Below are 104,735 nucleotides of genomic sequence, written 5' to 3'. Positions count from 1 at the left end.
AAGTGTGCCTCTCTCCCCACGCGGCAGCAGGGTGGGCCTCTGGGGCGCCTAGCCTGTGCAGTGGCACATTGTCAAGGGCTCAGAGGAGCCTGCACTTGGTTTAATGCTCTAATTTTCGAACAAGGAGCCCTGTGTCCTTGTTTTGCGTTGGGCCTGTAAATTATGTAGCCAGTCCTGCTCAGCAGCTTGTGTCCTGCTGTGCTCGGGCCTCACCTTGCAGAAGCAAAATAGACACAGGTGAAAATCCTTGAGCTGCTTTGCCCCAAACTAATCGGAGAGCCGTAACAAAAGTGGAATTTAACAAAAATGCTTCATGATGTGCCGAACATCGGAGATCAATGGGCCTCTATACTGAGTGGCCAGATTATGATGATCTCTGAACGCATAATAATCTGGCCACTCAGTGTGTGTGTGTATATATATATATTAGAGGCCCGGTGCATGAATTCGTGCATGGTTGGGGTCCGGCCAGCCTGGCCAGGGGGAGGAGACAGGGGCAGTTGGCCGGCCTGCCTGCTGGTTGAACTCCTGGTCGAGAGGACAATTTGCATATTGGCCTTTTATTATATAGGATATACACTGAGTGGCCAGATTATTATGCATTCAGAGATCATCATAATCTGGCCACTCAGTGTATATGGAACTGACGTTGGGGTAGCCTTAGGAGTTATTGTAAGGATGTCCTCAATGCATGTGTCACCTACCCATGACACAATCCTGGCAAGGTTGTCAAAGGTAGGACATGGACAGGAACCAAGGGATTGAGGCCTCTTTAAATCCCCTCCTGAACTATGAGTACCTATTTGGATCCTGGAACCTGTTCTCATTGCCTGGGTTTTATAATCTAGGCCCCGGGCTTCAAGGTTAGTTACAGGATGAATAATCCCTTTGTTTGTGGGAATTGCTTATGTTACAGTTTCTGGAAATTGCCAGAATCCCGCAACAAAAAACCAGGAGAGACCCAACTACAGCCTGCATTCTGGAAGCAACCTCCTAATCAACAAGATCTTGGCAATGGCGAAAATGTGGATGTCATGGACCAGTGTCCTCTGGACCCACCTCATCTGCTCTTGGCCAAAGGGGAGGCCCGAGGCAATCAATGCAGCCCCTGCTGTCCTGGAGCAGACACACACTTTCCTGTTGAACATAAGCAGTTCCCCAGAATATCCACACCAAATAAGGCCATCCTCTGAGCAGCAGGGGACAAGACAAAAACAAGCCCACTCCATGCCCTAACTGGTTTGGCTCAGTGGATAGAGCGCTGGCCTTCGGACTGAAAGGTCCCAGGTTCAGTTCCAGTCAGGAGCACAAGCCGGCTTGCAGGCTCGATCCCCAGTAGGGGGCGCGCAGGAGGCAGCCGATCAATGATTCTTTCTCATCACTGATGTTTCTGTCTCTCTCTCTCCCTCTCCCTTTCTCTCTGAATTCAATAAAAATATATTTAAAAAAAGACCACTCCAGAATCATGTCTGAACATGGAGAACATGTGAACCTGAACCTCGTCCAAGCCACAAACGTCACCAAACATCCCCCAATCCTGGCTAATGAGTGACGGCTGCTTCTTTACCCATCACAGCCTCTGCCTAGTCTTCTTGCTTCCAGATGGCATTGATTAAGGCACCCAATCATGGAATCGCCCTGCCCCCAGTCCTGAGCAATGCCCGGCGGCCTTAAGTGCTCCCCCAAACACCTAAAACGGGCCCAATCCTACATGTGGGCCTTCCTGACACCCTCTTGCTGTGATGCCCCCACGGTGCCCCAAGGTGTGCGTTCTCCCTCGCTGCAAGGAGAAGAAAGCCTGCTTGATCCACTCCAGGTGTGTTCCTGGGGGTGTGGCTGGAGGGAAGTGCCAATAGTGACTAAAATGAAGTCAACGCCGAAGGTGAAGAACCATAGGTGTAGCGCCAAAACTCACATTCACCGGGACCCACCTGCTTAGTCAGCCCAGCTTGACCACCTGCAACAGAGTTGTTATTGTGTTTTCATTGATTTCAGAGAGGAAGGGAGAGGGGGAGAGAGAGAGAGAGAAACATCCATGAGAGAGAGAATCATTGATCGGCTGCCTCCTGCACGCCCCACACTGGGGATCGAGCCTGCAACCGGGGCATGTGCCCTTGACCGGGAATCGAACTGTGACCTCCTGGTTCACAAGTCGACACTCAACCACTGAGCCACACCAGCTGGGCTGCAACCGAGTTTTATAAACTCTGAGGAGGAGCCACACTGTCTGTCCTGCAGTTAGCACCAGTAACTACCAACCAGGAAGAAGGAAGTCAAAACGGGGAAGAGCCCTCCATTAAAAAGGAGAAGGTGGTGGAGGCAGAAACCGGGGAGACACAGTGCTAACGGGACACCGTCCCAGGCTGTCAGATGCCAGAGGCCAGTCATTGTGCTGCTGTCCCCCACCTTCCTTGTGAAGAGAGGTTAGGGGGCTGGCAGCCACTAGCAGCTGCACCTGCCATCAAAGCCAGAACTTTCGGTTTTACTGTTTTCTTTTCTTTTTTTTTTTTTCCTCTTTCACCGGGTCCACTTGGGACCCTTGGAGACATTCCGCCTCCCGGCCCACTGCGTGCAGCTGTGATGAAATCACTTCCTTTCTTTAAAAACCTGGCCTTCGTTATTAGGGTGCGAATGGTTGACAGAAATCTGGATGACTCCCCCGCCACTTTGCAGATGAATGTGGGCTGCACCCAGCTAGTTAAACACGATTACATTTCTGATTAAAAAGGGTGTAACTGAGAGGGGCCTGGAATACTGGGCCCAGTGTGCACACTGGATCAGCTGGAAGCTTTAAAGCCTAGCCCTGCTTGTGCCCCAGCCCATGAAGTCCAGCCTGGGCATCGGCCTTGTTTTAAAAAAAAACAAAACAGCCCTAGCTGGTTTGGCTCAATGCAGAGAGCGCGGGTCTGCGGACTGAAGGGTTGGATTCTGGTCAAGGGCACATGCCAGGGTTTCGAGCTCAATCCCCAGTAGGGGGCGTGCAGGAGGCAGCCACTCAATGATTCTCTCTCTCTCCCTCTCCCTTCCTCTCTGAAATCAATAAAAATACATTTTATCCCTAACCGGTTTGGCTCAGTGGATAGAGCGTCGGCCTGCGGACTGAAAGGTCCCAGGTTCGATTCGGGTCAAGGGCACGTACCTTGGTTGGGGGCACATCCCCAGTAGGAGCTGTGCAGGAGGCAGCTGATTGATGTTTCTCTCTCATCAATGTTTCTAACTCTCTATCCTTCTCCCTTCCTCTCTGTAAAAAAATCAATAAAAAATATTTTTAAAAAACAGCCCTGGCCAGTGTGTACAGTGGTTAGAGCATCGGCCCATGAACCAAAGGGTCTCTCATTTGATTCCTGGTCAAGGGCACCTGGATTGCAGGTTCATTCCCTGGCCCCAGTCGGGGCATGTGCAGGAAGCAACCAATCAATGTGTCTCTCTCACATCAATGTTTCTCTCTTTCTGTCCCACCCCTCCTTCCACTCTCTAACAATCAATGGGAAAAAATATCCTCCAGCAAGGATTAACAAAATAACAAAAACAAGCAAAACAACAGGAAATGCCCATGTAAAGCCACAGGTGCCACTGTCAAATCAGGAAGCGGTGTGGCCCTAGCCGGTTTGGCTCAGTGGATAGAGCATAGGCCTGGGGACTAAATGGTCCTGGGTTCGATTCCAGTCAAGGGCACATGCCTGGGTTTTGGGCTCGATCCCCACTGTGGGTGTGTGTGTAGGAGACAGCCAATCAATGATTCTCTCTCATCATTGATGTTTCTCTCTCTCTCCAAGGCACCAAGCTCCTTCGGGACTCCTGATTTTTCACCCTTGCACTCCCATTGCTTGGCACCATGCCTGGCACAATGTAGGCCCTCAACATCTGTGTCTTTCGAAATGAACTGAGGAATGGAACATCATGCTCGACACTCCAAAGACCCCAAGAGAGACCAAGTTCTCTGAGATGAGATCAGGTGTTGGGGGAGGGAGATGAGGGTGACCCCCATTCCATGTGACTTCCCACTCTGTTCCCCATCATATTTCTGATCCCCAGGGTGCCAGGCAGTCCACAGCCCACTCAGCAGGTCTTTAAGAGTTCACTGGTAGAATTTTCTGGAGGATTATTTAAGAAAAGTAAATTAGCCCTAGCCGGTTTGGCTCAGTGGATAGAGCATCAGCCTGCAGACCAAAGAGTCCCAGGTTTGATTCTGGTCAAGGGCACATACCTTGGTTGCAGGCTCCTCCCCAGCCCGGGCCCTAGTCGGGGCTCATGCAGGAGGCAACCAGTCCAGTCAATGTGTTTGTCTCACCTCAATGTTTCTCTCTGTCTTTCCCTCTCTCTTCCACTCTCCCTAAAAATCAATGGAAAAAAAATATCCTCAGGTGAGGATTAACAACAACAACAAAAAAAAAACAAACAAAAAAAGAAAGAAAGAAAGAGAAAAGTTGATAATTCTCGGGGGGGAAGGGGGTGTGGGGGGTGCAGGAAGAGATTGGACAAAAATCTTACACTTACTGATGAGGATAGTGGGGGGGGGCGGGTAAGGGCATGGGGTGGGGTGGGAACCGGGTGGAGGGGAGCTATGGGAGAAAAAAAGAGGAACTGTAATAAACTGAACAATAAAGATTTATTAAATTAAAAAAAAAAGAAGAAAAAGAAAAGTACGTTATAAAAAAGGCTTTCCTCAAGACATTTCAAGCCAGCGCTCCACTTGAGCCTCTTTACAAAGCCCTCATTTCTCCACATGAAACACTGTCCAGCCCACCCCACTTCCTTTTCTCCCCTCATTTCTGGCAAAGAATGGCACATTACAGGGGAGGGAGACTTCATTGTTGCAATGCATTACCTAAGTGCCCCAAGTAATGACACAATCAAAAGTGCTACCAAAGCAAATAATAGAGTGTGTTTGGGTCCCCAAAGTAATGCCCTGGCTTCTTGTCTGAGTGCACCATTTAGTTTGAAGATGTAAGTAAATTCTCAGCTGTTCGTGCTAGTTAAATATCTATTTTCCCATAAGATTGATTCCTTTCTCCCGTAGTCTCTAGAGTAGCAGTTCACGGAATGATTAGGTTCAGGGCCTTTTGTTGGCCAGCCTGGATCCTTATCTTTTTTCTTTTTTTTCAATTAGCAATAATCGCGCCTCGGATAAACCTCATTGGCTACGATACTGCCACTGCGCAAAGCTTGGATCCTTATCTTGATTATTCCATTTGTTTGCAGGTAACCTTTGGCAAATGATCTAATCTTTCTTTTCTTTTCTTTTTTTTTTTTTTTTACTTTCTAAATCTCTTTTAATTCAATTTTCTTTAATAACCAAGCATTGAAAACTTTACAAAATGTCCATTAAATTTGTTAACGTTCTTTTCCTTTTTCCCCTCTATGGGTCTAAGCATGGGTGGGAGTTTTGTAGACACATCTACTTTTACTCCAAGGGGCACAGTTATCCTGAGGTTTCGATAAATTAACAGCCAAAACTGGTTTGGCTCAGTGGATAGAGCGTCGGCCTGCGGACTCAAGGGTCCCAGGTTCGATTCCGGTCAAGGGCATGTACCTTGGTTGCGGGCACATCCTCAGTGGGGGGTGTGCAAGAGGCAGCTGATCGATGTTTCTCTCTCATCGATGTTTCTAACTCACTATCCCTCTCTCTTCCTCTCTGTAAAAAATCAATAAAATATATATTTTTTTAAAAAGCCCCGTGGAAGAATTCGTTATTACTGATGAGTTAAGACTGATGTTTAACTGGTACTTTCCCCAGCCCCAGTCCAAATGGTGGGTTTAGGGGGCAACTCCAATTTTTTTTTAATTTTTTAAATATTTTATTGATTTTTTACAGAGAGGAAGGGAGAGAGATAGTCAGAAACATCGATGAGAGAGAAACATCGATCAGCTGCCTCCTGCACACTCCCCACTGGGTATGTACCCGCAACCAAGGTACATGCCCTTGACCAGAATCGAACCCGGGACCCTTGAGTCCACAAGCCGATGCTCTATCCACTGAGCCAAACCAGCTAGGGCGCAACTCCCATTTTAGTAACCATTTCCCTACAGTAGAGCTAAAAGATTCCCAAAGCCCACAGAAGGTCCACCGTTTTTAAGATGTCTTTGATACAACTCAACAGTCAGAGGTAGTCCCAGAAGCTGAGTGCAGTGGGATTGGATGTGAGCCACCCATTTTGCACTGCATGGCAGCACCATGCTTGTCACCGGCCGGACCCTTAGGGCTCTGTCCTCGCCCGAAACACCTCCTTTCTCCAGTGGGAAGGCCCATAATGGAGCATTCAAGCCCCAGCTCAAATGCCACCCAGCCCAGGCAGAGCTGACCCCTCATTTGCTTGTTCTGTTCCCACAGCGCAGCAGTCAGCTGTACAGTGAAGAACTTAGCCCCTTGCATTAGTGGCAGCATGCTAGTGCCCTCGAACTTGACCTGTATTTCTCTCTAGCCCCGTGGTCCACAAACTGCGGCTCGCGAGCCACATGCGGCTCTTTGGCCCCCTGAGTGTGGCTCTTCCACAAAATACCACGGCCTGGGCGAGTCTATTTTGAAGAAGTGGCGTTAGAAGAAGTTGAAGTTTAAAAAATGTGGCTCTCAAAAGAAATTTCAATCGTTGTACTGTTGATATTTGGCTCTGTGGACTAATGAGTTTGCCGACCACTGCTCTAGCCAATACGCCTTCCTTAATGCGACTAAAACCCAGAGAGTTTGAGGGAGCAACCCAAGGTCAGGTGCTTGATAGTAACATGAAGGCTTAGGGACCAGGACCATGACGCCCCAGTTCCTAGGCCAGGGCTCTTTTCTCTGTCCTTATGTCCCATTTCCATTTTGGAACGTCCACTATGGGCCACAGTACGTAAAGTACTGTGAGTTCTTTATATATGTCATTTCTAATCCTCCCAACCCAGCAAAGTTTTTTTTCCTGTTTAAAGACATAGAGACCAAGGCCAAGCAACCTGCTCAAGGCCACACGCCAGTCTGTGGCAGAGCAAGGCTTAGAACATGGGCCAGCCCTGGCCGGTTTGGCTCAGCGGATAGAGCATCAGCCTGCAGACTGAAGGGTCCCAGGTTCGATTCCGGTCAAGGGCACATGCCCAGGTTGCCGGCTCGATCCCCAAACGGGGGCTTGCAGGAGGCAGCCCATCAATGATTCTCTCTCATCATTGATGTTTCTATCTCTCTCTCCCTCCCTCTCTGAAATCAATAAAAATATTAAAAAAAAAAGAATATGGGCCAGTCTGACTCCAAAGTCAGGAGAATTTCTAATCTATCATGTTGCCGCTCAGGACTGGAAATGAGAGCGGGGGGGGGGGGGGAGGGGGCGGGGGGGGGGAAGCACTGAATGGTTCATTTAAAACACACTCATCCTACATGCAGACAATTGTTGTTTTAAGGAAAGAGTAGAAGAAAAAGAGAGATTACATTTTGGCATGCAAAGGCAAAACAATATTTTGTTTTCCTGTTCCTGGATCCCACTGCAGCTTCTTCAAAGCAAGTGAATTTATGCATGTTGACACAGCTCTTATTTTAAACTCTTCTTTGGCTCAGTTTTCAGCTTCTTCCTCTTGGCATCACCAGTCCCATGACTCCCCTCTTCCAGTCTCCGAGAATCTGCCGAAAATCGTTATGCAGCAGTTACTGTTAAGATCCACACCACACATGATAATTCCGTCCTTCCCACTAAACCATAGTTTCTTCTGGTTTTAGAGTAGATTACCTGGCATGTCAGCATGTTAATCATAAGGGTCTTAGACTTTAAGGAAATGTGAATATTGATATTTTAAACACATGTTCATTGGGGAGCACCCTTCTAGTTGCTAGATAGATGCTGCCCGATTTATGATTCATTTAATAAAGACAATTAGATTTTCAAAAAAATAATAAAAATATGTTCATTGCATCAGGAAGTTTGTCCTTTAATAATCTTAAATCACATTTTTTCTAAATTATTTACAAACTAGAGGCCCAGTGCATGATTGAATCATGCACGTGCAGGGTCCCCTACACGCTTTCGCTTTTCGCGGTGGAGCTGGGTGCCTGTCCGCTGGTGCACCAGGCCTTTCAGAAGCCTCTGGCTCGGCGGAGGCTTCTGAAAGGCCTGGTGCCGGAGCAGACAGGCACCCAGCTCCCCCACTTTTGATGGTCCGCGGCCACTGAGGGGGGCTACCCTGCGCCTCTCAACGGCCGCTGAAGGGGGCTGCCGCGGACACCTGGCTATCCTGCCATTGAGAGGCGCAGCTGGGTGTCCGGGGCAGGTCCCCTCAGCGGCCGCGGATCTGGCCATTGAGAGGCACAGGGGACGGGAGTCCCGCCCCCTGCGCCTCTCAACAGCAGGGTAGCCCCCCTCAGTGGCAGCGGATCCGTGCCTCTCAATGGCCGGATAGGCCACCCCGAGTCCCGCCCCACAGCCTCCCGCCGCCCAATCGTGGGAGTAGCGGAGTGATGGTAATTTACATGTTACTCTATTATTAGATAGGATATGCAGTTTTCTCATTTTTGTCTGAAATAGATAGTAGATGTATTTTAATCTGAGTACACCTATTGACATAAAAGTTCCATAAGTGAAAATGAATGTATGTTATTTTTTTAAATATATTTTTTATTGATTTCAGAGAGGAAGGGCGAGGGAGAGAGAGAAACATCAATGATGAGAGAGAATCATTGATCGGCTGCCTCCTGCACCCCCCACACTGGGGATCGAGCCCACAACCTCCTGGTTCATAGGTCAATGCTCAACCACTGAGCCACACCAGCCAGGCAAATGTATGTTATTTTAAACTTGCTTCCTTAAAAAACACCAGGTTATTGAACTTTGGCTGTTTGCAATTAATGAAAAATAATTTAGAAACTTCCCATTAACATGCTTGTGCAAAAAAGAAACATGTACTGCAATGCAAGATGCCTGCCAAATGGGAAAAAATAAAGCTAAAGAATGTTCTGTTGTTGTCCAATTAGTAAGATCTCAAATTGGTCCAAAACGACATCATGTGCCCCCTACTATGATGTACTGAGAAGGACCCAACATCCCTTCTGTGGTCTTCTTGCCAAAAACGCACAATCTGAACCTAATCTTGAAGAAACAACAGACAAACTCAGACTAAAGGACCTTCCACAAAATGAATGGCCTATATTCTTCAAAAAAATGTCAAGGTCAAGAAATACAAAGAGCCGAGACCGGTTTGGCTCAGTGGATAGAGCGTCGGCCTGCAGACTGAAAGGTCCCAGGTTCGATTCCGGTCGGGGACATGTACATTGGTTGCGGGCACATCCCCAGTAGGGGGTGTGCAAGAGGCAGCTGGTCGATGTTTCTCTCTCATCGATGTTTCTAACTCTCTATCCCTCTCTCTTCCTCACTGTAATAAATCAATAAAATAAAATAAAAAAGAAATACAAAGAAAAGCCAAGGAACCATTTCAAATGAAAAGAAACTAAGGAGAGCCCCAGCCAGTTTTGCTCAGTGGATAGAGCCTTGGCCCACAGGACTGAAGGGTCCCGGGTTCGATTCCAGTCAAGGCCATGTAACTCGGTTGCAGGCTTGAGGCAACCGATCAATGTTTCTCTCTCTCTGGCTCTCCCCTCCACTCTCTCTAAAAATCAATGGAAAAATAAAAATTATTTTTTTAAAAAAGAAACTAAGGAGATTTTACAAGTAAATGATAATGTGTGATTCTGGAATAGATCCTGGACCAGGAAAGAAAAATTGCTATAGGAGACATTATGGGGGCGACCGACAACAGTAGAACAAGGACTGTGGATTAAACAATAACTTTGTAGCAACATTAAAGTTCCTGACTTTGGTCAGTGTGCTGTGATTATATAAGAGAATGCCCTTGTTCTTAAGAATTACACCCCGAAGGTTTTGGGGTGAAGGGGCATAATGTCTCCAACTAATCCATGCTTTGGGGAAAATTATATATGCATGTGTAAATTAAAAAAGAGAGAGTGACTAACAAGGCAACGGGACAAAATGTCAAAAATAGTTGAATCTGGCCCTGACTGGTTTGGCTCAGTGGATAGAGCGTCAGCCTGCGGACTGAAGGGTCCCAGGTTCGATTTCAGTCAAGGGCATGTACCTTGGCTGTGGACACATCCCCAGTAGGGAGTGTGCAGGAGGCAGCTGATCAATGTTTCTCTCTCATCGATATTTCTAATTCTCTATCCCTCTCCCTTCCTCTCTGTGAAAAATCAATAAAATATATTTTAAAAAATAGTTGAATCTGGGTAAAGGGTGTACAAGTGTTCCTTGTACACGATTTGAAACTTTTATGTGTGTGTGTGTTTAAAATTAAAAGTTATCAAGAGCAGTGTGGCTCAGTGGTTGAGCGTCGACCTATGAACCAGGAGGTCACAGTTTGATTCCCAGTCGGGGCACATGCCTGGGTTGCGGGCTCAATCCCCAGTGTGGGGCAGGAGGCAGCCAATCAATGATTCTCTCTCATCATTGATGTTTCTATTTTTCTCTCCCTCTCCCTCTCCCTCTCCCTTCTTCTCTGAAATAAAGAAAAAAAAATATATTTTTTAAGGAGCAGTGAATGTATAGAAAACATAAGAATGTTAAAAAGAAGGAAGAAAAGCCATGCTCTTGAGGTATCTATGACACAGTGGCGTCTAAGACATGTTTAAATGTCTTGGTAACAGGCAAGCTTGACTTTAGGGAAACACTCAGCCTTTGAAAGTGCGGAGTTGAGGAAAACAGGAAGGTTGCCTTTTGGATCCTTTCAGTTCTTTGTTCACAGGCTTAATAAAAAACCCAGAGGTTAATGCATTACCCAGCCCCATGGCTCACTACCAGGCCTCCAGGTGCCAGCTCACCTTCACTGACAACTTTTGTGTGTGTGTGTGTGTGTGTGTGTGTGTGTGTGTGTTTGTGCTTTTTGTTTTGTTTTGTTTTGTTTTTCATATATATTTTATTGATTTTTACAGAGAGGAAAGGAGAGGGATAGAGAGTTAGAAACATCGATGAGAGAGAAACACCAATCAGCTGCCTCCTGCACACCCCCTACCGGGGATGTATCCCCTACTGGGGATGTGCCCACAACCAAGGTACATGCCCTTGACCAGAATCGAACCTGGGACCCTTCAGTCCGCAGGCTGATGCTCTATCCACTGAGCCAAACCAGTTAGGGCTAAAATATATTTTCATTGTTTTCAGAGAGGAAGGGAGAGGGAGAGAGAGATAGAAACATCAATGATGAGGAAGAATCATTGATTGGCTGCTTCCTGCATGCCCCCTACTGGGGATGTGCCCGCAACCAAGGTACATGCCCTTGACCGGAATTGAACCTGGGACCTTTCAGTCTTCAGGCCGATGCTCTATCCACTGAGCCAAACCAGCTAGGGCTCACTGACAACTTTGACACCTGAATGCAATGCCCATCTCATCCTCGGTGGAGTTTTGTTTCTTTGTGGGAGATTTGGCCAACGCCCTATCTCAGTTCCTTCAACTATTCAGCTCCAATAATTCTGGATGCTGGCGGCAGGGTGGGGGCAGGAGGCAGTTCATATAAAAGTCATGGCCACTCAGAATATGTGTACAGTGCCCATTCTTTGATCATATCAAAGTACACCCTTCACCCTTTAAATAGTCCTTCAGTCTGAGGACCACTCTATTTCCTCCTCACTTTATCACTCACCTCATTTCTGTTCTCTCCCCGTAGTTGGTTATCACGTCCTCAACCCCTCAAGCCCTCATCCCTTGTCCCTGCAAACTCCCAACCCTGGATCAATTCAGACTTTTGCTTCCTCACCAAATCTTTCTTAAATACATTTGGTCATTTCCCGGAACCCCTATTCTATTACCTAAATTTGGGCCTTTATTCGTACTGTCCTCCACAGTAATAACTGGCTCCCTGCAGTTCATGCCCCACAGGCTTCAATAGTCATCTTTCCAGAATACAATTCTAATGATATAACAACTCCCCTGCTACAACTCCAGTGCCAATTGCCTACAGAATGAAGTTCAAATGCTATGTATGGCTTAAACACTTTTCACAATCTGACCTGAGCCTTCTTTTTCTCACGCAGCTCCTATTATTCCTCCAAAGACACAGGTTCTAACCCTGCTAAGTTTCTGCAAGGCTCAGACACATCATGGTTTTTCACTACCCAATGATGGTAAGAAAATTACCCAAAATTTGGAATTAAGATTTTTTTATCAAATAATAAAAGGATTACTCCATGCTCTTTCCTTGTTGTACTGAAATATTCTCAAATAAGTACTCCTATGTAACCTAATGCAGAGCAGTGCTGTCCATTAGAGCCATATACGCAATTTAAATTTTTCTAGTAGCCACATTAAAAAATGAAATAAAAGCCCTGACCGGTTTGGCTCAGTGGATAGAGCGTCGGCCTGCGGACTGATGGGTCCCAGGTTCGATTCCGGTCAAGGGCATGTACCTTGGTTGCGGGCACATACCCAGTAGGGGGTGTGCAGGAGGCAGCTGATCAATGTTTCTCTCTCATGGATGTTTATAACTCTTATCCCTCTCCCTTCCTCTCTGTAAAAAAATCAATAAAAAATATTTTTAAAAAATGAAATAAAAACAAACTGGAGAAATTGAGGTTAATAATGTATATTATTTTACCCAATACATTCAAAGTATTATCCTTTCAATATGTAAAAAAAATTATTGAGATATTTTAGATTCTCTTTTTTATCCTAAGTCTTTGAAATCCAGTATGTACCGTATTTTGCCCTTATAGCACATCTTTGGATGCTATATTTTAATGAAAAATATTTAATCTGTATTTAGATTTCATAAATTTTACAATGGAAAAAAGTAAGATTACATACCCAAGTTGTCTTAATATACCTAAAAATTTCCCATAACTGAACTAAGTACCAAAAATCATTTTCCTTTAATGTTTACATCCACATTGACAAAACTAACTTTAAAAGAATTGATTTGGCCTAGCTGGTTTGGCTTGGTGGATAGAGGATCAGCCTTTGGACTGAAGGGTCCCAGGTTTGATTCCAGTCAAGGGCACATGCTCGGGTTGTGGGCCCGATCCCCAATGGGGGGCGGGCAGGAGGCAGCCAATCAATGATTCTCTCTCATCATTGATGTTTCTCTCTCTCTCTTTCTCTCTCTCTCCCTCTCTCCTTCCTCTCTGAAATCAATAAAAATACAAAAAAGAACTAGATTTAAAAAATAAAAAAAATAAAATAAATTGATTTGACTTTGAAGCAAAACATGTCAGTTTCAAAACCACGTCTGTACAAGTTAAATTCACTAATTTATGTCAACTCAGTATTCTTAATGTTAAATTCAAAGAAGCACTGTGTTATTTGAAAAGCATTTCTAGATTCATCAATATAAACAAAGCATTCTTCAAAGTTTACTTACAATTTTTACAGCCAATATACCTAATGCCGTCTATTATAGTTTTCTGCATATTGTTTCATGTTAGAAAAATGTATAAAATCAATATTATTAATTTTTAAAATATATTTTATTGATTTTTTTATAGAGAGGAAGGGAGAAGGAGAGGGATAGTCAGAAACATCGATCAGCTGCTTCCTGCACACTCCCTACTGGGGATGAGCCCGCAACCAAGGTGCATGCCCTTGACCAGAATCAAACCTGGGACCCTTCAGTCCGCAGGGCGACATTCTATCCACTGAGCCAAACCGGTTAGGGCTCAATATTATTGATTTAAATCATGCAACATTTCAATTTCAACATAAACTCTTACACCTGTCTAGCTAAATCATAAATACGCTTTTCCTTTCCGTATAGCTCACATCTATCTTTTTCATATGCAGTGTGCTATCCATAAGAAAACATGTAAATCACATTACCAGCTTTTTAAATTAATGGATATTTGGCAAGCACTCCTTTTGTTATTGTTAACAGCACAGTAAAACTTCGTAAAACTTTTTGTTTGGCAACAAACAAAAGATCATTACATTCATTGTCTACTTCTTTCAACAGTTCCATAAATTGGTGATGAGTCATAAAATTTGTACGTATATGCTGAACAGTTTTAACAATCGTTTCCATGATACCTTTCAGAAAAGTGAGCACAAATATTTTCAGTGTGTATCATAAGTGGCACGAAGTCACCAGAAAAACATCAGTCTCTTGTTTTAAAATTTCAACAGATCCAAAATCTTGACCTAACAGCTGGAGCATCATCTGTCATGATATATATATTTTTTATATCCAACTAAGGTTCTTCTTTGACAGATGTAAAATATTTTAAAATATCTATGCTGCCCTAACCGGTTTGGCTCAGAGGCTAGAGCATCGGCCTGCGGACTCAAGGGTCCCAGGTTCGATTCTAGCCAAGGGCATGTACCTCGGTTGCAGGCACATCCCTGGCATATGACAGGAAGAGTGGGCATGCTACTATAAATATGTGAGGAATGAATGAAAGAATGGGAATCCCATGTATTCTTTTTTTTTTTTCATGCATGTACAGACTTAGGCCCCTACTATGTGGCATTCATCCTAGAACATCTATAAGTTTGGGATATAAGAGGACCATGATTTAATTGGATATTATGAAAGCAGAATTTAAAAGACATGAAACCAAGAAGACAACCTAGACCTGACTAGTTTTATACAGTGGGACATTCATCCCAACTATGAAACAATTGCATTACTGTGAAATTGAGAAGCAGTGTCCTTAGTAGACTTCTTTCTCAGTGGGCACGGGATCCTAACTTCATCCGAAAAGCTTAAAATAAAAAGACTGCTCTTGGCTTTTTTCTTTTTCCAAATCCCATGATTTGAAGATCAGAATCACAAGTTGGCAAACCTACAGAGTTTGCAGCATTCGGTTTCAAGCAAAGATGCTGTTAAACTACAAATAGAATCGAGTGTTTTCATCACAGCTGGATTTCCAGCTTCCCTCCCATCTGTGGAGCCCACCCGCTGGGTAATCAGCCAATAGGTGCTCACCTTCTCTCTGTACTCTTGTGGCATTAAGGCAGGTACTTCAACAGAGAAAATGTAACTCGGGAGCAGGGTTCCTCTACTGTTGTTGCTAGGGTGGGCTGAAGCTCATGTAGCAAGAGTCACTAAAGAAAGAAGATGAGACACTCCACAGATTATTCATTACTAGTAGCCCATTTGCAGGAAGAATCCTGCAAGCGGCCACTGTGGCCGTGTGCGCTGCCGCTGCCGCCCACCCCGCTCCACCCCGCCCCACCCCGCCCAGGCTTTCCCTCTGGCAGCCACCTTGCTTTCCGCTTTTCCTCCCTCTTCCTTCTAAGTTGTCTTCAGTCTTCACTCCTCCCTTCCTCAGCGTATGCAAATTAACTGCCATCTTTGTTGGGTAATTTGCATACTCGCCCTGATTGGCTGGTGGGCGTGGTTTTGGCTGGTGGGCGTGGCTCGGGCGTAGCAAAGGTACGGTCGATTTGCATATTACTATTTTATTAGGTAGGATAATGGATCGACCTGATAGATAAAGCCTTAAGCAAATGATCCACCTTTTCATCACTGATAATGGGACAAACTGACATCAAGTGCCTTGTGATGTGATATCATGGTGTCTGGTTTATCCATTGCTGCATGAAAAACAACTGTAGAATTCAGTGGTTTAAAATAACAATTGAGAGGACCTTAACATTGAATACAAACAAACACATTCACTGAAGCGTTTTTTCAAATAACATAATCACATTGGGGAGGCGGCATTAATCCAAGTAATTTGATACCCAGAATTTGGACTGCATGCCCTTAGGCTAAAGCACTCTAATACTAAATATTGAACTATAGTAAGAACGCTTGTTTTGCATAGGCATGAGTTTGCAAGCCTGAAACTATTTTCTATGCATTCTAGGATTAAGCAAATAAGTAAATAAATTGTGAATATGGAATCCAGGTTTTTCATTGTTGGAGAAGGGAGATACAATTATGGAAAGGGGGCAGAATAGATTGAACACTTCTGGGTCCTGGCCGGGTAGTTCAGCTAGAGAATCATTCAGATATGCCAAGGTTGCAAATTCAATCCCCGGTCAGGGCACATACAAGAATAAACCAATGAATGCATAAGTTGAACAACAAATTGATGTTTCTCTCTCTCTCTCTCAAATAATAAAAAATCAAAAATTAAATTAAAAAAATAAAAATTTGTTTAAAAAAGATAAAATGTTGTCTGCAACTTATTTTCAAATGGTTCAGGAAATATAAGAATAAACTTAAATACGTACGTGTGTGTGTGTTTGGAGAGAGAGAAGCAAATGTGGTAAAACTGTCAATGTTGGTGAATGATATAGAGCTTTTAATGTGCTATTCTTTGAACTTTTCTGTGGTTTAAAAAATTTTCAAAATAAAGAATTGGAGATAAAAATAGAAGAAGAGCATTTAAAAATATGTTTTTTTTTTTATTGATTTCAGAGAGGAAAGGAGAGGGAGAGAGAAATAGAAATATCAGTGATGTGAGAGAATCATTGATTGGCTGCCTTCTGCATGCCCTTTACTGGGGGATCAAGCTCACAACCCAGGCATGTGCCCTTGATCAGAATTGAACCCAGGACCCTTCTATACACAGGCCGATGCTCTATCCACTGAGCCAAACCAGCTAGGGCAAGAAGAGCATTTCTTGAAAGCATTTTCCTCCTAAATACTGTAGTTATTTTTTTTTCTTCTTTTTCAATTTTTTTTTATTAAGGTATTATATGTGTACATATCTTACCATTGCCCTAAATACTGTAGTTATTTGTTTATTTATTTTTAAATATATTTTTATTGATTTCAGAGAGGAAGGGAGAGAGAGATAGAGAGAACCATCAATGATGAGAGAGAATCATTGATAGGCTGCCTTCTGCATGCCCCTTACTGGGGATCAAACCCGCAACACAGGCATGTGCCCTTGACTGGAATCGAACCCAGGACTCTTCAGTCCACAGGCCGACACTCTATCCACTGAGCCAAATCAGCTATAGCCATACTGTAGTTATTTATATGATCCCCACATATATCATAGAATCCTCAGAGTTCATCCAGCCTAGTGTTTATTAAACTATTAGGGGCCCAGTGCACAAATTTGTGCAGCTTAAAAGGAACTGTGGGGCCGTCCCGCTCCTGCCACCGCTCTCATGCGCTGACGGTGCTGGCCCCAGCCCCACTTGCACCTGATGAAGGCGTGGAGTGATTGGGGCCTGCGCCAACAGCAGGTGCGAGCTGCAGCTGCTGTCCTGATCACACCTCAGGAGCAGGGGGAGGTGGAGAAGCCCTCAGGGGTGATCAGGGCCAGCAGCCACCACTCCCACCCACTGATAGCGTCAAGCAATTGGAATGGGCGCCGGGCACCGGCAGCGGGTGTGAGTGGCAGCTCCAGCAACTGGCAGCGGGTGCAAGAGGTGGCTGCTGGCCCTGATCTCCCCTCAGGAGCAGGGGGAGATGGAGAAGCCATGAGGGGCGATTGGGGCCAGCAGCCGCCACTCGCACCCACTGATAGTGCCGAGAGATTGGGATGGGTGCTGGGTGCCGGCAGTGGGTGCGAGTGGTGGCTTCAACACTGGCAGCAAGTGCGAGCAGGGCCGGCGCTGGCAGCAGGTGCAAGCACCGGGCGGGACTGCGGCATGCAGGAGCAAAGAATTTTCAGTAACCACCAGAGGCTTGCCCCATGACAGCGACCAGCGACCTGCCTTGGTCTGGCGCCCCCGCTCACCTGCTCCACCATCCTGCTGCAGGTGACACCCGCCATGTTCTGCACATGCCCCCTGGTGGTCAGCGCACGTCATAGTGACTGGTTGTTTTGGTTGTTCCGCCATTTGGTCTATTTGCATATTAGCCTTTTATTATATAGGATTATTATATAGGATGGATTGTAACTCATTCCTTGGTCTTAACTAGCAGGTCACTGGCCAGCATTTCTTTGAGTGGAATGGAATGGCATAGAACAGTGATGGCGAACCTATGACACGTGTGTCAGTACTGACACGCGTAGCCATTTCTGATGACACGCGGCCGCATGCCGAGGATGAAACATTTGTTGCTCCTGAGGATGAAACATTTGCGACTAGAGTCTTGGAGTTAGTTTTTTCCTCAAAGTGACACACTACCCGAGTTATGCTCATTTTTTTGGCGAAGCTTGACACACCAAGCTCAAAAGGTTGCCCATCACTGGCATAGAACAAAATAATGTCAGTGGGTTCCATCACTTAAGAGAAGTCCATTTGGGTAAACTTGTTTGAATCACATATATGTGTATGCATGCCTTTTGCATGCCCATTAATTGGTTAATTACAATTTAAAAATCTATTCATTATCATGGGTCATGCTCAAAATGGTTGAAAAGATTCAACTACCCAGGACTTCCAGATAACACCAGTTCAATTCAAGGCTGGGCATTCTGTACTTCAAAAGGGCCTTTTCAGATACTTTTTTAAATGTATATTGTTATTACTTCCTTCTTCTTCTTCTTCTTCTTCTTCTTCTTCTTCTTCTTCTTCTTCTTATTATTATTATTCAAATGACCCAAATTTCAGAGATGTAATAGTACATGAATGGAGAGGCACAAGAAGGAAAGAATTACACTCCTTTCTACATATAAGAATTACTCTTATATGTACTAGAGTGTACTCAAGAAGTACACTCTAGTACATATAAGAATCTAATACATGACAAAGGCAGCATCATAAATTAACCATCGAGACATGAATTCAAGTTGTTTTGCCATATTTAGTCAATTATTTGGTTTAACAAATCTTTTAGAGCCTGATTCCACACCCTACAAAATGTATTTTTTCAAAAAGTCAAACTAAAAATAACCAGAATACAATTCAGGTGAATTTGTATCCCAAACCAATAGTCAACATTATTCTTTTAATTGAGATATAATTGACATATAACATTGCATTAGTTTCAGGTGTACAAAAATTATATATATATATATATATATATATATATATATATATATATATATATATATATGTAATTATATGGATGCTTCCTATTGTTGGCACTTATTCAAAAATTAATCCTATATTTTTTCTTGTTCTCAGTATGGTGCAGGATAATTTACTGAGATACTAATTTAGGTTTTATTCTTATATCTCTCTTCCCCAAGGCCCTTTGCACCAAGCAGGACTTAGGGACCAGGAACACTGTACAGAAAGCAGCAATGTTTTAAAAGCAGTCCTTTTTTTATTTTATTAAGGTATTATATGTGTACATATCTTACCATTGCCCCCCCCCACCACACTCCCATACATGCCCTCACCCCCCAGTGTTTTGCATCCATTGGTTATGCTTATATGCATGCTTACAAGTCCTTCGGTTGATCTCTTATCTCCCCCACCTCTCCCTAACCTTCCCGCTGTAATTTGACAGTCTGTTTGATGCTTTACTTAAAAGCAGTCCTTTAGTACTGTGGAAGAGAATTTCTTTAAAATATAGCCCCTTTGAGTAGCTTGGCCATCTTTGTTGTTCAGAATGTAAACTGGGTCAGGAGGACTCCTACTATCAGCTCTGAGTTCCCCAGCGTCTTTTCTGCTCAATTAAAGAATATAGTCAAGCTGGGCTGGCATGGCTCAGTGTTTGAGCATTGACCTATGAACCAGGAGGTCACAGGTTTGACTCCCGGCCAGGGCACATGCTCGATCCCCAGTGGGGGGTGTGCAGGAGGCAGCCGATCAATGATTCTCTCTCATCATTGATGTTTCTGTCTTTCCCTCTCCCTTCCTCTCTGAAGTCAATTTTTAAAAAAAAGATTATAGTAAAGTACCCTATATTCACAAAAAGCAACCTCCCTTTTCTAATTCTTTGTTTTTAAGCCCAAGTTCCTTGAGGAAAGTGTGCTGAGTTGAGAGATGACAATTTTATAGACTCCATCAATGGTTTTCTTTGAAATCATTTTACATATTTCAGATAAAAGATTCCTCACCATTAAAATAAAGAGATTAGACTAAGCCAGGGATTCTCAACCTGGGTTTAGGAGATCAGTGAACTTGAAAACCATTTCCTCTCCATTTTCACTGATCTCTAACAGAAGTGTTTCCTTCAATTGCAAAACATAAGTATCAAACTGTGGTTATGGTAGCAGGACCTGTGCCTTGTCATTAATAGAAATCACAAATACTTTCATGTCACATGACAATTGTTGATCTCTTGAAATATAATTCATACTCATTGCCACTTAAAAAGCATGGTAGTTATTAGACTGTTGCTAGATCTAGTTATTTAATAGATCAAATAGAGAAGTACATGTATCACACATTTATATTTGATACCCTGGTAACCGTGTTTTCATGTAATTGATTTCCTTTGCATTCTTATTTATGATGTTTTATGCATTCAAAAACAATATTTTGAAAAGCCAAACTTAAAAAAAAAATGTGTTGAGCTCTTGGACTGAACACTATCAAGTTGTCAGTGCTCACACTGGTGTGTACACAGGATTTCTTTCCATCCCTCTGGCAAAAGAGCTCACAGCTTAGATAATTATCTCTGTGACAAGGTTACACTGACATTTTGATCATTTCTTATCTGCCCTCAAGTACCACCACCTGGTCCACAAGCTGAAACAACCTTTAAACTCAACCTTTCAAACAGACCCTTCTTTAGAAATCATTCTTTAATACTTCCACAGCAAACTGTAAGAAAAAGCACCAGAAACGGAACCAGGAAACCCATTTCACTCCAGCTCTGCTGTCTAATCCTGGGAAAGTCCTTTAACTTCTCTGAACCTCATCTGCAAACACAGCTAGATGATCTTTAAAATCTCAAAGTTCCCTTCTCGGTTGTAAAATTCTATGCTTCTGAAATTTTCTGTTCTTCTGCTGGGTGTGTCCTTTGGGATTCAGTTATTAAGTACTTTAATTCACTCATTCAGTTATCAGATACTGAGGTGGGAATAACTAAGCAACTAAGCTAGAAGGTTCTGGGAAAATTTTCCAATGGGTCATATTGGAATGGTTTTGGAGGTTGAGTCGAATTTCACTAAGTAAGGAGAGGACAAAGACATTCCAGGCAGAGAGCACTGCCAAGGCCCAGTATGCTCAGGGCCCACAGCACACTGAGGGGCTTGATAGGGGTTCAGAGGGGATGGGATCTGCACTGAGTTTAAGCTCTTTGGATTATATGAAATAGGAGGAAGTTTATAAACAAAGTGACGTGGTCAAGTTTGTGTTTTGAAAAAAACAGTCCTGAGAGCAATGTGAAGCATAAGGAAAACAAATGAGAGAGCTCAGTGAAAAAGGAACATAATGCAACATTTGAGATAAGAGATAATGGAGACATGAGCCAAGTTACTGGCAATGGGAATAGAGAAATGAATGGAAAGAATGGTAGGAGATGGCCTTTATGAGAAATTGGGCATGGTGATGAAGGAAGAATCATTGGGGACCCTAGTTTAGGACAACTGAGTGAAGGGTTATATTGAAGGGTGTGCAGTTATTAATAAGAACAGGCAATACAAGAAAAAGGAAAGGCTCTCTGGGGAAGAAAGCTGAGTTTTGAAATGTTGAGTTTGAGGGGCTTGCTTGACCTCCAGAGAGAAAGTCTGGCCAGCCTTTAGAAATATGTGCCTGGAATTCTGGAGAAGGGTATGCCTGGAGATATAGAATTATAAACATCACACGAGGTAACTGAAGCCATTTCATTGGCTTCCCCATTACCACCAATGTCACCACCATCTATCCGGTCCTTCTGCACTGCTTCACCTTACCAAGCCCCTCAAATCCTGACTCCTGACCTTGCTATTAAGGCTTGCAACAACTGCTTCTTCCTCACTCCCACCTTTCCAACTCACCTTTGTGTTACTCCATAACACATCTATGCATTAGTTAGGGTACAGGCAAAATTGTTGCAAAGGAACCCCAAAGTACAATAGTTTATATATGATCGGAGTTTCTTTCTTTCTTATGTAACTAGAGGCCTGGTGCACCAGTGGGGTCCTTCGGCCTGGCCTGCAGGATCAGGCCGAAACTGGCTCTCTGACATCCCCCAAAGGATCCCAGATTGCGAGAGGGTGCAGGCCAGGCTGAGGGACCCCACTGGTGCATGATTGGGGTCAGGGAGGGACCGCAGATGGCTCCAGGGTGTGTCCGGCCTGTCAGTCCCGATCAGTTGGACCCCCACAGCAAGCTAACCTACCGGTCAGGGCATTTGCCCGCTGGTGGTCAGTGCACAGTCATAGTGACTGGTCGACCAGTTGACTGTCTGCCCCCTGGTGGTCAGTGCACGTCATAGCGAGCAGTTGAGCAGCCTTAGCATATCACTAGCATATTACTCTGGTTGGTTGAATGATGACCAGACGACCAGACACTTAGCACATTAGGCTTTTATTATATAGGATAGTCCATGGCCTGCAGGGCAGCTCTGTTCCATGAGGACATATAGTAACCTTGGCTGATGGGCAGCTCTGCCATCCTCAGCATCCCTGTTAGGGCCCAAGGAATTGTCCCAATTATTGCCATTTCCAAGCTGGTGGGGAAAAAATCAAGGCAAGCAGCTTCATCTTTAAGGAGATAAATACACATCAATTCTATTAACATCCTTTTGGTCCAAACTTGATCATAAGACCACACCTACCTTCAAGGGAGATTTACCCAGTATCTGGAGGCTCTTTGAGTCTGTTTTGTTGTTTATTTTTCCTAGTGGTTCTTGCTTATGGTTTTCTGTCTCTCATTAAGACTTAGTTACTTTTGATTGTGTGCTGGACATTATATATGAAAAATATTTGTAGAAATAATTCAATGCCTAGGTTGATGTAATCTTCCTCTAGAGATGTTCTTTTGTTTTTTCCCCCAGGATTACTTTAGTCCAAGTTCAAGATTTGAAACTTTCTAAAGGATCCATTTCTAGGTCACCCTTACTCCCAATAGGTATGTGCATATGAAACTTGGAATGGTTTACCGGGTCTCCACCCTTGTCATGCCTTGATTTGACTCTTGTCTCCCTAATCTCATGAGGTTGCTAAAAAGACAGCTCACCCTGTCAATGATCTCTTCCAGATTAGCTAATGACTCCAAGGCAAAATGGTCCAGAGTGCCAGGCTCATCCCCTCTGGATTTCCATTCTGGATCTCATCCCAGTAATTTATCAGTTTTTTTCTGTTAGCTTTTGATACTTTTAAAAAGATGTTTAATATATTATGTTCAGCATTTGTTTTGATCAGTCATGGATGGCAGGTACTTCATGTGCCTGTTAGTCACTAATGAAAGTAACTGAACTAGCTAGTGTGCCATTACTAAATTGGAAGTGTTACTTCTTTATAGTTCCTAGAACAATGTTTCTCAAGATTAGGTTCATGGACCGTGTGCACCAACATCACATGTCATGCATGTTAAACACTGAGATTCCAGGGCTTCCGTCTGATACTTCATTCAGAAACCATGGCACTAAACCCCAGAAATATGTACTTTTGATAGGTTCTCAGCCTATAATTATGAAGACTTAAATTTGAGAAATTTTGCCCCAAAGCCTAGATCAGAACTCTTAGCAATAGGTATTAAGGGAATTTGATATGAATCTTGTCCAAAGGGCAGATGGAAACAACATATGCCTCAGTCAGAATTTGGTCAATGTTTAAATCTCCTGTCTCCTCTCCATTTGAAAACAAAAATCCTCCTTAAGAGAAAATTATCCTAACAAACCAAACCCCTATCTAAAGCCAAAGTCTAGCCCTGTCACATTCACCTGTCTTAGGAGTAGCATTTTTTTTTTTTTTTTTAGGAGTAGCATTTGTTTTGATCAGTCATGGATGGCAGGTACTTCATGTGCCTGTTAGTCACTAATGAAAGATTTGATAAAGAAGTTAGGTTACCCAAAGGTATCTTGATCTGAAATCCACTGGTAAATCCAACTATGAACTATTAAAAAAAAGAATATGTGAAGCTGTATCTTTTATAAAATGTTGGTAATTGTAGATAGTAAGGTTTCCTCCCAATATTATTATTTGGCAAAATAAAGATGCTAACACTATGTTAGTCTTCAACATTATTTTGAAATTTTACTGGTCTAAGAAATCTGTAGATTTCAGAATCATTGACTCAACAGCTACTCAAGCCACTCCAGATTCCAGTATTCAAAAAATTCCGCCTGCCTGCTAAAGTCTCTGAAAATAGCTGGCTAATCTGCATTCCACACTGTCAGGAACATGATTAATTATCTATTTGGATTAGCCAACTGAATCTATGTTCCCATGTTTCTGTGACACGGTTACTTAAATTTCTTAGCTTTGGTCATGCTTTTGAGTTACAATGCTTTCTCGAATGTTTGTCTTTGCTTTCTTGCAGGGGAAAAAAAAAACATGGCCAAGCAGTCTGTGAGCAACACCTTTAGATTTCTCATTCTGTACTAATCATGCAGGGTCTTAGATTTCTTCAACTTCTAAGGACAAGCTTCGTGTGAGTTCTGGTGTTTTCCAAGGCTGAATAACCTTAATGTGGAAACATGCTCATGTTACACAGCATAGACTTCAATAGAAGGGTTCAGAAAATTGGACCTTTTTAATCAGATGATCTTACTCTCTACTCAGAAAATGAAATTCCATGGGGAAATTGCTTGTCAGAGCAGGCTTTGTTCCTTTATAATATTCGTTTTCTTTGATTTCTCTCTAACCAAGAGGGTACTTCAAAAACCATGTGAATAGGGAGGATGGTATTACAAATGAGCTGTTATGATGAGATTTTTAAAAATCTGTCTTGGAAAGTGCTGTCAGTTGGAAAGTGGTTTCCATGTAGACGGTGCCAAATTCCTTAAACTTAAGCCAACTCTGAGTATGCCTTATCGATGAAATAATGTTTGTCACTTCAGTAACCAAATAGGCTAGGATACATTTCATGGGTGATGGTAAACTACGTAACCTATGACGACTGAAAAATAATTATCGCATGCCTCTATGGTTTCATTTAACCAGATTAATTCGCTTTAGTAATGGAATCATTTAGGCCTAATGAAATCTATCTAGATTATGATTCTAAGGAACAGGTAATTTGTGAGTAATAAATGTCTCTAAAATCTGTAGTTTTGGAACAACATCACAATTTTACATTTTTAAAGAGCCATTCTAAGGCAGAAACCTGGACTTGCTTTAAATACTCCATTCTCTTATTTCCCTGGGCTCTTTATAAATTCATCCATTCCATCACCAGCCTGGTTGTCTGACTGTCAAGGTGGGTGGGATATATGCGATGTTTGACTATGGTAAGAAAAATTACCCAACATTTGAAAACAAGGCAAAAGGGTGATTGTTTGTCCTGTCAATGTTGGACTAAACTTTATTAAAGGCCTTTATCTAACAGGCCCACCCAAGGATTCTTCGGCTCTCTAGGGGAATGCCCGGCTGCCTGCTTAAGGCTCAGCCATGTTAACCTGTCCTGTGCAAGGGAAGGGATAACCCCAGAGGTTATGTTTGTATTTTTACTTTGGCTCTGTTTTGCTTCTAATTTAACAAACTTACTTCAGCATGTTTTTCCTTTTTGAACATATAAAATTTGTCTTCTTAATTCTCTTTGTACCAGATTTACTATCCTGCTGGTTCCCTCATTAATGCATAAAACCCGTGACATATACTCAGTCTATATTTTCATTAGGCTTGTGTTTTGAAAGTTATACTGTGTCTGCATAAAGAAGAGACATGCATCTCACAAGACACCAAAGAAAATGAATCTCATTACTTTAGTTCATCTAATTTCACCTCTCTGGGGAACACATTTTATAAGAATTAAACCAATGCATTTTGCTTCCACCCTTTAAATCCTATTTCCTGGTAGCCTTCTGACAGATTCATCAAGCTTATTGTCCCAGGAAAGAAAGGACAGGCAGGTGCTTCCCTGAGCAGAGCGGCTATTCATCAGTCAAAGCTGATTTTCTTGACCTCTTTTTAGTAAGACAATGTACATAAAACCCAGGCTTTTTTGGGAAAAGGGATTTCTAAGTAACAAAGCTTCCTTTTTAATACGTAGGCCCTGTGTGCAGAATAAAAAAGGAGGCCCCCCCAGGCTGTAAAGAAGAGAGGGGAAAGTGTCCCCCCCACTTTTGGACTCAGCTGTGGGGAAAAGAGGGGGGAAATGGAGTCTGAGGTGGGGGGGGGGGGGTTCAAGACACAATTGTCCTGATCTCCTTCTTCCAGGTCAAAGTACTAGGGCGGGAAGTATGTTAGCTATGCTGTTGGGCAAGCTGGGGAGAGTAGGGGGCAGATGTGGACACTGCTTTTCTTTGGGAGGATTAACATCTGCCCTTTGCTACTATGAGGTCTCGAACCATACCCCTCCCTCAACTCCCAGGTGTCTTCTTGGAGAGCACCAGAGGGAGGGACCCAACTCTTACCTGTTGGGCACTTAACTGAGTCATACAAGTAGAAACTTTAAAACTACAAGGACATTTCAAACTATGGGATTAAACTGAGATTAATAAATTGGACTCTATCTTGTCCCCTCCCCGCACTTCTACCTAGAAGATGGGCGCTTGTAAGGCAAATCAGAGCAAACTTAGCGAAATAAGAAAACGACATTTTTAGCACAGCTGAGTATAACGTGAGTCGATGAAAAAGGTTTCCACCTGTGTATGTATTGCATGCTCCTCTTTTTGCCAAACACACTCAGCAAATGCATTATTGCCTTTTGGTTTCACAAACAGCATTACTGTACTTCCTTGTGATTTCTGGTCTCTACCTGACACATCTGTATGCTTCCTACAAAACTTCTATCTAACAAGATCAAGATGGCTACAGACTCCAGTAGCAAGTACCAGAAGTACAACCACTTGGACTATAGATTTGTTGATGAATCCTTAGAGTTTTTCAAATATTTGCTTACTATATATATATATATTTTTTAATATATTTTATTGATTTTTTACAGAGAGGAAGAGAGAGGGATAGAGAGTTAGAAACATCGATCAGCTGCCTCTTGCACACCCCCTACTGGGGATGTGCCCACAACCAAGGTACATGCCCTTGACCGGAATCGAACCCGGGACCTTTGAGTCCACAGGCCGACGCTCTATCCACTGAGCCAAACCGGTTTCGGCGCTTACTATGTTTTGAGGCTGTGTTATTAGGTGCCATTCACCAAATATAATCTGTTCTACATACTTTCTGGGCCCCTTTGGGTTGGATTAGGACCATGGAACTAATTGTGGAGCCTTTTGCTGCCAATGTGCAACTTTCCAGAGCACCTTTTCCCTCTGATGTGACAACTGGCACAGTTTAAAATGGTGGCTTCTGAGTCACTATGAGAAGCGGAGCTTCCAGATGACCTGTGATGGACATGTAGCATGAAGAGGAAAACATTGTGTTCCTTGGGCTTGTTTGTTACCACAACAGAGCTTAGCCTCTCCTATCTGAGACAGGTGTTTTAATGAAAGGAAGTGATTCATCCAAGATATTTCTTCTAAAGATGACACTGCATCGTGTTTTCTTTTAGTGGCTCATCTCTTTATATGTGGATGGTTTATCATAGTAAAAAAAGTAGACAATTAGGTGTTAGCCTAAAGATAAAAAAAGTCAAGGTGAGAGGCAACAAGTGTTTATTTGAGATCCCAAAAAATAAATATTCTGGAAGCACTGATTCAGACAGAAACCCAAATAGTGTTCCAATTAGAAAGTGAAGGTGAGGGATATTTATGAGAAAGGAAGGGGAATAATTATATGAATAGAAGGAAGGAATTTCTATGGGTGTTAAGGAAGAATTTCTGTAAGTGCAGATAAGCTAATGGGGAGGAAAAATTATTTCCCTTACTCTTACCTTCTAAGTTCTTTTGGCTAACTAATAATCCATATCTCTATATATAAAAGGCTAATATGCTAAGTATCCCTCTGACCGTCCGACCAGTCGCTATAATGTGCACTGACCACCAGGGAGCAGATGCTCAATGCAGGAGCTGCCGTGACACGCACTAGCCATTTACAAAGAAATGGCACCGCAGACCTGGTGCCGACAAAGCAACACTCAGCTTCCCCCAAGTGGGTCACAGGCCCCACCACCACCCTGGAGCAATAGCCCACCAAATCACAGCCAATACTGCTGAGACACCATGGTGCAAAATGAGGCCCACAGCTCAACCCAGCCTGGAAACAGTCGCTGTGGGCGCCAGGTAATGACGTCATGTAGCAATGCCCAGCTTCCTCTCCCTAGCGACTAGCCTCCTTGGAGTTTCTTCAGCCCAGGAACATGATTTGCTTTATAGCCAGGTGCAAACATTTTACAGTTTAACCAAACGTTTGTGAAGCATTTTCCCATACCTCATCTCATTTGATCCTCACAGAAGTCCTGGAGTAGGTAAATAGGAGACTTGGTAGAATCCTATTTTCTTTTCATTAGCTGGAAAACGGAGATTTAGAAAGCTTAGAAATTTGACCCGACTGAAAAGAAGAAATGGAGGACCTTGAAAATGACTTCAGGTTTTCTCACTGCACAGAATATAGTCAAACACTGCTGCAGTTAAATATTTTACTCTTTGTTATCCCTGCGTGATCTACAATAATAATCTGCTTTGTGTTGATATTTACTGCTGTGTTGCTGACAATTACCTGAAAGAGAAGTTGGGGTGCTTCCCTGGGCTGGAAAAATTTAGCTACATCAGAAAGCAGGTCTAATTAAGCAAGTTTATTCTATATCTATAAAAGTCTAAGTTGACTAGTGCATGTGCGATCATATAACGCTTTCACTGGTGCCAATCACACACATGTGTTTCGATCTGTCATCGTCGATCGTGAATTTGGTTGACACTTCTATTATAGAGAAAGGGTGAATAGCGATATTAAAATATTTCTTCTAATTAATTTCCTTTCAGTGTGCACGCATCCATGCACTGGGCCACTAATCTTCGCCTGACAATATTTTTTCCATTGATTTTTAGAGAGAGTGGAAGGGCAGGAGGGAGAGGGAGAGGGAGAGAGAGGGATCCATGTGAGAGAGACACATCGATTGGTTGCCTCCTGTACTCACCCCAACTGTAGTAGGGATTGAACCTTCAACCCAGGTACAACCCTTGACCCTTTGGTGCTCAGGCCTATGCTCCAACCACTGGACACCACCAGCCAGGGCATATTCTGTTTTGTGTTTTAAAAGAAATATTTTCCCATGTTATCATGTGTTCTGTAAAAGCATTTTAAAATTTTATTTGTTTGTTTTTGTAAAAGCAATTTTTAATATTTTGGACATAATACTGAGTAAAGTTAGCTAGTTTAATCTATCCATTCCACTATTTTGGTTGTTGGACAGTTAGGTAGTTTGCTCTTATTCAATGGGGTAAAATACTTTAGGAACATCTCTTTGTAGAAAGCCTAGTATATATTTAGAATGATTACTTTAGGATAAATTCCCAGAAAAGAAATTACTGCCTCAAAGGCCATGGAATTTTTGAGGTTAGTTGATAAAATATTGTTAAATTGCTTTCCAAACTAGTTATATCAATTTACATTGCAATGTGTCATGTCTTATCATGACAAATTATAGGCTATATTAGAACAGCCTTATGGACTGCAGAATAATCTTCTTTAGAGATCTTTAAAAAGAACACAAATTTCCTTCTCTATGTTCTAGGACAGACTTTCAAAGACATAAAACAGGTTTGCCAACTCTCAATAAAAAAAGAAAAGACATTTAAATTACATGCCCCAGCTCAGTGGTCAGCAAACTCATTAGTCAACAGAGCCAAATATCAACAGGACAACGATTGAAATTTCTTTTGAGAGCCAAATTTTTTAAACTTAAACTTCTAACGCCACTTCTTCAAAACAGACTCGCCCAGGCCGTGGTATTTTGTGGAAGAGCCACTCTCAAGGGGCCAAAGAGCCGCATGTGGCTCGGGAGCCACAGCTGGTTTGGCTCAGTGGATAGGGCTTCGGCCTGCGGACTGAAGGGTCCTGGGTTCGATTCTGGTCAAGGGCACATGCCCGGGTTATGGGCTTGATCCCCAGTAGGGTGTATGCAGGAGGCAGCCAATCAATGATTCTCTCTCATCATTGATGTTTCTATCTCTCTCCCTCTCCCTTCCTCGCTGAAATCAATAAAAATATATTTTAAAAAATTACAAGTAACAGAAAGGTTAACCTGAACATGGTGGTCTTTACCTTCTATCTTAGATTTGGATGGTGACTTTCTTTCCAAGTCAAATGTTCTGACATTATCTCTACACACAAGGTAAGTGTCTATTCTATAGACAGGGAAATACTGAGGCACCAAACGTTTTTTAAGTGACTTTCTTATAACCATATAATTTATATCAAACTCACATATATGATCCACACCTTGGGGAGAACTCTTTGCAATGTTAGTAAAGTTCAGATTCACCACTGGGGCAGGGACAAATTTTCCTCTACCTTTCTAGGTTCTTCCGGCTGGTCTAAAAATCAAATAGACATAAAAGAGATTAGCAAGAGAAAATTACCAAATTTAATTACATATGTATATATAGTGAACCACATATACATGAGAGGTTCATAGACAGTAAGGAAAAATGAGGTATATATGACATTCTCAGCCAAAGAGGAGGAAGGTTGGTATCAGGATGATATCAGATGTTCAATAATTAGAAGTTTACTCTATCGCTAGGTCCTAAAATTATTTCTGGTGATAATGTTTATTATGGGTAAAGCCCCACTTTAAAATCTTTAAGGCAGGGGTAACAGTTAGTCTTGAGCCCACAGGGTTTTGATTCCCTTCAACTCAAATTAATTCACATGTCACAAGTGTACATCTTGGGGAGGCATGTTCTAAACTCTTTCACCTTGAGACAGACCAAATAAAAATTTAAAAATATATATATTTCTGTTAATTTCAGAGAGGAAGTGAGAGGGAGAGATAAAAACATCAATGATGAGAATCATTATTGGCTGCCTTTTGCATGCCCCCTACTGGGGGATGGAGCCTGAAACCTGGGCATGTGTCCTGACTAAGAATTGAACCATGAACTCCTGGTTCATAGGTCGACACTTAATCACTGAGCCATGGATGGGCTAAACAACAATTTTTTTTTAAAGGGAGTTCCAGGAAGGGACTCCATCTAAGTTCTATTTTTGCATGAAAGAAAATATTGTAACATCTAAAGAAGGAATTTCTGCCCTAGCTGGTTTGGCTCAATGGATAGAGCGTCAGCCTGCATGCAGACTGAGGGGTCTCAGGTTCGATTCCGGCCAAGGGCACATGCCCGGGTTGTGGGCTCGATCCCCAGTAGGGGGCGTGCAGGAGGCAGCCAATCAATGATTCTCTCTCATCATTGATGTTTCTATCTCTCTCCCTCTTCCTCTCCCTTCCTCTCTAAAATCAATAAAATATATTTTTAAAAAAAGAAGGAATTTCTAATAGAAAACAAATGATACATACAACCTAGACTTCAACCTAATATGTTGCAGTTTTAGGGATCAATGCTTCCCCTGAGAAATTGTTGAGATGACTTTAAAATGATAATGATCTAGTCTTTTCTTTCTATGAATTCTAATGAATAAAGAACCAGTTTGTGTTGTATTTTAAACATCAAGGTGCTCAGTGTGGACCAGTTTCTCAACCCTGGCACTATTGACATTTTTCACCGGATCATTCTTTGTTTTGGGGGGCTATGCATTTAGGGATGATTAGTAGCATTGTTGGCCTTTAATTACTAGATGCCAGTAGCACCCCTGTTGTGACACTCACAAGTGTCTCTAGACATTGCCAAATGTGCCCTGGGGGATACAGTCATCCCAGTTGAGAACCACTGGTATGTTACATATGGTATATTTACGGTCATTCTATTTAAAAAAAATTTTTTTAATTGATTTTTTATAGAGAGGAAGGGAGAGGGATAGAGAATTAGAAACATTGATGAGAGAGAAACATCGATCAGCTGCCTCCCGCACACCTCCCACTGGGGATGTGCCCACAACCAAGGTACATGCCCTTGACCGGAATCGAACCTGGGAACCCTTGAGTCCGCAGGCTGACGGTCTATCCACTGAGCCAAACTGGTCAGGGCTCGGTAATTCTATTTAATAAGCTCTGGTTATACCAAAATGAATGACAGATGGAAAAGATGGAATACCTGGACACCAACATTCTTTAACATACAGTTTTCTTATTAATTTCATTTTTCAATAATATTGTAACATTTTGAGAAAAGTGTATTATCTCAGCAAATAAGTGGGAAAGTAAAATGGACATAAGTTGCTAAGTACACCGTATCAAATCTGTAAACCAGATGTGTGACTTCCATATAAACTGCAGTAAATATAAATTTTAATGACGAAGGTTTTCTAGCAAAATGGGTTTGTTCATTATGTAGTTACCCATGAATAACTATATTTTATCACCAAATGGCCTTTTCTGTTTTAAGTAAAATGCAAGGTCACCTATCTGAGTTTTCTAAGGTATTACGGAAACAATTTCAAAGCTGCTTTGCGTATGAATTCTACTTTCAATCTGGAAGATTCACATGGCATTTCAAATAGGACAACTTAAAACCCTCATTACGATCAGAATGAACGCCACATTTGAATTAAAATCCTTAAGAAAAACCTTCACTAATAAAGATTGGCGGTCTTATCTTTGCCCTTAAATTTAAGTCAATCATTTTTGGATTCTATTCTAATAATTGTGTCAATAAATTTGGCCGAATCTTCCCCTACCCCCAACATGTATCTGCACTGTTATAGCATGTCCTTCTTCTTACATCATGAACAACTCTTTCCAACACTGAAATACCTGAGACGTCGCTATGGCGACCCTTGGGGCTCTATCCTGGAGCCTCCATTTATCCCAATGTTATTAGGATTTTCTCATATGCTTATGCTCAGTAACATGCCCTCCCAATACCTGAGGGAAAATCAGTAAATATTTGGCATAAAGTAGTTTTCCCCTGGACTGTATTTAAAAATCTCCTTAGGTCAGTTAAGATACTTTTAGTTGTGAAGAGCATTCAACTAAAAACAGGGAGTTTTATGGACTTTCTCTTTTTTAATATATTTTGATTTTTTTACAGAGAAGGGAGAGGGATAGAGAGCTAGAAACATCAATGAGAGAGAAACATTGATCAGCTGCCACCTGCACACTCCCTACTGGGGATGTGCCTGCAACCAAGGTACATGCCCTTGACCAGAATTGAACCTGGGACCCTTCACTCCACAGGCCGACGCTCTATCCACTGAGCCAAACCGGTTAGGGCAGGAGTTTTATGGTCGTGCCTAACAAGAAGTTGAGAGGTAGGTGGTCATCCCAGGCTAACCAGTGGCATTGGTGAGCCAGACTCTTTTCATCCCTGTATGTTGCCAGCCTCAACATATTCACCTTTGTCTGCCGCTTAATGGCTGCGATAAGGCCGCCACAGCTCCCAGAGCCTATGAAAAAGACAGGAAGGAAGAGGTGGGAAAGAAAGTTCTTGAATAGCTTGCTTTCATCAGGATGGAAAATCTTTCTAGAAGGAGTGCTGCTGAAAGGCTCATTGACCAGACCTGGGCACATGGCCAGCCCTACATGCAAGGAGAGTGGGAGAGAGAGTATCTGGCATTTTTAGCATGTTATGGGGAACAGACCTTGCTAGAAGGGAAAAGAGAAAGATAAATGGCTTTTGGGTAAGTAACCAAAAGTGTATGCCAACTCCTATTTTAGGAGACTACTCCTCAGTCTAAAAACCTGTGATATTACCAATGTTCTAAGAGCACGCTAATAGCTGCCTCTTCTCTCTATTTCCTGTTTTGATTTGAAAACTTTAAATGAGGTTTAAACTCAGCCAGATTGGCTCAGTTGGTTAAGCATTGTACTGTGAACCAAAAGGTTGCTGGTTCGATTCCTGGTCAGAGCACATAGCTAGGTTGCAGGTTCGATCCTGTCAGGCCACGTGTGGAAGGCAATTGATCGATGTTTCTCTCTTACATTGATCTCCCTCCCTCCCTCTAAGCATGTCTTTGGGTGAGGATTAAAAATAAAATAAAATGAGCTTTAAGAAACCCAATTCAGTATGAGAAAAATTTTATATTGCATAAAACAAATAGGTTGAGGTTATTAAGTAGGTTGCTAAAATAAAAGCCGGCTTGATTTCCATTTAGTAGGGGTAATCTTTTATTTTTTAAATATATTTTATTGATTTTTTTACAGAGAGGAAGGGAGAGGGAGAGTTAGAAACATCGATGAGAGAGATACATCAATCAGCTGCCTCCTGCACACCCCCTACTGGGGATGTGCCCGCAACCAAGGTACATGCCCTTGACCAGAATCGAACCTGGGACCCTTGAGTCCGCAGGCTGACGCTCTATCCACTGAGCCAAATCAATTAGGGGTAATCTTTTAAAATCATGTGTGTTGCTTTATCTCCACAGAGATTGCAACGTTAAGATGCCCCAATGGCATTTTTTGCAGACACACCAAGAGAAATCAATAAGTGCAGTAACTTTTCTTTTCAGGTTGCATTCAGTTATTTCACACTATCACTTTAAGGAAACCTTTGGAGCAGCGGTCACCAACCGATGGTCCACAGACCACTGGTGGTCCGTGAGGTCTGAAAGGTTGGCGACCGCAGCTCCAAAGCATGCTAAAGGTCCTGCCTGGCTCAGAGACACGCGGCTGAATCCCTCAGATTGCACCTCCTCTGGGTGCCCTGGCTTGAAGGAGACTTAGGCTGGTTGAAGCATAGCCTTTCTTCCTGGGAGAGGTGGCCTCTGCTTCTCGGGCGCTCATCGAATGTTCTCCTTCAGGGGTGGGACTGGTGGCATGTGGTCCAGCAACAGCTCTTGCCAGACAAGGAGAGGAAGAACTTTGTCTCCTGGGGCTGCTCCTGACTTGGCCACATCCCCTGCTTGGCTCCAAAAAATTGAAGATACAAATAAGTGGAAGCATATACCATGTTCATGGATAGAAAGAATTAACATCAGAGAGAGAGAGAGAGAGAGAGAGAGAGAGAGAGAGAGAGAGAGCCAGATTTGCACTCGAAGCTCTGCTGCTTCCTAGAGGGGGAGACCTGGGCGTGTTAGTGGGAAGGGACTTAAAGTCTTCACCTTCTGCAAGTCAAAGTGGGCAGCAAGGCTAAAACCCAGACCCCAAATATTTCCTGTTCAATTTCTCTCTGTATCCTTGAATGTTTACAGGAATTATGTAATAATCAAATAGCATGACAATGCAAATGCATTTCCAGCCCACTCACAGGACACCGAAGACTGATGATCAATCATCAGAAAAGTTCATCCTTACCATAATGTGATGAGTCACTTTTATTTTCCTCAGGAGGAGAAAAGAATTGCTGAACTTGCACTAAAACACCTTTTTCTTTTTTAAAATATATTTCTTTATTGTTTTCAGAGAGGAAGGGAGGAGAGAGAGAGAAACATCAATGATGAGAGACAATCATTGATTGGCTGCCACCTGCACACCCCCACTGGGGATTGAGCCCACAACCCAGGCATGTGCCCTTGGCCAGAATCGAACCTGGGACCCTTCAGTCCGCAGGCTGACGCTCTATCCACTGAGCCAAGCTGGCTAGGGCAACCTTTTTCTTTACATGTCTAAAATTGACGTGCTGCCATGCTTGCAACCTGTGGAAACTTAAGTTCTGCCTGTCTCCCATTGCAATAGTACAAAGAGCAATTACACTGAGAATAGGAGTAAATTTGGAATGTACAAGCATAAGAAGGGATCATTTTCGACTTTAGAGTGCCCCATATCCATACACAAGAAAGCTCATTAAGTACTGTTAGGAACTATACATTCTGAGGGTGGCCCTCAAGGAATTTATAAACCAGGAAAGGAAATCAGACACATGAGGTCATAGGTGAATGTCATGGGCACAAATGTGTATAAAACTTAAGTAGGACACATGCTACCAGAAAGATAAACCTTGGAAACATCATGCTAAGTTAAATAAGACAGTACCAAAGGACAAAAAACTGTATGATTCCACTTATATGAGGTCCCTAGAATAGTCAAATTCATAGACAGAAAGAATGATGGTTGTCAGGGGCTGGAGATATGGAGGAAAAGGGAGTTAGTGTTTAATGGGCATAAAGGTTCAGTTTTGCAAGATGAAGAGTTCTGGAGAGGGATGGCAGGGATTGTAGCTCGACAATGTGAATGAATATACTTAATGCCACTAAACTGTACACTTAAAATGGCTAAAATAGTGAATTTTTGTTATGTATAGTTTACCACAAATAAAAAGAAACACTTGAGGAGAAATAAGAAATTGTGGTGTAACATAAAGAACGCAAGCCTTGGGCTAAAAGAACCTGAATTCTTCCCTGGCCGGTGTGGCTCAGTGGATAGAGCGTCGGCCTGGGGACTGAAGGGTCCCGGGTTCGATTCCGGTCAAGGGCATGTACCCTGGTTGCAGGCACATCCCCAGGTGGGGGGCATGCAGGAGGCAGCTGATCGATGTTTCTCTCTCATCCGTGTTTCTAACTCTGTCCCTCTCTCTTTCTCTCTGTAAAAAATCAATAAAATATATATTTTAAAAATAAAAAAAAAGAACCTGAGTTCTCATCCTTGCATTTCCACTGACTGTGTGACTGGAGCCAAGTCATTTAACTTCATTAAATGTCCTAACCTACAAGGTTGAGAAAAAGATTGATTTAAGGTTATTTGGAGAATTCAGAGGTAATGCATAAAAAAGCCACTTAGTTTAATGTATGGTGTGATGCAAAATAAGTTGTTGTCGTGGGAATAACGGAAGACTTCATAAAATGTAAAACAAGTATGTGAATACCATATTAGGAAATAACATTTATTGAGTGCCTACTGTGTTCTTATATCAGTTTACATAGCAAAGGTTTGAAGGTATTATCCTTGCAAAGATGAAATTAAGATACGGAGATATAATTTGCCTAAATCCCCTAAGCAGCAGTCTTTCAATTCCCTCATTCTTCCCCTCATAGAAAGTTATGAAATAAAAAGGTTTTGAAATTGGAAATAGAATGAAATAGAAAATAAAGAAGGTGGAGACGATCAATAAATGCAGAAGCTGGTTCTTTTTAAAAAATCATTTTATTATGAAATAATTTCAAACAAAAGTTTCAAGAGTACAAAAACTCCCTCATATCTTCCATCCGGATTCAACAATTGTTACCATTTTGCCATATCTGCTTTATTTTCTCTCTGAACCACCTGAGAATAAGTTTCAAACATGTCTTTACTTTGTCAGAGAGAAAAAAACTTTTCCCTCTACCTTCTTGAGTTAATGATTTGCGACTTGCAAATGAAGCTAACAAAAGACACATTATCAAAGAGAAAAAAACAGATTTAATTACATACGTGGGCCAGAAGTTCACAAAGAAATGTGACTCTAGGAGACCTTAGTATTTGGGGCTTATCTACCATATTAATAGGGGATGGGGAGAGATATGGTGCCCTTCTAGCAGAACAAATGACTTCTTAGAAGGTGGGAAAGGGCGGGCACTTACAGGAAAACAAATAACTTTGGGAAGATAAATGGGCCCTTAGAATTGGATAGGTGGGGAGATATACTCTTAAGGTTTTCTTCATTTTCTGAAGCTTCCTTTCTGTTTCTGCTTCCTTGTACCCCTTTTACCTAAATGCTGGTGTTCCTGAGAGCTCTATCCTAAGACAACTTCTCTTTCCTTCTAATTCTTCTACATTCTCCCAAGACTACCTATCCACTCCACGAGTTCAATTACATATTTGGGGTACATGAGCTCATACACCATATAGCCAACTAATTTCTCCCAAGTGTCAGACCTATACGTCCAATGGCCCACTTGAAGTCCTCCCAGGCATTCCAACTCAAGAGTTTCAAATGGAAATGCTCCTTTACTGATGTCCTCTGTTAATGGCACTGCCATCATTTAATTGTCCAAGCCTGAAACCTGAAGTCTTCTTGACTCCTTCCTGAACCAAAGCTACATGTAACCATCAAGTACAGTGGATTCTAATTTTGAGGTTTTCCTCTACTCTCTTTCGATCTCTACTCACTGTCCTATTCTGTATCACCACCATTTCTTGCCAAGATAGCTGAAATAAGTCAGTCTCCTAACCAATTTCATTGCCTCCAAACTTTCTCCCGGCTAATCCATATTTACCCTTGGCCAAGGTGATCTACCCAAAATGCAAATCTCATTGTGGCCCTCTCTTGCTTGAAACTTTCAATGACTTCCTATTTGTGATTAGGCTTAAGTACACACTCTCTTTAATGTATTTCTAACACTTGGCCTCTGCTAACCTTAGCTTAACCTTTTGCCGCCCATGCCTGCAACACTAGGTAGTACTCAGTGTATATTTATTATTTAAAAAATAAATGGTATGTGTGTTTTTTTTCTGATATAATACAAGAGAAAAATTGTCTTACTTACTGCTGTCTCCTCAGAAGCCAAAACAGTGCCCGGAACATAGTAGGTATACAACAAATATTTCTTAAATGAATGAAAAAAAATACATATCAGTTCCAATGACTGTATGGGGATGAGCAATAAAATGGAACCTCTTAAATCCAATAAGCATCACTTAGAGTAGCATATTTACAATAGTCATATGCTAGAATTTGGCAAGTGTAAAAACTAACTACAATGATTGCAGAAAAAGAGCATTTTACTAGTAAATGGGGGGAAAAACACACTCAACCAACTTCTTTGAAACTGATTACTATGAATAGAAAAAGTTGTTAACATTTTATAAGAAATAAAATACAAGTTTATAGTACCCTCTTATTTTCATGATTTTAAATTATGAGTAAAAAAGTAATGCATATATTTAAACAAATAATAAACAAGTACTCAGGGAATGTAGTGTTTCATATTTAATCACTATATAACTAAAAGAGATGAAGATATTTATTCTAAAATCAGGACATCTATTCCAAAAACACTTTTTTAACCTTTAAAGACTAATATTAGACAATACAGAGAGAACTAAAGCTTGAAAATCTAGAGAAGCAAAAAATATTTTAATTAAGAAGTTGATAAAACAGTACCTTTAGATAATGATATATATCAAGGATAATCTTCAGAATGCTAATCTATATTGTTTAGGAATGAGAAATACTATTTCAATAAAAATAAAAATACTTTAAAGAAAAAAAAATTTAAGCACTCTATTCAATTAAAATACATGAGATATAGTCTCAATTCATTGGATTACTGAATTGAAAGAGTAAAGTAATATAAATAAGTGTGATTTCTCAAATGAGAGAAATTTCACTTATTATATCTATTCTCCCCAAAGGATGTAAATTTACGCCTTCTCCTGGCTGGTATGCAATATGCCTGGCCCTAGTCAGTTTGGCTCAGGGTAATGAGGCAATATGTATATAAAACTTTGTTCACATTTCAAGATAGCAATTTTCCTTTTAGGATTATCTCAAGTTTCTAAAATATTTTTTTAAAAATCATAATATACAAAAAAATTAGTTATATATTTCTTATAGCTTTGTTCATAATATTGTGAGATTAGAAATAATAGAGGTTGATTAAAATATGGCATATTTAACACTGCAATATTATATAGCCATTAAATAACACTAGTATATTAATAACATTAAAAAATGCTTATAATATACTGTCAAGTTTAAAAAGCAGCTTACCGTCCTGGAAGGTGTTGCTCACTGGTTAGAGCATCAGCCTGTGCACAGAAGGGTTGCAGGTTCAATTCCAGGTCAAGGGCACATACCTGGGTTGCAGGTTTGATCCACCCCCCTGGTGTGTGTGGGAGGCAACCAATCCATTTGTCAGTGTGTGGGGGAAGCAACCAATCCATTTGTCTCTCTCACATTGATGTTTCTCTCTCTCTCTCCCCCCTTCCCAGTTTACCTAAAATTTGTTTTGATTTAATATGTTTTCTATAATAAAAGTGTATTTCTTTTCTAGTAAGAATTGTTGTTCTATACAGGCCAAAAATCACATTATCTATCTCTTTCTGTTCCAATTATATACTTCCCAAGTAAACTCGTGACTACCAACCTTTTTCCTAGGTATTTCCATAACAGAAAAGGAGTGCCCTGAACTGCAGGTTTCTGGTGATAAAAACCTAGAAATAAAATTAGAAGCCATTTAAGATGGAAACAAAGTGGTTGAAATGAAAGAAAAGAAAAAACAAACAAGAATGCTAGGAATAAAGTATGAAAGTCAGGTCAGGGACCTATAAAAGAAGCTATGGTATGGTCAAATATGTTTGCAAACTGTAAAAATTATGGGTACTGGATGATGAAAAGATGATTATTACTGCAGGGAAGAATGGGTAAAATATGCTGATAAAAAGATCTACAAAAGGACACATTAAAAAAAGTTTAGCTAAAAATGCAAATTAAAATAAGCATGTTAAAAAGCTTATTTTGAAATGTGATATTCTAGACTGTACAGAGTAGGTAGCTTTGTATTGTCTGATTTCGTCCGGAAAGTCCATACTATCCTGAATTTTCTCCTATATTGGTTTGTCATAGTACCTTCTCTTAAGTTACTGTTTGGGTCAAACCAGATTTAAATGCCTATATTACTATCAATGAAAACAACTATGAACACAAGTTATTTTGAACAAAATCCTTAGCCAACATCTTCAATATTACGATTTTAGGCCCATTTTGATTGGGGGGAAATGTTTAAAAGGGCCAAGGCCTGGGAGATCCTCTGGACAACCAGAGCCAGCCCTGGAAGCCAAGAAGGTATACCAAGAGGAGGCACGATCTAACTGAAGTGTAGACTGACATGTCAGGGCAAATTTATGTCATTATTCTGCATTCTGAAAATGTGTCATTTAAGTACATAATAACTAGAGAATGTGAGTTTATGTAAACTTCTGTTTATCAAGCTTATACAGGAAAATACTTATGTTTATTTTAAAGATCATTTATTCTACACAGAAAAAGGAACCTGGATTTCCTGCCTCTCACCATATAGAGGATGGGGCAAAATTAGGTTTATAGTTGTATGTGAAACAATTTATTCTTGTATTAATATTTATTATTGTATTATTTTCCAAATGAACAACTGTAAACCTACTTTTGCCCCACACTGTATTCTAGAAATTAAAGGTCTCATTGTGGAAGTACAACTCTAAAGCAAATAGAAGAAAGTGTAGACTATTATTATGATTTTGGGACAGGGTAGGGCTTTTATAGTAACACTAGAGGCCCGGTGCACAAAATCCGTGCACTGGGAGTGGTGTCGGGGGGGAGGGCCCTCAGCCCGGCCTGTGCCCTCTCACAGTCGGACATCCTTATTGCTGCCTCGGAGGTGGGAGAGGGTCCTGCCACTGCTGCTGCACTCACCAGCTGTGAGCCTGGCTCAGGACTTCTGGCTGAGTGGTGCTCCCCTTGTGGGAGCGCACTGACCACCAGGGGGCAGGCACCCGGGACCCGGGCTTCTCTCTGGCCCCAGCTTCATCCAGAAGGATGTCTGGTCTAATTAGCATGTTATGCATTCATTATTATAAACAATGAAACTAGAAATTAATGGATTTGACTATATCAAACTAAACATATCCTTGTTCAAGAAAGGAAAATTTATAGATGGATGATGGATCAGGAAAAATTACTTGCAACAGTCCTGGCCAGTTTGGCTCAGTGGATAGAGTGTTGGCCTGCGGACTGAAGGGTCCCAGGTTCAATTCCAGCCAAGGGCACATGCCAGGGTTGCGGGCTCCATCCCCGGTAGGGGGCGTGCAGGAGGCAGCTGATCAATGATTCTCTCATCATTGATGTTTCTCTCTTTCTCTCCCTCTTCTTTCCTCTCTGAAATCAATAAAGAAATATATTTTAAAAATTACTTGCAACATCTTAAGTGGGTGAGATATTTAGAACATGGGTTGTTCTGTAACCAGTTAATTAGTAAATATTTTAGGTTTGTGGGTCTCTGTTGCAACTGCTCAACTCTGGTGTTATAGCACGAAAGCAGCCATAGACAATACATAGATGAATGAAAGTGACTGTGTTCCAATAAAACCTTATTTACAAAAATAGGTGGTGAGCAGGATTTGGCCTGCAGGCTGTTGTTTGTTACCTCCTAATATAGGATATACAACAAATTCCCATGGATCAATAAGAGAAATTTAAACACTCAATGGAAAACCAGGCAAAGGATATCAACAAGCAATTGGAAGAATACAAAATCCAATGGCTAAACAAGTTTATGGATGTGCAACTTCATTAATAGTCTGAGAAATGCAAATTAAAAAATTCCAGTTTGCATTCAACAGATTTGTCAGAACATGGACGTCAGATAACTTAGGTGGAGGTAAGGGTGTGGGGAAACATGAAACGCTTATGCCTTGCCAAGGAGTGTGAGTTATGGAGAGCCATTCTGGAGAGCAATCTGGAAGTGCTAAGTGAGATTAAGTCTTTCCGCACTGCAAATAGAGGATAGCTCTTTGATAAAGGGCACCAGGCAACTTTATAACAACACACATACTTTTTTAAAAAAGTACATTTTTATTGATTCCAGAGAGGAAGGGAGAGGGAGAGAGAAACATCAATGATGAGAGAGGATCACAGATCAGCTGCCTCCTGCACGCCCCCCACTGGGGATCGAGCCCATAACCCAGGCATATGCCCTTGACCAGAATCAACCCCATGACCCTTCAGTCCACAGGCCGATGTTCAATCCACTAAGCCAAGCCAGCTAGGGCACAACACACATACTTTAAAAAAAATTCTGTAATTATAGACAATCTATATAAACTTTATTTTTCTCATTTCAATAATAAACAAAAACACTATCATAGACTGCCATTAGTCTACAGACCATATGTTATAGACTACTTTCTACCAATGTATTTTAGACACATAGAAAGCCTTAATATAATTAGCATCTAATTCTTTTATCATTTAGTTTTCTATCTTTAAAAGAACTGGCTTTACAAAGCCTAATTAATGGCATGCAAAATTCACATGAATTAAAAAAAAAGAAGAGACCTACCCGGTCTGTGTGGTGCAGTGGTTGAGTGTCGACCTACAAATCAGGTCATGTATCAATTCCCAGTCAGGGCACATGCCCGAGTTGTAGGCTTGATCCCCAGAGGGGGTCATGCAGGAAGCAGCCAATCAATTATTCTCTCTTATCGTTGATGCTTCTATCTCTCCCTCCCTTCCTCTCTGAAATCAATAAAAATATTTTACAAAATAATAAAGTGCGACTTGAATTTTGTAGGATGGAGAGCCAATTACAGGGTAATATTCTTAGCTTCTTCTGGGTTTTCCCTCCTCTAAAGTGTCAGGAACACTTCAGTAGAAGAATTTGAGAAACAGTTAACAAGCAGGGACAATTATTGAATACCCATCAATCTTTAGCTAAATAAAACTAAGGTATAAGGATGTTTTCCTCTCTCTTTAATGGAAAATTAAATTACACAAACAATATAACCTGCTTGCTAATTAAGAAATTGCAACTTCCTTTAGCCATTTTTTTCTACCTCCACCCTGAGTATAATCTATTGTAGCATTAGGTTCTGAAATACAGGCTTTCCTTTCATTGAATTAATTTGCCATAGTCTGATAAAATACCATGGATTATTCAAATTAGTATGGCCTAAACAGTAAGAGTAGCTTGCAAATGCACTGATTAAAAGGCTTATTATCTCAAAGTATATCACATACTTCACCTTAAAAATAAATTTGTTGCCCGGCTGGCATGGCTCAGTAGTTGAGTGTTGACCTATGAACCAGGAGGTCACAGTTCGATTCCTGGTCAGGGCACATGCCCAGGTTGCGGTTGCGGGTTCGATCCCCAGTAGGGGGCATGCAGGAGGCAGCCAATCAATGATTCTCTCTTATCATTGATGTTTCTATCTCTCCCTTTCCCTTCCTCTCTGAAATCAATAAAAACATATTAAAAAACAACAACTCCAGTTAAAAAAAAAAGAAATTTGTCATTCCACTCTATGCTAGTGCTTAAAATTACTTCAAAGTTGAAATAGCTGTGACATCACAAAAACATTTTTCTTATCACATGTTCATTTAAAGGTTCAATTAGCCCTAACCGGTTTGGCTCAGTGGATACAGTGTCAGCCTGCGGACTGAAGGGTCCCAGGTTAGATTCTGGTCAAGGGCATGTACCTTGGTTGCGGGCACATCCCCAGTAGGGGGTGTGCAGGAGGCAGCTGATCAATGTTTCTCTCTCATCGATGTTTCTATCTCTCTCCCTTCCTCTCTGTAAAAAAATCAATAAAATATATTTTTAAAAAAAGGTTCAATTATACTAAAGCATAGGTATACTACTGTTTCATAAGTCATTAAAAGAAAAATAGTTTACATTGAATTGCACACTTTAAACAGGTGAACATTATGGTATTTAATTTTATCTCAATAAAGCTGCTAATAAAAAAGGTGGTTTAGATAACCAGTCACTTAGTCATGTTGCTCAAATACAATAAATTAAACAAAAAATGTAAAAACAACTAAGATCAGCCCTAACCCGTTTGGCTCAGTGGATAGAGCGTCGGCCTGCGGACTGAAGGGTCCCAGGTTCGATTCCAGTCAAGGGCATGTACCTTGGTTGCGGGCACATCCCCAATAGGGGGTGTGCAGGAGGCAGCTGATCGATGTTGCTAACTCTCTATGCCTCTCCCTTCCTCTCTGTAAAAAATCAATAAAAATATATTAAAAACCCAAACAAAACAACAACTAAGATCAGCCCTGGCCAGTGTGGCACAATGGGATCAGAGGCAAGGAGGAGGAGGAGAACGAGGCTAACCAATCAGGAATTGGGTTAAATTTTCAGCCTATTTTATCGGGCCCTTAATAACTTAGAAAGAGAATGTGTGCATGCATGTGTGCATGTGTGTGTACATACAGGAGTATGGGAGAGGGGTAGGCTCTACGGACAAGCAGAGGACAAAAGGTCAGGAAGAACTAAATGTCATAGTTGAAGCACTTTCCTTTCACGAATTCCTAAAAATATAGACTAACTTAAAGAAGACTTCTGTCAGACACTAAATAAAAGGAAACATGATAGTAGTCCTCTTTCTTCATCCATAAACAGGCCATTTCCAAAACAGTAGTGAGAGCACAAGAATTATTTTAAAGATTTCTTTCCATGCCTGCAAGGACTTTCACATACAGATCGCTTGAGTAAAAACTGAAGGCTGCTTTTAGAATCAAGCCCTGGCTAGTGTTCTCAGTGGTTAGAGTGTCAGCCCATGCACCGAAGGGTCTTGGGTTCAATTCCTGGTCAAGGGCACATACCTGGGTTGCAGGTTCAATCCCAGCCCAGTAGGTGGACGTGCGAGGAGGCAACCAATCAATGTGGCTCTCTCATCGATGTTTTTCCCTCCTTCCCTTCCACTCTCTCTAAAAAAACAATGGGAAAAAATATCCTCAGGTGTGGATTAATAAATAAAATAAATTAATTAAAAAAAAAGAGTTTGAAAACAAATAAGATCAGCCCTGGCCAGTGTGGTGCATTTGGCTGGAGAGTCATCCCATACACCAAAAGGTGGTAGGTTTGATTCCCAGTCAGGGCACATACCTAGGTTGTAAGTTCAGTCTCTGGTTGGGGTACACGCAGGAGGCAACTGATCAATGTTTCTCTCTCTCCCCCGTCCTCTCTCTAAAAATAAAAAACAACAACACAACAGCTAAGATCGTACTGTATGTAAAAGAAACAATTTTGATAGAAAAGAATACAAGTATTTTTTTAAAGACAACACACAGATGATGATAAAATATAGACTGCTGGTACACATTTATTCTTTTATTGCTAAACATCAAATGCCAGCAACTATGGTATCTTCAAGTTCAGTCCTATGAATGAATTACAACACAGTCAAAAGATTTAGAGAAAAAAATCTCTGTGCACCATTAGTATATGGACATTCAATAAATACCATAGGACAAACTGATGACTGAGAGCTACATATCCATGAAGTACAAGTTTACAATTTACTACTAGAACAGACAATGACCTACAAGAGTGATTATCAAAAGGTCAAGTTTAACTGCATGTCTTTTCAAACTGAGATGCTGAAAGAAATATATACATTCTTTACAGATCGTGGGTGATTTTTTAAGATCCTCAAAAATGTAAACAATGCAGAGTAGGAACACTGAAAATAAAATTTCATTGAACAAAATGACAACACAAAAAGAACACTTTTCTTCAAAGCCTCAAAATAAATCAATTTTCCTAATTGCTCTACAGAAATCAAAATGGATTATTTTCATAGAGATGATAATCTTCCAGGGACACACAGACCTTCCGAGTTATTTTTTATGTTAACATATATTTACAGTAAATATTCAATAGTTTTTATAGCTTACTTAAATAGATACATGCTTCCCTAATCCATAAATAACACTAATTATCATCCATTCAACCATATTTATTAAGTATTTATGATGTCTCATGCACTGTGTCAGGGATGCAAAGAGGAGTATGACATGGTCCTTGCTCTAGAAGTGCCCACAATCAAGCTGAAGAGACAACACGTAACATTTCTTCCCTTTCTTACAGGATGAGGCCATTTGTATACAAATGGGACTGATCTGCTCAATACCCTAATAGAGTGGTTCCCAAATCCTGACCCTATGGAGCAGCAGACCAAGGTGTTTAAAAGCTACAAGAAAATAATGTGGTTGGGATTTTTTTTTCACCCAGAAAACAAAATTAATGGGAAGGATTTTTTCTATTAAATTTTTTCCTCAGTTTTTAAAAAACTGACCTGCACATATACAACATTTTCATTAGTAAATCGCTTAGCTCACGTGTTTGAATTAATTATGCAAGTATTTCATGGTATTCCCCAAGTTCTACCTGAACAGGTCTGAACATTACTCTGCTAATACATTTTGATCCTGAATGATTGCGTACAAACAGAACAAATACATTTTTCCTAGGATAGACTAATAATTTGTATGGTTTTAGTAGTGCTAATAACTGATAACCTGGAGTCATTACTTAAATACTAAAATCATACTCAATATATAATTCGTTTAAGAAGGCAGGCAAATGTGTAATACAGTCTAAAGAGTTTGTTAAAAATGATTAAAAACTTTTAGTACCTGAACAGCAACTCATTAATCTGAAAAAGGTGAACCCCATGGAATACCTCACTTATTGAAGAAGTTAGATACATGACTGTTAGTGTTCCTGAGTGTATGAGAAAAGGACATATTTGTCATCCAAGTACAGCATGCTCATACACTTCTGAACTAGGCGGGGCTTTTTCGGCACAAGATTAGGTTCCCAGGCTCTGGCAAATCCACGTTGGTACTCATGTGAAGCCGTTCTCACTGTGCTACCAAGTGTTCTGTGGACCCAGTGAGGTAGCTCGGGGGAAAGATGGAAGGCCAGGACTAGATGTTTTATTGCCCAACACAGAGAAACGTGGGAGCTGCTGGTGAGGACAGAGCATAGCTCAGAGCTTAAGGCAGTTGCTTCTTGAAGACAGGAACCTGGGAGCTAGGACTCAAATAGCCCCAGCAGCGTAAGAAAAAAGGTCTACCCTGGAAGGGTTCCAAGCTTTGAAGCTCTGCAGAGAGTGGTAATCAGGACCGCAGAGGTCCTGTGTTGTGGCTTGTGATCTGTCGAAAGACCCAGCTTAGTTCTGAGGTTCAACCCTAACTGCTCCAGCTCACGTGCTGCAAGTGGGAGGCCCTTCCTGCAGCTGATTCTAAATGTCAAGGCCAAGTGCTTCTGTGAGGGAATGGGGACACATTAGCAAAGAGGTAACTTGCGGGGCAAAACCTGTTTCAAGGTATTATAGGCCCTACTTCTTAATTATTTGGCATCATTTGACAAAGATTTTCCCTTTTGTGTCAGCAGATTCTCTTATAAAATTTTATTAACTGCAATCAGACCTCAGTTATCAGAGTATAAAACAATACACCGTTAAATTTTTAAAATACTTTTCTAACAAGACAAAGGACAAGAGGTATAGGCCGAGAAAATGCTCACCCTTCCAGTTGGCCAAAGTCTGGTCTCCTTCAGATATGGATTAATGATGGTTTCTCAAGAAGTTTTCCCCAACTAATTTTACCCAATTCTGTTCTCCTTTGAAACTACTGAGACAATATGAAGTCACACAAAATGGTTTAACAAGAATCTGCACTTGTTGAGAAATTGTTGCACAAGCATGTGCAGATTGTAAGTTCAGTCTTTGAAACTAGAATGTAGTCAAGGACTAGACCTTGCGTTACTTCTGTTTAGCCCCATCCTAGCGTTTGGATACTCTGGATATAGGAGGAGCTTAAAAGTTGTTGGCTAAAATGTGATTTTAAGGGAACACTTTATATTTCACACCAAGTACTGGTTTTCAGTATTGCATATTGTAACTCACAGATTCTGTCAGATGAGTGCCAACATTACCGTGCTGTAACCATCCAGAGTCCCAGAGTCACATTGGCAGCCAAAAGTACACTGCCACCAAGCAAGATGAAAAATCCTATCAGATCTTTCACATCATTGTCTCCGATCACTGAGGTAAGCGTAGCATCCAGGAAAGAGTTTAAAATCCACTGTCCATCCAAAGCAAAGCAGGGCACTGCATTAACAATAGCCAGAGCTCCTGAGAGAGAAATCAGGTACCTGGTGAAAATCAGTTAAGGAGCCGATTGTGAGGTCTGAGTGGAAATCACATTTCGAGGATTCAGAAGAAGATACTTTACCAAGACTGGATTCGAGATTACAGGTGACTTCCTTCCTTTCTCTGAATCTGTGCCTACCAGTACAGGCCATTCCTTCTTGGATCTCTACTATTTAAAACAAATAACATATTATTTCTAAGTTCAAACACCTTGACTAGAAAACTAAAGGCCAACCATTTGTAAACTAAGATACTCTATAATGAATCCCAGGAAAGACTAAGTCTTTTTAATTCTTTAATGATAAAAGGAAAGGAATTTGGAAGGAATAAGAAATAAAATTATTTTTTGATCCTTATAAGTATTACCTTCCATTAGGAAACAAAGGTTTTGGCCCCTTGAACTCTATTTTGCCATAATCTATAAGGTTATAGCATAAATAATGTAAATATAACTCTATTTTACTATCATCTGTACGTTTATAGTGCAAATCCCTGAGACAAAGCTACAATCTACAAGATATAATCTTGATTGTACACATTCTTTAGTAACTGCTCATTTGTTTTCCATTTCATTTTTTCCCAAATCACTGAGGAAAGGAGTTAAAAAAAATTGAAAGTGGCAAAAGGAAACCCTTCAAACTGTTCAATTTATTCAAATTCTACACAATAATAATTTTTTTAAAAACGTTCACCTTGTATATGCAAACATAATATGCTAAAGAATACAAGAGATTTTGTCCTCCGAATCCTATTTTAGTAGTGGAAATGAGTCTGCTGTCCCTTATGCATTCCTTCATTTGCTCAGAACTAACAGGCCCGGAAGAGGCAGAATTCATCACCTCACTAGTAACTGCAGTTTTCATCCCTTATAAATCAACTCTCAATTTGTATTCTGTGTTCCTTTCCTTTCGTGTCCCTGTCTTTCCCTTTCAATCCCTCTCCTCCCTCTGACTTCTTCCCTCCTAAGTTGATGTTTTTCAACTTAAAGCCTCTTTTTTAGTTGTTAGTAATTAACTGATATCTGTAAGGTTTATGAATGTTCTATTTAAGGTAAGAACGATCAAGTTCCACATTACACATTTTTAAAACATTTTCACACCAGAAAGGATACTTGACAAATGTCTCCACAACTACAGGCAGATCTATGCTTAGAAAGTTAAAACGTGGGATAAAACTGGTGATGCTCACTGAAAGAAAAAAAGGAATAATGCATATTAATTCATATAGATAAACAACATTATAAATTTTACCATATAATAAAAATTGGGCTAGCCTATTAAATTGGTTGAGAAAACCTTTTCCAAACATATGGGACAGGCTTTATATCACATATAAAAACAATCAATTATTCTAAGAACATCTAATAAAAATACTGGAATACAGAAATCATGCCCCAATATATATTTTGAGGTGAGAATAAGATAAAGTTAACTATATACCAAATATGAATACCAAACACAAGAGACTGATTTAATAAATACAGAATTTACATAAAGAGTCCTTACCCTTTCAAAGAGGTATAACCTTAAAGTTACATTCACTACAACTATTATGCCACTTAACCTTTTGGGTCTCGGTTTTTTTCTTCATTGCTGAAAGAAGGATTAAGACTAGAGAATTTTTAAGGTCTCGTCCACTATGTGTATTCCACAATCCTGTTTTTGTTCAAAATATTTAAAAACTTTCTTGTAATTAAGTGGAACCTACAATATACACTTCTGCATTACCCTAAAAGGGGACCTTTTTTCATTTGTCGAGGATGTATTTAATATTTGTAATCTAGAGTCACTTAGTATAAAACTCAAAAATAAAAATGATTCAGGTTGTACCTCAGGATACGACTATGAAGCAATGAGAGCCTTTTAAAGAGTAACATAAAACCCACATGCCCATCAACTGATTAATGAACAAAGAAAATGTGCTATGCCCATACAATGGAATATTATTTGGCCATAAAAATGATGTACTGCAACAGGCTACAACATAGATGAACTTTGAAAACATTATGCTAAGTGAAAGAAGCTGGTCACAAAATATTTCATTTATGTGAAACTCGAAGAACAGGCAAATTTATAGACACAGAAATCAGTCATTGCCAAAGGCTGGGGGATATAGGGAAAAAATGAGGAGTGATTGTTTAATGGGAATGGGGTTCCTTTTTGAGGTGAAAATATTCTGGAATTAGATTTTTGGTGATGGTTGCACAATTCTGAACATATTAAAAACTACTAAATTGTATACTTTAAAAGCATGAATTGGCCTGGCCGGCGTGGCTCAGTGGTTGAGCCTCTACCTATGAATCAGGAGGTCATGGTTCAATTCCTGTTCAGGGCACATGCCCAGGCTGCGAGCTCAACCCCCGCAGTGCAGGAGGCAGCCGATCAATGATTCTCTCTCACCACTGTTGTTTCTATCTCTCTCTCCCTTCCTCTCTAAAATCAATTAAAAAATATATTTTAAAAGCATGAATTGTATGGTATGTAAATTATATTTCAGTAAGTTATTTAAAAAAGGAATACTAAAAAGCTTAGACAACAAAATGAGTTAGACTATAGGATCTTCAGCCACATGGAGAAGCTCTATACTGTTCAAATAATTATGCTGCCCAGTTCTGAAATTATGTTCACATAAAATTGACGTGTCACGCACAAATTACTTTATTGTCACATCTCTATGATCCCTGGCATTCTCTGGGGGTATGCTGTGCTTGTTACTATTTTGGGGAGCTTGGATAAAATTTAATAAACTTTCACAGAATATCTAAGAGACCAGCTCTATGACTTGGGCATAAGTAGAAGAGAAGAAAAAATGTATTACTTTCCAAAGGCAGACATGGGATTCAGCTCCATCTTGCTTTTATAAATTCAGACTATTTTCCTACTGCCTAAATTTTATTTAATACTTAAGAATAAGTTAGCAACACCTGAAACTAGTATAAAGTTGTATGCCAACTTTAACTGATAATTCTTTAAAATTAAAAATAAGAACAAGTTAACAAGACTTTGAAAAGTGAGCAAATTTATAACAAAAACTAATGCAATATGGCATCTGAATGATTTTCTGAGGGTCTACCGCCATAATACTCACCTGTGTAGTGCAGGTGCAGAGGATGTCCTACGTACAACATATCGATTTGAGGTGGGTGTTTCACTTTTATTAAGCGGGTGTGAGTTTCCAAAGAAGGGATTATGCAGAAACTTGAACTTGAGCCTTTTTTACAGTCTTTATTGGTTCTACAAACTTGGGTGGCTTCAACTGCTTTCCGGGCTGGTAGACATGTATGCTACGGATAAAATATTAATCAGTCAATACGAAAAATGATTTATTAAAAGAAAATCACCAAGTTACAAGTCCTTCGATATCTTTAATGTCACCTAGCATATTAGGAAAGAATTTCATGTAAAAAATGCCACTTATGTGCACCTACTATAAATCAGATTCAAGTATTTTACTTTGTCCAAATAAGAGATTACCACTACACATTTTTAAAGATTCTCAGATGAAATGTGACACATGAAGTGCAGAGATTTTAATAAGATGATACAAAGTAAAAGGGAGAGAAGTTTTCATAGATTCCATTTTAGCTCTATCTGCTTATTATATAATAATTATATCAGACAAGCAAGACAGCTTCAGAGACAACTTACCAGACGCTTATTAAAATTATTTCTGTAGGAAAAGCACACATCAGTGAGGCTTTGGTTGTTACAGCATTCGATTGAACCATCTAGCCGTTTGTATGCTGAAGAGAAATAGTTTATTAGAATCTATTATATAGAATTATATTTCTAATAAAAATTTTGCTCTCGAGACCACAACAGTAAGATGCATATGAATTCAGAACCAACTGGATAATTCAGAGCCCAGCTTGATGGCTACTCACTGCAGAGTTTGATTTTATATTACAAAAAGATAGATATTCAGTTTGGAGTCAAGAAGCAGCACTTACCCTAGGTTAGCTATCTTCATATAAACTGACCCACTCGTAAAGCTGGAGCTCCAGTCTCAGTGGGCTTTATAATAACTCCAGCTGGTCAAGCACAAACATTTAACGAGCCACTGTTAGCTGCCCTAATGCCACTGATCCAATATCACTACCGAGCTCCTGCACGGTTGTGTCAGCAAACAAAATGGGCGAGAGGATGCCCAAGAGACTCTCACCCCTAAGGAAATCACTACTGTATCACATACCTATCTCACCTCCAGGCTTACCTGGGGGCTTTCCTTCCGGAACCAGGGCAGCCCAATTTGGCCCCACAGATGTGTACACATTTGCCTGCACACCAATAATCCAGTTACCATTTTTTGAACGATAACAGAAACTGTTTATTCCCACTATTCATTTATTGTTTTAAAGTTCTTTAGTAGACTGCTTCACTGGTATCTGGGGCAGAATAAGGAAGCTAAATCACTGACGCAGGTGGTATAAAAAATGATTTCCATGTATTTATTTTGGAAGGTTCTCGGCATTCAACACATCAAACTTGTAAAGCATAAATTGATATATGGGAAGGACCAATTAAATTTAGAATCTTATATGCATACAGCCATATAATCAAATGGGCTGAGGAAGACATTCAAAAACAAAGTTACTATAGTGCTGCAAAAAAAAAGTATGCTTTCCAGTACAAAAAAAAAAAAAAAGGTTTTCTATTACAAGAGTGTCTTCAGGAATACTGGCATGAAAATGTTCGTTGATATGCAATGTGATTTTATAAGGACACTGTATTTCAGCCAAAGGTTTTTGTTTGTTTTTAAATAGTTTTTAAAAAAACTAGATTATTTAAGAACTAGTGGCCCAGTGCACGAAATTCGTGCACGGGGCGGGGGTGTGTGTGTGTGTGTGTGTCCCTCAGTCTGGCCTGCATCCTCTCCAATCTGGGACCCCTGTGGGGATCAGGCCTAAACCTGCAGTTGGACAAACCCCTCGCAATGTGGAACTACTGGCTCCTAACCACTCACCTGCCTGCCTGCTTGATCTCCCCTAACCACTCTGCCTGCTGGCCTGCTTGCACCCAACTGCACCCCCCCACCAGCCTGATCACCCCCAACTGCCCTCCCCTCCTGGCCTGATCACCCATAACCGCTTCTGCCTCAGCCCTGCTACCATGGCTTTGTCTGGAAGGACATCTGGAAGTTCTCATGGTCTAATTAGCATATTACCCTTTTATTAATATAGATAACATCTTGTACTGGCTATACTGGATCTTCTCTAGCCACTGCTGCTCTCTCTCCTTGGCCAACACAAAGTAAAGAACAAAACAGGTGAAGCAAACTAACCAATGTATCTACTGCTCCTCTGTAATAGTTGGCGACATGGGCAGTTCTGTTTTCTTAATCATAACTGAATAGATATTTAAATCTGGGGTGACAAATCATATTTAAAATATGAAAGCAAGCTGTGAATATGTAACGGCACTGACAAACCCGTGCCTACAATCACTCATCAGCACAAGGATAAAATCTAAGGCAAAAAGTTATTAGACTAAAAAAAAAATCAATATAAGCTGTAAAACCCTCGGTGTTCATTTTGGTCAGTTGCCAAGTCCCACCAATATTTACCTCCTAATCATTTTTCTATCACCATCTGTTCCCACTTGAGTGTAGACTCCAATTCCTTCTCACCTTACCCATCTGAACAAAGTCCTAATGAGTTTTATTTACGTATCATGTAGCTCGCACGTGCAAACCTGTCCTACATACCGAATGTTTCAAATTAACCTGCCAAGGTAGAACTACAAGAATATGACTCTTCTAACATAACATTTCCAAACACTCTGCACTGCTCCCAAATAAAGTCTGTTTCATAGCCTAAAACTTAGACTTTCATTTTTTATCATCTTATCTCATACTATTCTCTTGCTGAACCAAATTCGAGCAGATCCTTGAGCACCTTCCAGTCTTATGGTGCCATGGTTCATTTCTAGCTTGGCCTCCTGAAATTAAACTCACTGTTGAGGACCAACTCAGGACTGCTGCTATGAATTTTGCCCTTAACTTCTCAGTTGAGACTGACCACCATTGCTCCCACAACTCCCAATGTTTCTGGTCATTACTTACATTTAACCTTGTACTATAATAATATAGGCATACTCTGTTTTTTTCACTAGAAGCTCCTTGAGAAAAGGTTTCTCAGTATCATATATAAGGTAGATAAGTCAATATGCATCAAACACTTAAATGATATTCTATACCCGTGGTCGGCAAACTGCGGCTCGCGAGCCACATGCGGCTCTTTGGCCCCTTGTGTGTGGCTCTTCCACAAAATACCACGGCCTGGGCGAGTCTATTTTGAAGAAGTGGCGTTAGAAGAAGTTTAAGTTTAAAAAATTTGGCTCTCAAAAGAAATTTCAATCGTTGTACTGTTGATATTTGGCTCTGGTGACTAATGAGTTTGCCGACCACTGTTCTATACCACTTGTCTTTGCTAGTAATTATTTTTTAATATTTACATCTGATGCTTGATCACTAACTTTCCTTGGAGGATTGTACACACTATAGAATGAAAGTCAAGAATTTGGTATTAGTACAGAATGTATTGATACAGCATGTGTGATAACCCAAATGTTTAAAGGGGACAAGCAAATCCAATATAATAAAAGCCCAGCGACCAAAGGGCGGAACAACCAGAATGACAGGTCGACCAGTCGCTATGATGAGCACTGATCACGGGGGACCAGATACTCAATGCAGGAGCTGCCCCGTGGTGGTCAGTGTGCTACCACAGTGGGAGCGCCGCTCGACTGACCAGGATGAGTGGCTGCTCCTGTTGCTAACCCCGGGCCGACAGGCAGGAACCCAGGCTGTGATGGTTGTGTCCTTGCCCCAGGCTCCTCCTCCTCATTCCCTGCCGCCTCTGGGCTTGTAGAGCTGACCCCGGTGGCTGGGAGGTGGGTTTGTGGCCACCGCAGGACTGAGGCCTACTCCACCACTTCTCAGTGCTATTGTCCCTGGGCCCAGCCCTGACCAGGTCCCCTGGAGAGGCGAGTGCTCTGGCTCCACAGAAGATGCCGGACCAGGGAGCAGCTGCTCAGAGGGCAGGTCCACAGCTGCTTGGCTGACCTGGATGAGTGGCGCTCCCACAGCGGGCTGATCCCTGCAGGCCACGCCCCCCACCAGTGCACGAATCCCAGGCATCGGGCCTCTAGTAAATTAAGTGGATAGTGTGTGGAAAAAATAGCAAGTGATGGGGACTGTAATGAATTAGAAAAAATATATACTATTCTAAGGGGTTAGCAGCCAGGCCACTCAACTTGGGGCCCAGATTTGATAGTTTCTCCGTTTTATTCCAAGAGGAATCAGAAATCTGGACCTTCATGTGAACCCTCTTGAATTTTAACCCTTTGCACTCGCTTGCTTTTTTCTCGATTCCTTTATTCTACTCGGGATTTAATTTTTTAAATACCCCAGATTTTACAAAGCGCGGCAGTAGAATAAAAAACTGGAGTTTCTTTTCATACAAACTTATTTAAATTATTGATACATTCAATACAATTCGACATACGAGCTGCTACCGATGCTAACCGTGTCGAGTCACACTCGACATCCGAGTGCAAAAGGTTAAATATTAGCAGCCACGTGAAATTTTTAAAAATACATTGCAAGCCAAACCAAATACATCTGCCAAGGCTGGATTTGGCCTCTAGTCTATCACTAATTTTCAACCTCTGGGTAATGGCTGCTTCTTATGGTGATTTTTCCAACCAAAACATGAATCCATGGCTGTGGCTACTCTGACAAGATTAAGTATCTCCTGACATGCAGGGTTTTCCATTTAAAAAGTTAAATATTTTGTTACCAGGTGAGAAAGTAAACTTGATATTTGCGTTTATCAACTTTTAAAAAGTTGTGGGTCTAAAATATCTTATTTTAGAATCTTTTCTACTGGGTCATATTAAAGAACAAGTTGCTGAACCAATTTCTGAAACTCAATTCTTAACCTATAAAGTAGAGACGCTATGGAAAACTTTCACTTTAAGATACTTCTATTAATCATGAGAAGCCAATCCAATTCTGCTTTGGAAAGAATATTCAAGACTGCAACGGGAGGTCCTAGAGGCATTTATGGGTTCAATTTAATTTGAGTTAAAGATTAGAATTATTCCATATATCTCCCCAGTCTGGGACACAATTAGGAAAATTTAAGACCAGATTAGTTTCATAATTTCACTATAGGGAAAACCTGCATATTCTGAATGTACTCTAAGATGGGGCTTAAGATATGAATGTACCCTAAGATGGGGCTTAGACATCTCCTAGTCTTCAAAGGATAGTCTAGACCAGAGGCGATTTTGGAATAAGGTTGGAGAGAAACTTTTTCAATCTATAGTTTATAGTTCCTACTACTACTTTCTATATCACTAAAATGAACTGAACCATTTTCTTAACCTAGCTCATTAAACACATAAATGTAGTTAGAGCTCTAACACAGGGAGAGGCAAGCCTATTTATTCTTAGTTCTACAGCATCACCTAGTAATAAGTAGTTTAGAAATTATTTTAAAAAAACACACTCTCTTCAATTTAGGATAGCAAAGAAATCTTCTATTATTACTTGATGTTCATAATGGGAAAACAGACACCTTTTCCCCACAAACATTACAGAAAATTTGGGCCTAAAAATGAACTGGGTATTTAAAATATGTGGAAAAGATCCCTGCAGTTTTCCTTTTATTACCTTAAAGATATGTAAGAGAGCCGAAACCGATTTGGCTCAGTGGATAGAGCGTCGGCCTGCGGACTCAAGGGTCCCAGGTTCGATTCCGGTCAAAGGCATGTACCTTGGTTGCGGGCACATCCCCAGTAGGGGGTGTGCAGGAGGCAGCTGATCGATGTTTCTCTCTCATCGATGTTTCTAACTCTCTATCCCTCTCTCTTCTTCTCTGTAAAAACTCAATAATAATATAAAAAAGATATGTAAGAGAATAATATTCCTGTTGCCAAGCAGTTATGGGCATACACCCTCACTTCTTCTGAATAGGAATATAGGTTATTCAAGGGGAATGTCTGAGTCTGGGCTCACAGCTTCATTTTAGGAAGCAGTTGCCTTCAGTATTCAATATCATTCTCCTTAAAATGCAGTTCAAATGCTGGCCTTGCTGAGTATAATCTTTCTTACTCAAGATAATGCTTTTAGAAAATAACAAAGAAATTTTGCTGTATGCATATATGATATAGAGTGTCCTCTCAAACTAAAGAGAGGAAAATAGCCCCCGCCCCCCCGCCCGCCCAAAAAAAAGAGACAGACTAGTTCTTGCCTGTAACTTTAGTTCTATTCAAATCACTAAGTGGCATACGAACACCCAGCAATATTAAAAGCAAAGGCTTAAATGTGAAAGGAGGGAAAGTTTTTGTTTTCTGTTCCGACAGCAAATAAACCAGAGATCTATTACAGGTGCAAAGAACTCTGAGCTCTCATCCACTGTCCTTTTTTGGACCTCCAGGCACGGCCATTCAGTCTCCAAGGAGTGTCTGGAATAAACTCCTTAGGCTTACCTCATGCATCAAGGGCAGAGGTAAAATTAACCAGCCTTGGCTCTGTTGGTGACATTCATAGTTCAGCAGGTTAATGTTTAAAAATAAAAAGGAAAGGATTAACAGCAAAAAAGGGTCTCAACAATTTAATAAAATATACAGTCATTTCAGGCAGATTAACCACATTTTTTTTTAATCTGTAAAAAATGTTAATATTTTAAGGAGAACATCATTCTACTTAATATCTTAGGGAATATTTTCATAATTTTAATAATATACCAGGGAAAAGTCAGGATATGAAATAAGGTGAGAGAAATGATTGGTTGGGACAACTTATGAGCACTCAAAGTTCACATCTTTCCAAGGTGGCTTTATCAGACTGATTTTTTTATTAGTGTGGAAGAGTAATACCTGCCTTAGGTTTTTAAAGAAATATTTCAAGAATATAGCACATGAAAAAAAAAAGAATATAGCTCATGACTCATAATAGTGAAATATTCTAAAAGTTAATAAGGAAGGAGTTTCAAGAGTATTTCAAGGAAACTTTTCATTTCCATTCTGACAGGAAAAGGATAAAACCTCAAACATCTGGAATGCAGTTATCTTAAATAAAAAAAAATTATATTGCAGAGAACTTTATTTGTCCACTGTGTCATTTTGGCTCTTGTAATTCAATGTAGAAGTACACCAAATTTAGAAAAATTGGAGGAAAATGATAAAGTAGTTCAGAAGTAAGAAATAATGGATTATTTCTCTTAAGAGAAGAACACATTGTGGGTTACATACTAACCTTCTGTCAACTGAAAATTTGGGAAGATGGTAAGTGGCTCTTGAGAACAGGAAAAATTGCCAAATATTTCTACCTTAAAGAATCAGATTAGCCTACTGAACAATCAACATAACCACGAGGGAGACAAGCAGACGCTGTTTGCGTCCACAGGATGCGACAGGAAGTAATGAGTGCTACATAGGAGTATTTTTGCCCCTTCCACACCCCACCATGGATCCTGAATATAATCAAGCCTGTAAAGGAAATATGGGGGACATCTGGATATATTAATGACATCATGAGGATAAGATATAACCAGACAAATTCAGAATATGGGAAATTCAACAAAACAAATGACTCCGCTTTCTTCAACAAATAGTAAAAAAAAAAAAAAAAAAAAAAAAGCCAGGAAGAATTGTTATAAGTTAAAAGAGACTTAAAAGACATACCGTCCAACTGAAACAAACCAACTATAAAAAAATGGTTATGGAAAAAAAACCTAACAGGGAAAACCAACTAGATATTAGGAATTATTGTTAATTTTGTTAGGTGTGATAGTACTGTGGTCATGTTTAAAAAACCACCATCTGTTAAAGACAAGATAAAGCTTATGGATGAAATGATAGGATGTCTAGGATGTACTTTAAATATTCCCCGCAAAAGAGAGGTGATTGAATAAAGAAAATTGGCGAAATGTTGATAATTGCTGAAGCTGAAAGAAGGATACATGAGTTAATTTATACTACTTTCTTGATTTTTATGCATGCTTGAAAAAAATTTACAATAAGAAGTTATTTAAAATGGGTTATACATGCAAAATTATGTTAAAACTTTAAAAATCAGTTCTTACTGCTTTGCCATTGTTGCACACAGCACTTTAGTAAAGTTATTCTTGATTATTAATCATATTTTCTAACCCCGGTAAATATGGACAAGGATTCAGGGCATTTCTTGACTTAAAGATACAGTTTGTGAGAATAATTTGTATTTTCCAACACTTTCAATAATTTGGGACCCAATAATCCTATCTAAAGAGAGAATACGCTAATTGACCATCACGCCCTCACAAAGACAGCAGTGCCGACAGCCAATAAGAAGGGAATGTGCTAATTGACTGCCATGCCCTCAAAGATGACGGCACCCACAGCCACAAGATGGTGGTGCCCAGTTCCCTCAGCTCCGCGCGCCTGCCTCCGGAATCCCCCAGTCCCCTCAGCCCTCCAGCCACCGAGGGCTGGCCTGAGGTGCAGGCAAGCCTCGGATGTCGGCTGCTCCGTTGACGCCCGAGGCGCAGGCAAGCCTCAGATGGCGGCTGCCCAGCCGCCCAGGGCCGCCCAAGGCTTGCGCTACCGGCAGTGGCAGCAGCAGAGGTGTGATGGGGGTGTTGCCTTCCCCTGATCGCTGGGTCGCCTCCAGCCCCTGAGGGCTCCCAGACTGTGAGAGGGGGCAGACTGGGCTGAGGGACCCCCCTCCAGTGCATGAATTTTCATATACTGGGCCTCTAGTTTTATATAAAGATTTGGGAGTCCTAGCTAGTTTGGCTCAGTGGATAGAGCATCAGCCTGTGGACCAAAGGGTCCCAGGTTCAAATCCAGTCAAGGGCACATGCCTGGGTTGCAGGCTCAGTCCAATGTGCAGGAGGCAACCAATCAATGATTCCCTTTCATCATTGGTGTTTCTACCTCTCTCTCTCTCTCCCTTCCTCTCTGAAATAAATAAAAATATATATTTTTAAAAAGAGTTGGGAGACTGATTTTTCAGAGCTGAAAGAACTCAAAATAAATTTGGCAGCTTCTGAGAATAAACTTGCTTCACCCTGCCACCTGCTACACGGAACAACAGATCTGACTTCAGGGGATATTTTCGGAAGCCAAGATTACTTCCTTTGGATGCCTGCCACATACAATAACTCTACCCCAAAGAGCTTTGGACATGCCATCATCCATACAGTACAGGAATATTTAATTACTGGAATTTAGTTAATTGGTCATGGTTGAGCTGGAATGCTGAATTAACCCAAATTTTTTCCTTTAAAGAGTTTATTTAGAAAGTATCATGGTATAAACAAATTGATGGCAAAGAACATACAATTAGCTATCTTAAGGGAGCCTAGGCCTATTGTTGCTTATTTCTAAAGGTGATAGTAAAAATGGCATGAATTAGAAGGATGCTAGCATTGATGGTACGTAGCATGGCCTATTTTTTGCTCTGACTCAGCCCTGCCTACTTCCTTCTTTGGTTTTTAGGTCAAGTTAATCCCACTCTTTTTGGCAGAGTAGTTTTATTTTATTTATTTATTTACTTATATTTTATTGAATTTTACAGAGAGGAAGGGAGAGGGATAGAGAGTTAGAAACATCGATGCCAGCGAAACATCGATCAGCTGCCTCCAGCACACCCCCAACTGGGGATGTGCCCGCAACCAAGGTACATGCCCTTGACCGGAATCGAACCCGGGACCTTTCAGTCCTCAGGCTGACACTCTATCCACTGAGCCAAACCGGTCAGGGCAGATTAGTTTTATTTATCATGTATGTCAATACTGTATTTACTGCAGAACAGTCACAGAAAAGAGCAGGCAGCAGGCAGGGATTAGCAAGGCAGCGTTAGGCTAGCATCTAGCACACAGTAGTTGTTTAGTAAGAACTTGTCACTACTTCTCAAATGCCAACTTTTGGTATAGTAAACTGACAGTCACTTTTTATGTAGATGCCTATTTTGGATGTCACACTACACTTTGAACAATTAAGGATTTTATTCCATTTTTGTTGTTTTTGTGACTTGTCTGAGTTAACAGAATAGTCAAGACAAGCCTTGACTTCTTAAAAAATTTTCTTGTTTTTTTTTTTTTTTTTCCTCTCCTTAGTTATCTTTAGAGGTTAGGTGTAGGCCCCCTCCCCCGACAACAGAATAGTATTCTTATTAGAAGTTCCCAAGACAATTCCAGCATGCAAGAGGGATGGGCCATAGAAGAAGATAAGAGGCAGCCATCCCCTATGGGTAATATGTTCCATAGCTGTTGCTCCTAGCAGCCTGCGGGTCCTCTTAGTTGCCCTCTCCATTAAGCCCATTAACAGGCAGGGTCCTCATTTGCTTCCCAATAGTGCTTTTACCAGATTCTCCTGCACCCAGCAGCAGACCTGCGTGTTCTTCTGCAGTTGCTACTAGATCTTTTTATTGGCCTTCTCCTCCTTGACTTGGTCCTGGGTCTTACCGTTCCTGAGACAGCCCACGGCGGTGCGGGATGGAGGGGAGGGGAGACAGGCAGGTGGGGGGGAGGGGAGACAGGAAGGTGGGGGAGAGGAGACAGGCAGGTGGGGGGAGGGGAGACAGGCAGGTGGGGGAGGGGAGGCAGGAAGATGGGGGAGGGGAGACAGGAAGGTGAAGGAGGGGAGACGAGAGGGGAGGGCAGGGCTGGGGAGGGAAGACAGGCGGGGTGGGGGGCTGGGGAGACAGCACAGCTGGGCCTGACAGGGACTCTGCTCTTCGGGAAAGATTAAAATATTACAACGGGGGGGGGGGGGGGGGGAGGGGGATGTACAGACGACTGAGGGGCGGACTGCGAGCAGCACCGGAAGGGTAGTATCAGGTATCGGTGGGACGGAGGGGAACGAGCCGATGCCAAAGGGGCTGATGGCTGGTCCGGGCAGAGGCAGAGCATAGCAGCAGCTGCTCTAATCCCACCCTTCATACAGCAGCAGAGGGTCAACCTCCGCGAAGGCAAATGGTCAACCTCCGCGAAGGCAAATGAGTCCCAGTGAGCCTCTAAAAGGACTACCTAGGAGCAGAACTGAAACTGTTTTCAGTTAGGGCCCTGTAGTGAGGCGGCAAGGTTCCCCTGGTCCCCGATAGCAGGACCTGGAAAAGCTTCTCTAGTCCTCTTGCCCCAGAATCTTTCTATGAGTTAACAAAATAGTCACGACAAGCCTCGTGGAACTTTCTATGCCCACATTTTCCACGGGAGACATCAAATCTTCAACATGGACTTAAACATGTTAAAAGTCTTTACATGGACCTTGACTTCATATTAACCTAACCAATGAAATCTTTCACTCATGAGAAATAAATAGAAGTATCCCTCGAACAGTATTTGACAAATATCGACACACATAAGATGATGGCATCAGCGTTATCTTACGCAGGCACGGGTGAAAAGTACCATTGCTTTCATCATGGCAAACCTCTCCTGATGAGAGCAGTATTAACAGAAACAAAATCCACGAGTGGCTGTGAAAATATCTTCCAGAGGTATGGGGTTTCAGTGTTTTTAAAATCTTTCCCACGCCACAGACTAACCACAGTATTAATAAGTCAAAGTGACCTTCAGATCAGAGGAATATCAATACTGCCACAGGGCTACCTTTCCAGACTTGTGAGCAGTTCAAAAACTGCTTTTGATGATGCTTTCACCAATATCACTCAGGAGGCAAAAATAGTCCAGCAATTTGATTTTCAACTCATATTTTAGTCTCAAAGAAAACCATTTCAATTTCATCAAGAGAAAGTTAAAGGGGATGAGAGATTGCCACTGAAAATAGTTTGCAAAAGGATCATGAGTTACATTTTTAAAGAAACTTAATAAAGAATCTGTAGAGTGTGTTGGCTTAAAAAAAAAAAAAAGAAGAAGATACCACAAATTTAGTACATTCACCTTTCTGAATAGCCACCACTTGAAATGCAGCAATATCCGCATGATTTAGTTCCTGCAAAGGAGGCCAGGCAGGATAGGCGACTCACACCTGCATTTTTTTTAAATATATTTATTGATTTCAGAGAGGAAGGGAGAAGGAGAGAGAGATAGAAACATCAATGATGAGAGTCATTGATCAGCTGCCTCCTGTACGCCCCCTACGGGGGACCGAGCCCGCAACCCAGACACGTGCCCTTGGCCGGAATCGAACCTGGGACCCTTGAGTCCGCAGGCTGACGCTCTATCCACTGAGCCAAGCCGGCTAGGGCACACCTGCATTTTTTAAGATCATCTTTTGCCCATTGCAGAACAAAGTGCCCCGATCCAGTGCCACCACTGTACTCACTGACTTTGTATTTCTAATACTCATAACTATAAACCTACATTTGCCTACTTCTGTACTCCATCCAGCAGTACAGTCCATTTTAGCGATCTCGACCTCTGCCAAACTAGGGAAATCCTTTTTAGAGTTCTTCCAAAGTAGGAGTCAGATTCTTACAATGACCACCCCATGGAGCACAAAATCCGCTGCAAGTTATTCTTTCTGCAATGTGCCAACACTATGCCCTTGTCGGCCTTGGGCTGGGCAGCCAGCACCCAGGCCTCTGAGGGCTGGATGGTCTCTGGGCCACCCCCATCCATACCCTGGAGTTTCGATTCCAGATACTCTTTCAGTGAGTCCAGATACTACTTTCCCTTTCCCTCATACTGCTCAATCTTTTTTTTAAAAAATATATTTTAATGATTTTTTACAGTGAGGAAGGGAGAGGGATAGAGAGTCAGAAACATCGATGAGAGAGAAACATCGATCAGCCGCCTCCTACACACCCCCTACTGGGGATGTGCCCGCAACCAAGGTACATGCCCTTGATCGGAATCGAACCCGGGACCCTTCAGTCCGCAGGCCGACGCTCTATCCACTGAGCCAAACCGGTTAGGGCACTGCTCAATCTTTTTACTGCTGACGCCACACCCGGATCCTGGGCCCTGGTGCCCCAGTGCCTGCCGCTGCCACGGCCAAACAGCAGCAGCAGCAGGGTAGCCGGGTCCAGTGGCCTGGGCAGCACTGGGAGGAGGTGCCCAAGGCTCGTGGGCATCTGATGGGGCTGGCGCATTCTCACATGGCAGCGGGTCCCTTCAGTGGCACCCACCCACCACGGCGCAGAGCACACGAGTTTTTTTTGTGTTTTTTTTTTTTAATACAGAGAGAATTAGATTCTAGAGTCCTGAAATTCAAATATGATGTTATGAAATTAGAGGTTCAATAACAATATTTATAATAAAAGAAACATACGTATTAGTATGCAGTTCAGCAAGAACGTTTCCTAGTTTGGGCCTATGATTACTTTTCTGATTTGTTTTCAACAAATGAGAACAAAATAAATCTATAGACATAATCTAAGATTTGGGAGTGGCAAGTACTGCTGCTTGAAGCATTACCTTATACAGAGAGAAATATACACACCTCTAACAGGGAAGCTTAATTGCTGCAATGTTGCCGCACTTATGCAGTAACCAATCTGGGGCTCATAGGCGATGGTATCTAGACATTCGTTCCAATCTTGTACATTAGTGACGGGACAATCCTGGAGATGGGTAACAAGGTCTCCCACAAAAAGACCTCTGGGTCCGACTGCAGGTGAGTCCTTGGGAAAAGGGCAAAAACAAATCAGATCATGTGTGAAAACAAGCTATGACTAATCTGAGCAAATAATCATTCAAGACACTGAATTGCATAAGTAGACGGTTTGAATAATATACAGAACAATCCAGCTCTGAATCCAAGATGTAAAACACTACAAAATTAAAAACAAAACCCAACAATTATAGTTACTTTTCCTACTTCTACAAGATTTTGGATTTTTTTGCAACTGAAAAGACAAAAACCCATTTGCCAACTGTTAAGATTAAACTAGTAGTTTTTGGTAAACTGCTAATTATTTTTGTGTGTGAAAGTAGTCATCAGAATGCCTTCATTTTCCTATGTCTTCCGTGGATAAAATTGTAAAAATCCTTATTTGAACACAGTCCCAAATATGCAGATGATACTGTCAGCACAATGAATATGTGAGCCAGTTGCCCAGGAAGGCAATTTTCCTCTTCCCTAAGTCTGAATAGAAGACTTGATGCTATCTCAGTAGTTATTAAATAAGGGAATAAAATACAGAATTGAAGACCTAAACTCCCATGAAATGTTCTGGCTAGCCAGCTAGCCTAGGTTTCAAATGTCAAGAGACCTTTTACCCAAAAGCAGAATTATAAAAATAAACAGTAAAAGTAAATGATGTATTTTATCAACAAATTACAGGTAGGAAATCTTTATACTATCTTTGTAACTCAGAACAGAAACCATTTTTAGTATTTCTAAAAAGATAATGTATTCCACAAAACTATTTGTTCAATTTGAAAGGATTGGCAATCATTTCTCCAGGAGAGATGGAGCATTCTGTCTATGAAGAGAACTTTGTTTTAAAGAGAGAATGGAAGGGAGGGGAGAGACAGAGAGAAACATGGGTGTTAGAGAAATATCGACTGGTTGCCTCCTGCATACGCCTGAACTGGGGCTGGGGATCGAGCCTGCAACCAAGAACCAAGGTACGTGCCCTCGACCGGAATCGAACAGGGAACCCTTCAGTCCGCAGGCCGACGCTCTATCCACTGAGCCAAACTGGCTAGAGCTATGAGGAGAACTTGATTAAAAATGCACCTGACATAAAATGCTAAGTGTTACATCATAAAATCTGGTAAAAAAAAAAAATCCCAAGTAATCCATGATTTACCTCAGCAACTTCAGTGATAAGCACCCCAACTCCAGTGTAGTAAAAGGGCAAGAGGATCACAGGGAGGAGGACAAGAGCTAAAATACCCAAGAGTGCAAGGACGAAATTATGCCAGATACCTGAAAAGAGAAAAAAAAGGAATAAGCGGAACCAGGGGCAGGAGGGACATAGGTATTTGGACTTCATAACACCTGGGCTTACGTAACCAGAAGAAGCTGTGAGGCATAGCTTCTTATAATAGATCTACTTATTAGTACAGTAGACGGATGTTCAGTTAGACGTCTCTTCCATTTATTAAAATCTAAAATAAGCATGTTAATACCACATTAAAAAGACCACATGCTAATATGATTTAACACCAAAATACACATCCTATTATACCTGATATACATATATATATAACACAAATAGGATATCTTCTATTTATTAAAGCCTCTTTTCAGAAAATGTATACATTATTAATGTAAACATACTTGTGATCTTTTTTTAAAATATATTTTTATTGATTTCAGAAAGGGAGGGAGAGGAAGGGAGAGGGAGAGAGAGAAACATAAATGATGAGAAAGAATCATTGATCAGTTCCCTCCTGAATGCCCCACACTGGGGATTGAACCCACAACCCAGGCATGTGCCCTGACCGGGAATCCAGCTGTCACCTCCTGGTTCATAGGTCGACGCTCAACCACTGAGCCACGCTGGTGCGGACTCATACCTGTGATCTTTGAAAGGAATGCTAAAACTATCCACATAAAAGCTAAGATGGAATAAACATTCTTGCTGAACTGGGGTATGGAAATCCAAATGGTATTTAGAAAAAGAGATTGTTTTAAGAATAAAACTATTATGGAGACTATTACTGGTGGGCCAAATAGAATATGTATCTACCACCATGTCACAGACTATAACCACCTCCAGCATATATACAGAGATGGTTGGATGAACCCAGTGGAGTGCTGGAGTCTGTTCCTACCAGCTTGCCACAGACAACTATGTGCATTCCTTCCCAATTAGGGACTTCAGGCTGGCACCTTGAACTGGCCACGGTGGGACCACATAGTTACATGACAGAAACCAGCAGAAGCTACATATCAGAGCTCCCCTCCCCTCCCCTTCAGAGCCAGGTGCTAAACATACACTAGCACACGGCTCTGTAACCCCTCCCTCCAAACCTATCCTTCACTTCTGCTAGTTTTTGTCATAGCGCTCTGAGGAGCACGATTCGTAGTTGAGCAAGTCTGTCCTCGACATTACAGGATATTTAGCATTCCTGGCTCCATCCTTTAAATACCGTTATTGCTCCCCTGTCAGACAACCAATGAATACCTCCCACCCCACACATTCCAAACATTCTCAGGAGGGTGATAGCACCAGTAGTAGAGAACCAATATTCTGTAATGATAGAAATGTAATCTAAAGACATTTCCCAGACTCTCAGGAAGCTGAGTATAGTTATATGACTGTTGTGCCCAAGAGGATGTGAGTGGAAATGATGGGAATATCCCTGTGCTCCTGGCTGGAATGTAGCCATAGGAGGGAGCTAAACCTGAGTCCATAACATAGAAGCTGCATGTTGGGAACAGCAGAGCTAATAAGACAGAAAAGGCCCGAATCCCTCAAATTACAAAACTATCCTATCAGCTTTGATTTACTTACCTTTGGAATGTTTTATGAGAGTTTAAGCCTGTTATTTTTGGTTATTACAGCAGCCAGATACCTAGCTAATGTTCCACACACCATATTCACATTGTAAGATGGACCCCCTCCCCCTTAATGAATGCTTTAAGTTGTTACATTCTAAAAATATCCAGAGCAAGTCTAGTCCAGGACATGAGTAAACAATATTTTCTGATCTATACACAGTTCTTTTAAAAACACCAAAGGTATCAAATTACCTTTGCTTTTTCATTTATCAATTTTGGACTTTTCCCTTATCTGCACATTCATAGCTATCCCATTTCTTATATCCCACTACAGAGTAACCCATTTTTTTAAACATATTGACTTATAAGGTTTCCTACTAACTTTTTCATATAATGCTTCAACAGCTTTGCTCATATTGTTATGTACCTAATGAAATATGCATCTGTGAGGGTATGGAAAATTACACAGAAATGAAATTGTTGGGTCAAAAAATATGTGCATTAAAATTGACCTCCAATGAGTTTGTATTAATTTATGTTCTCATAACTGGCATGTTTTCCCACTTTCGAAACAACACCAAATGCTATCGTAATTTTAGACTTTGCCATCTGCTAGGTGAAAAGTAAAATCTTTGTTCTAATTTCTATTTCTTTATTTTTTTTAATCCTCACCGGAGGAAAACTTCCCATTGATTTTTAGAGTGAAAGATAGAAATATCGATGTGAGAGAAACAGCAATTGCTTGCCTCCTGCACAAGCCACAATCAGGGCCCGGGCTGGGGAGGAGCCTGCAACTGAGATATGTGCCCTTGACTGCACTCGAACCTGGGACCCTTCACTCTATCCACTAAGCCAGTGGTCGGCAAACTGTGGCTCGCGAGCCACATGCAGCTCGCGAGTCGCGGTTTGCCGCTCTGTTGACTCATGAGTTTGCCGACCACTGCTAGAAAAAAACACTTAAAAACATTTTAATAATGTACTGTCTTTAACCTGAAGTCAAAACTTCTGAGTAAGGGTAATGCCTTAACAGTGGTCGGCAAACTCATGAGTCAACAGAGCGGCAAACCGCGGCTCGGGAGCCGCAGTTTGCTGACTGCTGCACTAAGCCAAACTGGCTAGAGCTAATTTCTAGTTCTTTAATTATGAGTGACTTATAGCATTTTCATGTTTGTTAAAAGGCTATTTCTATTTCCTTTGTCTGAGAACTACATCCATTCCCTATTTACGTTTTTTGACTTGGTTATTTTATTTTTTATTTTTTACTAATTTGTATATAGTATTGTTTGCAATGTATATATTAAGAAATTTGGTCTTTTCTAAGAGGCATTTAAATTTTTTCATCCAGGGTATTGTTTGGCTTGGTTTATAGGCTGCCTATGCAGACACTTTATTATATTTTTTTAAATATGTATTTTTATTGATTTCAGAGCTGAAGGGAGAGGGAGAGAGAGACAGAAACATAAATGAGAGAGAATCATCGATCGGCTGCCTCCTGCATTCCCTCACTGGAGATCGAGCCCACAACCCGGCATGCCCCCGCCGACCGGAATTGAACCCGGGACCCCCTTCTCCCCCGCCAGTCCACAGGTCGACGCTCCATCCACTGAGCCAAACCAGCTAGGGCTGCAGACATTTTAAATGTTGGTGTGGTCAAATTGCTCCTTTGTACTAAGCCTTTCCCAGTTCAATATTATAGAAGATACCTGTGTTTTCTTGTATTACTTTCATAGCGTCATTTAAAAAACACAACTGAAACAAACCAACCGAAAAAACACTAATTCTCTGACCCACTGAAATTTACTCTAATGAAACTAATTTTGGAATACAGCTATAACCCCATCACCCACCAAGTTGCTAGTCCCAACACAATTCCACAAAATACTCCACTCCCACTGATTAGCTTTGCGATCATTACCATGTGCTAAATTCAGCTTTTCCTTCCAAGCCAGGATGAAAAAGTCTACCAGGATTACCCCGATGCTGGCATCCTCATTAACTCTCCCTCCGAACAAATCAGGGGGTAATTCAGCAGCACTGTTTCCTGATTATTTTGGCAACCTCCTCTCTCTGGACAGGGACGCAACTTGTACCGGACCACCCCTCTAGAGTCCCAATTTGCCCATGATGGTTAAGAAGCAACAACGGTAGTTGAAAACGTCCATTTCCTTTATTTAAACAACCTCTTGTCCATTAATATTTACAAGTACATCAAAGGAATCCATAACAACTTTACTTTCTCTAAAGCAGGCTTTCTTACTATTGGCATTTTGGGGCAGGTAATTCCTTATGCACTGCAGGATGTTTAGCTTCTACTCCCCAGATGCCAGTAGCATCCTTCCTATTTTCTAGCTACAGTATTTATACAGGCAAGTTTTTTTTTTCCTTTACTTAGAACAGGTATTTCACTTTTGCCTTTTCTACTACATAAGGTGTACATATCAAATATTTAAAAGGTCATTATATAAACAATACAACTACAGTTGAGCAGCACTTTCTAACCGAAGAAGCAAAGAAATTACACTAAATAACACTACTTGGCAGTATTAGAAATAAAATGACTAAAATAAGTTTAAATTGACTAAAATGGGTTTAAAATGACTAATACTATTAATCACATCTAATACTCAGCTAAAAGATAGTTATGCAAAATACGTTGATATCAAAGAATACAACCAAAATTAAGATAGCAAATAAAACCTATATAACCTATTTTTAAACAGGAAAATACTTCACGTACATATATGACCATTCGTTCTCATAAAATCTACAGTAAGCAAAGTTATCGACTTCCAAAAAACCCCCACACATATAATTATTAAACATATTCCTAAAAGTACAAACATGAACATTTGAAAAATACAGAACTTTAAAAAAAGTCCCATTTTTAGCACGGTTGCACAAAAAGTCTTTTGATGTGAAGTCTATGAATTATCCTCTTTTGGGATCAAACTTGACAAAACAGCATGTTTTTCAAATGACACTACAGAACAATGTAATCTTACATGTATTTTAACCTTTTTACACTTTTGACGTTAACCTTCTACTTTTACTACTCTATCAAAACATGACATCTTAACAACGTCACCTTATCATTTTGAACCTTTTAATTTTTTTAAACGAATCTATGAAAACATCACCCTTAGATACATGGGAATCAAAAAAAGGAGCTTTTCTCCTTTTTCACCGGCTATTCTTTATTCTTAGTATGCGTTAAGATATGAGACTTCAGGTTAGTGGACTGAGCAAACTTCTTATCACAGCCCTCGAAGGGGCAGGCATAGGGCCGGTCGCCGGTATGGATTCGCACATGGGTACGCAAATTGAAATCCAGGGAAAAGCATTTTCCGCAGCCTTCAAATGTGCACTGAAAGGGCTTCTCTCCCGAATGCACCAGCTGATGCCGTTTTAACTTGGAGCTCTCAACAAAACCTTTGCCACATTCGGCACATATGTGGCCTTTAGGGCCGTGGGTGTGCAGATGCTTTCTCATCGACGCGGTATCCCGGAACATCTTTCCGCAGCCCCTTTGAAGGCAAGCTACAGTTCTCGGAATGTCATCTTGGGGCTTTTTGGGCTTCATTTTGGTAAATTCTGCCAGCTGTATGGGATCGGATAAGTCAATGCCAGGTATTCCTCCGGGAGGAAGTTTCTTCCCCGTCATATACTCTGAATAATCGGGAGAGAAGGTCGGTAAGTTCACCGGGCTCTGTTTTTCAATCACCTGGTCTCTTTCACCAACGGGGGACCACATGGAGACGGAGAACTCGCCCTCCAGGGTTTTGATCTGCACCTGCTTCTGCTCCCACTTTCTGCTGCCTCCCTCGGAGCCGCCGCCTCCCGCCGCCCCGACCGCGACCGCGACCGCGACCGCGTTGTTGGCGGTGCGTTTCTTACCGTGGCTGGCGCTTTCCATACCGTGTTTAGTGGCGCTTGGCTGACCGTGGCTGACGGCGCTTGGCTGACCGTGGCCGAGCTTTTTGAGCTTTTTGTCGTGGCTGCTGCGCTTCTTGATCTTCTTGCTCGTCGATGCCGCGGAGGCTGACAGGGAAGACAGAGTCCGCTGGAAGTAGACGTCGTCTTCCTCCTCCAGGAACGGGGCAGGGACCGGCACCTCCAGGAACTTAGCCTGCTCGTCGTCGGACTCGGAATAGCCCACTACTTCCTCCTGGGTCTGCACCATGATCTGGTCCCCTCCGTTCGTGTTAACCACGAGCGGCTGCAGCGCAATCAGAGGTGAACTGTGGTGGCCACCGTGGACCCAATTGCCGCTGATATCCGGATACTCAACGGTTTCCATCGCTGCGGGCTGCGCGGGGATGTTCTCCACAGCCACGTTCTCCACAGCAATGTTCTCCACGGCGATGTTCTCCACAGCGATGTTCTCCATGGCCATATTCTCTATGGCGATGTTCTCCAACGGGATATTCTCCATGGTGATGTTCTCCAAAGGGATAGTCTCCACTGAGATACTATCCATGTCGATATTCTCCAAGGCAATATTGTCCAGGGCGATACTGTCCATAGCAATGGTCTCTAGGTGTACCTGGTGCAATTCCAGAAACTTGGCAGCCTCCTCCACGTCTTCTGGGGTGATGTAGATAAAGTTGTTTGAAGCCATGGCTGAGAGCTCTCGACGACGAGGCTTTCGCTACGAGGCGGCAGCGCAGGGCGGGCTCCTGGAAGGCGGCGGAGGAAGCTGAGGGGAGGAGCGCGGCTCGGGCGAGGGCGCGAGCTCCGGCGAAAGGCGCGAAGGGCAGAGAACGATGCTCGCCGGCGGTTTAGGCGTTAGACGCGGGGGATTCTGGGCATCCTGGCACCCAGCGCATGCGCTTCCCGCCCCCCTGGTAGTACCCGGCCGGCGCATGCGTGCGTGCGATCGCGCTCATACCCGTATGCTACCCCTCCGGCCTCTTGGCTCTGTCTACCCGCTATTGCTTCCTCAATATTAATTCGCGAACCAGGGTCTTTACTGAATTTTTTCTATATTTCATTTCCATTTATTTTATCCATCTCTCTCCTGGGTGTATAACAGTATGGGGGGGAGGGGAAGAGGCCTTTTTAATATTCATACTCGTTTTTCCCTCTTAATTGCACTGACCCACACTTAGAGATCATTTAATAGTATTAGTGATAGTTGACCGTGGCATTGCTTGTCTTGTCCTTTAAATAGGAATGCTTCTAAGTGTTATATCATTAGGAAGCGTCCAGCTATTTCTACTTTTACTAAAGATTTTTGTTTTTTAGCCATTAATAGATATTGAATTTTATTAAATGTTTCAATATCTGCTGAGATGAGGGTTCCCCTCCCCCCTTAATGTTTAATAATGATTCCCACATTCAAATAGACTACCTAATGTTAAATTATCCTTGCTTTGTTTAGATATACCATGTGATTGCAGAGTATTTTTGGTGCTTTTATCTGAGTTATATTGGCTTAAGAAAAAATCTTGGTTTCTTTCTCTATGTGCTCTGGAAAGTTTATACTAAATTGGAATTAAAAAGAAAAATCGTTTCCTGCAAGATATGAAAGAATTCCACCTACGAAACTTTCAGAGGCGTCCTTCCTCAACTTTCTTAATTTCTCCCACTGTAATTAACCTGTGTATATACTTTTTTCCTATCTCTTCTGGGCTTTATTTAGACTATTTATTATTTTTTTAATAACTATCCAGGATTTTGAAAAATTTTTGCAGAGATGAACAAAGAACATTTTTATAATTGTTCTAATTTTCTATCAGCTATCATTCCCCAATCTGACTGCTAACTCTGTCTATAAAAGCTTTCTCCCATTGTTTAATCTTTTTCTCCTTCAAAGAACTAACGCTTGGACTTAACAGTTATATTTTTTATTTTTTCCAATTTTTATTTTCCAATTATTATTTTCTGCCTATATCCTTACAAATTATAATAATTTCTGAACTATTTTATAGTTTTTCCCCCCACTTCTTCAGTTGCTTATCTGATTTACTTTCACTTATTTCATAACTACCTAAGGCAGTGAATTTTCCTTTTAGCAAACTTTATACATTATTTCATTTTTACTTTTAAATATATACTGCAATTATTGTTTTGAATGAAACTGGACAATTTTTATGTACTATGAGCACTTGAAAATAAATTGTGGTACAGATTTTGACATAATTATTTTTTTCTTATTAACAGCTTTTATGATCTCACTTTTTCATACCTACATGCCAAATATTAAGAGATAGGAGTCTCTTTTGTTACACCTGTTTTTATCTTTGTGCTTTCTCCATTTTCGTTTTGATGGTTTGTTACTTGGTACAGTAAGATTCGCAGTAATTACATTTTCATTGTGGATTATACTCCATGTGATTAAGTGCTCCTCTGTCTCATTTAATGCTTTAGTCATATTTTCTATTCACATGGTATTTTCTTTTTAATTATTTTATTGATTTTAGAGAGGAAGGGAGAGGGATAGAGATAGAAACATCAATGATGAGAGAGAATCACTGATCAGCTGCCTCCTGCACACCCCCCACTGGGGATGGAGCCCGCAACCCAGGCATGTGACCTTGGCCGGAATCGAACCCAGGACCCTTTAGTCCACAGGCTGACGCTCCATCCACTGAGCCAAACTGGCTAGGGCCACATGGTATTTTCTATTCAACTCATTGTACTTTGTCTTTTTAAAATTATGTTGGTTTTAGTTGTGTTTTTTAAAAAAATATATTTTTATTGATTTCAGAGAGGAAGGGGGAGAGGGGAAAAGGGGGAGGGAGGGAGGGAGGAAAGGAGAGGGAGAGGAAGAGAGGGAGGGAGAGAGACATCAATGATTAGAGAGAATCACTGATTAGCTGCCTCCTGCACGCCCTCTTACTGGGGATCAAGCCCGCAACCTGGGCATGTGCCCTTGTCCATAATCGAACCCAGGACCCCTCAGTCCGCAGGCCGATGCCCTATCCACTGAGCCAAACCAGCTAGGGCAGTGGTCGGCAAACTGCGGCTCGCGAGCCACATGCGGCTCGCAAGCCACAGTTTGCCGCTCTGTTGACTAATGAGTTTGCCGACCACTGCCTTAGGGAAAAACACTTAAAAAACATTTTAATAATGCACTAATGTCTTTAACCTGAAGTCAAAACTTCTGGGTAAGGGTAATGCCTTAGCAGTGGTCGGCAAACTCATTAGTCCACATGCGGCTCGCGAGCCGCGGTTTGCCGACCACTGAGCTAGGGCTTGTTCTACTACTTTTGACTGAGATTCTTATAAACTGAATTTAAATGCTTTCATTTGTGATTTGAGTATTTTCTATAAAACCACTAACAACACATAGAAGAATAAAAAAAAATTAAATCTGTTACCTGCACAAAATATCCTTAGCTGCTGGACCGGTGATATAAGTTGCAAATGAGTGGTAAACAGATCAACAAATGCTCCAGGATAAATAATGAAGAGAAAAATTCCAAAGCCATTAAATCGAACTTGTTCCCTAAGAAATTACATAAGAGAAAGAAATTTAGCACTAGTATTACACTTATAAAATTAATAACGTATGTAATTTTAGTACTTCCCACTGTAGTTCAAATTCTTACTTGAAAAACAAGTCTCTCTGGACAGTCAAAAAGTTATACCTACATATGTGATTATCTAGCTATCATTTATCTACATCTCATAATTTTATAATAACGTACATATTTGGTCATCTATGAAAATGCATTTTATAAAATGGCATTCTGAAATAGACTTTTAACTTGAAAATTCTTAGAAACCAATATGCTGAACAAATAGCTTGAAATTAGTCATATATATAAAGAAAAGTTTAATATTTCTATGAGAAACTAAATAAAAAACATTTTTATGGTTTAGTCTGAATTATTTACTGAGGATACAGTAAAAAATATAATTCAATACATTATCTAAATATTTATATTTGTCTTAGGTATTATATTATTATTATTATTATTATTATTATTATTTTGTTAATCCTCACCTGATATTTTTCCATTGATTTTTAGGAGTAGAAGGGAGGTGGAGAGAGAGAAAGAAACATCTATGCCAGAGAGACACATCGATTGGTTGCCTCCCACACACGCCCCGACCAAGGCCAAGGAATGAGCCTACAACCAAGGTATGTGCCTGCCCTCGACCAGAATCGGAACCCAGGACCCTTCAGTATGCGGGCTGACACTCTATCCACTGAGCCAAACTTGCAAGGGCTGTATCTGCTATTATAAATGAAGGTAGAGGTTTATCTAAGTTTATTCATGTTAAACTAAGTACTGTTAAAAATGTATTATGCTCAGACTTTCCTTAGGAGAACTATATATCAATTCATCCTCTAAAAATGGAATTATACTTAACAGCCTCATAAGACCAAATAGTAACTCTGAAAAAAGCACTATCGAAATACACTGTGCTATCACTTAGTACTAAATATATCAGAGGACTGTATAATTCACTTTATCTTGGCAGTTGTGATTTTATAAAAAAAAAAAATTAACCACATTATACTGTGAATTATTAAACTGTTAATAACAATGCTTTTATATGTAAAACCCTAAGGGCTGCAAAGCTAAAAATGTGGAAGCAAAGGTGAAAGAGATTTTTAAAAAAAGGCAGCCACCCGCTTAAACCACTACACAGCACATCTGTGTAGCAGTAAGTGCTCTGTCAAGATGAGGGTTTATTGCCAATCTATAGACTCTTGTTCATAAGCAAGTGGAAAGTAATAAGAAGTGATCAAATCTTCTCATCAAAAACCTTTAATCAGGTCTATACACCGAAGGGATAAAACACATTCCCATTAGCATGTGTACTCCTTATGGCAGTAATTATCAGTGGGAGTGAAGGGGAGTTGTGACTCACCTTCTCGCCCATCGTGATTTTATAGGTTTAGGAGCCTTTAAAACAGTCAGCTATAATTATGATACATTTGGGTAGTCACAACAAAAAGAGGGCATGATACTTGAAGGAAGTCCCAGTTCTCATCCTCCCTTATCTTCTTCTGTGTTTCGATAGGCTATGAAATTTGTTAACAAACCCAGAGCTTTAAATGTTCTTGCTCTAGTTAGCAGAGGCCATGAGTTGAAGCAGGAAAGTATTTCAACTGGTAAGCCAAAGAAAGTACTAAGAAGGCAATGCAAAGGTATCAGCCTGACCCAATGATGAATAGAAAGATTAGGTTTCAGGATTACATGAAAATCATGAAGCACCATGAGGATATAACCGTGCTGGTAGAGGGCAACGGACAGAAAGACCCAGATTATAGCTATACATATGGTTAACTGAGCATATTCATCAATATATAAATCTCCTCTGCAAAAGAGAGGTACCTCAAAATAATAATTACAGATATACACTGGATAGCATGCACAGAAAGAAAAATATCAAATGTAGCAGATTTTAGTAATAAAATCTCCTAAATGCAAGCTGCTTTGCATGTAGTAGGAATAAAAAGGTAAATATCATTACCTAATGGCTGCTATCCCGTGTCCAATTTCATGTACAACACCACTAATGAGGACTGCAGCGAAGAAATAGGTCAGTTGGTTGACGGGTAAATTTATACCAGGAACCTATAAATTTCATAGACACAAGGATAAGCACACACTTGGGTACCAAGAGAACATGATGTCCACTTTGTATTAAAGCTTAAACTTCAAAGCTGATAGTTCTATAAACGAAAAATAATGTGAATATCAATGGTTCATTTTTTCATTTCTATCATAATAAAAGTAAAAACACCAGTCATTTTTTTTTGAAGTAGGCAGCTTTTGAATTAAGCAAAATACCAATTGAAAGAGAACAGGAAACACCAGGTTAAAAAGCTGAAATTTTAGCTTCCTGTAGTTTTCACCACGGGAAAGAATTAGAGAGCCTGGCACAGTGCCAGGGGCCAGGGAGTGTGAAGCGACATTGAAGGAGTCAGCTGGAAGCCTGATTTGGGAATTCTGGTTACAATTCCTAGTTCTTCCTCTATTCCTCTATATTGTTATTGCAGGGTTCCAAGTACTTATGTGAATAATATAGGAAGGATATCACCACCCCCATCAATGGATTTCCTTTTAGTATTCTCAACTTATATGAGAGTTGTTAATTAAAGGTAGTGTAATAAAGCGCCTTGTTGGTGTAGGAGTACTATACCCTCCATTACTTTGATTGCATCAGTTTGTGCAGTACATGGGTAGGAGCAAAGTGATACATAAATATTGTATTAAAATTGAAATTTAATGCAAAAGGTATGGCATTTGGAACATTCATACATATTAAGGATCTGTGAAGAATCACGAGTTGTCTTGTGCCCTAACTGGCTTGGCTCAGTGACTAGAGCAGGGGTCCTCAAACTTTTTAAACAGGGGGCCAATTCACTATCCCTCAGACCGTTGGAGGGCCAGACTATAGTTTTAAAAAAAACTATGAACAAATTCCTATGCACACTGCACATATCTTATTTTGAAGTAAAAAAAGAAAACGGCAAAAACACCCGCATGTGGCCCGCGGGCCGTAGTTTGAGGACGCCTGGACTAGAGCGTTGGCCTGCAGACCAAAGGGTCCTGGGTTCAATTCCAGTCAAGGGCATGAACCTTGGTTGCAGGCTCCTCCCCAGCCTGGGCCCTGGTTGGGGCTCCTGCAGGAGGCAAACAATCGATGTGTTTCTCTCACATCGATGTTTCTCTCTGACTTTCCCTCTCTCTTCCAATCTCCCTAAAATTCAATGGAAAAATATTCTCAGGTGAGGATTAACAACAACAAAAAGTTGTCTTGCAAACATGTGCTCCTAAGATGTTGTATAGGTATTCAGCATTGCATACACAAGGGAAGTTTGCGATTTAAGGGCTGCATGACAAATTATTTATTTTATTTTAAAAAATATATTTTTAATTGATTTTTTACAGAGAGGAAGGGAGAGAGAACTAGAAACATTGATGAGAGAGAAACATCAATCAGCTGCCTCCTGCACACTCCCTACTGGGGATGTGCCCGCAACCAAGGTACATGCCCTTGACAGGAATTGAACTGGACCCTTGAGTCCGCAGGCCGACGCTTTATCCACTGAGCCAAACCGGTTAGGGCTTATTTTATTTTTTAAATATACTTTTCATTGTTGATAGTATTACAGATATTTCCCCTTTCCCCCTCCTTTACCCCCCTCTAAATTATTATTTTTTTAGATACCCAAGAATCTGCTCCTAAGATAAATAATCACTCCCAAGTTATGTCAATTGTTAAGGAGAGATTCTATAAAATAGGCTAAGTGGGGCCCACCAGGCATTAATACTATACTGAGCATCTATTTCTCACAGTCCAGGAGTTGGGACCCTGAAGGTATCCTTCTGGAGGAAATTCCTCCTTTCTATTATTAATTATTGTTTTAAATTAATTATAAAATATGTCTAAAGCAGGAAAACTTGAAAACTCAAAAGATAAAGAGAAGCCTATAATCTTGTTCCCAGAACACAAAAACCATTCTCCATGTTTTGATGCATGTCTTTCTATCTTTTCGTGTACACATATTTTTTTAAATTGGGCTTTTATTATGAATACTAGAGCCCTGGTGCACGAAATTTGAGCACTGGCGGGGGGGGGGGGGGGCCCTCAGCCCAGCCTGCACCCTCTCGCAGTCCGGGAGCCCCATGATCGATCACCCTGCAGAGGGAGGCCTCGCCCGCCGGCCAGTGGCCTGGGCCTCCCTCTGCGGGGCAATTGTGGGGCGATGGCGGGGCCCCCCACCAATTGAATCGCACTGGCCTTGGCTGGCCTGGGACCAGTAAGTGTCATAGGGTGGTTGTCCGGACAGTCATTTTGCTGTTCGGCTGTTTGGCCAGCTTACATATTACGCTTTTATTATTATAGATGGTTTTAAAATCTGACCCTTTCATTTAGTAGTTCCACAAAAATTTTCCCATGAGTATTTTCTGATTCAACATGTTTTTAACAGCTGCATTTTATTCTATGGAATAGATTGTTGGGCATTTAATTGTCTTAAAAGATTCTGCTTTTATTTTGTTTTGTTAATCCTCACCAGAGGATATTTTTCCAATGATTTTTAGAGAAAGTGGAAGGGAAAGGGAGAGACAGAGAGAAACATCGATGTGAAAGAGACACATCGATTGGTTGCCTACTGCACACACTCAGATGAGGGCTGGGGAACCTGCACCAAGGTACGTGCCATTGACGGGAATCGAACCCAGGACTATTCAGTCTGCAGGCTGATGCTCTCTATCCACTGAGCCAAACTGGCTAGGGCTAAGTTTCTGCTCTTATAAATACTATAATAAACATACTTAGACACATATATCCAAATATTTTGGGGGGATAAATTATTAGACAAGCATGGTTGGTTCAGGCTCCAGAGAAATATCCCCTGGGTTAGACAGTCTGCCTCCATCACTAATTTGCTAAGTGACCTGGAGAAAATTCGATTATTTCCCCAACACTTCAATTTCCTCATCATTAAAATGGAAACAACCACATTTACATAAGAGAGTAATTTTAAGGATTACATGAGATAATCCTTGTCCAATGTTTAAAATTATGCCTCACAGAGAGGGTAACAAATGCTATTATTACACAAAATCTAAAGGACTTTCATACATACCAAACTGCTAACAGCAGACACTTCCATAACTTGGGCAAGCTCATTTTATTCAAATCGGCAATTTGAGAGAAATACAAAGCATCCCGCCCTAGCCGGTTTGGCTCAGTGAATAGAGCGTTGGCCTGCGGACCAAAAGGTCCCAGGTTTGATTCCGGTCAAGGGCACATACCTCGGTTGCAGGCTCCTCCCCAGCCCGGGCCCTGGTTGGGGCATGTGCAGGAGGCAACCACTCAATGTGTTTCTCTCACATCGATGTTTCTCTCTGTCTTTCCCTCTCTTCTACTCTCCCTAAAAAAAATCAATGGAAAAATATCCGCGGGTGAGGATTAAAAAAAAAAAAAAAAGCATTCCATTGTTTTGATGTATATTTCTTTGATCATTATTAAAGCTGTACTTTCCCCCTACTTTTGACCCCTGATAGGTCTTTTGAGAGTAGCCTATTCATGACTTGCCTATTTTTTTCTTTTAGAGTATTCATATTTTTCTTATTGATCTGTAAGATAACTTTGAATATTAATTATCAGTCCTCTGTAATACATCACAAATGTATTTACAAGTTTCTTTGCCTTTAGTTTTTTATATATAAAAATGTTATGTAATCAAATCTATCAATATTCCTGTTTTCTGCCATTAGTTTTATGCTTATGTCTTCCTTATTCTGTGTTCACATAAACAGAAACCTGTTTTTTTCTTTTCAAGATCTTTTATGATTTCATGTTTTAATTTTAATTCATTCAATTTTAGTTTATTTTTGTGTACAACAGAGGACTTTCACTTTTAAGTCTCCTTTAGTAACTGAAGAGGAGATTCAAACCATGCTGCATGGACAGCTTTCTAAATTCATTAGCAATTCCAAGTGTCTTTTCCTTAGTTTTCATAATTATCATTTTTGACATATACATAAAATTTCACTGAATGACAATCCCATAATTTATCCATTTGTGTATTATATATTGTGGTTGTTTCCAGTTCTTCATAGTAATAAATAATATTAGGGAAAATACTACTTTTGATTAATACTACTTTTTCTATATTTAGGCCAATTATGATGCTGATTATGTAGTCCTCTTTACCCAGACCCTACTCAGCACCTCTTTTCAAGAACATCAGTGGATCTTTTTCTACATACCAACTTCATTCCCATGTTGTGAGGCATCTTTCTGTTCAGATTAGTAGTTTCCTTTTCTCTGACCCCTTTCTAAATTTATGTACTGAAGATTAATTCTCAAGCATTCTCACTATATCACAAAGTATCCTGATTACTTTGCCTTTATGTCAAATAAATCAATAGGCTTGATCTAATATAATAGGACAGCAGTTTTCAACTGGTGTGCTATAAGAATTTTTAAAACATGCAATACCTGAGTATTTAATCAGGGGCACTGACCTCTTCTCTTAGATTGCCAAATAAAAAAATGACAACAGCCGCCCTAGCCAGTTTGGCTCAGTGGATTGAGTGTTGGCCTGCGGACTGAAGGGTCCCGGGTTCGATTCCAGTCAAAGGCAGGTACCTCAGTTGCAGGCTCTATCCCCAGCCCTGGTTGAGGTGCATGTGGCAGGCAACCAATCAATGTATCTCTCACATCAATGTTTCTCTCTGTCTCTCCCCCTCCCTTCCACTCTCTCTAAAAAATCAATGGAAAAATATCCTCAGGTGAGGATTAACAGCAACAAAAAAATTACAACAGCCAACACAACAAAAGCTGCCTGGTGTGAATGCTCTGCCCTGAACCATATAAATAGGTCATATAATTGGGTTACATCTTATTGGTCATGTGACATAATAATGTTGAGTCTGACTGGTTAATTCTTGGCATCAGAAATCCTATATAATAAAGAGGTAATATGCAAATTAACCCTCATACCCTTACAAGATGGCTGCCTATGACCAGGCAGGCAGGGGGGTTAGTGAGGGACGACCAAATGATTGAACAAGCAGGCTGCATGGGGCGAGCAGGCCGGCAGGGAGGTTAATGAGGGACGACCAAACAACTGAACAAGCAGGCTGCATGGGGCGACCAGGCCGGCAGGGGGGTTAGTGAGGAACAACCAAACGACTAAACAAGCAGGCTGCATGGGGCGACCAGGCCAGCCAGGGGGTTAGTGAGGGATGACCTAACGATTGATTATTTCAATAAAGGGGTGGGGTGTTTAGGCTGGTGGAGGGCAGTAAGAGGCCACTAGTCTGGTGGGGGGGCAGTGAGGGGCGACTAGGCTGGCGGGAGGGGCAGTTGGGGGGGACCAGGCCAGCAGGAGGGGGGCAATTAGGGGCAACCAGGTCGGCAGGGGGGGCCAGTAAGGGGTGACCAGGCCGGCAGGTGGGGGCAGTAAGGGGTGACCAGGTCGGCAGAGGGGGGGGGCAGTTAGGAGCGACCAGGCCAGCAGGGGGGGGGGCAGTTGGGGGCGACCTGACCAGCAGGGGGGGGCAGTTAGGGACGATCAGGCTGGTGGGGGGGGGCAGTTAGGGGCAACTAGGCAGGCAGGCAGGTGAGCGATTAGGAGCTAGCAGTCCAGGATTGTGAGAGGGCAGTTGGACATCCCCCAAGGGGTCCTGGATTGGAGAGGGTGCAGGCTAGGCTGAGGGGACCCTCCCCCCCATGTACGAATTTCGTGCACCGGGCCTCTAGTACTTATATACAAGTATAGGCACCTGATTTTTTAAAAGTTACTTTGGAGCAAAAGGGTAGGTAATTATTATTATTATTTTGGTAAATCAATCAAAATTATACTTATTTTTTTGCCAAATTGTAAAAAAAGTATTTTTTTGGTGTGCCGCAGAATTTTAGTAATCATTGGTGTGTGCCACGAGATGAAAAAGGTTGAAAATTGCTGCAATAGGACATTGGTTCTTTCTCTTTATTATTTTATAGATATAACAATGAGATAAGGTAAGGATCTGAGCATGTGATTATACCAACAGATGGTAGGTCTTAATTGCTAGCAATAGTACGCAACTGCCCATCTGTCTTGGCCGTGATCAAACAGGGTATTAGATGTACCAGAATACTGATCTCTCAACAACAGAGTGCCAGGTTTTGGGGAATTAATACTGAACCAGACTGTACGGAATTATAAGGTAAACAGAAAGTATGTTCTCTAAGCTACCAGAGCTCATATCAAAGTCAGGAGATAACATTCTTAAACATATACATAAATATGCACAGTGAACTACAGAGGGCAGTTGACTTCTTGCTTGTTCCAAAGCATGACTCTGAGCTCTATGAATAAAATGAGAAGCAAAAAGAAGAAATTATTTCTTCTTTGCATAACATTTTGCCATTCTAATCCTAGCAGGCAGAAAGGACAATGGTTATATTTTCTCTAAATCTACTTCTTTCTCTACTATTCTCTTCTTGGCAAACAATAACTAATTGGGGATATCCCCAGAGTTATCCTAAACTCTCCCTTCTTTAGCCTCACATTCAATTAATGGCCAAGGCCTGAGAACTCCACTCCAATAGATACCTTAAATCTACCCCCTTCATTCTACTTAACACTAATTTAGTTTAGATCTTTATCACTTCTAACATGAATATTCCAACTGCCCTCTTAAATGGTTTCCCCATCTCACCTACTTTGGTTCATTTTGCATAGACCTGTTATCTATAGGTAAAATCAAAACTTCTTAGAATGGCCCTTCATAACCCAGACCCTACCTATATCTCCCATCTTATCTCCTGTACCATACACCTTCCGCCATATACCTCCTAGACATGTCAAAGTTACTTTATAGAAGTACTGGTCTTTCTTAAGGGAGTAGAGTATGATGGCTCTGAGGTCAGTGGTGGATGAGTGATGGAGGGCCCCCCCCCCCAATTTACTAGCTGTGACCATAGGCAGGTGACTTAACATCTCTGTGCCTTGGTTTTCTCATCTGTGAAACGTATCTCCAGATTGTTATAAAAATAAAATAAAATGGGCACAAAAACCTCACACAGGAAGCACTGCATATTCACTAGGTTTTATTATTACTATTATTATTTCCTTCACCTTTCCATGTTATTTGGTTTCCTCTGTTACTGAGATGCTCAATTGCCATCTTCCTTTCCCAGGCTATGTGGATTCTCTTCACCCTTCCCTTGAAGCACTCCTCTACTCTCTCCCCAGCGGCAGGCCCATCTCAGCACGCCTTCTTTCTGTTCCTATAGCACCTTCTGCTCTGTCCAACTGTAGCATAAGCATAGCAGCTCTCCCTCTAAACTAAAACCTCCATGACTGCTAGGAATGGATTTTGTTCCCTGTATAAGCAGGACTCAACACAGGACCAAGAGGCAGAATACACACATTAAATGTTTGCTGAAGAAATAAGTCATCTCTTCCAAGGCCTCACCTGGAAAATTAACTTCTTTTAACCTCTAAGAAATAGCTATTACCATAGGGGAGTTTCTTTTTTAAAAAAATATATTTTTATTTATTTCAATAAATCAATAAAAGGGAGAGGGAGAGAGAGACAGAAATATCAATGATGAGAGAGAATCATTGATCTGTTGCCTCCTGCCCGCCCCCCACTGGGGACCGAGCCCGCAACCCGGGCATGTGCCCTTGACCGGAATCAAACCCGAGACTCTTTAGTCCACAGGTCGATGCACTATCCACTGAGCCAAACCAGCTAGGGCGTAGGAGAGATTCTTTATCATTCGCTATAAATGACTTCTAAATTTTCCCATAGTGACCCAGCCTATAGAAGCCACAAAGAGATGAGTTTTAAAAAAATCTGTCACTAGCTCTTAAACAGTCTATTCCGTTAATAAGAATATGATTAAACCCTAACCGGTTTGGCTCAGTGGATAGAGCGTCGGCCTGCGGACTGAAAGGTCCCAGGTTCGATTCCGGTCAAGGGCATGTACCTTGGTTGCGGGCACATCCCCAGTGGGGGGTGTGCAGGAGGCAGCTGATTGATGTTTCTCTCTCATCGATGTTTCTAACTCTCTATCCCTCTCCCTTCCTCTCTGTAAAAAAATCAATAAAATATATATTTTAAAAAAAGAATATCATTAAAAACATAACATATCTGACTCATGGAAATGAAAACTATAAATTAAAATTTTTGAAATAAAAGTTAGCCAATGGAAAATCACTCTTCCAAACTCTAGAGCAGGAATTAATAAGGTATATAGGTTTACAGAAGTGCTTTAAAATGAGAATTATTATAGAGATCTTAAATCACCATGCTTATTCTTTTATAGTAACAATCATTTAACACCTCAAGACAACACATATTAAATCAAAACCTGTGTAATGTTGACAGTCTTAATGATGGTCCATTTGTTCTGTTACCTCTATTATCGCTGCTACTACATATTGCAGCAATTCTTTGCTATATTCTTACTAATATTTTTGTTTAGGGAGATAATTTGAGAAATCATGCAACTTTTATTTTCATATTTATATTACAGATAGGAGTTATGCTATCCAAAAGAAATTATCTTATATCTATGTTTCAAAAGTTACTTAAAGCAAAAAGAAGGCACTTACCACAACTTGAAGCACTTGTTCGTTGTGAAGTGAGGAGGAGGAGGAAGAGGAAGAAGAGGAGGAAGAGGAGGAAGAAGAAGAAGAGGAGGAGGAAGAAGAGGAAGAAGAGGAGGAAGAATAAGAAGTGGAAGAGTCAGCCATCATTTGTGCTAAAGTCTGCATCAACGTTTTCCCCAGGAGAAAAAAAGAGCTAAACATGGCAATGACACCAAACACCATTCCAAAATTGAACCTGTTAAGAGGAAAAAATTGCGTAAGTGTACAATTTTTCATAATTCATGGGCTAAAAAATTCATTGACCAGGCACATTTCATAGCTTCAAAATGTGTAAAAAATTCCAGTACCCCTATCTCTTTTTTCTTATCTGAACTCCAGATCTGTAATTGAAGCACAGGCTCTAGTCTATCTAAGCTGTTCTAATAACTTACATTTCTCTCATAACTGAAGCGGCTGAATATTCTTTCCAATAAAAAGTTTTGTTTCCTGTCTTTTGCTCATTTACATAGCATTGTTTTGGTCTTGTTCTCATATAGCTATGAAAGTTCTTTTGACATTATATAGACATCCATTTTTTTTATCCATTCTTTTTTATTTACTGATTCTATTATTTGCATCTTATTTTAGCTATATTTTGTGATGAGCTTAAATACTAACATGGTAAAATTTAATGATAGTTTTTTTTTCCTTTTGCTGTTTTAATAATTAGAAGTTACCCTTATATCTATTACATTTTCTAACTTTTTGATAAGTTGTATTTTTCAAGGAACTTATCTATTTCATCTAAATGGTTAAATTTATAGGCATAGAATTGTTCAAAATAGTTTCATTTTTTAAAATGTCTATAGGATCTGTACTAATGTTCCATTTTTCAATTCTGAACTTTAGTTACGTGTGTGATCTTTTTTTCTTGATCAGTCATGGTAGGGAGTTTATCAATTTTATTAATCTTTTCAAAGAACCAATTTTTGGTTTTACTGATTTTCTCTATGATACACTTTTTACTTCACTGATTTCTGCTCTTTATTACTTCCTGCTTTTTATTTTCTTGGCTTTGATTTGCTGGCGCATTTACCGCTTTTCGATGATCTATTTACATTTAGCACTACTCCATTTGGAGCTAAATTTTTAACAAAAAGCAATTTAGACAATGGCCCCCAAACTCCCATATTAGAAATTCTCTCAATTACAAAACATGTCTGTCTCTAGGGTATTCCAGAGATGATCGGAAACCCTTTAACCATAAACGCTATATATTCCATGATTTTTAATTTTTTTTTTAACTAAAGAAGTATGCTTGGCATTGCAAGGGGGCTCCAGGACCCCAACACTGCAATCTGGCTAGCCATTTTCCCACGTGGTTTGTGCATATGCCTTACTGGTTGTTAAATGTTTTTAAAATCCTCCTCCTGGAGGAATATCACAAAAAAAAGTATAAGGGAAAACATGCAGACTTTTGGGCATCCTATGACTCCCAGGACCCACGTTCCTATGTGTGATGATGGGGGAGAGAATTCTCCAGGATTACCTTCCTGATGAAAAAGGCTCCATAGGTTTTTTGCTTTTCTATTAGTGTACAATGTACAGAATAAAGTGAGCAAGTCTAAAGTGTACAGCTCACTGAATTTTTACATATGTGCACCCATGTATCTACCATCCAGATGAAGATATAGAACTTTGCCCTGGTTGGGTGGCCCACTTGCATGGAGCAGTGTCCCAGGCACCAAAAGGTTGTGGGTTCAATTCCCAGTTGGGGCACATACATAGGTTGCAGGTTTAATCCCCGGTTAGGGCATATATGAGACAATCAATCGATAGTTTTCTCTCACATCGATGTTTTTCTTTCTTTCTCTCTCAATCTCTCCCTTCCTCTCTCTCTAAAATCAATAAAACCACATCTCTGGGTGAGGATTTTAAATAAAAATATAGAATCTTGATTTTTAATGTATGCAAAAGCACAATGATGCAATCTCATAAGTTTATATAAAACCAGAAAATTTCTACACTGTCAACATTTTTAAAACTCAGGAGTTTGGAATATGATGGAAACAGTTCCATTAACAAGCATTTCTCATGATCACAATGACTAATTTAAACCAAAAAAAGAAAAAGAAAACGAAGCATACCATTGGTAAAGCATCCTTGCTTTCCGCCGTCCCCAACTATAAAAGGCACGATTGAAAACAGCCGTTTGCCATCTTATGTGAAAAGGGGAGATGCTCAAGCCATTGTTTTCCAGCCAGTCTTCATAAGAATGCTTAAAATACACAGATGACTAAAAGAGAAAGAAACGTTCCACGCCATTCAATTTTGAAGAACAATTTATAATGTTTAAGAAAATTAAAAAATTGCTCTTTTCTATAGGAAAGCAAGATACTGACTGCTCAAATGCCCATAATGTTAAAGCTTTATGTTCAGTCCTCAGTTAAAGGAAAGGCCTCACATTAGCTGGTCTGCTGAAGTTAGGGTCGGGCAAACTAGAGCCCATGGGCCAAATCTGGCCTACAGCCTGTTTTTGCACTGCCTATGAACTAAGGGTGGTTTTTATCTTTAAGAGATTGTACAAAGACAGCAACAACAACCAAATAAGAATATGCAGCACCCTGTGTGGCCCACAAAGCCTAAACTAGTATCTGACCCTTTTACAGAAAAGGTTTGCCGACCTCTGCCGAGAACAGCATGGTCCAAATAGAAATATGTGAGCCACAAATGCCGGCCACAATTCAATTTATATAATTTTAAATTTCCTTGTAGGCAATATTTAAAAAGTTGTAATTAATTTAAATACATTTTCAACTCAAATCAATATAAAAAATAGTGTGCTGGGTCAGTGGTCGGCAAACTCATTAGTCAACAGAGCCAAATATCAACAGTACAACGATGGAAATTTCTTTTGAGAGCCACATTTTTTAAACTTAAACTTCTTCTAACGCCACTTCTTCAAAATAGACTCGCCCAGGCCGTGGTATTGTGTGGAAGAACCACACTCAAGGGGCCAAAGAGCCGCATGTGGCTCGCGAGCCGCAGTTTGCCGACCACGGTACTGGGTGACATCAGAGGAATGGTAGCATGAGAGATCCCTTCGGTCTTTCCCCTTGAAGTTTCAACAATTTCAACAAAGGACTCCCTGCTCAACGCACAAACATGTCTGAGAAACCGCACGCTGAAACATCTAAAAGGTGGGCAAATGGGAGCAAACTGGGAAGGCTAGAAGGGGAAAAGCTGAGGCTAGCCACGGACGCAGCCCTGCAGCTGGGAACTCACAAAGGGGCTCAGTGTGGAGAGGGAAGGAAGCAGGTTGTGGCCATCACGCCCTTCCGTCAAGAAAAGCAAAGAGATTTAATGAGCATTCCTGCAGGTGCAGACAGTACAAGCTGCAGCTGAGCCCAGTGACCTGGGCAGGGACAAAGCACAGAGGTGTGCCCTCGGTTGTCTGGCAATCGGCATTCCAGGCAGAGAAACAAAGCCACAGGGTCCGGTGGAGAGGGGGAGGGTGGTGTGTGTGTGTGTGTGGGGGGGGGATGTCAGGGGGCACGGAACAATGCAAAGGTCCACTGGTTGGCACTGACAGGAGGGCAAAGCAACAAAAGAGGTGGCCGGGTTCCCCAACATCACTCCGCTGCCATGCACTGTGGCTACACTGCCAGCAGCATATGGCTGCAGGGAACAGCATATGGCTACAGGGAACAGCACTGGGAATAAATAAATGGATAAATTCCTACAAATATGTAACTTTCCTAGACTGAATCATGAAGAATTAGGAAACTTAAATAGATCAGTCAACAGTGAGGAAATTGAAACAATTATCAAAAACCTCCCCAAAAATAATAGTTCAGGACCAGGTGGCTTTGTTTTGAATTCTACCAAACATTCAAAGATTTGATACCTATCCTTCTCAAACTCCTCAAAAAAATTGAAGAAGAGACGATACTTCCTAACACATTTTATGAGGCCAACATAACCCTGATATCAAAACTTGGCAAGGATAACACAAAAATAGAAAACTACAAACCAACATCTCTGATGAATACAGATGCAAAAATCCTAAATAAAATACTAGCAAATTGAAGACAACAATACATAAAAATAACAAAACATCATGATCAAGTAGGGTTCATTCCAGGGCACAAGGATGGTTCAACATATGCAAATCAATCAATGTAATACAGCACACTAACAAATCAAAGGATAAAAATCATATGATCTTATCAATAGCTGCAGGAAAAGCATTTGATAAGATACAGCATCGATTTATGACTAAAACACTCAATAAAATCAGTACGGAAAGAAAGTACCTCAACATAATAAAGACCATACACTGAGTGGCCAGATTATGATGATCTCTGAACGCATAATAATCTGGCCACTCAGTGTAGACTGACCACAGAGTTGGGATTTTAAAATAAGGTTTTTCCATGTGTAAGAACTGCATTGTGGGTAGTTAGAAAGAAGCAGAGGACTTACTAGCCAGAGGCTGGGGGCCACTATCTCCTGGTCCCTTGACATATCAAGATTTGCAAGCTTTCCCTTATACATAAGTACACTGAGTGGCCAGGTTATTATGCGTTCAGAGATCATCATAATCTGGCCACTCAGTGTATATGACAAACCCTCTGCTAATATACTCAATGGTGAAAAACTGAAAGCTTGTCCTCTAAAATCAGGAACAAGACAAGGATGTCCACTCTCACTACTCTTATTCAACACAGAACTTCAAAATAAACAAAAAATAAAAACAAACTATTACAGCCCGGGCAGCATGGCTCAGTGGTTGAGCATCAACCTATGAACCAAGAGGTCAAAGTTCGATTCCCAGTCAGGGCACATGCCCAAGTTGCAGGCTCCATTCCCAGTGTGGGGTGTGCAGGAGGCAGCCAATCAATGATTCTCTCTCATCATTGCTGTTTCTCTCTCTCCCTCTCCCTTCCTCTCTGAAATCAATAAAAATATTTAAAAAACTATTAGAAACAATAAACAAATATAGTAACGTTACAGGATACAAAATCAATGTACAAAAATCACTGCATTCCTATATACTAACAATGAAATTTCAGAAAAAGAAATGAGAAAAGATTCCTTTTGCAATTGCAACTGAAGGAATAAAATACCTAGGAATAAATTCAACAAAGGATGTGAAGGAACTATATACTTAAAATTACAATGCATTATTATTTTTTTTTATTTTATTGATTTTTTTACAGAGAGAAAGGGAGAGGATAGAGAGTTAGAAACACTGATGAGAGAGAAACATCAATCAGCTGCCTCCTGCACACCCCCTACTGGGGATGTGCCCACAACCAAAGTACATGCCCTTGACCGGAATCGAACCTGGGACCTTTCAGTCTGCAGGCCGATGCTCTATCCCAGGGGTCCTCAAACTTTTTAAACGGGGGCAGTTCACTGTCCCTCAGACCGTTGGAGGGCCGGATTATAGTTTAAAAAAAAAACTATGAACAAATTCCTATGCACACTGCACATACCTTATTTTGAAGTAAAAAAACAAAACGGCAAAAACACCCGTATGTGGCCCGCGGGCCATAGTTTGAGGACGCCTGCTCTATCCACTGATCCAAAACGGTTAGGGCTACAATGCATTATTAAAGATTGAAAAAGACACGATAAAATGAAAAGATATTTCATGTTCACGGATTGGAAGAATCAGCAGTTAAAATGACCACATTATCCAAAGCAATATATAGATTTAATGTAATCCCCATCAAAATTCCAATGTCATTTTTTAAAGAAATAAAACAAAAAATAATCAGATTTGTATGGAACTACAAAAGACCCAAAATAGCGAAAGCAATCCTGAGATAAAAGAACGAACCTGGCCCTCGGCCTGTGGACTGAAGGGTCCCAGGTTTGATTAAGGTCAAGGGCACATGTGGGGCTCGATCCCCAGTATGGGGCGTGCAGGAGGCAGCCAATCAATGATTCCCTCTCATCATTGATGTTTCTATCTCTCTCCCTTCCTATCTGAAATCAATAAAAATATAGCAAAACACAACAAAACAAAAAGAACGAACCTGGAGGTACCACACAATCTGACTTCAAATTATACTTCACGACAAAGATAATCAAGACAGCATGATACTGGCAGAAAAACAGAAACACAGACCAATGGAACAGAATTGCGAGCCCATAAATAAAACCACATGTGTATGGGCAAATAATTGATTTCAAAGGAGCCAAAAATACACAATGAAAAGAAAGTCTCTTCAATAAATGGTGCTGGGAAAATTCGAAAGCCACATGCAAAAGAAAGAACTAGACTACAGCTTATCCCCATGTACAAAAATTAATTCAAAATGGATCAAAGGCCTAAATATAAGATCTGAAACAATAAATTACATAGAAGAAAACATAGGTTCTAAACTCATGAACCTTGGTCTTAGAGAAGATTTTATGAGTTTGACCGCCAAAGGCAAGGGAAGTGAAGGCAAAAATAAATGAATGGGACTATATAAAACTAAAAATCTTCTGCACAGCAAAAGAAACAAAAAGGCAATCAACTGAATGGGAGATAGTATTTACAAACAGCTGCTCCGATATGGGGTTAATATCCAAAATATATACAGAACTCATACAACTTAACACCAAACAAACAAACAAACAACACAATAAAAAAAATGAGCCCAGCCCTAGCCGGCTTGGCTTAGTGGCTAGAGCTTTGGCCCCGCGGACTGAAGGGTCTCGGGTTTGATTCTGGTCAAGGGCATCTGCCTGGGTTTTGGGCTCGATCCCCAGTAGGGGGCGTGCAGGAGGCAGCTGATCAATGATTCTCATCATTGATGTTTCTATCTCTCTCTTCCTCTCTTAAATCAATAAAAATATATTTTTAAAAAATGAGCCCAGCAGTGGTTAAGCATCGACCCATGAACCAAGAGATCCTCGGTTTGCTTGCCGTCAGGGCACATGCCTGGGTTGCATCGGGCTCAATCCCTGGTGGGGCATGCAGGAGGCAGCCAAAAGATGTCTCTCTCATCCATGTTTCTATCTCTCTATCCCTCTCCCTTCCTCTCTCTCTAAAATTAATAAAAACATTAAAAAAATAAAAAAATAGGCAGAGGACCAGAGCAGACACTTCTCCCAAGAAGATATACAAAGACCAACAGATATATGAAAAGGTGCCCAACATTACTAGCTATTAGGGAAATGCAAGTCAAAACTACGAGATACCACCTCTGCCTGTTAGAATGGCTATTTATCAGCAAGACAAATAATAACAAGTGTTGGAGAGGTAGTGGAGGAAAAGGAACGATCTTTCACTGCTGGTGTGAATGTACACTGGTATAGCCACTACGGAAAACAGTATGGAGGTTCGTCAAAAAATTAATAGATACCATATGACCCAGCAATCCCTCTTCTGGGTATCTACCCCAAAAATTTGAAAACATTTATTTGCATAGATATATGCACCCCTATGTTCACTGCAGCACTAATCACGGTGGCCAAGACATGGAAACAACCAAAGTGTCCTTTGATAAATGATTGGATAAATAAGATGCGGTACATATATAATATGGAATACTACTCAGCCAGAAGAAAAGATGAGCCACTGCCATTTGCCACATGGATTGAGATTATGCTAAGCGAAATAAATCAGACAGAAAAAAGCTAAGAACCATAGGATTTCACTCATATGTAGGATATAAAATAGCACCATGGTTACCAGCGGGAAGGGGGTGAGGGGTAATAAAAAGTAAAGTAAGCCAAATATATGGTTATGGAAGATGATCTGACTTTGGGTGGTGGGCACACAATGCAATATACAGATTATGCATCATAGAAATCTACACCTGAAACCTAGATCATCTCATTAACCAGTCACCCCAATAAATTTAATAAAAAAATTTAAATATTGTAATAATTTACAATTCTATTTACTTATGCACCAAGACTTTGAAATCTGGTTTCAACTTTATACTTACAGCCCATCTCAATTCAGACCAGCTCCATTTCAAATGCTTGATGGCCACATGCAGTTAGTGGCTACTGTTTGCTACCATAGCTAGAGGTCTTGTGTTATAATTTAAATAGACCCCAACCAGTCAAACAGAGGAAACAGGTTAATTGGAGTCAGCTTTCTATTCTTTTCCGAGCAACCTTAGGAAATTAGGCCTACTTTGATGATGTAAAAGTAAAAAAAAAAACAAAAAAAAACAACAACAAAAAACTTATCTAAAGCCATCTTGAGCTCAGTTAACTTCTCTTACATTCTTCAGGGTTGCCAGGATAGCTGCTTAAATACAGCCTAACAAGAGTTTTATTTTTAGGAAAGTTTGAAGTCCTTCAGTACAGATTTTGGATAATGTAAGTCTATTTTATATACATGGACTCCTATTACCTCAGTTACAGAAAGTACAGTTAGTATTTGGTCCTATCAATGCCCATCCATTTGAGAAACTTATCTGTCTCTAGAAGAATATTTCACCCCTATCACAGTCATAAAAAATGACCTGAGTCTGAATATAGGCATCTATTTGCCTTTGGATCTGTAATGTTCTCTGCTCTCAATCTTCAGGTGAAGTTTCTGAAACCTGCTTGTTTTCCAAGACTTTTAAAGGAGACTGACACGCCACTAGAGCAGATGTCCACAGAGGAAATCCTAAAAGAACCAAGCGTGGAACAGCAGAACAACAACTCCCTGAAACAGAGGAGCTGAAGGTACAGACTCCCAAAGCTCTGAGGCCTTTACATTCCCCGGGCAGATATGCTGAATAAGACGTGTTTTTTTTTTGCTCAAGGAATAGTGGTCTTTTAAGCCAGGGGCTGTTACTGAAACTAAAATGCCATCCTGATCACCTCACACACTTGACCAAAGACTACGGAGGTTTGAAAAATCCCTTTTATTTTGGACTTCTGTCACACATGCAGCATGAAGAAACCATGTGGCTTTGCTTTTTTCTAAACAACAAAATCACTGTTTAAAGAAGTAGTCTGTGGGGGGATGAGGACAAATATGTGACACCTTAATCAATAAAGAAATTTAAAAAAAATAAAAAAATAAAAAATAAATAAAAAATAAATAAAAAATAAAAAAGAAGTAGTCTGTATTGCTTATGACATGCATGTGCAGATGAAGCACGGAATCCTGTGAAGATGGAGTCTGATTCTATAGTCCAGAGATGAGGACTGAGATTCTACATTTCTGAGAAGCTTCCAGATGATACAGGTGCTGCTGGTCCTTGAACCTCAGGTTGAGTGGATGTACTAATGCAATCTTCTCTACTATATCAGGAAATCTTTGCTATCATTCGCCCTACTTTGAAGATGAAGAAACTGAAGCACAAAAGACTACTCTGCCCAACAGTCTCACAACCACTGGGAAGTGGAGGAGCCCAATCCTGGATCTAAAGGACTCCACTGTGTAACCTCCTCACTTTGCAAGTTCAAATGCAACAAAGTAGAACACGTATTTCATTTTACTATTAAGCCTAAAACACAAACGAAACTATTTAAGACGATATTCATGACATGGTTTTACTATTCGTAATTAACATTTTGATTAAACATTTGAGAATTTATATGCTTTCATTCCACACAGAGCTACCCCCACCCTCCAATATTCAATTCCAAAAGGTTGCTCGAAGCATGTGGTCAAATGGTCATAATTTTTGCTACCCTTTCCAAATAACTGGAGAATGGACCATGTACCCAGAGAGTGTGTGTGTGGGGGGATAGTCAATGTGAAGAAGGGGGTGGAGGATGCAAATTGCAATACGATTAGTCAGAATTCTAAATCCTTGCTACTAAGTATTTATTACTTTGAAGTATAGGCTGTAGCCTAGGAAACATTTGCGGCGCTTGGGAACTGGTTGGAAACACAGAACCTTAGGCCCCGCCCCAGACCGGATGAATCAGAATGTACATTTTAACCGGAACCCCCGATGACCGTGTGTACTTTGACGTTTTAGACGTAAATCACAACTTGATTTAGATTCACTCCATAATACCAGGATCTCTAGAGGGTCGTGGCCTCAAAGACAATGGGGGTAACAATGCCTTTCCTATGCGGACATTTTCAACCCCGGGGCACTGCCGCTGATTAAGGCAGTGTCCCGGCTCTTCCAAGACCACTACCATCGCCTCCAGGGCTGGACCCGAAGGCTGCGGGGTGCCGCCCCGCAATGCGACTGCGGCTGCTGCGCAGCCCGCCACACCCCTCCCGCGGCCCGCCAAAATGTACTCCACGGGCCCGGGCACCACGCGGAAGGCCGCACGTGGACACCCGCCGCGCGGCTTGCAGACCGGGAAACGCGAGGTAGAAGAGAAAAAGCCTCGGGTCGTGCGCCCCAGTCCTGGGTACCGCGGACCCGAGGCCCTCACCTTCAGCACCAAATCGGTCAGGTAGACGGCAGTCCAGCCGCCCACCACCACCACCACCAGCGACACCGGAATCATGGCAGCGACGGGGGGCAGCGGAGGCCAGGCGAGCCCCGGCGTCCTCCTCCCTGCGAGCCGTGCAATGAACCGAAGGCGCGATGCCTACAACCACACCATCTGCGCAGGAACAAGCCGGCCACCGGCTCCTTTCTCGCGATGGCGCCGTTTCCCCCCGGCCTTTTCCGGTTAAGCACGGACCGACGCATGCGCGCCGGAAAAGGAGGCGGGGGCTTATTTTTGTGGGACACTGGCGCGCCGACGTCCCGGCATCTGTTCGGCTGCGGCTGCCGGCCCTCCAGTGATTTCTTAGGCTTTGTCCCTCCCTGCTGTTTGCTCATGTTCTCTGGTTCCAGCCTAGGGTTTCCTGTTGCTTTTTAATCTAGTGAGGGCTTGGGGTCACCTGAAGTAATAATCGCCCCCACCTCCCAGACCTGGTTATAGGTATCCAGATTTAAGTGACTTTTATTTGTTCTTTTTATTCAAGTGTCATTTGCATTTAGTGAAATCATAATACAGAAGACAACTGTCCATTTCATTGAGTTCTAATAAGTTTTATTTGTGTGCCCTAATAAAAATAAAGAACAGATTTCAGGAATTTCCTTCCTGGTCAATCCCCTCCTCCCTTCTTTATGTAAATAGAATCATACACTAGGCACTCTAGTGTCTGGCTTATTTTGCTCAACAAAATATAGGGTGGGGCAAAAGTAGGTTTACAGTTGTTTGTATGAAAAAATAAAACACTTGCCCTAGCTCATTTGGCTCAGTGGATAGTGTCAGCCTGTGGACTGAAGGTTCCCAGGTTCGATTCTGGTCAAGGGCACATGCCTGGGTTCCGGGCTCAATACCCAGTGTGGGGCGTGCAGGGGGCAGCTGATCAACGATTCTCTCTCATCATTGATGTTTCTATCTCCCCCTTCCTCTCTGAAACCAATAAAAATATATTTTAAAAATAAATAAAACAATTAATAAATAGCAATACAAGAATAAACTATGTTTCACATATTCGCAACTGTAAACCTACTTTTGTCAAACCCTGTATTTGAGAGCTGTAGTGGAGGAGAATTTGAGACCCCAAAATATGCCTTTTTGGTATATTATTTTAAACTGGTTTTTAAAAACAGACAAGAGAAGCTCTAAAAACCAATTAGAAGTTACCCGTTTGTAAGAGGTATTTACATTTATAAAAGGAATCTTCATTTGCAAAGGTGTGGCCCTCTCTGTACCAGGAAGGATAGGAGGAACACTTTATCACTTTATCAATGGGGAAGGCAAACACCTTAATCCTGCATAACACCTTATCCTTGTTTACTGTGCTTTTCTTGGTCACCTCCCCTACTGGCCTCCTCCCAAACCCCAATATCCTTTGTCTTCAGCTGGAGATAATACTAAAGGTGGTGGCTTTAGCCATTTTGGAGATCTACTCAGTTTTCCTGAGTCTACAGGTTATTAAACTTTTTAAAAATCCTCACCCAAGGATATGTTTTTATTGATTTTTAGAGAGAGAGGGAGGGAAAGAGAGAAACTTCAGTGTGAGAAAGAAACATTGATTGGTTGTCTCCCATATGTGCCCTGACTGGGGATCGAACCCAAAACCTGGGTATGTGCCTTGCCAGGGAATGGAACCCAACACCTTTGGGTGCATGGGATGATGCTCCTGCCAGGGCCGGTTTTTTGTTGTTGTTGCTGCTGTTGTTTTAAATCCCACAGGAACTGTTGTTAAGCCCTGTCACTATAGGTCCTAAATTTGGCATTAGAAAAAAAAATCTCATCCCAGTATTTCATATTTATTCCTATTGTTAACGAAAAAAAAAAAACCATTGAAAACTGTAAAGAATTTTTGTGAGTTTATTTGAGCCAAACTGTCGACATATGCCAGGAAGCAGAACCCCAATAAATTGAGATAAAGCTCCGAAGAATGGCGGGTTACAGAGCAATCAAAGGAGGGACATAGGTGGGTTACAGGAAACTCATTGGTGATGGATTAAGGAGGTGGGATAAAGCAAAGCGGTGGGAAACCTCTGGGATAGGGTGAAAAGTGAAATGATGGACATGTGCTTCTCTTACAGAGATGGATACAGGATACTTTAACGTAAATTAACAGTTGACAATTAACTTGATAACAATAACAATGAGGGAATGTCCCGGTGCCATTTGTTGTGCCCTGAGGGGTCCAGGGTAAAAAGGAAGTTACAAGTTACCCAGACATCTCACAGATATGTTATCTTAGAGGCAAAAAGGCAAATGGGCTCAGTAAAGGAGATCTAAGTTGATCTTTGGAAAATATCGGCCTAGGACGTGACTACCCACTATAACCTGTTTGTAGTTAAATATTTAATTTTCAAACCATCTTTTGTGGTTATTTTAGGTCTCTGAGTTTGCAAGACTGCCACGCAGGCCTCCCCTGAGCTTGTCAGGTTAGCATGTGGCTCCTTTCGTCCACACTATTAATGTCCATTTAAAATTCCTTTTTAAAGTTATGTAGCTTAGAGCAATTGAATCAGAATCTCAGCGTGGGACCCAAGCATTAGTATTTTTTAAGCTCCTTAAGTCATTCCACTGTGCAGCCAAGACAGAACCACTGAACTAGATGGTCTCTAATGGGAAGGAAAACGAATATTTATGGAGTGTTTTCCTGCATTTTCTTAATGTTCAAGCCTTTAAAGTTATTTGTTCTACCTTTTCTGGAAAAGCATCATCAATAAAAATACTAATACCAGTCCTAGCCGAATTGCTCAGTTCATTGGAGCATTGCCCATCTCTCTCTCTCTCTCTCTCTCTCTCTCTCTCTCTCTCTCTCTCTCTCTCTCTCTCCTCTCCCTCTCCCTCTCCCTCCCCCTCTCCCTCTCTCTCTCTAAAAAAAAATACTAATACCCAAATATCACGGACATAATACTATCTTAAGAACAAGTATCCCAAATAGAAACGCACCTCCAAAGCATCCTCTACAGTAAAAATAAAGTGTAACACTACACCTATATTACAGATATTGCTACTAGTTTGCCTCACTGTCCATACTTTTCCTAAAGTTTTAATATTTTAGCACCATAACTCTCTTATCTTGAGAAACCTTATGATTCAGCTCCTCTGTGTGTATATGTGCTACTATAAAGTGTTTTAAATTATTTTAGACAGAGCTGGTTGTCAATTATAAGAGTTTATATTCGAGCATCCTGTGGCTTCACAGTTTTCCAGATACAGGTGTCCCAAAAGTCTTAGTGCAGTTTTAGGTTTTGATCATTTCAGAAGTATAAATGAAACATACTTACAAAGCCGAAACCGGTTTGGCTCAGTGGATAGAGCGTCGGCCTGTGGACTCAAAGGTCCCGGGTTCGATTCCGGTCAAGGGCATGTACCTTGGTTGCGGGCACATCCCCAGTAGGGGGTGTGCAGGAGGCAGCTGATCGATGTTTCTCTCTCATCGATGTTTCTAGCTCTCTATCCCTCTCTCTTCCTCTCTGTAAAAAATCAATAAAAAATATATATATTATAAAAAAAAAAGAAACATACTTACAAAAAAGTATCACCTGAATGTTTACTTCAATTGCTTCTACACTTACTCATTTTGTGAAGTTTGAATAATTTTACATTTCAAAATTTTTAGTTCACCTAACAGAGAATGGCAGACATTAACTGAAAAAAGGAAATTGAAATACGTTTACTGTTCAAAAAATTTTAAGATCAAATAAGCAGGAAGGAAATTGAAATAATTTTACTTTCAAATGATGTTTTGTGTACGTTTGCAGAATTTGTACTTCTGAAGTTATTAAAACCTAAAACTGCATTAACACTATTGGTGCACAATTGTATTTGAGCTGACCTTTGCTCTTATACACTGAGTGGCCAGATTATTATGATCTCTAAACGCATAATAATCTGGCCACTCAGTGTGTGTGTGTGTGTGTGTGTGTGTGTGTATGTGTATGATGTGTATGTATGTGTGTGTGTGTGTGTATACATTATATATATATATATATATATATATATATATATATATATATATATATATATATTAGAGGCCCAGTGCATGAATTCGTGCATGGGTGGGGTCCGGCCAGCCTGGCCAGGGGGAGGGGACAGGGGCAGTTGGCTGGCCTGCCTGCTGGTCGAACTCCTGGTCGAGGGGACAATTTGCATATTAGCCTTTCATTATATAGGATATACACTGAGTGGCCAGATTATTATGCGTTCAGAGATCATAATAATCTAGCCACTCAGTGTATAACTCCCTGGGAGAAGAATATTAACTTAAGAATGGAAATGTCTTCTCTTTTGTTAGCCTGAAGCCTTGTCTGGACCACTTGCTGGGACAAGTACCAGCTGCTGTGTAGCTATCTGATTACCCAAAATATGAAGTAAATAAGTTGATTGTGTTCTGTTCCAAACCTAAAAATTTGCTTATTCAACTGACTTGGTGTTCTCATCAGGGACCCAGCAGTCAAAACAAAACATTGAACTGAATCCTGCTGGTTTTTGGAATTTATCAGTAGTGGAAGCCAGCTGGTGGCAGCAGAAGAGACAAGATAGAGAATGCAAGATGGCAGTAAAAAAAAAAATGCCTAAATTCCAGAAGATAAAGGTATTCTTCCTTAGAATAAATTTGTGACCTAATTACAAATCATTTCAGGTTTCTGTCAAGTAACGTTTAAGTAAAGGGCATATAACCAAGCTTTTATTCATATTATTTTGTTTAATATTTTTTAGAGGGGCACCAAATATACATTTTGGCTGAATACAAAATAGTTGCATGTTAAAATCAATATTTGCATGAAGGAGACTATCACCATCTATATATAGAAAACCCTAATATGCAAATAACCAAATGGTGGAACAACTAAACAACCGGGCACTATGACATGAGCTGACCACCAGGGGCGTGCGTGGAACATGGCAGGCATCAGCAGCAGGCGGCAGAGTGCAGAACATGGTGGGCGTCGGCCGTGGCAGGATGGTGGAGCAGGTAAGCAGGGGTGCCAGACCAAGGTGGGGCGCTGGGCACTGTCATTGGGGCGAGCCTCTGGTGGTTACTGAAAATTCTTTGCTCCTGGCACCGGTCCCGATTGCTCAGCACTGTCAGTGGGTGCGCCGATCGCCCCTGAGGGCTTCTCTACCTCCCCTTGTTCCTGAAGGGTGATCAAGGCAGCAGCCACTGCTCACACCTGCTGACGGCACCTGCCCCACTTGCATCTGCTGATGGTGCTAGCCCAAATAGCTCTGTACCGTCAGCAGGTGTGAGCGGGGCCGGCGCCGTCAGTGCGTGGGAGCGGTGGCAGTGGGAGCGGGGCTGCAGGCAGACAGGGGACCAGGGGCCATAGCACGAGGGGCTCGGCGGGGGCGTGGAGGATGGGCCGAGACCCGCCCCTGTGCCTATGGCAGCCTCGCAGCCCACAGTTCTTTTCAAGGTGCACAAATTCGTGCACTGGGCCCCTAGTCTTTTTTTTTTTTTTGGCTAGTCAAATGCAGTAGTGAGAAGGGAGGCATATAGAAGGAGGACTTCAATCTGTAACTGACTGTGTACAATCAATTGTGATAACTCACTTGGGCCCCTAGTCTTAATAATAAAAGCCCAGGATTGTAACAACCGCTCATGACCAAACGCTGACCATACGGAAGTCAGCGCTGGGTAGCCCAGCTGCAGCCTGGTGACCCAGCACTGACTGCCAAGGTGGCTGAGACCCAGAAAGTGAGTCAGGGTCTGATCTGCAGCCTCAGGGGAAGCTGTTGATCAGTGTACTTACCTTTCTCTTTCTCTCCCTCTTTCTTTCTGATCTTCGCCAGCAGCCAGACCTAGAGATAGGCCTGGAGATGCTTACTGGCATAGGAACCGACCAATCAGAACCAAAGGTGGGTGCTGTGGGGAGCCAATGACTACCTAGGAGGCAGAGCTTCTGATGCTGACTGGCATAGGAACCAACCAATGTGAACCAAATCTGGGTGCTGTGGGGAGCCAATGGCTGCCTAGGAGGCAGGGCTTTTGACGTTGACTGGCATAGGAACCAACCAATTAGAACCAAAGGTGGGTGCTGTGGGAACCAATGGCTGCCTAGGAGGTGGAGCTTTTGATGCTGACTGGCATAGGAACTGACCAATCAGAACCAAATAAGGGTGCTGTGAAGAACCAATGGCTGCCTAGGAGGTGGAGCTTTTGACGCTGGCATAGGAACCAACCAATCAGAACCAAATTGGCCAGCAGAGGAGGGCAGTTGGGGGCGACATCAGGCCTGCAGGGGAGGGCCGTTGGGGGCGAGATCATGCCGGAAGAGGGGGGCAGTTGGGGCCAACCAGGCCAGCAGGAAAGGGCAGTTAGGGGTGATCAGGCTGGCAGGCAGGTGAGCAGTTAGGAGCCAGTGGTCCCAGATTGTGAGAGGGATGTCTGACTGCCGGTTTAGGCCCAATCCCTGGGATCAGGCCTAAAATGGCAGTCGGACATCCTGTAAGGGGTCCCCAATTGGAGAGGGTGCAAGATGAGTTGAGGGAACCCTCCCTCCATGCATGAATTTCATGCACTGGGCCTCTAGTATATATATAAAAGGCTAATATGCAATGTGTCCCCTTGGGAGTTCGACCAGGAGTTTGATCACTTGCTGACATGTGCTGACCATCAGGGGGCGGTGCAGAATGAAGGAAGGCCCCAGCCAGCAGCCAGCAGCTGGAAAAGAAGGCCTTTGCTGGAGCCACAAGGCCCCAATAGGCCCTGATCGCTGGCCAGGCCTAGTGACCCCACCCATTTACGAATTTTGTGCACTGGGCCTCTAGTGGAACTATAAGGAATTCTCTTGTTAAAGCCGCCTCATAAAGTCTAGTATTTTAAAGGTTGATAAGTGGGAATAAAATTTTGATACCTTGTTTTGCTCTGACACTTAAATCTTAACCTTTACATTCATTAATGTATCTAAATTGAAGATGAGTTATCAAGGATGCTGTTGGACAGGATTTTGGCATTTTTCCTGCTTATGAAATTTTTAGGTGATGACCTGACTTTCTGCCATTAATTAACCCTTGCAAGATGTGAAGAATCCCTAGTGAGACTTTTTCTTATAAAGCTTACAGCTTAAGTGGAAGTAAATAATAAAAAATTAAATATAGTTCTTTATTTTAGAGTTTGTTGCAGCAGCATAACTTAAGAAAAGGCAAGCAGTGCAGATTCTTAATAATTGGCTTTTTATATAAACTTACTAGTTTTAAAAATCATAATTATTGCACCATTTTACTCTTCAGTAAGGGGCACACATTTGCTATTCAAGTGATGTATTTATACTTAGAAATCAAGCAAAAAAATTCAGCCTAAGTTACTTGAGTATATGAAAATATTTTCAATACATTAAAATGACATACTTTATTCATATTATTGCCATTGTTTCATTAATTATATATCTTGATACCTACTGCATCATATGTTCACTAGTTGTGCAAATTTTCAGGGACTTCAGAAATGATGTTGAAGTAGGCATTTGGCCGTGTGAAGGAGAAAACATAATTTCCCCTCTATCTTTTTAGGTTCTTGGCTGAGACGTCATTGTGATAAAAAGACAGATTATTAGGAGGAGAACAAACAAAAAATTAATAAAATTTATACTTCCTGTGTACCTGGGAGACACCCTGGAAGACCGAGTAATTCTCCTGATGGCCCAAGCCACTACCTTAAATACCATCTCCAGCTAAAGACAAAAGATGCTGGGATTGGGGAGGAGTGAGGGAAGCCAGTTATTGAGGTTACTAAGAAAAGCACAGTAAACAACAGTAAGGCTGTTACGCAGATTTAAGTCATTGCCTTGTGCATTGTTAAGAGTTTCTAGAGATTTATAGTCATCCTCTTCTTCCTGGTACAGAGAGGAAAACACCCTTACAAAATGGAGATTTCCTTTATAAATATAAACATTTCTTACAAACGGGTAACTTTTACTCAGTTTTCAGAGCTTCGCCTGTGTTTGCTGTTTCTTAAAAATGACCAACTTAAAATAATCCTTATGCCAAAGAGGCATATTTTGGGTTGGCATATTTTGCTCCCCTTCGGCCACTTTGACTCCAAAGGCAAGGCTCAGGGATAAACTGAAATCCAAAATTCCAAATCCAAATCCCAAATTCCAAGGTCTAAACTAAACTTCAGTGCGTCTGTTATTTAACTCAGTAGGCTCTAAAATTATCTTTTAACACTTGTCTGAAAATATCTTGATTTGCTTCTTATTTGTAGACTAGAGGCCCGGTGCATGAAAATTCATGCACTGGAGAGGGGGTCCCTCAGCTCGGCCTGCTCCTCTCACAGTCCGGGAGCCCTCAGGGGCAGGAGTCAACCTGGCGATCAGGGGAAGGTGATGCCCCATCACACCTCTGCTGCTGCCACTGCCGGCAGTGCAAGCCTCAGCCGGCCCTGGTTACCTGAGCCTCGGGCGGCCCTGGGCGGCCGGGCAGCCGCCATCCGAGGCTTGCCTGTGCCTTAGGCCGGCCCTGGATGGCTGGGCAGCTGACATCTGAGGCTTGCCTGCGCCTCAGGCATCAGCTGGACAGCCGCCATCTAAGGCTTGCCTGCACCTCGGGCCAGCCCTGTGTGGCTGAGGGGCTGAGGAGACTGGGGAACTCTGGAGGGAGGCACACGAAGCGGCCGGGCCTGCCTGGAGATGGGTCTGGCCTTGCCACGCGCCTGCCGCCCTGGTGGGGATGAGGGGACTGGGTGCC

At 41.2% G+C, this 104,735-nt stretch overlaps 2 protein-coding genes across 3 annotated transcripts; both read right to left on the bottom strand.

Moving 5' to 3' along the window:
- Positions 1–45,450: 45,450 nt before the first annotated feature.
- MBTPS2 (membrane bound transcription factor peptidase, site 2) lies at positions 45,451–96,236 on the bottom strand. The gene is made up of 11 exons (XM_079765153.1): positions 96,009–96,236; positions 87,806–87,954; positions 85,683–85,914; positions 77,081–77,184; positions 74,971–75,098; positions 66,009–66,127; positions 64,694–64,874; positions 51,944–52,038; positions 51,384–51,579; positions 49,408–49,483; positions 45,451–48,298 (listed from the first exon to the last, which is right to left on the bottom strand). The coding sequence occupies exons 1-11, from the start codon at positions 96,081–96,083 to the stop codon at positions 48,076–48,078; spliced, it is 1,578 nt and encodes a 525-aa protein (XP_079621279.1). The 5' UTR covers positions 96,084–96,236; the 3' UTR covers positions 45,451–48,075.
- On the bottom strand, positions 69,819–74,622 carry YY2 (YY2 transcription factor). Of its 2 annotated transcripts, XM_079766005.1 has the most exons (2): positions 71,564–74,622; positions 69,819–71,314 (listed from the first exon to the last, which is right to left on the bottom strand). In XM_079766005.1, exons 1-2 carry the CDS (start codon positions 72,264–72,266, stop codon positions 70,836–70,838), a joined length of 1,182 nt encoding a protein of 393 aa, XP_079622131.1. In that variant the 5' UTR covers positions 72,267–74,622; the 3' UTR covers positions 69,819–70,835. The 2 variants fall into 2 exon arrangements, with proteins under 2 accessions (XP_079622131.1, XP_079622130.1); XM_079766004.1 differs by having other exon boundaries at positions 69,819–74,622.
- Positions 96,237–104,735: the final 8,499 nt, after the last annotated feature.

This window comes from Cnephaeus nilssonii (genome assembly GCF_951640355.1).
Source record: "Cnephaeus nilssonii genome assembly, chromosome: X".
NCBI lineage: Eukaryota > Metazoa > Chordata > Mammalia > Chiroptera > Vespertilionidae > Cnephaeus > Cnephaeus nilssonii.
Note: the sequence above shows the minus strand (reverse complement) of the source record. Positions and strands in the feature narration are given on the sequence as shown.

Coding starts and splice junctions, on each gene's coding strand:
- YY2 (XM_079766004.1), bottom strand. CDS start 72,266: ATGGCTTCAAACAACTTTATCTACATCACCCCAGAAGACGTGGAGGAG.
- MBTPS2 (XM_079765153.1), bottom strand. CDS start 96,083: ATGATTCCGGTGTCGCTGGTGGTGGTGGTGGTGGGCGGCTGGACTGCC. Junction 87,955..96,008: donor TGACCGATTTGGTGCTGAAG/GTGAGGGCCTCG, acceptor TTTCTCTTTTAG/TCATCTGTGTATTTTAAGCA. Junction 51,580..51,943: donor ATAATTTTAATAAGCGTCTG/GTAAGTTGTCTC, acceptor TTTTATCCGTAG/CATACATGTCTACCAGCCCG.